Source organism: Lissotriton helveticus, chromosome 3_1, assembly GCF_964261635.1.
Source record: "Lissotriton helveticus chromosome 3_1, aLisHel1.1, whole genome shotgun sequence".
Taxonomy (NCBI): Eukaryota; Metazoa; Chordata; class Amphibia; order Caudata; family Salamandridae; genus Lissotriton; species Lissotriton helveticus.
In genome coordinates this window covers 853594012-853738190 of record NC_136061.1, presented here as the reverse complement: position 1 = coordinate 853738190, position 144179 = coordinate 853594012, and the positions used below count along the sequence as shown (strand labels likewise).

General features: G+C 45.6%; 1 protein-coding gene across 1 annotated transcript; it reads left to right on the top strand.

Annotated features, from left to right (window-relative positions):
• Nucleotides 1-31773: 31773 nt before the first annotated feature.
• Nucleotides 31774-131448, top strand: TRAPPC3 (trafficking protein particle complex subunit 3). Its single transcript, XM_078681179.1, has 5 exons — nt 31774-31998; nt 75893-75990; nt 78574-78673; nt 104240-104422; nt 129579-131448. The coding sequence occupies exons 1-5, from the start codon at nt 31957-31959 to the stop codon at nt 129696-129698; spliced, it is 543 nt and encodes a 180-aa protein (XP_078537305.1). The 5' UTR covers nt 31774-31956; the 3' UTR covers nt 129699-131448.
• The last annotated feature ends 12731 nt before the right edge of the window (nt 131449-144179 follow it).

Genomic DNA, 144179 nt, shown 5'->3' with positions numbered 1-144179 from the left:
TTGTTTCAAAAGTTCCTTCGCTTTGTCTTTAAAGGATTTTGGTGATGGCTGTGTCTTTTGTTCACTGAAGCCGTCAGAGGAATCATCGAAGTTGATGAAGTAACCAGATGCAGTTCTATCAATTGTTCCAATTGGTTCAGGATTTTTGTTTTTTGCATTTTCACTTGGAACTTCATTGTAGATTGGTGTGTCTCTGCTAAATGTCTTTATTTGGGTTTTCAGAGGTCTGAGTTCTATTGCATTGTTGCATAGTCCTTGTTCTTCTTCTTTAGGCGTTTCGAATGTGATGAGCCTCTTTGTTAGGACCTCTGTACTGGTAGCAAACCTTGGTGTTCTGCTACTTATTGGGAGTCCACTTGGCCTACTGTTTGTTATCGGCCACATGTTGTGGTTTTACCAGGTCGATGGATACAACTCGGTTCTCCTTTTTTCCAGCAAGTGGCGGTAGTACAATTGATCTTGTCCCGTTGACAGACAAGACAGGAACTGCTTTTCTGTAAGAAGGCCCAAATTCCTTCTTTACCGCGATCTTCTCCCTGACTAGATCCCCGACTTTTGGAATCCAGACAGGTCTTGCTGGGACAGGTGGTGATTCTTCAGTGGTTGTTGGCTGTTCTTTCAACTGTATGTTGCTCAGGTCTTTTCTTGTTTTGTTTAAGTCCTGCAAAATAGCCAAACGGTCTTTGACATCAAAGGTTTTTTCTATTACCACTGAAGTCTGACTATCAAGGTCAGAGATCATCATCCTAGTTCCGAATAATAATTCGTACGGACTGAATCCCTTCAGAGAATTTCTTGGCAGGTTATTTAGACTACGTTGGACACTTATTAGATGTTTGACCCACCCAGCTCCCGAACCTAATACCCTTTCTATTATAGATTGCTTTCTGCCTTGGTTTTTTCTTTACACCATCCCATACCCTCAGGAAGGAAGTGAGAAGATTCCCGCTGGGCTGTGCTCATTTGGCCATGTTTCCCCCCAGGCTGGATTGCCTGAGTGAAAGAAATGGTCGAACGTAGCATGCTCTTAGCGTATATGCCATTTAGACTCGCAAATCTTGTATAACAGTCCGGACGTCAGCCGAGTGCTGTGGATCTACATTATAAGTGGGAACTAGCCTGTATATGTTAATCGCAAGCCATTCTTTTTAGTGGTGATGTTATCTGCCTTGATACGACGAGGTATTAAACTGCTTCTCTCCCCACTGCGATCTCTGTTGCAGTTTGGGCAGTTTTTTACAAACATGGTGTAGTGCAGGCTCATGCCTGGCCACCAGTACCGTGATTGTAATTCTTCCAGAGAATCTTTTAATTTAAGGTGTCTGAGACCCTCGCCCATGTGTGCGTCTGCGATTAACAAGTTTCTCCTGTCCATGTTTGGAATCACTCTATCCCCCACTCCAGGGATTCGAGCAAAAGGAATGGAGTTTGCATCTATGATGTATGTGTAATTGAGTGGATAGTTGATCGGTAACGCCGAGCAGTCGCCTTTTGATGACGTTTTTACTGCCAGCAATGTTTCGCCGTCAATGTATTTTAATGTACGCTTTTTTCGATCTACGGGAGCCGGTTTACTGGCTGCCGCTGCGGCTGTTTCAGCCAATGAATTCCCTACAACGTGAACGCCATCACGCTGGTGACTCAGTGAGTGTGTCACGTGAGTCTTTGGTAGTTCTTTTTTCAAAAGAGCTACTTGTTCCCATAGCATTTTATGCTTGATTGTGCCTCCTTTCGCATCCTTGAAACCATTTTGAAGCCAGATCTGCAAGTATTCATTATAAGATTGAACGCAATAATACGAATCGCACACTATGAGTGTGGGGAATTCTCGATCGGTATTTTCAAGCGCCATCTTGAATGCTAGTAATTCAGCTCGCTGAGCTGTGCAATCTCCTAGGGATTGGGTCTTAGTTAGGGTTGGTTTAAATTTCCCTTCGTGCCAACGACCTTTAACAATCGCGCACGCAGCACTGTAAGCTTGTTTACCCCCTACTGCGGGTTGTGCTGATCCGTCTGTATATATTATACAGCCGTATTGGTCTAGAGGCAGAATTTCGGTTGGCAGAGGACATTCGAATTCATATTGTAGAAATTCTTGTGTTTTTAAGTAAGGATCAAATTCGTACACCACGTCTGTTGCAGCAAGAGAGTTAGCCCATTGTATCCATCTCGGATGGAGTGCTTTCGCATTTGGAATGCTTGCCTTTGTTATCGCCTCTAAGGCTGGTATTGGTGTCACGATTATTATTCGTTTACCTTGTGCCAGGGCTCGTTCTTTTGCTATAGCTGTCTGTGTTGCTGTAAGAATTTTTTCCGTTGGGCTAAATTTCATTTCAGCCTTAGTGTACAAGTGCGATTTAAATGCAATTGGTACCTTATCTCCCTCATTAGAGGTTAGGTATGTGAATCCGCATCTCCCTGGGATGACTCGGATCACAAGGTTGCGTGTATTATCACGGGTTTCTAATTTTGTTTTAATTAGCATGTCTGTTTGTAAGGATCTCAAAATTTCTGTGTGTGCTTGAGTCCAACTGGATCTTTTAAAGTCTGGTTTAATTAGATCATAAAGGGGTTTGACCCTTTCTGCGTAATTTGCAATGTAAGTTCTTCCGAAATTTAGGAAGCCTAGAATTGACTGTAGGTTTTTTAGTGTTTTAGGAGCTTGGATTACGGCACATTTCTCTAGGAAATTGTCTGCCAGGCTTTTACCTTCACTTGATAACTCATATCCTAAGAATAGGACTGTCAGATGGGCAATTCTGGACTTTTTGAAGTTGAATTTGTAACCCTCTGCAGCGAAACCAAGTATTATGGTGTTCACTCTTTTCAAGTGAGTCTCCAAGTCATCATCTGTTAAGTAAATGTCATCGACATAAGATAATGCTTCATCATCATATAGTTGTAGTAATTCTGTTACTCTCGCTGAGAATACCCCCGGGCTGTTCTTGTACCCCTGGGCTAACCGACAGAATTGTTTTTGAGTGCCATTTACTGAGAAAGCAGTTAAAGATCTGCTCTCTGGTGCTATGTTTTGACAAAAGAATCCATTGGAGATGTCCAAGGTTGTTTTGTATTTTTTGCGCACTATGTTATTCATTAGTGCAGCACTGTGTGAGTTTTGCACTGCAAAGGTTTTGCAACATGTGTTAAGGTGTCGGTAATCCAAAACTAGACGGTACGAATTGTCTGGTTTGGAGACCGGAAACAAAGGATTGTTCATTTGTGAGGTGCAAGTTTCAATCACCCCCTGGTATTCTAGCTGATCTAGTATTTCATTTACTTGTTTTTTAGCTTCTTGCTTAATTGGGTACTGCCTTTGTGCAGTAGGTTGTGATTTTAACTGGATTTTGTGAGGAGGAGAATCCTCATCCCATCCTACATGATTTTTATATAAAGCAGGTGCTAAGGCCACTGCCCACTTTCTAGCAAGTGTATATTTTTTATGAATCGGTATTTGATTCGAGAAGGCAGGCATAATTACTTCTTCGCCATGAGGGCACTCCCTGACAAACTCCGGTGGCCAGTCTTTTTCAGCTAGAAGGATGTCATAGCCTTTGGATAGGTTATCCCAAAATAGTCCCCTTATTTTCCTAGTCTTATCTCCCTCTATACGTAATGTTATCTCGTATATTTTGTGGGGCTTGCTAACTCTGGTATCTGCAGTTTCCACTTGAAGGTATTCATTCATGTCCACTGTCTCCAGATGATCCATAAGGACTTTGCGAGCTATGCTCACCTCTGCTGCGCTGTCTAGCATTGTCTGAGCCCATTCTCCGTTTTTCAGTTGTGTCCTCAGTATTCTCGGCATTGTTAACTACCTTGATACTGGCTACCTTCTTTTTTGGAAATTGTGATTTCTTTTTCAGTTGAGCAGGTTCCTTGTCTTTGGACTTGGCGTGCTCTTCTGATCGTCCTCTTCTTTCCGATTTCTGCGAGGAATTCTGAAAAGATTGAGAGGGACGTGTATCAATGTCTTGATATCTATCAGGTTTTTTAATATTATCCCTATTTCTAAGGTTATATCTATTCCCAGAGGGTTCACTCTGGGGTGACCTTTGTCTCGGGTTTGGAGATTTCTCTCTTCGCCTAGGAGACCTTCCTCTGGACTGGAATTTCTTTTCTTTAGGATTGGATTGTTTGTTTCCATCCCAGTTCTTTTTTGGTGAATTATTATTATTAAAAAATATTTTTACTGGACTTGTAGTCAGTTGCGGTTTTACTGGTATTCCACCTAGACTATCTCTGCCTAGTTCTTCATAGGATTTTTCTATGATTCTGGCAATTTCAGCTGGTTGGTCTGCTATATCTGTCTCTTTTAACCTCTGGCGGATCGCCACGTTCGCTGCTTCACCCTTTATGTTGGCTAGTAATATAGCCGAGACCTGCTTGAAGTCTTTTAGTAATTTCATACCAAGAGTTAAAGCAGGTTCTGGACCGTATTCATCTTGAATTTGTTTTAGCACATCTGGTATTACCGAAATGGATGGAACACCGTGCGTTTTTGTGTAGATGGAAGCAAAGACTGTACCCCAAGTGTCACAGTCCTCAATGTGTGGTGCGATTCCCATTGGGAGACATATAGTCAGAATCCTGTGTTTTTCCAATGGGGTGGTGTCAGGAAACACCGCCTCTATTTGGGTAATTTTCTGTGCCAACCAGAATGGTATCTGTTCCCGTTTAGCTGGAACTTTACCTAGGCAGGATTGGATGTTCTGTGGTGTAATTTTATTTGTGTTCCCCTGGTGAGGGGTCAGCTGTGGAAGTTTAATCGCTGGCTGAATTGTTGAAGTCCGCATTACATACTGAACTAATTGTCTGTGAATTTTTAGTAGTTGTTTTAGCTGTATTAGCAGCTCTGCTGCAGGCATTCTTTCGATGTCTGGATGTGGTGTGTATCCGGCTAAGACCGGCCACGTTGCTTCTGGTCTTCCTAAAGGACCGAGCCTTGTAATGTGATTGTTATGTTTTAGGGCGCCATCAAATAAGAGCAAATGCTCTTGGAATTTGAGTGGTACTTCCACCTCCTCGAAAGGAGTGTACTCATTAGGAGGTTCCTCTACTTTGTAATAGTGGAAGTACTTTGTTATAGTATTAGCTGCTGGAAAATGTATCCATGTATAGTATACCTCTGTCTGCCGATATTCGTGTGCCTCGATTACGAATATGACTGTGCCACCTCTAGGTGTCAGTCCATTTTCTATAAGTTTTAGAGTTATAGATCTCCTTTTGGCGACCGGAATGAGTATTATATCCGCGTCTGCTGCTTGCATGGTAGCATCAGCATCTGCTATTTCAGTGGCTAATCTAATTGCCTCTCTTTCATCATCACTCTCTGCCATTTTACAGACAGGATGGTATTATGTTTGTTTGCAGATCAGGTTTCTAGACCAAGAACCATACATAGGAGTTCCCTCCTGCGAGGTTTTGGAGGATATTATAACCTTTCACCCACTCCAGACGTCTTTGGAGTATTTGGGAAAAGGGGTCTGAGTGAGAAAGCACGACTGAGTTACTCTAAATGTCTTACGTTAGTTTTATCGCCCTTTCCAAACGCGTTGGGCGCCATGTAGTGTAGCTCCTATTTTCCCAATAGGCTCTGCGCATTGGAATAGTACCTACAGCAGTAAAGGCCTAGGCCAGACGTTAACTAGGTCTACTACTGTCGATGCTAGACTTAATTTTTGGGTTTGCCAGCTAAGCTCAGAGTTCGCTAGAAACTTTCTCGAATGTTCAAGGAAGGATTAACTCCCCTGATTAGACAAGAAGGGATTTAGTTTCTGACAACCATAGAACATGACAACTTTGCTCTCCCCTAATCAAGAGTCAATCTCAAGAGTCGTGTGAGCACAAGGCAATTATTTTACTCAGTCAGTACGTGCATTCTTAGTCTCATCAGAATGTAGAGAAAAGGAAGAGACGGGCGTGTTCAATAAAAGATGTTATTTATTGATCAGTCTCTTTTCTCGTACAAGAGAAATGGATCGATATTATTGCGATACTTATAGTTAAGTAAAGTGCATACATTAGAAGCAATAGTATAAAATAATACTGTAAAAACATTGATATGGTTTCTGAGCCATATGATGTTTTAAAATGATTAAAATATATTTACATACATATATACATTTGACTAAACGTACTCAACTGGTGTTTCTAAATACGCCTACCCCGTGTACCTGACCTAAGTCTAATGCGTGGGCGGGAATAGAAAGTTACAGTTTAAGTTAAGTTTGTTTTTGCCAAGTGAATAACTAAAGAATTCTCTAGGAGGGGTTATTCAGTTCTGTACCTGGAATTTAGGATGAATGAGGAATGGTATCTCTTTCTCTGCTCTCGATATTCCAGGCTGCCTGCGAGGGCTACCCGGAAGCGCCGGTGCTGGGTCTCTCGGCTTGAGATAGCAGCGCGTCTCTCAGCGCGTCAGGAAGGCGGGGCTGCTGCCTGCGGGGTCTGCTTCTGCTCTCTGCTTCGGCAAGTATGGCTGCTCCGTCTTGTCACCACGCGTGTGTTTTGCATAGGGCAAGGTCGGCAATATTTATACCTTAAAGGTGCCGGGATTGACGTAAGGATGGACATAGGTACGTCAATAAAGATGTCATACGACTTGCTCGTTAGCACATTCTTTACTAAAGTTCTCTGTGAAATCAAAACAATGGCCGCACGGATTATCCAGGTTGTCATAGGTTTGATTTGTTATGAGAACGTCGTATGCCTTATCAGGGGCTGGAGGAATGTCGCTTGTCTAATTAGATCTCAAGCGTTATGACCTAATCAGATAACACGTTCCTGTGCCGTAGTGTGACTGCGTCAGATAACGGTATCTGCATCATGGGGGATTACTTGCCTCATGGGCTGACTGTTAGTTAACTAGCTAGTAAGTTTAACCAGAATAGGGTCAGGAATAGGGGGATCGATTCAGAACCTATAGAAATACACGACACACCGGCCGTTCAAGCCTCGGTGCCAGAGCGACTCGCTCACCAATAACCCCATCACCCGTACCGATTGATCTGGTACGCTTAACAGGGAGACTCTCCCCTGGTTTCCACACCGCCCACCATCCATCCTTACCTTTTGGCAACTGTGCCGACTTCTGCTGAAAATCAACAGGATCCCCTTGAGATGGTCTACTCCTCGCTGCCGCCCGTACCGCTGCGTGGTCCGCACATGACTCCTGCAAGATACGAGAAACAGGGGGTTGCCCCATCCCACCCCTCTGGGCCCGTGCTGCCAAAAGCCCAACATCCTTGTCCCTCAATTCCCCTTCTTCCAAATCATCATCTTGTATATCCAAATATAAAGCATCTCCAGAAAATGAAACTTGTGCACTGCCACTTGGCAGCGCCCCATCACCAATTCCCCCATCATAAAACTGCCAGTCAACGTCATGAAAACTCCGCGCGCGCAAAACTGCAGAAGAGAGATCCGCTCCAGATAACTCTCCCGTGCTCCCACCACTGGAAACAGCCGTAGGGACAGTTCCCAAGCCCGTAGAACCAGTCAACAGCCGCCCAGCTGGAGGAACAACCTGAAAACTGCGGACGCTCCAGCCAGAATGTGAAGTATAAGCAAAACTGCCCCCCCCCCCTCCCACAGCGGCAAGGGGAACACCCAATGAGGACCCAGCAACCGGCGTCAACCCAGAGCCACCACCCGACCCGGCCGCCAAACCACCCTGGGAGGCACCTGGCATCACCCGAGGAGCCGGGAACAGCACCTGGCAGGGAACAGAGGGCGCCCCCCCGAGGTCCAAACCCAGCCCACCAGAAACCTGGGACTGCTGGGAAGCAGAAGGGGGGCCAACAGAACCAGGAGCCATGGACCTGGGGGCCAGTGGGGGGGGGGGACACACCACCAGAGTTGACAAAGTCAGTGGCCGGGGGGGGGGCCCCCGAGGGGTAAAAAACGGGCAGCGCAGCAGGTTCGGGCCCAAAGTCTGGGCAGCCCTGAGACAAATCACTGGGTAAAGGGTGGGGGGCTTGACCCAGCACAGGGGTGGCAGGAGACAGCATGTAGCACTGCCCATTGACCCACAAATAGGGCGAAGCCCCGTCTGTCAAACCAGGCACTGAAGGGGAGGTGCCCCCGGGAACAGTAGCAGTCACATGGGCCCGGGTGAGGCACTTAGGGTCGAGGCTCCGCCCCCGCTTAGCCCCAGAAACAACAGGAGACTTCCTGGTCTTGCCAGGAGGGGGCCCAACCAAACGCTGGGCCTGCCGGCCCACAGAGCGCCCCCGCCTCCCCCCGGGCGCCCCACGCAAGCCAGCACTTCCCAAAGGTAAAAGACATACCTGCTGGCGGGCGCCGAGTCTGCGGGAACCTGGGCCGGCGTCTGCAAAGCCGCCGGCATGGCAGCCTCTCCGTCATCATCTTCGTCCGGGTCAGGGGACAAACAGGCAGTCACCGCCCGCGACACGCCCTCAGTAGCCTTGCGAGGGGGGCGGGCCAAACCTACCCACGCCTCCGCCGGCACTCCGGGCCGCAGGAGGTCCTCGCGTCCAGCGGCGCAAACCGTCTGGACAGCCTGCCTAACCTCCGCCGCCTCCTCCATGGCCCCCGGACAGATAACAAGTAAGCGAGCAGGGCAAAAAGAACCTCCCTTTCCTCCCGCTACGCAATTCCCAACCGCCAGCCTGACCTCCCCTTATGAACTCCCCTAATCAGCTCCACCTGCTCCCAGATTGCTCGCGCGAACGCACCCAGGGAAAGACCAGCTCGCGCCTGGCTCTCCCTGGGTCCCCCCTTGTCAGCGCTCCTGTGGTCGCGTTCATGCTTGGGGGGAATTGAGCGGCCTCCCGCTTAGTGCCTGCTTCCCTCCCACCCTTCGCCTGACACCGCGCTGCAGTAGGAACGAAGGGCTTAGCCCCCAATATTTATATATATATTTTGCTAGTTCCAAATACCTGGTTAGATATACTGAGAGGTGGTGCAGAGCGGGAATATCGTCGTAAAAATATCGACTAACCTTAATATCGCCGCAGAAATATCGACAAGAAGAAATATCGATGACAAAAATATAGTTTGACAAGAATATCGACAGACAGGTAAGTAATATCGTTAACATTAATATAGTTGTAATAAATATCGTTTACAAAAACATAGTTTACAAAAATATCGTTTTTTAAATAATAATAAGTAATTAAGTGTTTTTAATGAGTATTGGTTGTCAAAGTAGTATTTTTTGTAGTATTGTATTAGTTAATACCGTATTTTATGTTGAATTTAGTGTTAATAGTTCCGTAGCGGGTTGTGGGTTTATAGGGGAGTAGGGTGGGAAGTAATTTAAATATAATAAAATAATTGATTAATTAATGTGTTAATTGAATATAAATAGTGTAATAAATAATAGTTAATTAATTTCAATTAGTTAATTGATTAATAATTATGTAAATTAATTATGTTAATTGTTTAATTAATTTTTTGTGTGTGTAGTTGAATTTTTAAGTGAAAAAGTAGTGAATTAATTACATTTTAATTGAATAATTATTAAATTAATTATGTTAATTGTTTAATTAATTTTAGGTGTGTGTAGTTGAATTTTTAAGTGAAAAAGTAGTGAATTAATTACATTTTAATTGAATAATTATTTAATTAATGATTAATTAAATAAAAATAAAGATTTGTTAATTTTTAAACATTGTAAATACATTTAGTAATTTTTACCCCTACACTATCCAACGCTTTCCCTACTGTTGCACCCTCTGGAGTGGGAATAGTAATTTTTACCCCTACGCTATCCAACGCTTTCCCTACTGTTGCACCCTCTGGAGTGGGAATAGTAATTTTTACCCCTACGCTATCCAACGCTTTCCCTACTGTTGCACCCTCTGGAGTGGGAATAGTAATATTTACCCCTACGCTATCCAACGCTTTCCCTACTGTTGCACCCTCTGGAGTGGGAATAGTAATTTATACCCCTACGCTATCCAACGCTTTCCCTACTGTTGCACCCTCTGGAGTGGGAATAGTAATTTTTACCCCTACGCTATCCAACGCTTTCCCTACTGTTGCACCCTCTGGAGTGGGAATAGTAATTTTTACCCCTACGCTATCCAACGCTTTCCATACTGTTGCACCCTCTGGAGTGGGAATAGTAATTTTTACCCCTACGCTATCCAACGCTTTCCCTACTGTTGCACCCTCTGGAGTGGGAATAGTAATTTTTACCCCTACGCTATCCAACGCTTTCCCTACTGTTGCACCCTCTGGAGTGGGAATAGTAATTTTTACCCCTACGCTATCCAACGCTTTCCCTACTGTTGCACCCTCTGGAGTGGGAATAGTAATTTTTACCCCTTCGCTATCAAATGTTTTATTTAATAATATATTTTATATTTTAATTATATGTATGTATTATTGTTGTTATATAAAGTAATGTGTTAAATATATGTATATGTACACATTTATTAAGTTTATAATGAAAAAGTGTAGTTAATTTGTTTTCAATAGTCAAAAAATAAAAGTAATGTAATGTATTTTGTTAATAGTACTTATATTTATTTAATATTGAATGTAATTTTAATTAATTTAAAAAGTCGATATTTTTTACATCGATATTTATTACAACGATATTTTGAGTCGATATTTATGTACTTACCTGTTTAGGTATAGGGTGTCGATATTTTTGTAAACGATATTTTTACAACTATATTTTTGTCAACTATATTTTTGTAATCGATATTTCAACACCCTACCCTGAGAGGTCATAGTAGCTGTATTCTGACAGAAAGTGTTTTAGAGCACTGGTGAGGGGACTGTATACATTACGTCTCAGGGAGTATTTTTTGCTCTTACCCTCCATCTATGCAATCCCAGCGGGACCACGATTATGCACCCTCACTTTCCTCTGAGGAGGAATGCCCCAACCAGCAGCGCCTTCCTGCAGGGGTGGACAAGTTCCCTTCCAATGCCATTTCCCAGGCGCTTGCCCCCCTGCAGGAGAGCCTTGATAGACTCTCTGCCCAGGTCTTCAAGGGCACAGGGATCCTGGGAGACTGGGGGCTGGGCCTATTGGGGTGAGCCAAGTTACCCCACATAAGGCTGGCAAGCTGACGCGGGGCACATGGAGGGCTTCAGCCGCCTGACTGAAGTCTTCCATAAGAGTGCGCACACTGTCATAGAAACACCCTACCGGGAGGAGGATACTCCCGGGATAATGGGCGATGACGTCGCAACAGACTTTGACCCCGAGGAGGGGTGCCCCAACATGGGGGAGGGTGGCATGGACGATGAAGAGGGTTCCTCTGATGAGACCCAGGACTTGGGTAGGTTTTGGCCCCCATACTCTTCTAACTCTGACCCTTACAAAGGGGACTGTGCCCCTCTAGACATGTTCGACCCTGAGGGTATTTATAGACCGCGTTCTGTGGAGTGGGTCCGTGAGAGGAAGGTGGCTGAGTATGGGTAGCAAGATTAGACAGCCACTAAGCAAGGAGGTGAGGGCCCGTCTCAGGGCAGAATTTCCCCCACCGTCATTGGCCGACAAGGTCACAGCAACCCCCGAGATAGACCCCAAGCTGTGCACCTTCTTTGGCAAATATATGAGGGACCCCAAGAATGGGATTGACAGATCCTGGAGAGCTTGCCAGGACAAGCTTCTGGACGTGGTGGGACCCTTAACAAAGATTATTGAGCTTGCAGAATGGGCAAAGCAGTCAGGGCAGCCTGTACCCACGGACGTGGGGTGGGCGTGGGGTGGATGCAGAGGGCGATCTGCCTCCTCAGCAAAGCCAACTGCGCCCTCTCCGCGGACCCTAAATTGAGGGAACTTTCATCCTCGGAGGCATGTTCCATAGCACAGGGCACTCTCTTCTGAGACCCCTTTGTCAAGGAGTTAGGGAAGTTTGTGTCAACATTCTCAGCACTTGACAAAGCCCAGGCATTGATGAAGAAGATCTTCCCTGGGAAGGTTTTTGGAAGGGCCAGAAGAGGCAGGGGTCGCACTGCGGCTGCCAATCCTATCAAAGCCCTAAGAGAACCCAGATTTGATGGAACAATGGCTAGCAGGATGGTGGGCAAGGACCCTTCTACCCCTCCTGCAGCGGAAGAGGAAGAAACAATTGAGCCTGCGTATGGGCCCTCAACATCAACAACAGATACAATGGTAAGCAACAGTCTGTTATCGCCTATTTGTTTGGAAGGGAGACTGCGAATGTTTTTTCACAAATGGTTAGAGATCATGACAGATCCTTGGGTTCTGGAGACTGTACAAGGGTACCACATAGTGTTCTATGGAACCCCAGTCCAAGTTGCTAGAAAACCCTGTTGCCTGTTTTCTTCCACACAGGACAAGTCCCTTATTGATCTGGAGGTTCAGGACCTTCTGGCCAAAGGGGCAATATGTCATTCCGAGCTACACCCAAGAGGTTTCCTAGGCAACCTGTTTCTAGTAGAAAAGAAGGTCAAGGGCTTCCGGCCCACCATCAACCTCCGGTCCTTCAACGAGTGGCTGATCTACTGCCACTTCAAGATTGAGGGGATTGATCTCCTCCGAGATCTACTGCTCCAGGTTGACTGGTTAGTGCATCTCGACCTCATAGATGCCTACCTGTCAGTCCCCATCTATCCCCCCCGTCTGCAGGTTTCTCCAATTCGATTGGAGGGAACAAGTCTTTGAATTCCGGACTCTTCCGTTCTGCCTGTCATCAGCACCTTGGTGCTTTACCAAACTCTTCAAACCAGTTGTGGAACACTTCATCGTTCATGTTGGTTGCTGCTGCTGGCTCCTGCAGCTGTCATTTGACCTTACAACTTGCGGTACCCGCTCCGCGGGTCCCGCAGCGCTGCTTCTCCTCAAGGGACACCTGGACTGTGTTTGTGGGCGATTTGTCTGCTAGCTGGGCTGCGAGCGCTTGGGGTCCAGACTTCGTTTCCCAGAAGCCCCGGTTCCCCGCACCTCCCGTCACCTGGCCGCTCTCCCTGCTAGCCTCGCCCCGCCTCCACACTAGAAAAGGTGCCTGGAAGCTGCATCTTATTGGGACACTTCATCGTTCGTGTTGGTTGCTGCTGCTGGCTCCTGCAGCTGTCACTTGACCTTACAACTTGCGGTACCTCCTCCGCGGGTCCCGCAGCGCTGCTTCTCCTCAAGGGACACCTGGACTGTGTTTGTGGGCGATTTGTCTGCTAGCTGGGCTGCGAGCGCTTGGGGCCCGGACTTCGTTTCCCAGAAGCCCCGGTTCCCCGCGCCTCCCGTCACCTGGCCGCTCTCCCTGCTAGCCTCGCCCTGCCTCCACACTAGAAAAGGTGCCTGGAAGCTGCATCTTATTGGGACACTTCATCGTTCGTGTTGGTTGCTGCTGCTGGCTCCTGCAGCTGTCACTTCACCTTACAACTTGCGGTACCCGCTCCGCGGGTCCCGCAGCGCTGCTTCTCCTCAAGGGACACCTGGACTGTGTTTGTGGGCGATTTGTCTGCTAGCTGGGCTGCGAGCGCTTGGGGTCCGGACTTCGTTTCCCAGAAGCCCCGGTTCCCCGCGCCTCCCGTCACCTGGCCGCTCTCCCTGCTAGCCTCGCCCCGCCTCCACACTAGAAAAGGTGCCTGGAAGCTGCATCTTATTGGGACACTTCATCGTTCGTGTTGGTTGCTGCTGCTGGCTCCTGCAGCTGTCACTTGACCTTACAACTTGCGGTACCCGCTCCGTGGGTCCCGCAGCGCTGCTTCTCCTCAAGGGACACCTGGACTGTGTTTGTGGGCGATTTGTCTGCTAGCTGGGCTGCGAGCGCTTGGGGTCCGGACTTCGTTTCCCAGAAGCCCCGGTTCCCCGCGCCTCCCGTCACCTGGCCGCTTTCCCTGCTAGCCTCGCCCCGCCTCCACACTAGAAAAGGTGCCTGGAAGCTGCATCTTATTGGGACACTTCATCGTTCGTGTTGGTTGCTGCTGCTGGCTCCTGCAGCTGTCACTTGACCTTACAACTTGCGGTACCCGCTCTGTGGGTCCCGCAGCGCTGCTTCTCCTCAAGGGACACCTGGACTGTGTTTGTGGGCGATTTGTCTGCTAGCTGGGCTGCGAGCGCTTGGGGTCCGGACTTCGTTTCCCAGAAGCCCCGGTTCCCCGCGCCTCCCGTCACCTGGCCGCTCTCCCTGCTAGCCTCGCCCCGCCTCCACACTAGAAAAGGTGCCTGGAAGCTGCATCTTATTGGGACACTTCATCGTTCGTGTTGGTTGCTGCTGCTGGCTCCTGCAGCTGTCACTTGACCTTACAACTTGCGGGTCCCGCAGCGCTGCTTCTCCTCAAGGGACACCTGGACTGTGTTTGTGGGCGATTTGTCTGCTAGCTGGGCTGCGAGCGCTTGGGGTCCGGACTTCGTTTCCCAGAAGCCCCGGTTCCCCGCGCCTCCCGTCACCTGGCCGCTCTCCCTGCTAGCCTCGCCCCGCCTCCACACTAGAAAAGGTGCCTGGAAGCTGCATCTTATTGGGACACTTCATCGTTCGTGTTGGTTGCTGCTGCTGGCTCCTGCAGCTGTCACTTGACCTTACAACTTGCGGTACCCGCTCCGTGGGTCCCGCAGCGCTGCTTCTCCTCAAGGGACACCTGGACTGTGTTTGTGGGCGATTTGTCTGCTAGCTGGGCTGCGAGCGCTTGGGGTCCGGACTTCGTTTCCCAGAAGCCCCGGTTCCCCGCGCCTCCCGTCACCTGGCCGCTCTCCCTGCTAGCCTCGCCCCGCCTCCACAATAGAAAAGGTGCCTGGAAGCTGCATCCTATTGGGACACTTCATCGTTCGTGTTGGTTGCTGCTGCTGGCTCCTGCAGCTGTCACTTGACCTTACAACTTGCGGTACCCGCTCCGCGGGTCCCGCAGCGCTGCTTCTCCTCAAGGGACACCTGGACTGTGTTTGTGGGCGATTTGTCTGCTAGCTGGGCTGCGAGCGCTTGGGGTCCGGACTTTGTTTCCCAGAAGCCCCGGTTCCCCGCGCCTCCCGTCACCTGGCCGCTCTCCCTGCTAGCCTCGCCCCGCCTGCACTCCTACAGTCCACGTATTTAAGTAAAGTGTAAATCCCGCAGCGCGGGAGCGTCCCGGGAGAAGCCCGGGACAAGGGCGGGACCGTCTGTGGCCGTCCGGGGCCAAAGGAGGCCGGGCTGGGCCACCCCCTTGACATTTGGACATCGGGTCAGTGGTATCTTACCCTAACATTGTGTACAGTCATTCACCTGTTTAACACTAACGTAAGTTGTGCGATATATGCTTTGTATCATATGACCGTGTTTATTGTGATTTGTAATTTACATCTTCTAAGGACTTCCCCATACCTAAGATGTCTTCATCGGATTCGACCCCTTTACCCAACATCGTAGGAGTATCTATTCTTGGTCCATTGGATAAATATTTTGCTAGAGTTAAAAGTGAGGTTGATAGAGAGATCACGCTGGCGGAGAAGCGTGCCGAGCGCCGCTTCTCTGTTGAACTCCTTAAAAAAACAACCACTCCCTGCTTTTCAAAAGGTTGACACATGTACTTTATCAGACTTAGATATACATAAAGAAACTGATGCTGATTTATTCAGCATAGAAAACATACCATTAATATTTCAAGAGACTCAATCAGCTCCAGACGCTATTATAGCTCTTTCTGATTCCAATACTATTGAGTCAACTCAAATATCTAATTCTCTAATTGACCTTAGCACACCTCTACCTATTGAAGTGGTTCCCCTTCATAACATAAATGTACCTTCTCCTGTGTTTACACCTTTAGCTTTAGACTCACAATCGATTATTGCCTCTGATAAAAAGTCCAAAAAACCTCTCACTAGGAGGACGAATAGCGCTTTTCGCTCCCCGCTGAGAAAAAAGAGAAGAAAGGGAGGAGTCAAAAAGGTGGATAGATTTCTCCCCATGGCTACTAGTAACATGTACTCCCCACACAAGACAACTAAAGATGCAGGGAAGGTAGACCCTACAGGGCATCCAACCGTTACTTCGAAACTTGCACCTAACTATAAAGGGCTTTTAGAGGATATTGAACGCATCTTAAAAGCACTAATACTTCCTCTAATTGAAAGAGTTAAATGATTGGGGGAGAAAATGGATCAGATTCTGCCAGAGAAAAGTGGGACTGATCATCATTTACCTACTACTCAAAGTAAAATGCCTCCTGCAGCTAAACAGCATTCCAAATACCCACCTAGGCAACAACCTGATACAACCACAACCAACAACATACCAGTTGTAAAAAAATCAAAAGAATTAGTGGGCTCTAAAATTGCCACAGTCACTGAAAAAATAGACAATATAAGTGTACCTAAAAGAGGCCAAAACACAAAGGATTTCCCTAGAAAGGCCACCAACATAACCAGAACCAAACCTAGTATTGTAGCAGATTTACCCCCGGAATCTTTAAACTATGTCATTATTCTTACAGGTGTTCCGGCAATGTCAGTTGGAAATACAGAATATAATTCTAGTCTCAAAAACAAAGTCATCCACTGGCTGCGTAAGAATAGACCACTCCCCAGGCATCTAAATGGAGACATAGTTTCAGTGAGACGCTTCAACTGGGTATGCTCACGACCCAAGGACATCGAAGGGGACGTGATAATAGTCAATTTTAAAGACCATAGACTGGTCACGTATATTAGTGACTGGTTTCCCGGGAGATGCGAGGGAGGCATTTCGACGCGGAACCTGAGTTACTTCTATCCAGAAGCCCTGATGATGTCCCCAAACAATCCGCTAACGTTATCTAAGAACCACCCCCCAATGAAGCATAGATCTGATGTATCATATAGAACTAATACAACCCAGAATCAGGCTGTACATAGATATTACAGCGAGCATGATACCCCTTTTCAACATCCCATGTGCACTAATCATCCTTCTTTGACGCGTAGACCTGATCCAATATATGGACGAAATTTCATCTCGAATCCGGCTGCCCAAAGATATCTCAGTAAGATCGATAATTCTTTCTTCCAATCCTTGTACCCAAATCCACAACAACCTTCGGTCGATAATAATCATCTTCATACTAATAATAACCCCAGGGACTACTGGGACATACCATTATCCAACCTATTCCATCCCCAGGGAGAGGAATATTTAGGGTGGGCTCCAAGTATCAATATTCCCCTAAGAAATCGTTTTGATCCACTAGTGGGAATGGAGGGGTTAGATTGACCATCAGTCAGCCAAAAAGAAAATGTATCCCTCAGAGGAGAGTTGGAGTTGAAGATGAGGGAGAATGAGGTTGTAAGATGGAAAGATACCTTTGTGGAAGATGTCCCAGCCTGTGAAGTACAGATTATTAACCCATTGGAGTCAGAGGTTCTTATTACTTCAGAATGTGAGCCGAATTTGTCTGCTTTAGGACAAGTTTCGGCAACTCGACCAGAACTTGTGGGCGACAATACGGGGGAACCAAGGCTGCGCCTAATCTCATGGAATATCGCAGGTCTGGCTGGTAGATTAGAGGATGAGGCTTGGTTGGATTATGTGGGCGGTCATGATATCCTATGTTTTCAGGAGACGCGGAGCCGATCGGCCCAGGACATTGATGGCTTTCAACCGTTTAATGTTCTGGCGGTGCCATCACCAGGAGGGAGGGCAAGGGGCGGGATAATGACAGCAATTTCCCTTAAATTGAACAATTTGGTAACTTCTAAGATAGTGGATACTCCATGGTATCAATTGCTTTTGTTGGAAAATCTGTTCCCTGAGCCGCTGTTATTGATCAACTGGTATTACAATGTTTTTGATGAAAATGAGATATCCATAATTGTGAGCCTGGAGGAAGTAATATGTAAGGCACGCAGTGACCGGCCTCTATTATTCGTCATTTGGGTTGGTGACTTTAACTGTTCGCTGTGTAAATTTGGTGGCTCAAATGTGTGTGGTTTGGAGGATCTAAATAATCAACCCCTGATACACTTTAAGCACACACCACAGGGGAATGCACTAAATAATATCATTGTTTTAAATGATCTATGCATAGTGGAGCCCTGGGTTGCCCCTAATTTATCATCAATACCAACCTTTCAGGGAACCAGAGGCTCGATGAGTGTCATTGATTTTGCCATTGTGTCTAGGAGCTATTTCCATTATATTGACAAACTTGAGGTAATTGCTAACGCTACAAGTGATCATAATCCCCTAATATTATCTTTGTGTTGTCCTGTTACCACAAAATATCCAGTTTGGGAGCAACCCATAAAATATAACAGGAACCAAGGTGTCATTTTGAAGTGGGAGAAAATAGATGCTGTAGGCTTAGAGGCAGAGATCTTAAATGTCCATAGCTCTGAATTTGAGTCATGTTTAGCGCCAACATCTGATCCTGAAAAGATCATTAGGAATTTTGAAACCCTATGTGGGCATGTGGCTGAGCATCTCAGAAAACCAATTGGGAAAAATAATCCAAATGGTTTTAGATGGTTTGATGTCGTGTGCTCTGCAATGCACAAATCCCTAAAAATGGCACTACACCAAAAACCAAGGAATAAAGAGCTGGTCAGAAAGACTAGAATGGCCTATAAAGAGGCCATCAGAAAAAGAAAGCAGGAGTTAAAAAACCTTGCTTGGGAAGACCTAGAGAAGGCCTCAGAGCTAAAAGACAGTAGGCTTTTTTGGGAAGTAGTGAATCGTCCCCTTTTTATGAGTGATAGTAAAGGTAATATAGTGATGCAGATTACTGGTGAATCGTGGGAAGCCCACTTTGGATTTTTTTTAACCCAAATGCAATATCATCTTTGGGCCCGCTGGATGACACTGGGGAGTTGGTGGCTTCATCCACAGCTTTTTCTCTAAGTTCCTCGCTTACCTTGCAAGAGGTGGAGGTGGCCTTGAGGAAAGGTATACTATTAAAAGCTCCTGGTCCGGATGCCGTGCCTCTGGACTTTTTTAGGCATAATATTGATGTATGGGCACCATTGTTACTGAATGTGTTTAGGGCAGCTGTTATTGGCCGTATCCCTGCATCATGGAAGGAGGCAGTGGTTGTCCCGATTTTTAAGAAGGGTGATAGGTGTGACCCCCGATGCTATCGCCCTATATCATTAATTGATGCTTCATGCAAAATATTGGGAAGGGTTATTCTGGCCAGACTGGAAACATGGGCAGACTCTGTGGGCCTTATTGTGAACTCCCAATACAGATTCAGAAGAGGAAAGGGGACGGTCGAACAGTGTCTGAATTTGGCACTAATTATTGGCAAGTACATGAAGGCAAGGAATTCTTCCATCCACCTTGTCTTCATGGACTTGTCAAGTGCTTGTGACACTGTTTGTAGAAGCAAGCTGTGGCAAATGATGGATGACATGGGTTTTGAGGAACCTCTGGTTACATTGCTCCGCAGATTGCACTCAGCAACAACTGTGGCTATAAGGTTCGGTCCAGGGGGGGAAAAAACAAAATCTATTCCCTCAACCGAGGGTGTGCGACAAGGTTGCATCTTAGCACATTTTTTATTCTTAGTTTATACTAACGGCCTGGAGAAGTATTTGTTGGATCGCTGCTGTGACTATCCAAAGGTAAATAGTAAGAGTATTCCCATGCTTTCTTATGCTGACGACACGGTACTAATGACCCTTACGGGAAATAGTATGCAGATCTGTCTTGATGCCTTTAATACCTTCATGCTGGACCTGGATCTGAAGGTAAATTTGGCAAAATCTTTTGCAATGGTCTGTGGTCCAAAAGGGTCAAAATCCAGGAAGCTCATGGTAAATGATTTTACCATTGAAAAGGTAGATAACTTTAATTACCTGGGAAATCTTTTTAATAACAAATTGAGCTGGGCCCCATTAATGAAGGCTCGTGCTCAGAGTGCTAGTCGATCCATAGAGGGCCTGTTTCGTTTTTGTGGTAAACTGGGTCAAAAACCGGTGGCACACCTAAAAACCCTGTATAGATCTAAATGTCTATCTGTGGCCACTTATGGGGCAGGGGTATGGGGGACTGAAAGCCCTGCCACGATACAGGTCATGGAAAACAAATTTTTAAAACGCGTATTATCAATTCCATCGGGTACATCAAATAGTTTTTGCCATGACGAGATGGGAATGATTTATGTGACTGATATCATTCGCCCCTCTCCTTTATTATTATGGGGTAAAATATGGCTATCTGAGGACCTCCAGCTTTCCAGAGATATTCTCCTAGACTGTAAGAGTCTTGACAATGCAAAGCAGATTCCTTGGTTGTCATATGTCAGTGATATGTTGCATAAAATAGGTTTGGGTCATGTTTATGACAACCCTGAAAATATCCAGGGAGACATTAAAGCCCAAATTAAAACGAGTTACCGGAAATTCTCAAACACACTATGTCCGGTTAGGCCAACAGTCTGTGTGGATAAACTAAAGCTCCAGTTTTATTTAACTTTTACAACCCATGTTCAATGGCGGTTTTATCTTACAAGGTTTAGGCTAAACATTCTTCATTTTATTTTCGCCTTTCCAAAACAAGGGGGTTGGTGTGAGAGGCTGCCCCCTTGCCCATGCAATAACAGAGCTAGTCTGAACACCATACATGTTGTCCTCTTTTGTTCTTTATATCAGGAGCCAAGGATCAGATTTATCAAGCCTATCCTGAAGGGGCGGCAACCATGTAATTATAAAGAAGGTTTCGACTACCTATTATCGCTATCATCTTCTGGAGTATGCTCCGCTATGTTAAATTTTATACGAGTGTCACTGCAGATTAGGAAACGGTATGGCTAATTTGGCCTTAGACCAATACATTGTTGTGGGAACCTGCATTTAATTGTTGTTGTATGAGGGTCACTTAATTATAACTATTGTGTGTAATAATACTCGCTGACTTAGGGCGATTAGTATCAGCCCCATTGTTTGTATGTCTTTATTTTGACAAATGATCTGTGGAATGTATCAGCTTATGTTTTAATTTTCTTAATGTGTAAACTATAGATGGTTCGTTTTAAAATTGTAATCGTGTTTTTTTTCAAAATGTATACTTTTATGATTCTTTGTTTGAATCGAATAAAGTTTTTGAACCGAACCGGAACACCTCTGCACACTGGGCATCGGGTTGATCATTTACTTGGACAATATCTTACTGATGGAACAATCCCTAGACCAATTGATAACGCATCTGAACCACACCATATGTCTTCTCCAGAGTTTAGGGTTCATCATCAACCAACAGAAGTCGGACCTGGTTCTGCAACAGAGCATGATATTCTTGGGTTTCCGTATAGATTCCAAGGCAGCGACCATGAATCTACCGGAGAAGAAGATTTCTAAGATCAAGAAGGAAGTGAGGAAGGTTCTCAGATGGGACAGAATCTCTTTACATCAGCTGGCCAGGATTGTTGGTTTGTTATCATCTTCGATAGAGGCCATCTTCCCGGGGCCAGTACACTACAGAGCCCTGCAGAGGCTGAAGGCATCCCACCTCCGGAGGGGGCTCCCATACTCCGAGCTAGTGACTCTGACACAGGAAGCCAGAATGGAACACTGATGGTGGATCAACCACATGGAGTCATGGAATGGTTGGTCGATCTTCGGCTCATGACAGGATCTGGTGATAGAATCGGATGCCAGTTGCCTGGATAGTGCGGCAGATGTGGCTCGACCTCCATTGGAGGCAGAAGGACAGAGGAGGAACTAGCTCTTCACATCAACTGTCTAGAGCTCCTAGCAGACTTGTTCGCTATTCGATCCCTTACGAGGGACAGAGTATCGTTTTGTGTGCTTTTACGGATGGACAACACAACAGTTGTGCAGTATATCCACCGACTTAGTGGCACTCAATCCTGAGCCCTTGCGGAACTTGCCAAGGACTTCTGGCATTACTGCCTCCAACATCAGATTTTGGTGACAGCGGAATATCTTCTGGGGGTGCAGAACTCCGTAGCTGACTGGAACTCCAGACACTTCGGAGATGCCAGCGACTGGAGACTCGGCCCAAAGGTATTTCGGGCACTGATGGCACTTCGGGGACTGTGCCAAGTGGATCTGTTTGCCTCCAGATGGAACATTCAACTGTCCCGATACTCCAGCTGGGGACCGGACCCGGGGGCGGAGGCGGTTGATGCCTTCCTTCAGGATTGGTCGACAGAACAGGCCTACGCTTTCCCTCCCTTTCTCTTCATCCAGAGGGTGGAAGCGCAAGTCCAGCACCAGAGAGCCTCACTAATCCTGGTCACCCCGATCTGGCGATCTCAAGCATGGTTCCTCTCTCTCCTGGAGCTTGGGGCCACCCCGTATTACTTCCATCATTCGAAGAGATCCTGTTGGACCCTTTGGGCCAGCCACACCCTCTGGTTCTCCAAGGCCATCTTCATCTCATGGCACAGAGGAATTCAGGCAATGCTGGCAAGACATCAGACTTTCGCAGGGGGCTGAATTCCTTATTCAGCATGCATGGGCCCCAGGGACCACCAAGAGGTATAGCTCGGCTTGCAGGAGATGGGTACGTTGGTGTGTGGAGAGACACTTGGACCCTGTGAGCACAAGTGTTACAGACATAGTGAACTTCTTGGCGGAACTTTTTCAGGAAGGATTGGCTTATTGTACCATCAGCTCCTTCAGATCCGCTATTTCAGTGGACCACACACCGGTGAATAATGTTCCGTTGGAAGAGCACCCCTGGGAATGTAAACCCCTCAAGGGCATCAGGATTTCTCGTCCCCCCTGTCTTGTCCCCCTCTGTCGTTGGGACGTCAACTTGCTTCTATGATTGTTGTCATCTTGGAAAGATAATCAATATCTGTCCAGAAATTAAATATCAGCAAAGTTGGCAATGTTGTTCTGCCTCATTTCGTGCAAGAGATCTTCAGATGTGAGAGCATTAGATCTATCTGCTAGAATTTTTACCCCGGAGGGGGCTACATTAAACATCTCAAGGATGACAAAGACGATCACCAGGTTGGTATCCTATCCAGCTTTTCCTGAGACTCCTATGTTGTGTGTGGTCAGATGCCTGAAGTCCTAAAAGACATGCCATTAGAGGTTCGCCTCCAGGGGAACGACAACTGCTGATTGCCATAAAAAAACCCTTCAAGGCAATGTCGTTCCCGACTATTGCCAGGTGGGTGAGATGGGTCATGGCAGGGGCCGACATCGATATCTGTGAGTTCAGAGCTCACTCCGCTAGAGGTGCCAAGGCTTCCAAGGCTATCCAAGTAGGGGGCAGGTTGGAAGATATCATGAACGTGGCATATTGGTCCTCTGATTCCACTTTCAAAAAGTTTTACTTTAAATCAATCCCTGATTACTTACTGGTGGTAAGTAAGCTTTAAATGCATAATCCTCGCTTCCGGTCCTGACATAGAATGAAAAATGTCCTAGTTAACATGAAGGAAAGTTTCAATTCTATTAAGGACGCGGAGGCGAGGATTATCCCCCCTGGCATGCTATCTCTATGCCACCCTCCCCGAGGGAACTTATGCAATGACCCACATGGACCCTACAAATCAGACAGCAGGATACTGTGATTATCAGGGAAGTACTGAAATGTTACTATTAAGCTTGTGGCTTAATATGAGATCTGTTTTCCTCCCGACAACCAGGCTTATAATGTACGTAAGTATCTAATGCGGGTAATGGAACTCCTTGATTACAGTATGATAATGTTTGTCATGTTCTATGATACACTCATGGTTTTCGATAAATTTTGTCTGAGTGTTGAATGCAATGGTAAGAGTTCAGTTACGTGAGAGATTTCTAACCTTCTACCCATATCTTCTTAGGTTCGGATTTTAAAACGGAAAAAAGTCCAGAAGGCTTAACTTCCTCCAGCGAAGAAGAGGAAGGACTACCACATCACCAGTATTATATGGACATTCGGACCGTTACGTGACGCTAACGCATTTCAGTGTGGTGATCCGCATCACCGCACTGAAAAGCATTGTCACGCATTTGCATAGCTTCCCTAAGCACTGCCTAAACGATATCGTGCAGTGAAAGTGTGGCAGCTGGCAGTGGCAGCACCCTCTACCTGGGGTACGTGCGCTGTTCCTGCTGCAGGCTTGGGTCTTGGAGCAGAGTTGATGCTGCTGTTAGTCTCGCTGCGCAATGCAACATTGTTACATTTTGATTTCCGCGCCGCGGCTCTCACACAGCCTGACGTCGCGGTAGTGCCCAGGCCAGTCTGATACATTCATTAGTCTGGCGCCGAAGGGAGTGGGGGATGTCACGTCCTGCTTGAGAAGGCAGGAGTTTGATTTGGGAGGAAGCAGCCTCAGCTGGCTACTGGTGTGCTGGAACCGCCGCAATCTTAGCTCCTGCAGCACTGCCCAGGCCGCTATCGGATGAGCCCCACAATGAATTCAATTATTCATCCCCAGGCTCAGCTTCACGTAATGGAGTCAGTGACCGGCAGTTGCAATGGCCGCCGAGGAAAACCCTTCACTGATTGGAGCAGCAGACTTTAGGACAGCCGGCCCCTGGACTAAGGAGGCGGGCGGTAAACCTGAACTGCCACTGTAACTTGCAGTTCGCTTGCTTAGGAGAGTTGCTGCCTACAAAGGAGTCGAAGTAAGTACCACCAGCCACCAGAGTGTGTGCGTGCTTATTCGACCCAGCGAAAAGAGTACTTGCTGAGTATTTGACTAAAGTCATTTGTTCATAAGCAAGTCAAATATGTGACAATCATGATTTACATCCAAAATGACAAGAAAATTCATGCAAACAGAATGCCATAAGTCTGCCTTTGTGTTTGGATGTGTTTTTTCAATGATTGGCGGGTTTTGTGCTTGTAAGTGTCTTGACGCGTGAAAGATTGCGAGAATGTTCTTCTGTACATTCGTCATGTAACGTCAGTTTCATGCCCCCTCGATATGTTTCTATCACAAAGTACCTCCTGTGGTGAATGGATCCTTAATTTCTTGGATATTTTTCTCGCTGCGCACCCTGCTGAGATGGTGGCGAGTGTGTTATACAAGGCTCAAAAGGATATCAAGTACACCAGATAACAAACAGCAGTTTATGTTCTTCGATAGTTTAGAACCAGTTTGTTGCACTGTTGCAAGTGAAACTACTGTCACCAATATGTTACATGTTTTTTTTGGCTAAAGCGCCATTCTGGCTGGAAAGTTAACTTGGCAACTGTGGTCTAAACTGCAAAGACGGGTAAAAGTAAAGTCCTGTGCCAGTAATTTTTTTGTAATAATAAATGAGGAAATCCTAATCCAAATGAATTACTGCGTGTGTGCCATCAGGACTGAGCATAATGTTTACCACAGAGCTTGCTCGTCACCTTCCGCAAAAGAAAGTGTTCTGAAAGTCAGGTTAGTGAGACTATACTATTAGCCTATAGTTGTGGCCTAAAAGAGTGCCTCCTGCTTTCTAATGCAGCCTGCATACAGCTCGTGGTTGGCGTCAATCGAGTGACTCTGCAGCTGATTATAATAAATCATGAACGCCTTCTAGACTGCTTTATCTATTTTTTGCAATTTTAGCTGCAGTCTGATAAATTTGTTATTTAACAATTATTTCTTATGCTTTGAAGCAGTGAACTTGAACATTCTTGTTGCCCAAATGGGTGCATTTTTCGATATTTTATGTTTCCCTCCTCCTCATTCCTTTATTTTGCTCGGGAGCAAGTGTCACTCATAGTCGCTGAAATGTCACTCATAATTTCACTGAAATTATGAAAATGTCACACATAGCAATCTGAAACCTTGGCAGCTATGCTATTGGTGGGCATGGTTGCACTCAGTTTTCATGGGAGTTGTCGTTCTGTGATGTGTTTTTTCACTTTATCTTTAAAGGTGATAATAATAAAGAGGGAAGAAAGTTATGCATAATCCTTCGCGTCCTTAATCCCTTGGGCACGGCAGCGATTATGCGCCTGTGCGGCTCATTTAATGAGTGGGCGGGATTCATGACGGCCCCCAGCCATCATCAGCACACGCCCACCGTGGTGCATGACGGCCGGAGGCCGTCATCAGCATGGAAGGGGTTAATAGAATTGAAACTTTCCTTCATGTTAACTAGTGTGGTGTGCGCTCTAGTCTAGGTGCGCATACGCGATGACGCGATGACGCACCAGACTAGAGCGGAGAGGGTGCGCATGCGCAGAGGCTAGGAGTGGAGAGGCGCGAAAGCGTAGAGCGGCAGTTGGCGACCGGAGCTGGGGACAGTTAGACGCTCGGCGCCCTTAGCTCGAAAATACATGCATGAATGTATGAAAATAAACCTGGTTATTTACAACACTGACTCAGAGTGTTCTGTGGAGGAAACAACTTTACAGTGGCGACGAGGGTGGGATTTGGACACCACCCGGTGCAAGGACGACAGCAGACACCCCCACAGCCATCCTCAAGAGTCAGCAAGGCTAATCACCGGCAAAGAAGAGCTAAAGGGCGTGGCAGCAGCGCAGCATCAAGGCAATAAGCTGAACATCAGCCACACAAGTCAGGTCAGTGTGGCCCTAGACTTCAGGAGCCCCTAGGCTGCATCCTGGCAACCAAGGGAGACTTTCCAGAGCCAGAGAAAAAGGGGGAGAGTGCACAGTCTGCTCACAGTGCGAGAAGTACAACCCCAGGGAGCCCAAGGGGCCAAATTGACACATCAGGGAGCGCAGGAGTGTCAGGTGAACCCACTCAAAGGAGGGTCCAAGAAGGAAGACCCAGAGGTGAGGGAAGAATGGCGAACCAGGCGTCGGCCCTGATGGCCCCAGTTCCGTTTCTACCGAGACCAGGTGAACCCCAACTCAAATGGGAAGACTGGAAAGATTATTTCCTAAATTACATCGAGGCCCTGGGTGATGAAAGCGAAAGCGAGTTCACGCCGGAAAGGAAAAAGAGACTGTTGCTTCACAACTTAGGCCCAGAAGGGGTGAGAGTGTTTAAGAACCTGGTGCCCAAAGAGAGGGGCGCAGCGGAGACGGATGTGTTTGCAAATGCGCTAGATGACATGGACTGCCATTACCGCCCAGCGGTCTGCGTCTCGATAGACCGCTATAACTTCCAACAGCGGAAACAGGAGGCGGGAGAGTCCATTGATGATTACGTGGCAGCCCTTCGCCGTCTAGCAATCACATGTAGGTATGGCAACCTGCAGGATGAGTACATTAAGGACCAGATTGTAATGCACACCACCAGTAGGTCGGTGCAAGATAAGTTGTGGGCAATGAATGAGACAACCCTGAAAGAAGTGGTGGCGATGGTCAAAAAGGCCGAAATGTCGAAGAGAGGTGCAGACGCGGCGAAAAGGGAAAGTGGCCCAAGACAGATGGTCAACAAGATTGAGGAGGCACCACAATCCAGTAAACCCAAAAGTAACTTCGGGGACCCGAGGAAAGATATGAGAGGAGCTGGGAAACAGGTGACTCGCTCTGGCCAGGGATCAAAATTCGCATGCTACAGATGTGGTAGTGCAGCACACGCGGCCCAGGACCGGCGTTGTCCCGCCTTCCGCGCCAGGTGCTCGTTCTGTGGGTTGACTGGCCATTTCGAAAAAGTCTGCCGAAAGAAAGGGGCGAAGTCCATGGTTAAATGCATAGATGCAGCAGCGGCCAACGTAAGTGAGGAAGACGAAGTGGATGATGATGATCTAGTCCTGTGCATAGAGGACCAAGTTTTGGACGTGTCCGGCAAGCGAAGAGACAAGCCCCGCACCGACATGCTCATAGGTGGTGTCAAAGTACACGTGGCCGTGGATTCGGGATCCCCCTGGACCATTGTACAAAGGTCGATATGGGAAGAGGACTTCGTACCTGCCATAGGTCCTGACTTGAAGCCGCCGGACATCAGACCCATCTCGTATACCGAGAATACCATCCCCCTGGTAGGGTGCAGGGACTTGGAGTTCGAATTCCGAGGACGGTCAGCCACGTGCACCCTGTATGTAGCTGAAAAAGGCCCATCGGTACTGGGATGGAGAGATGCAGGTGATCTCGGTATCATCCTCAATCCTGGGGGGAAAGAACAGATCCTGCTAACAGACGAATGGCCCCTCTCGAAGGAGGAGGATTGGAAGGTGGCATACTCCAAAGTATTTGAGGGCACAGTTGGTAAACTGGACAAATTCGTGCACAAGATGGTCATCAAGGAGGGTGCAGTGCCAGTGGTGCATAAAGTACGGAACATACCGATGTCTACGAGTGAGGCGGTGCGCCAAGAACTGATGAGGTTAGAAGAGCAAGACATCATTGAACCAGTGGACAGTGCGGAATGGCTATCGCCCTTGGTGGTAGTTAAGAAGCCGAACGGCAAGGTCAGGCTCTGTGTGGACCTTAGGGAGCTCAACAAAAGCCTTGTAGTGGAGAGATTTCCGCTCCCCAGAATAGATGAGATGCTGGCGAGGACTAAAGGGATCAACCATTTCTCCACCATAGACCTGACGTCTGCGTACTACCAGATAGAATTGCATCCATCGAGCAGGAAGTACACAGCCTTCATAACGCCCTTTGGATGCTATCAATTCAAGAGAATGCCGTTCGGCCTGGCATCCGCTGCGGCCGTTTTCCAGAAACTTATGCATAGGTTGTTCAAGGACATTCCGGGAGTGCAATACTTCCAGGATGACATATTAGTGATGGGTTCCGACAAAAGTGAACACGACAGGAAGCTACACCGAGTGCTGGGAGTGCTGCAAAGCAGGGGATTGACGGCGGAATGGAGCAAGTGTAGAATAGGGTCCCGCTCTGTGACCTACCTGGGGCACGAGATAGGGACGCACGGCATATCACCGAAGGAACAAAACGTGAAAGCAATAAAAGATGCCAAGGCTCCAACTACCAAAGAGGAAGTGCGGTCATTCCTCGGAATGGCCGAGTATTACAGCCGGTTTGTCAGACATTTTGCCACCAGAACGCACCGGATGAGACAGCTAATCAGGAACAATGCAAAGTTCGAATGGGATGCGGAGGCCCAATCCGAATTCGAGTCCATTAAAGACTGCATCAGCCACGCCATCCCACTGCAAGGGTATGTCCCCACCGGAAAAACAGTGGTGACAACTGACGCAAGTGACAAGGGCCTGGGAGCTGTCTTGGCGCAAGAAAGGGAAGATGGTGCCAAAGAGACGATCTGTTTTGCATCCAGGGCGCTGTCCCCGACGGAACAACGGTACAGCGTAATCGAAAAAGAGATGCTGGCGGTCACATGGGCACTGAGCAAGTTTCGTCAGTTCATATGGGGCACAAGATTCAGGCTCCAAACGGACCACAAGCCACTCATCAAGGTGTTGACGTCTTCTGGTCATGACACGGCCACCCCGAGGATAGCGAAGATGACCTTAAAGTTGCTGGACTATACATATGATGTGGAATACCTTCCAGGAACACAGAACAAAGTAGCTGATTACCTCAGCCGGGCGGCAGCAATGGAGGAGGCGCCAGGTGAGGCCCAGGACACAGAGGAGATGGTGGCCAGCATGGAGGACCACGAAACGTCAATCAGTGCGCAAGAGTGGCAGGCAGCTTATGAGCTCGATGAGGAACAGATGGAAGTTAGGAAACATCTTACCATGGGCTGGCCGGACAAGAAGAAGCTCAAGGAAGGTGTGCGACGATTTTATGAAATGAGGGAGGAACTATCCCTGAGTGACTCAGGTATATTCTTGTACAGAGGAGAGAAAGTGGTGCCCCCAGTGACACTGATACCAAGACTGCTGAAATTGCTCCATGAGGGGCATTTGGGCATCGTTAAAACCAAGGCGTTGGTCAAACAGATGTATTGGTGGCCGGGAATGGATAATCACATAGAGAGACAAGTGAGGGAGTGTGAACAGTGCCAGGGCGCGGATAAGGTGCTTCGGCCACTCAGACCAGCTCTAGGGAAGTTCGACACCCCACGAGGCCCGTGGGAAGATGTGGCCATTGACATTCTGGGGCCCGTGCTGGACAGCAGAGGAGTGAATAAGTACATTTGCGTACTAATTGACAAATACTCCAAGTGGCCGGAAATAGACTTACAAGAATCGATGGACACGGAGACGATCCTCAAGTTTCTAACCTCGGTGTTCCTCAGAGAAGGAATACCAAAATCCATTCTTAGTGACAATGGACCGCAATTTGTGTCAGACAAGTGGGGAAGGTACATGAAGAGGAATGGGATCGAGGTGAAACACACGGCCGTGTACCATCCGGCTTGCAACGGCCAGGTCGAAAGGTTTAACAGGGTGCTCATGGGCTCCATCCAGGCGGCCATTTCACAAGGAAAAGACTGGGAGATGGAAGTGATGAACATGCTGTGGGCTTACCGGATAACGCCCTCGGTGGTGGGGTACAGTCCGTTCCAAGTGCTTAGGGGACGCCATCCCTTCACCCGGGACAATGTGGCCTGGAGGGAAAAGACCATCACCAGCAAGTGGTCCCCGGCGGTGGTGCAACACAACCTGGAGAAGGCTCAGAGGGTCTACGCAGCCCACTATGACAAGAGACGAAGCACAAAGGACACGGCTTTGGAAAAAGGGGAGTGGGTTAGGATCAAACTTCCCACTCTGCAAAAGAAAGGCGATAGTAAGTTCAGCCAGCCGCTACAAGTCAAGGAAGTGCGTGGTAGGGCGGCTCTCCTCAGTGATGGAAAGGTCTGGTCGCAAGACCGCATGGCCAGAGTCAACAAAATATTAGTTTGGCCCAAGGTTGAGGTGGAAGAGAGTAGCAGGATTGACCAGGAGGCCAGAGCCGTCTCGGAGCAAAGCACGGATAATCATGAAGATGGCGCAAGGGCCGACAGTGAAATGGAAGCCTGGGGATCCAGGTTGTCCGAGGGCCGTGATGAACAGGTGAACGCAGAACAGAGAGCAGATGCGAGAGAAGCTGGGGTGTCCCGAGGAGAGACTGAAGTGTCAGAGAGCATGCCGGTAAGACACACCCGCAGTGGAAGGGCAGTTATTGTGCCCTCTCGTTATAGAGACTTTGATATGGAAGGACATTAGATGGGTGCTGTTCCCCTGGTTGGCCCACCAAGACTATTCCCAGTTGAAGGACACCCCACCTGGTGGAAGAGAGGGACACGCTTATGTTTTCAAATAAAGGAGGGAGATATGTGGTGTGCGCTCTAGTCTAGGTGCGCATACGCGATGACGCGATGACGCACCAGACTAGAGCGGAGAGGGTGCGCATGCGCAGAGGCTAGGAGTGGAGAGGCGCGAAAGCGTAGAGCGGCAGTTGGCGACCGGAGCTGGGGACAGTTAGACGCTCGGCGCCCTTAGCTCGAAAATACATGCATGAATGTATGAAAATAAACCTGGTTATTTACAACACTGACTCAGAGTGTTCTGTGGAGGAAACAACTTTACAACTAGGACATTTTTCAGTCTCTCTCTTTCCGCTTTTCCAATGTTGGCATGTGTGAGCCGGTATGTTTTTTCAAACAATGGTGGCAACTAAACTTTCTGTACCAAAGGAAATATTGCGAATTTCTCATCTATTCGAGCAGCTTCCAATCTGTGAGTGTCTCATTTGAGTTCTTCTGCCGAAAGTTAGCACTCTAGTAGTTCACGATCTCTGAAATAAAGTAGGCGAAAAAGGCGTCTGTTTATGCAAATAAAAGATGGACAATTGCCGCAAGTTTCCATTACTTGTTTTAAAACAACGACGAAAAGTAATCGAGCGTTGTGCGTAATCCTAACTAAAATCTTACTCAACGTGTTATTACACAAACACGTACTTTTAAGTAAGATTTAAATATATTAACCTGTTTAAGCAAACTTAAGAACTTATTTAAAAAAAAAATACATAATCAAAGTAACATATCAATAAATCATCACCATAATAAAAAGCTGTATTTCAAAGTGACTGCACTTTATTATGTGACATTCATAATAGATTTGTACGGATGAAATAATTCAATAGTGTTTCAAAGATGGCCGCTACATTGCACTATCCCTTTCAGTTTCATGGTCACGCCCTCCCCCTCTCCCCTCCTCCATGTCAGTGCCGCGCATGGCCATTGAGCCAACAACCCTTTGCTTCCGGAGTGAGCTGTCAACACAACCTGGTCCTTAGGTCGCTTCTTCTCGTTACTCTGTGCACCCAGGAGCAGGAGCCGTCCCTTGGCCTTACTGTCTTAAGCAGTCACTAGCCAGGCGAGAGCGGGAGCGGAGGCGCCATGTCGAGGCAGGCGAACCGCGGCACTGAGAGCAAAAAAATGGTAATTCTATAGGGTGTAAGGGAGTAGAAATTCCAGTGTTTTATGAAAAACAAAGTATGCGAAAGCACCACCCTCGGGGGGATGCGCATGGGGGAATGCAAAAATAAAATGCTTTCGATGTCTTATTAATAGAGAGAGTGTGTGCCCGCGGATGTCGGTAAGGAAGGGGTCATTGCGAAGTAACGGGGAAGCAGAGATACTAACAAGCGTAAAAGGGCTGTACCGGAGTAATGGTGTAAGGGAGGCTTAATGCCTGTGCACGAAATGTAATGTAACACTGAGTATGAGGTAATTAGTAACGTGAGAGCAGGAATAGCTTAATGAAAAAGTGGAGGAATGGATTAAAGCTAAGTAGATAAGAAGACCGAGTAGTGCTCGATCTGAGAGCGACACTGCTTTAAGTAGGTCGGGTCCTGTCGGATCTCAGACCCGACAATAAATAACAACCGACTCGAAAATGGGTCCCTATTAGGCTCATTATTTCTCACCAATGTCTGTAAAAACCCTTAAGGTAATACATGTCATTTATGTAGTCCCTGTTTACATTTCTCGTTTTACCTGACCTTGTTTCCCTAAGAGTATTTGTTTTATCCAGACGTTGTGTTTCTCTAGTTTTGTTCATGCAACAGTTGACTTTTGAATTGTGCATACAGTGATCGGAGTCGCCGAGGGCGAGTGTTAATGACAGGCACGAATGAGAGCTCAGGAGCTGATGCTGAAGGCAATGTGAGTTTCTCTCAGTACCTGTCAGTGAGTGATACAGGTACTCAGAAAACATGTACATCCAGTCCTTGGCCTCTCTAACGAGCACAAAGAGCGATGGTCAAGTATGTGCCATTTAATTGCGTTCATACGGGCAAGTGTAATAAAGAAGTATATGATTGATAAAATATTGACACTGCCAAAGGAAAAGAAAATGCAATTCTTAGAAGTAGGTGTAATTTCTATACATTGATTTGGTGCTCTATTTTTCTTTTTTCTATTGACTTCTCACAAGCCTGTAGTTCTCTTTTAACCAGCTTCATTATCACTTCAGCTATTAAAAGCTCGTAATAATGATAGTGTATACTTCTTCCCTGTCTCACTATGTAGTTTTTTTCGTCACCGCTTTTCACGTTTCGTGGGGACTTGCCTTATGAGACCAGTTTTCTCAACCTGATCTTGATGTGTGTCATATTTACACAGCTCTCTGTAAATTTAGAAGTGTTCTGTTATATCTGCATGCAGTGCTTTAAATGGACAAAAATAATTGCAGGTACTCATCAAAAAGAGGGATAGACTGGGGGTGGAGCTTGGGGCGGGCATAAGGGTGGTGCTAAAGGCGGAACAAGGGGCAGAGCTAAATTTTTTTTACCTTTCTAAGGTTTCTATGCAATAATTATGCATGCATTGTTAGAATATCAGATGTATCTGTCCATTAGCTTTTTACATTAATACCCATTTATATAGCACTTACTAAAGTGTTTATTACTACCCAACGTAACCCCTTTGTAGCAACCTTAAAAAATGAAAAGATTGAGAAAAAACAATAAGGATATATATATCTCTTGGAAGTTGTTTTGGCAATATATATATATATATATATATATATATATATATATATGTATATGTATATATATATATATATATATGTGTGATCAAGGCATTTGCAGTGCCGTGCCGAAACGCGTAACGTTTGCTAAGGAATAAAAACATTTGCATCCATACTCCCGAGTGCGCGCTTTGCTTATCAGCATTTTGATTTTGTGGATATATATATATATATCTTGTTTTTGCAGGCAGGTCCTTGCTGCAAGGACATAATTCACTAAAATATATGCCAAGGATGTTAATTTGTGACCTACAGGGAAGACAAGGATCTATGCAATAAAACCATTAACCTACTGAGCTATCTACATAAAAAAATCTCTGAACTAAATGTTGCATGCTATGCTTTCCAGCAGGTACAATGACCCTCGATGCAATTTTATTGTGAGCCGAACCTTAGATTAGAATGCACACAGATCTAGCAAGCGCATTAACCACCAGAGTTATCCACTTTATTGCTACTTATGGTGCCCCAATCTTACGTAAAAGAAAGGCACTGGCTTCCTGTGTCATATGATTAGCAAATGCTTATCTGCAACAAAAAAAAATGGCTGTTGATTAGACACTCTTTTCATTCTCGGCCAGCCACAGGCAGCAGTAACTGGAAAAAATGCTTGTATGTGTTTTGAAGATGCACAATATCAAGCCTTTGACTTTTACATAGTGCTCAACATCTTGTCTTGTGATAGATGTACTGGCGAATTTGTAAGTCTGGTAGCGGTTTACAAATAGCGCTTTCTGCTACAGAAGCATCATTGTAGCACCGTATTAAACTGAACAATGCTTCTCACACCCTCGCCCATTAGATTTAATAGCCACCTCTCTGCCCCCGCTGTGTAAAAAACAAAGACTAATCAAACCTCCCTGCAGCCACACCTCTGCTCTGATGGCTTCCAGAGCAACATATGCAGATCACTCTTGTACGAGCCCGGCCCAGGCATCCACTGTGATTAAGAGTGGAAGGGGCTGCCGACGTACGAGATGATTGATGAGAGGAGCGCCACCTGTATCAAAACCAGGCCCTCGTGAGTACCGGTACTCTCCTTATTCAAGGAAAAGTGCAGGTACTCGATGCGAGAAAATGAACAAGTGCTGGTACTCAGTACCGGTGAGTACCGGCCTATTTAAAGCACTGTCTGCATGGTAAATGCCTTTTAAATTCACTATCTCCGCAGATTGAATGATTGCGGGATTGCTCTGGCACTTGACAAATCTGAGACCATGACATCAGAACAAACCCACAACTGTGGATATTCAACTGTCGTAGCATCACAGACTGAAACAAAAAGTATCCTGGAGTCATGTGCGCTATCATCTTTGTCTACCCAGTTTGTGCTAACAGTACATAATATGTAGGCCGGGTGACGTTAAGTCTCACTGCCTATTATTATAGGCCTATGTGTATAAGCAGTCTGAATTTACTATAATACACCAAGTCGTACCGTACAGTGTACATAAATGTAGTGAGATGTCAAAGCCATTGAAAACTAAAGTATCATAGCATGTCAAAAAAGAAGAGGCAATTTTTTTAAAAGTTCTACCATAAGCAAAGAACATTTTAAATTAAACACATAAATCTATTTCCATCTCTCGTTTGTAATCCACTTAAAGTCCTGTATTTTGACGGCGTTTTTAGTATTGTATTAGTAAAATATAGTAAAATTAAAATATCACATTTACCATTCTAAGGTGACTATTTACAGATTTTGGATTTTGGAACCAAGTTCATCTAGAATAAATTCAAAGTAATTCCTGTCAAACATTTCTTTCTCATTAAAGCTGAGCAGAGTATTATAACCTAGTCCAGTCATAAGCAGACCTACTATTATCAGTGAAACCGAGCTACTTGAAAGCTTAGAGTGATACATAAATTATGCAAAGGAGAAAAAAGAGCTCTGTGTGCACTCCCGTTTTGGTCAGAGTGTATTTCAGGTGAAGTTCCTCAATATGCCAGTGGCAGTCTATTGTACTCCACTTATATTTCTATACTCTTGCAAACCCTTTAAGCATTGACGTGCTCTTTACCAAAAATGGACACTCTTCTGTTTTAAATAATTTTTGTGTGTCAGGCTACTTATCTCACCAACTGATAAAGAGTTTCTGTAGTCTGACTTGAAAGGAGACCCTTTCGTTATATTAACCACATACTGCAAACAATCTGACTCGCAAAGTTGTCAGTGAATGGTCTTCCCAATATTGTTTCCTTTTATTGATTACTGGAAGCGTGTTCCATTGTTTGTTGGGGCCTCTGCCTAAGGTGTGCTCCTGAGCATTCGTTTTCAACCCTCTGAAATCTGTTGCTGCAGACTTTGTAGTTGTCATCTGCAAGGAGTAGGATATTGGACAGACACTTGTCAGGGAGTAAGAAGACAAGCAGGGGCGACTGGGCCTCAACCATAGTTGTTAATGTTATTTGCCTTTGACCTGAAGCCTGCTCTGCATGGCTTTTCAAACTGGGTTATGGACAACGTACATCTTCAGCACTTCTCTTAAAGTGGAAGGTTTGGGGAACAGTTGCTTCTCAGGGTGGTCGTGTGAGGATCCTCGAGCTTAGCACTCAACAAGAACACCTTAGTGTACTAAAAGATTATCCACTACAGTGCTTTACTTTCAAGAAGAATAGTATTTTAAGGAACACTAGAACTACATATTACTCATACGACACTAGAAAAATGCAACTGTCCCCCTTTATAGTATAGGCAGTTCCCTTCCATGTCCAGTGCCAGGCTCAGCTCTAAATACCCCATAGCCTCTCAATGCATGCAGTCTCTCTGACTATATTTTATCTCACCAAATAAGGTTTCTTAGTCAGTGTTCGGGTCGGTAAATTCTGGTGCCCACCGACTCCTCCAGTTGCCCACTCTTGCTTCTGCATGAGGGCAAGCTACCAGTTTTTGTCAGGGTCTCTCCTGGCAGTCGCGTCTCCTATGAAGTATCTGCTCCATGTTCTCCGGTAACAGGGGTGGCTCTTCATAGCTTTTCCCGGAGACTCTGGCTGGCTAAGTATGTGCTCGAACATCAGTGGTGCCCCGCATGGGCAATTGAGTCCAGGATAGTGGCGCTACACGCAGGCCAGCTTCAGGATGGTATGGCTACGTGCAGGTCTGTCACAAAATGGTGCAGCTCTTTCATATGGCAAGGCCCAGCACAAGTCCCACACTCTGTGAATGTAGAGCAGGTTTTGTTTTTACTTTCAGCGGCTCAAGTGACACTGCAGTTTTGTCTTTGGGAACTATGGCTCCGATCATGCCCAGACTTCTTTTTTGGCTCACGGCTCAGGACACGCAGCTACTTCTCTTCTAGCATGACTGCTTGGTCATGTTTTAGAGTATCAGAGTCCCCATTGGCTCCAGCAGTCTTTGGTCATGCTAAAGGTTACCACCAGGAAATGCAGGGGCTTTGACTGCAGCACTTTGACACTGTGGAATGCAAATCACTGCCAACAGTCGTTTTCTTCTTGTAATTCTCACCACGCTGGGGTCACACATCACCTTGCTCCTCTTGGACCATCACTTCCCCAGCAGGGTTGAAGACTCCTTCCATTTCAGGAAGGCTGGCTTTTTGATACTTAAGGACAGGTCAACAACTCTTACAGTAAAGGGTAGATTTGAGTGATGGCCCTTCCCCTCTGTGAATCTGGGCATCAGACAGACACCAGCTTTGGTTGCACAGCAGTCCTCTGAATACTGTGTAGAGCACCTCTTTCCTTGCTCATAGAGAACTTTGTACTGGAGCAACAAGTTTACACAGAACAAGCAGTTAGGAGATGTAGATCTATTGCCTGCTCTTTCTGAACCGGTTTGAGGTGGTCCTCCTTCCAAGTGTCTTTTGAAGGCTGCTTTCTAGACAAATACTTTTTGTAGAGTGATGTTTTGCATAGCAGGGTGTCTCCAGCCAGGAGCACCCACAACAGGGACACAAACAGATGTGAGGTTTCTACACCTGGTTATCATTAGCCAGACTGAAGCATGTAATCTCAAAAAACCAAAATGCGGGCCTCCCCAAAGGTGTCCTCTTAACCTTGCACAACAGAGTCTGCAGTCCTACCTCCCCCTCTCCCCTCACATCTACCAAATGGCAGTGTTTTAAGAATACTAATCAGCAGCTTCTTACTTGGCAAAAGGCCTAATTGAATTTCTAAAGGAGCCTTGACTCATTTGCTCTCTCTTTATTGTCTATGTCTTTCCCTTACAGCATTAGCATGGCAGCATCACTCTTTCACTGACTGGAAGAACAACCCTGCCTTCATCTCATGCAGCAATTCGAGCTTGGGGCATTCACCTCTATTACTCTGGCTTCCTTAGACACACCAGGAATGTACAATGCAGGCCACATGCACAAAACACGCATGCATAATCCTTGAATGTTAGCACTAGGATCTGGATAATCAGATATAATCAGAACTTTAAATGAGTGGGCCTCCATTTCAGTGACACAGATAAAAAGGTCTGGCCACAACTGTGGATTAACAAAGTGCGCTACACTGCCACCACTACTGTATGTGCTGAACCTATGATAGGGACAGTAATTCACTCTCTGTACATTGAGGAGAGGTGCTCCCCTCCCCTCCTGGTGACAGGTTCAGGACCTCACTTAACATCAAGGGACATACCTGGATCTCTGTGCGCACACTAGATTAATGTGCGGCTAAGCCAAAATGAAAAAAAAACAGGATCCTAGTTGCACACATTTGGGCACTCGAGGCAAGGAAACGTAACTGTGTATCAGGTAGGAAACACTCCCATCCCAACAGATACCTTCAGAGTTCTATCATTCATGCCTATATAAATATGGCTTCAATCTCTCCGAGTAGCTACCTTACTCAGTTCTCATTAAACTCTGAGAATTGTTAGGATCCCCAATTTCACCATGGGACATCCTGACTGCTGACACATGCCTCCATTTCAGTTTGACATGCTTGGTGCAAGGCACTGACGACTGTCCACTGGATTTTCGCTTTCTCTATCTTGTATCTTATGGAACTCCACAGAGACATTCCAATTTTTTTTATGCCTTATTTAATACATTTTATAAACTCAATACAGTCTCAGATAGTTTACGGCAATAACTAATATTAATGGTTGCTTATATAGTGTTCAGCGCAAACAAGTCAGAGGCGTCTCCCTGGCTCTGTTGTAAAGTGCGTGGGCCAAAGTTGTCTTTCAAGTTTGTTTGAGCTCACAATTGGGGAGTGAATTGCAGCACACTTCTAATTATTAACTGAGCTTGCCCCGAGAATTCCACTACATGCAAAAAGAAGGGAAATTGTGTTATTAACTTTTTTTTACTTTTCTGTAAACAAAACTGTGACTATGAAAAAATGCTGTTTGAATTTACTGGTACCTTTGCATTAAACTCTTTCTTTGAACAGCATAACGCGAATGGTAAGGTAATCGATATAAGACAGCATACTAACAGATTTGTTTTTCTGAAGACAATTGAAAGAAATGTTTTATTCAGATATATCCGCAGCTTTATTGGGCGTAAGTGCCTTTGGAGAATTAAAAACAGATGAGATGTTAAGAGGATGGCTTTACTGTCCCATCGTTTGCCAATTAAATAAGTGGATTGGCCTCATCTATATTTATGTAAGATACAGACTCAAATAAAGTATTCCATAACTTAAGGACGCAGGAGTATCAAAACCCCTTTTTATATTCGTGGAAAGAAAATTCTTGTTAGGATGATACATTTTTCTATTGTTCATTGCTTTTAGTCTGGTGAATGAAATGTATAGAGCAGTAATAATGAAGGATACGGTAAGGTTTTTTTGGGGAGAAATGTAGTGCGATAATTAGTTTTGTATGTAATGCTGAAGAGTTGTGTCTTATAAAACAGCAATTTTTTTTTAGGAAACTGCATAATTATTGAAATAGAGTGTAGTCACTTGGAGTGCAGGTGTTGTTATCCAACCCAGTGATACTTATTGGCTCACCCTCTTATGAGAGTCTGAGTTAGCCTTTGCAGGTCTCTAAGCAGGTACTCAGCTCACTGAACTATCTTATTAGAATCCGCTCGCTTACCCACACGGAATTAGGGAGACTCATGTAGTTATCTCAATGAAATGTGAGTGACATCATGCTTCGAATAACTCATGCTGCCAAGCAGTCACTGCTAGGGATAGTGTGCATCAAGTAATTGTAGCTTCAATCTCCATGGTTCAATGTGGCCTTCCATCCATCTGAGATCAGGGAACAGAATGCCACTGATGTGGGTCCTTGTAACACGTATCCATTTCCATAGCGCTGTGTAGCCTCTTCTGTGCGTTGGAAAAGCCTCACTTCACAGAGCAGACATTTGGTTGACCTCTCTTTACAATGTGCATAGAGTGGGCTTTGGCTCCGACCAGAGGAGTTTTACTTTTTCTCTTGGTTATTTGGTGTATCATTGTACCTTCCACATCGTGCTTCCATTTGAATGCACAAGGGACTAATTTAAATGTCATTGGCATACTACTTATCATCACAGTTTGTCCATTCCATTCTCCATCTTCTACATGCATTCTAAAGAAAAAACATTGTTTTTTGCTACTTATTTCACAGCACTGGTAAATTCAATTGACACACTTTAATGTGGTTAACCCAATTTGTGCTTGAACTCCGCATTCCATTCGTGAATGTCTGCATTTACAGGGGTTTGCACATTAAAACTAATATTGGCTTTGCCAGTGCTTATTTATTTCAGTGTTTTGCATCTTGCCAAAATGTTGCCAGAAGTCGCACCCAGTCGGTGAACTCGGACCCAAACCCCAACTTGTGGAGTACGGCAAACAAATATGGCCATTCGTGGTGTCAAAAGCTGAGGCGCGTCTAGGGACACCACGAGGATTTGGAGGGCAGTTCTCGACAAAATAATGTTAGGATACTCTATGTTCTTGAGTCCACCACCAACTCTTAACCCCTTCGACGCTCATGACGAGCTCAGCTCGTCATGAGGTACACCTCTCGTACACTCATGACGAGCTGAGCTCGTCATGTAACACGGGTTTTAAAAAAACTCAGCGCACCGCGGTAAATCCTACCGCGGCTAAGGTGTTCACTATGGGGGATTTGTTCAAAATGTCGTTGATGCTCTATTAGGCTGCGCACATTTTCCAATGTTTTTATTGTGGAACAGGCTCACTGCACTCTTGCACCCAGTCCCAAACCAGGCCAAACTCTTCACCTAATCATAGCTTGATTATTAAACTATAGGGACATATAAATGATCTTACGGCTGAACCAAGACAACCCGGATCTTCAATACAAGGCTGCTAATATCTCATTTTACCCTGACTTTGCCCTCTAGAGGTAAAAACGAACCTTCAATCACAGGCTCTGAAATAATCCATTGTCTTTCCTGTTAAATTATGACTGGGACACTAGGTTAAGGCTCATTTCTTTTTGCAACCCGCTGATGTTGAGGACTTCATTGAACATCACAGCCCCCCCACCTGGGCTTGATTCTCCACTTCATCCAGCCTGGCTCCCTCCCGGGGTGATGGTTGGCGCGGTAGCTCCACCCACAGTGACAATGATTAACTACATGTTGCATGAACTAACCATTGTATGACTTTTCTGATGTCGCGACGATGTGTTCTTGCGGCCCGACGCCGGCCCCTCAGCATCGGGGGGCCTGTCTCCTTTGAGCAGTTTCGGTTGTTCACCTGCCTTTGCTGCTGATTTGTGTGTTGAACCTCGCCTTGGCACTACTCTCATATTCTAGCATTTGACTGGGTCATCCTTTCTCTTGCAATCTAACTGGTGAGGAGTGTAACTGAGACTGTGACAATGGCTATCCTGTTTGTTCTGGGCATTGCTGCGCTTTCTGGACGCCCCCACATGAATTGCATGTATTGCCCTTTGGATTTCTGTTAGCGCTATCAATGATTCTTCTCCAAGCTTGTGTCTGTTTTCTTACCCTTTGTTTTGAGGGTTCTCTGGGTATTTGTATTTATTTATTTATTTTTCACATTTTTAAAGCGCACTGTTACCAGCCGGTATCCTGGCGCTAACTGACCACTCCTTGAGCTTAACCTGAAAGTTAATGTTTAAAAAGCCATGTTTTCAGGGCCCTCCTGAAGGACATCAGATCCGAAGCCTGTCTGAGGACCACTGGCAAGGGCTTTCCAGGATTTTGCTGCTCCCAGGGAAAAACTCCTCCCCCCCCCCCCCCCCCCCCCCCCCAGCGAGCCTTCTTAACTCTTGGAACCACAATCAGCCCCTGATTGGCTGACCTAAGTGACTTTGCTGGTTTGTACCACTAGAAGAGCAGTATCATGCAGTGAGGGCCTATTCCTTTGAGTGCCTTAAAACTACACAAAGAGCTTTAAATGCAATTCTCTTGCGCACCGGTAACCAGTGTAGTTTAACCAAATCCTGGGCAACCGGGGCAAATTTAGGTGTACACGTGATCAGGCGGGCCGCTGCATTCTGCAGAATTTGCAGTTTATTGAGCAGCCCTTGTTGCGCATTAAGCAACAGGCCGTTGCAGTAGTCCAACCGGGACATTACTAGTCCCGTCACCACTGTCTTCCTGTGCTCATCTGGGAGAAATGGCAAGACTTTGCGTACTGTTTTCAAGACATAATGGATTGCTGAGGATAGCGCATTTGCTTGAGGCCCGAAGGACAGTGTGTCGTCCATCAGTATCCCCAGGTTTTTTACCTTAGCAACTGGGGAGGGAGGGGTGCCCATTTCCTCCGGCCACCGTCTTGGGGACCAGAAGTTGTCTTTAGCCCCAAACAGGAGAACCTCGGTCTTAGATGAGTTCAGCCTGAGACAATTCCCTGCCATCCAGTTGCTGACTGCACGCATGCAGTATTTAAACCTGTCTGCCGTGCCTTCAGCTCCCCCCGGTAGCAGTGACACCACAATCTGTCGTCTGCATATGATGTTAAGTTAAAGCCGAAGGACCTGATAACTGGGGCTAGCTTGGAGACATATACGTTAAAAAGAGTCGGACTCGGGGATGAACTCATAGGGACTCCACAGGGGAGCACAAACGGGTCCGACTCAAAATCTCCTACGGCCACCACCTGGTTCCTGTTGGAAAGGAAAGCTTGCAAGATCTTAAGCGCTTTCCCCTGAATCCCACAGGCCTCCAAGCGGTCCACCAATAATCTGTGGTGGACCGTATCAAAGGCCGCGGACAAATCCAGCAGGATCAAGGCGGCTCTGCCTCCTGCATCCATCACTGATCTTATGTCTTCTGCTGATTTGACCAGGGCCGATTCTGTGCTGTGTCCCGCCCGGAATCCATGCTGTGATGGATCCAGATGTTGTCCCGCCTCCAGAAAAACTCAGCTGAGTGTTCATTATTCCCTCTATGATCTTAGCCGGCAGAGGAAGCCTGGCAATGGGCCGATAGTTGTTCAAATCGGCCGAATCTAAAAAAAATGTTTTTAAGAGGGGCAGGATGGATGCCTGTTTCCAACGGAGAGGGAACTCCCCACTTTCCAACATGTTATTAAATAGTGGGGTGAGCCCAGACGCTATCGTAGACGAGGCCGCTTTTGCTATAATAGCTGGGCAAGGGTCACGAGGGGAGCCTGATTTTAGCCTCTGTAGCCGTTTCCTAACCTCCTCGTTAATCGTGGAGAAGTTTATTAGCCTATTTACTTGCTGATCTTCAACTCCCTGGATGACCAAGTAAAGATTATCTCCACCTTGTTTTTGAAAAATTTGGACAAATTCTCACATAATTCCAGACTGGGGGGCACCTCCACTGGTTTGGAGTCTCCCAGCGATGACATTGTTCGGAAAAGTTCTTTTGGGGAATTGCTTGCCTCATTAATGCGCTTTGTGAAACAACCGCGTTTAGCCTTTACAATCATTTCTTTATACACTTCCAGCTCTAGTTTGAGTATCTTTTTATCATCCTCACAGTAATTTGTTCGCCAGTTTCTTTCCAGTTTTTTGCAAATCACTTTATGATCTCTAATCTCTTCTGAAAACCATGGGGCCGAAGGGCTTGAACGAGTGGAATGGTAGGTTTTTGGTGGTACTAAATGCAAACATGCATTGTCCACCCAGTTGGTATAGGCTGTTGCCGCTTCCTCCATGTTAACTGGGAGGGGCAACATCGAGGATCTAAGCAGGTCATCGAGGGCCTCACCTTCTATGCTTTTCCACTTCCTAACTGTCCTGGCTGGATTCCTCACCTTACTTGGCCTAGGGGGAGGCACCAAGGTAAAATTAAAATACACTGTAGCGTGATCAGACCAGGAAACCGGGCTTATTGCCGTAACAGCCAAGTTAGGATGGTTAGAAAAAACACCATCTAGGGTGTGCCCTGCCTTGTGTGTTGGGCCCATCACCCTTTGCCTTAGCTCGACCCCTTCCAGCAATTCCATGAGTTCCCGTGTATCCGTATCGGATGTGCACTCCAAATAAAAGTTAAAATAGCCAAGAACCGTAAATGTCTTGGCACATACTGCTTCTTCTAACAGATTGCCTAGTGCCGCTAGGAATGGGGCCTTGGCCCCAGGGGGCCTGTAGAGTAGACAGCCTCTGAGGGTTTGGTGATCTTACAAGATAAAATTAAAAGCCAGTGCTTCTCCCAGATCAGTTGCAGCTGGCTGGAAGCTCCCTCGGACTGAGTTGTGATAGATGATAGCCAATCCACCACCTCTCTTCCCATCTCTGTTCTGAACAAAGCACCCGTAGTCAGGGGGGGTAGCTTTAACAATGTCTGGGCCTGATGCTGCATCAGTCCATGATTCAGTTATAAACGCTATCTTTACTTTTGTGTCCTGTATCAGATCTGCTAATTCAGTGCTGTGTTTCACTAAAGATCTAGCGTTTAGCAGCAGACATTTCACCACAGCATGTTCCCCCTTCTCCATCTCTCTGTCTATATTGGAGATGGTCTTGATGTTCTGCCAAAGAACCTTAGGGAGGACCTTATTGCAACTCGGGCATTGATGCGGTGTAGTCTGCATGTCCTTACACATTTCCAAGCCTACACAGCCCAATGATCTGTCTTCTCCCCCTAAAGCCCACAGGGTCCCTCGGTGATAGGTGTGGCGACTTACTGTGTTCGGGGTGACTCGACCAGGGGTTATGGCACGTGGCGCGGATCTGTCGCAGACGGGCTTGCCTTTGGCGCGCCACCGGCGCGGTCGCGCCAGCCCGACTTTTGTAGACCCGGGAAGAGCAAGACTAGAGCGCTCAGCCTTGGCCTGCTTCAATATGGCGGCCGTCCAGGCGAGCCTCGCGTCGCAGTTCCCACGTCCCAGTCCCCGACCTGTTGATACCTAGGGGTGCAGAATCTCTAATCAGCCTGCCTTCCCGCCAGTGAGTAGCTTTCACAGTTAAAATGTACAACTAAACTGCACAAATATAACGTGACTTCAAATTTAAAAAGTAGCGGTGCTCAGGTCTAAGTAAAAACAGCTGTGTGACATGTAAAATAGCAGCGTGCACTAGCTAGCTCCCGGCTCAAGCCTCAGGAGCAGTCAGGTCGCGCAGTCGCGCCCGCCCGACTTTTGTAGACCCGGGAGGAGAAAGACTCGAGCGCTCAGCCTTGGCCCGCTTCAATATGGCGGCCGTCCAGGCGAGCCTCGCGTCGCAGTTACCACGTCCCAGTCCCCGACCTGTAGATACCTAGGGGTGCAGAATCTCTAATCAGCCTGCCTTCCCGCCAGTGAGTAGCTTTCACAGTTAAAATGTACAACTAAACTGCACAAATATAACGTGACTTCAAATTTAAAAAGTAGCGGTGCTCAGGTCTAAGTAAAAACAGCTTTGTGACATGTAAAATAGCAGCGTGCACTAGCTAGCTCCCGGCTCAAGCCTCAGGAGCAGTCCTCCAGTCCTCCATTTTGAGCTCAGGTACTGACGTTTGGGGTCAACAAGGACAGGGAGGTCTCGGGGATTGCTGTGGTTTGTTTTTAATAATTCCCTTAAATGCTCCTGCAGTCACATTCAGACACATATATTTTCACTTGCTGCTTGGGTGCCCTGGCACAGCCCAGCCCTCTCCCACAGATGCCCAGGCCCATGGTGTCCCGTCTCCCAGTGGTCAATTTATTGTCATGGTGTGTGCCCGGGCTGCATAACCTCCATAATGCCAGGGAGGTGTTGGCCTATCTCGATCATCATAAAATTGACATAGCAATGTTACAGGAGATACATAGCTCCCACCTGGTTACTTATTTTTGCTATATCCTGGGGCTCACTACGCTACTTTTCTTCTTATTTGACTTACTCCAGAGGGTTGGTCTCTCTGGTACGGAAGTCTATCAATTTTTCCCTTGTAGAACGTATTGCAGATACTGGAGGCAGACTTGTTCTGCTGGCTGGCATTCTCGGCGGGGATCCCTTCCTCCTGATAAATATATACAGCCCAAACATCAAAGACCCCTCTTTCTTTGACTATATAGCACAGTCATGCTCCAAATATCACAACTGGCTCATTATTGGGGGGGGGAGGAGGGAGACTTCAACATTTCTCTTTCCAATGTCCTCTGATTCCCCCCGTCTGACACCGCGTCCCAACTCGACCCTAACTCATATTATGCAACTCTTCGATCTGGTAGATGATTGGCAAGCGCTCCACCCCAACCACATGGAACACACATTCTACTCCTAAGTGCATAACACTTTTCAGTCCCTCTCTGACATCCCAGATACACAACTTCCTCCCTCCTCACATGTTGCTCTGTTGGGCGACATTTCAGCGCTCCCACCCTCATGCTGACGTCTCGCCTCTTTGCATTTAGTGCTTGCCAAACAATGTATCGCTATAGTTTGGTTGCAAAACAGAACCCCATCGCCTCGCCCTGGCTCCAAGACGCCTTATGCCAGGCCACGATTGAGCAATATTCTAAATTAGCCCCCATCTTCCTCCTGCCCTTGTTGTATCTAGCCATCATTCCGATCCTATCTATGGCATACCTCGGGGCTCCCTACCCCACGTTTGCCCTCTTGGGGCATTTCTCCCCCACCATCATGGCACTAAGCACAGTTGCTCACCACATTCTTCTACCACCTTCTCTTATGCTGCCACAGTTAAATGGGTTTGGCCCTGCTTGGACAGTTTTTAGGGCTCGACTAGGCAGCGCTTGCACTGTCTCTTCGAGACATGCTGTATTTAGGTATGGACTTCAAGCTCCGCTAATTCTCCTCCCATATTTTTCATTGGCTTGTGTCCTTGTTAAGCATGGGCGGATTTTGCGGATCCACGATTCGCGGATTTAGCGGATCCACGGATCTTGGATCCGCAAAATCCGCGGATTTAGCGGATTTGCGGATTTGGGGGCGGGGCTTCGAGTGTGTGGGCGGGGCCAAACGGACGGGGCTTCCACGCGAGCGCACATGCCTCTTGTGTGTCTAAAAGGTCAGAGACCGATCAGAGCAGCATCACAGCGGATTTTCGATGATATATTTGGGAAGAAGGCACATCTGCCCAGCCTCCCAACGCTCACGATTTTTTTTGGGTTGATTAATGAGTCACTGCATTTGCGCTTCAACTAGTTCCAGCGACCAAGTGTGTGTTACTATGCAATCGCGCCGAAGTGCGCAGGGGTCCCTTGAGTGAAATGTCCATCATAGTGGGTAAATGGCGGGAAGACGGTGCACACCTCGAGTGTGTGGGCGGGGCCAAACGGACGGGGCGTCCATGCGAGCATGCCTCTTGTGTGTATAAAAGGGCAGAGACCGATCAGAGCAGCAGATTAATTTTTGGGCTGATGAATGAGTCACTGAATTTAAGCTTCAACTAGGGCACATGCTTTATTGATATCTGCAAGTGTTTCCTGTTGAGGTTTATTTTTTTGTGCCAGGACCGTCGTGCCCGAATGAACCCTGCCCTTCATATTTATTCAAGAAGACACCACCGTTGAAATAATTTACGATGGCGCCGGCAAGCTGCCAGCGCCATCCTGCAATAGTTACTTAATTAGCTTCAACAGGAAGCTCCAACTGTTAAAATAAAGCAGGCGCTCGAGCCCCTGCTGTATCTTATCTATTAGAGCTTCCTGTTGAAGCTAATTAAGTAACTATTGCAGGATGGCGCTGGCAGCTTGCCGGCGCCATCGTTAATTAGGCTCGCTTGAACTTTTGACCGCAAAATCCGCTCCGATCGCGGATTGCGGATTTTCGGTAAATCCGCGAGAGTTCGCGGATCGCGGATTCACCGAAAATCCGCAAAATCCGCGATCGGAGCGGATTTTGCGCTCATGCTTAGTCCTTGTCCTTTGTAAATGTTGGCTTCTGATTCATCCCTCCTTATTACCGCCTTTTCTACATTTGTAACCTCCCATGAGGGATGGCCCTTTTACTTATGTAGTTACACGTATGTTTTATTTACAGTCTGTAAGCTCTATTTTCTTTAACCCCTTCGCTGTGGGGGGTAATTCCCCCGCTGTGCTGGGGGCCGGGGGGCGCGCACAGCGCCCCCATGCTCATGACTAGCTCAGCTCGTCATGAGGCATGGCGCTCCGGTGCTCATGACGAGCTGAGCTCGTCACAGCTGCAACCGTTCCTGTGGAACGCTCAGCACAGCAGGGGAATTATCCCCGCGTGTGAGCGTTCCACGGCTCATGACGAGCTGAGCTCGTCATGAGCATCGGAGCACAGTGCCTCATGACGAGCTTAGCTCGTCATGAGCATGGAACGTGTTAAGGATTTTCTCCTACTGCAGGCACAACATGCTTTCCTGCAGCGGCGCCCGCTCTACTTGCCACAGGTGACTTTCTGTGCTGCTGTCCAGAATCTTACAATATTGGAAAAAAATAGACTCTGGCGAGCCGTGACGAAGAAAAGAAAGACGTGGCTCGCCAAGGTGTATTTTTTCAATACTGCAAGCTTTTAGTAAGCAGCACGCCACAAGCGGCGTGCTGCGCAGCTTAACAAATGCTTTCAATATTGAAAAAAATAGACTTCATTGAGATGCGCCTTTCTTTTCATCAGCGGGGCTCAATGCAGCTGACTCCTTCTCCTCTCCGTTTGCTCATTCTCTTTGGCTGCAGCTGCCTCCTCCCTCCGCTTCAATCATGGCTGCCTCTGCGCTCCATCTGGAGACCAGCAGCCTGAACAGAAACCGGAAGCAATGCAATAGGTCTCGCATTTGCGAGAGTTTAAGCTATTGGCATTGTAACTGGCAATGCTTTTTATTTATCTGTTTTGAAAACCAACATATATATAAAATGCATTGTCATTTACAATGCCAATAGCTTATACTCTTGCAAATGCAAGATCTATTGCATTGCAAATGCTTGTTTAATATTCAGAGTGTCTGTATTCCTTTTCCTGCATTGGCTGCAATGTTTTTGGTTGCGTTATTAGTTTGGTTTTTTTTAAACAAAAAAAAAAAAACTTAAAGACCATCCGTACAACTGCCACTTTGTATTTTTTTACCTACATATTGTTATGAAGCGCACTCGCCGAGGGTATTATAGCACTGGATATAAAAGATTGAAATTTGGAGCTTTCATTTTAGAGAACATCGTGAAAGAAATAAAAACAAGGGAATCACGAACACACAATTTCAAAGTAATTTAGATGTTTACGTTGTTCATATGAATACGCTTGGTCTGTATGCAGAAATATATGCTGACCTGGAGTCTTTAAATCAGAAATCTGGAATTTTAGGAACTCGGACTTTGGCTACTGTTCACTTTTTAAAACAAGAACTCAGACCTCCTGCCTGCTGTTCACTTTTTAAAGCAAGAACTCTGACTTTCTGCCTACTGAACACTTTTTAAAGCACAAAAGCTTAAGTAGCGAGTGCAAAAAGGTTGTGAACCGGGCTATAGTAGCGATTGATAAGAGTTTGAGCCTGAATTGTTCACAGGGGAGAAAGCTTCTTGATCGGTCCACCAGAATGTGTGCAGAGGTATTCAAACTCCCTGCTTATTTAGTCCTTTCTGAGCTTGGACACCCATAGGCCTGCCAATCACGACACTTGTGATTTCTAACAGAAGGAGACTCTTTATGTCAAAAATCTTTTCACGAAATGTGGACTGTTATAGACCTTCCTCACCCTGCTATATGAGAACCCAAAGCTAGACCTAAAAACCCTGGTCCAATCGCTGGTTCTCTCCAGATTGGACTACTGCAATTCTCTTCTTACTGGCCCTCCTCAAATCCCACCTGTCCCCCCCCCCCCTTAAATATGTTCTCCATTCTGCAGCTCGTTTCATATATGGGGCCAAAAGAAGCGACCACATAACACCCATTTTATCTTCCTTCCGTTGGCATCCCATTGAGGCAAGATCTATCTACAAGACTGCCTGTATCACCCACAAAGCCTTGCACTCATCCTCTCCTTGCTACCTGGCGAATAAACTGAAACTCTCTGGAGGCTCTAGACCATCACGTAATGCTGAAAAGTAATTGCTTGAACCTCCCACTTTTAAAAAGGAAAGCTCGATGGCCCAATCCTTTTCAGGCAACGCGGGGAGAATCTGGAACTCAGCTCCGGACCACCACCTCTTCCCAGTCCTTCAAAACTGACCTCAAATTTCTCCTCCTTCAAAGACACATCCAAATCTAATTCACGCCCTCTCTATTCCCTCAAAGAAGTTCTTTCACTATAGGAAATTCTGTACTCCATGCCTATAGAAGTGCCTTCCTAGTGTGTTCTTGTGTTTTGAGTGGCTGCCACTTATTGCAGTATTATACCTCTACTTGTATCTTGTATGCTTATGTAACATGCACACTTGTCAATTTTTCCTCTTGTAAGGTATCGTTTCCTACCTCTACTTGTATCTTGTTTGCTTTTGTTACATGCACAATTGTCACTTTTTCCTCGTGTAACGTAACGGTTGCTTTTGTAACATGCCCACTTGTAATTTTCTCCTCATGTAACATTACTGTTCCTATTGTGAAGCGCTTCGGGTAAAGTCCGCGCTATATAAAAACGCATAAAATAAATTTAAAAAACTCGCTGAGAAAGTTATTGACGGGTGGGGGTCGCAGTGAATGAACTTATCACCTGTGTCATTTTAAGGCCAGGAGTGATCGTGAAGGCTGCGGCGTAACTCTCCAAGGGAACGGGTGTACTGTTTTCACTTGCCGTTCTCCAAATATTAACGACTGATACAATGTCAAATGCCCACGTTTCTGCTTACAGACATAAAGTGCCACTAGCTGTCCCTAACTTCTCAAGCTCGTTTTATTTCAAAGGCTGTTGTAAGGTTAGGCAGCATTAGAGCGCCACCAAGTGGATCAGCACGGCAAGTGTTGGTCTGATAGGTCCCCAGAGCTGAGCCGTCATTCTTAGACTTTGTTCTAGTAGGTGTTCATGACACTTTTGTTTCACTTTTTTCTTTATGTATTGTTCTCTATAGCACGGACTCCACTCGTCACGGTTTCGAAGCGCCTTGCAAGGCGTCTGCATTAACAGTAATAGAAGGAGGCATCCAGTAAAATAATTCCATACCACTGTACAAAACGTTTACAATTGCAGGAACAGACTAAGCATAGAACAGTAAACAATTTGGAGAATACCGTTAACATAAGCGGAGTAGCAATAAGTTAAAGAAAATGGCACCACATGCTTTTGCAATAACAAGAGTAGAAGTAAAAAAGACGTTTAGAGCAATCGCCAGTTTCTTATTGATGCCTAAGTACACTGTATGAGACACCCACGTGGATTAAAGAACTAGTTAAATGCCCATGAGGTCAAGGCCACATCTTACACAAGGGCACTAGGTCTGCATGCCAGCCGCCTAAGTGTGCCCTTGCCAGGGCTGGATGTGTCCCCCTGGCAGTAGCCAGGCGGCTCCTAGTATTATAGTAGTGGGCGATTGCAAGGCTGGCAACGCTTGGCTAATAGCCAAGCATTGCTAACCTTGTAACTTGTCCTTCAGTTCCATCCTTGTTTCTAAGCCGAGAGTGTTGCCATAATTTAGCAGATTAATATGTCAGTCTGTTGAATTACCTTTTTTTAAAGGTCTCTATATCATAAATCTCTTAACTTCGTTGACATGACCTGATCAGTGAGTAGTTCAAATCCTTCATAGGTCAACTTGACCTTCCATCTTCTCAAAGTGGCAAGACATTTGTGGATGGATTTGTAGTTTTATACCCCGGTAAAAGATCCCTTCTGCAAGCACTTAGTAACTAGGGAATATCCATGCATAGAACATCATTTTAGGTACATGACTGTTGTCCTGTCTGTGATTTGGTAGACCAGAGCATACTCTGTTATACTACTTTGCAGACACAGCCAGATTGAGGTTTTACCTCTTATTTAGACAGGACTCTGAGCTACCCTAGGCGTATGAGTTTTACCTCTCCTCACTCATTGCTCAACCCTGGCTAACAACCCTTTACCACACCTGACCTCTACATCCACACCAATACCACGGTAACAAGGCAGGGCTCTTACAACTGGTTAACGTCCCTCAAAAATATGATCACGCCCTATCATGTGCCAATGATCACATCTGTAACCAAGGATTTTGAAATGACAATCGGATTATCAGCACTCCTCCAACACCGTTGATAAATATATCAAAAATAATAATAATAAGGGGCTATTTCGAAAGCATGTAAAACAACAGTACTAAAGTTATGTTAATTGAAAGCACATTAAATATATAGTTGAAATGTCTGGTTATGGTACTTTAACTAATTTCTCCAGTCAAAAAAACATCTGCTTTTAGATCACTGAATTACATTAGCCTTTAGTCTATAGAGACATTTGTGGCATTTTATGATTAAGAAGTCAAACTGTAGTTGTTTTTTATATTCAGTGTTACATATATACTGCTCTGTTTGTTCTTACCATTCACATCTTCACCTGCCAGCTAGTGATATTGGCAAATTATTTTTCCAAGTGTTATGAAATGGACAATAAGTACATTGCTTAGATAGAACATGCTTTAGCTTCTGGCAATATGTAGTCAGATGAAGACTGTTCTTTGGTTCTATCTATTGTTCCTTTATGTCTGTAACCATCAGTATATCCTCGTTATTTTTCAAGAAACCCATTAAATTGTAAGGTTTTCAAATGAAAAGCCTTTAGCTATTTGGTTAGATTTATTTTGTTTGCTAGTAGTCGAGACTTTAAGTTGCTCTTTAGGTATTGTGTCAATAGCTTTGTAGAGTTTGCAGTTCTGTTTGCTCCTGATTACAAAAGAGATTTTAGGGCCTATTCAAAAACTGCATTTTGTGGTACATTTAGTAGTGCTACAATAGTACTACTCACTTGCTACAAAATGCCATTCACTAACCTATTTGCGGAGGTTTCCCCATCTCCTATCTTTTCTGCACAGAGGTCTCCACCTTGACAGCGGAGGTCTCCACACAAGTATGAATACGTTTTAATAGGTAATGTGGGGTAGGGGAGTGGTTGGAAAATGGGGAATACTTACTACTAAATGGGAGGGGTTTTGGGAGCATTAGGGAGGAGTTTAGAGAGGAACATGCACCGACCCAAAAAAGAATAAGCCCATTCCTATTCACAAACTGCACTTCTAAAGCTACTGCAGCCACAAAGAACCCACAAGAGCAGTAAATGTACTCCAGCTCAGAGCTGGCACAAGTCCAGCAACACATAAGGCCAACCAGTGGCACTGCAACACCCACCCAAAGAAAACAAACGAGGCATCCCATGCTAAATAATATTAAACTAATTTATTTTGATTTCTTAAAAATGTATATAAAGTAATTAAATGTTAACCTATAAATATAAAATAGTTATTTTATTTTAAACTATTTTATTTACCTTTTTTAATTTAAAAATTAAAGTACCATACTTTTTCAAATAAATTAATTTAAATGAATTCTATACATACCTTTTTAATAATCTTTATTACATGATGAATAAATATAAACATTGTGCTCTAGGTTTAAAAAAAAATCTTTAACAATTTTAATTTAATACATTTAAATTAAAATTGTAATTCAAAATTAAGTTAACAGTGCTGTACCATTGTTTGTTCTACATTTAGAATTAATCTAATTTAACATAAATATTTATTATAAAAATGTTAACTATTTATTTTTAAAGTTTTGTACACTTTTCTACTTTTCCCTATACTTTATCATAGCGAGAGCGCTACTTACATGTGAAAAGTGGTTAGTGTAAGTAATTTAAGCCCCCCCATCAATTCAGAGATGGTGACATGTAAATCTACATTGTATAGTAAATTTTTACTTCTAAATGTACTACAACGTGCAAGAGTAACTTTACATGTGTAGATTTACTCCCATATAAGTTTACCTTTGTGAATAATCCCCATAATGTTTCTGTGGGATATCTACTGCTCCTTTGCTACATCACCCCGTTTCCTTTTATCCTGGCTCACTGTTTGAATTATGTAAGCGATTTTAAGTTTGCAGTTTTCAAAAGATCACCGAGTTGTTTCTGGACTACCTGTCCTTCTGAATATTGGTGTCATGGGACAGGCTGATGCTTCTAGGCTTTGCTGTATTAATGCTTTTGGGGCTTATTTTGTGGATGAATGTGTTTCTAGACCTTTGTAATGCCAACTGCCTCTTCTTACTCTGCCAAGCTTTAGTTGATATTTGAATTGCCCAACAAGATGTTTCCTTTGTATCCAGTTGTGAAAATTGATGAAGCTTGGACCTGAACTAAAAATTGTCTTAAGAGGGAGCCATGAAGAGGAGAAGCCTTGTTCTGAGAAATATCTTTCCTTTGGAATGGATTATTTCAGTGCGCTAAATTGTCATGCTAAGCTTTTTAAAAATACTTCGTATTGCTGACTTTTTGCAGCCTCTCTGCAGACGGCTCCAGTTGCCTATTGAGAAACAGCATTGTATAAAGCAGTCCCCAAAGCCAGTCCTCGCTCAAGATTATAGCACTTTTACGTCCGTCTCAAGTTGCCTTGCACCAAGGGTAACCAGACGTCCCGGTTTTCCCCGGACGGTCCCGGGTTTCGGAGCAGTGTCCCAACACTTTGCTCCAAATTACAGAAATGTCCTGGTTTTTGTACAGTGCCCGGGTTAAACAGAGTAGTGTCCCCGTTTTCAAATAGTGTCTTGCACGCACCGAGACACTATTTAAAAACCGGTACATTTCTCTTCTTACTTCGTGGAGGTGCTGAGAAGGGTCTCTATTTTGCTCTCAGGATGAAAAAAAAAATCTTACCGCTGCAGCAATACCACCCTTCACTGCCTTCAAAGAGACCCGTTCTAGTTCTTTCACAGTCTCATCATTCCAGAACTGAAGTATTTCCAATGTTATGTACAACGAAGCCAAAGTTGTTGCTTATTTATCTTATGCAGCTAACAACAACTCACAAAGCTAATAGTACTGGCTTGTTGTATGTATAATGTTACATTTGTATTATTTATATGAATACAATGACAGAAGCAGCACATTTTTCAGGCAGGACACTATGGTAAGCATAGATTTTTTAGCTTATGTGTTATAAGCCATGCCCTAATTACATCGGCCACGTGCAGTAGTGTATCTGAGCTGTCCTGACGAAAGCCTATGGATTAAATAGTCCTATTAAGGCTGAAACATGTAGACCCCTTTTTCCAACTAGTAACAGTTATTAATTCAAACTGTTTACACCTGCTTTTAACCATTGACACCACTATGTTCCTCTAATAAAGCTTTCTTTGACATTGTGGTAGCCAATTTTAAAATCACTTTTTCCACATATTTTTCACATTGTTTTTCACTGCAAAACCAGTAACCCACCACTATATATACACACTTTTTTGGTATGATCCATCACTGAAGGAGTTGGATTAAGGTGACACACGATTACAATCAGTGTGCCGCCTATATCTGGAACACCTTCTTTTCCAATTCCCAGATGATGAAGCTCTGCCATTGGGTGGGCTGATGGGATTCATTTCATTCTCACTTGCAACACAACCAGATTTACCACAGACATTTCCTCTTTTTCATGTGTTCACGTACCAATAGACCGGTGGTATTTCTTTTGTTGTGATACTTCTGTCATGTCACCTGGTCTTTGTAGAGCGCTGTATGGGACTTCAGTGTGCTGCCCTGTTTGGGAGTGCTGAAAGGGCACAGGGTGCATCAGTGGTTGAAGGGAGTCTAGGGGGGGAATCGTCGGGTGTCGTGCTAAAGTGGTGATGTGGTCAAGTTACTGCAGCATCCTCCAAGTATTTCTACTACATCTGAAGGTCCTCCGTGGCGTAGAAGCGGTGAGATGTCTGTGGGTGCAGTTGTCTCATGGGACATGGTTGGGTGAGATACACAGGGTCAGAGGCATGCTCTACTTGCTGTGACCTACAACACGTCAGTGCTGTAGTACCCTTCTCTGCACTACTAAGACCACCTACCTAGGAGGAAGCTGGGCGCTGGATGGTTCTACCAGATGACCAGAAATGCTGGCTTGTAATTGGACAGTAACTTCCCCTGAAGAAAGGCACTCCCAAAAATGCACTTGGTGAAATGTTTTTGAGCACAATGATGTCATGCGTTTTATCACAGCAAAAAATGGATGCATACACGGTGCCTAGAGGTATTTTTAAAGCTTCTCAACAGAAGACACTTATGTTTGACAGCAGCGTGCACAGAGCAGACATCACCAGTAACATGCTACATCCATTTTAGTTAGCCCAGTACCTGAGAAATGCCACAGTCCCCGTCCCTCTGCCCTCATCTTAGAGGCAGAGACAGGCTTATTGTCACAGCCTATCCCACACCTTAGAGGCACAGACAGGCCTTCTCTCATCCATCCCCTCTTCTCAGAGACACAGACAGGCCTACCTCCTCAGCCCTTCCTGCATCACAGTGCGTTTTGTCTCCCTTTCGCTTCCTTCTTCCAATTTTCAACTTCTGGCATGGGCCATGCTTTTTAGCCATTTTTGCTATTTACTTGTTTGGAGGCCATTCTTGGCATTGTTAAAGCAAAAACCCAACATCCTATAATGCACATGTTGCTAGCGTAAAAATCCATTGCATTGCTGGCTGTGTCTCACATCTGATTTGTCGTCTGTATTTCTTCATCTGTGTCTGTGGAGGCAGCTGTCATTGTAGTCCTTTTTCTATGTCTGACAGCTGTCAAATAGTCCTACTTTTATGTTGACTGTTACTGCAAAATGTAGTCCTACTTCTGTGTCCATGAACTGTACCGTTTTTTTTTGTTTTGAGAATCTGGTCAGCCTACTTGCACCTTTTTGTTGCTTTCTTCCCTTTCTGTGTTTGGCCTCCCCACAGGAGCCTTTTGGTTTCATTTTATGGAGATTAATCATTCATTATGCTCCGGCCACAGCACTGTAAACAGAGCCACATTTAAACACCAGTATGTTAAGTTATGTTGGTATGTTATGCGTTCTTTTATAGCGCACAAATCACCTGGGGGCATCTCGGCGCTTGGCTAGAACTAATCCTGAGATTGGAAGAGGACCGAATGAATTAGAAAAGGAAGGCTTTTAGCTATTTTCTAAATGTGCCATAATTGTCAATTTTGCACAAGGGATCTGGTAACTCATTCCAGTATCTTGGCGCTAGATCATTGAATGCGTTTCCTCCCGAACGACTTAGTCTTATACATGGTATCTGTAGGAGACCACGCGTACCAGACCTCAAGTTCCTATTAAGAACATGTTTGATAAGTTTTTTTGGGAGGTATTTAGGACCTCTACCATTGAGTATTGTGTATGTAAGGCAGCAGATCTTAAAAAAGGATCTTTTCCTCACCGCCAGCCAGTGGAGTTCTCGCAACAAGGGCGCCGATGTGGAGCCCACTGGGCGATTCAGAACCATCCTGGCTGCAGTGTTCTGAATCACCTGCAGCCTAACAGGGTCTCTCCTACTCCAGCCAGTAAAGCGTTGCCAAAATCCAATCGACTAATAACCATAGCTTGGATCAAGGTTTTGCGATGAGCGGTAGGCATGAAGGGGAGGATCTTTCGCAGCAGACGCATGCTATAGTAGCAAGAACGAGTCATGGTGGCGATATGGTCTTTCATTGCTAGGGACTGATCTAATTTTATCCCTAGGTTTTTCACACAATGAGTAGGCACTGGGCGGGCCACCAGTCATCAGACCAGCTTGCTGAGGCTTTGCCCATTAGCATTAATTCAGTTTTACCAGGTTTCAGCTGGAGACAATTTTGCGTCATCCAGCTGTAGAACTCAAGTATGCCTCTGGAAAACGTTGCTTTCTCTGCAACTAGGTCTGTGCCAAACGAAAATATGAGCTGAGTATCATCAGCATACGAGATGATCTCAAAGCTCAGTTGTTCCGCTCTCCTAGCTAGTGGGGCCAAATAAACATTAAACAGGGTAGGACTTAGGCAGGATCCCTGAGGGACACCTCTGTCTAAATTAATTGCATCAGACCTGTATGGGCCAAGCATGATTGTGTGTGTCCTATTGGACAAAATATTACGCAGAAACTTTAGGGCTCTTCCTTGGATGCCACAGGACTCCAGTCTCTCCTCTAGCATTTCACGAGAGATGGTATCAAATGCCGCAGAGAGATCTAGTAGTATCAGGATTGCCGAGCCGCCCCGGTCTATTTGTAGCCTAAGTGAGTCCGTGACTGCTAAAATGGCTATCTCCGTACTAAAGCCCTGTCGGAATCCAGATTGAGATGGATCTAATAGTTCGTTTTTCTCCAGATAGTGACTCAATTGTTTGATCATGCTTTCCAGCGTCTTGCCCAATAGTGGTAGGAGGGAAATCGGATGGTAGTTACGCAATTCTCGTGGGTCGGCCGTAGGTTTCTTCAGAATCGGCCATACAAATGCTTCCTTCCGCATTCTTGGGATTTCCCTCAATTGAATAGATGCATTAAACATTTGGTGGATGGGCGGCGCACAGCTATTAGCTAAAAGGGCCATCATCTTGGGGAAGCACAGATCGGAGGGGGAGCCTGATTTAGCAGAGAGAAGAGCTTTTGCAACTTCTTCGAGGGTGATAGGGCCAAAGTAATCTAAGTTGCTACCTATACTTTTTTTGGGCTCCAAGTGTTTACTGTGATACTCAGCAACCTGTGCAGTGTTGGATGGAAAGTTGGCATAGATTCTGATGATCTTATCTTGGAAATAGCTTGCTAGCTGGTTACAAAAATCTTGGGTTTCTAAGGGGGATTGTCTGCATGCGAGAGGTGACACAAATTCCTTTACTATGTTGAAGAGGGTTTTAGGAGCATTGGCGGCGTTCTCAATTTGATTAAAAATAAATTGACGTTGTGCTAGTCTTAAATTTAGATGGTAGGTGGACAGGGTTTGTTTATACTGCGTTCTGTCTAGTGTTGTTTTGCTGACTGATGCTGCCTTTCGATGCGCCCTAGTGGTCACTAGAAAAACTGCAGCATTAACCTGAATGTGACATACAGGAAAGACTACCTTTAACACACATTGGCATGTAAGCGAGACCAATTGGCATTGCCAGTGCTTGATAGTTTAATAACTTCGCCAAATGAGGAAATTGTGCGCCTCTGTGGTGAGCGCAGTTTTGCTATTGCTGGTACTCTTGGGTAATCAGACTCTGCCCAGCCTGTCCATTGAGAGCTGCAGTCATTTGAATTGCATCCTGAGACATACATGCGTGTTTGCCATTCAGCCGCCTTCTTACACTTCTGGTTTACTGACCAGTGGAGAATTTGTTAGAAATGTGCCTCGTGTGCTTAACTTCTGCCTGTGCAAAAATACAGTATTCTATGACTTTCTTTACCCCCTGTCCCACCCCTCCCTTCCCCCCCAAAAAACAAACGCATCCATGTGGGTGTCGGCGAAAGTTCTGCGTTATGTTTATATATGTTTATAATGACCTGAAGGTGATCTCTTCCCACACTCTGTTCCGTAAAGCGGTCAAGACCTGGCTTTTCCAAGAAGCGTATCTCTAATCCTTTTTGGGTGATTTTTGAGTTTCAGCCTACCATCTTTCAGCGCCTTGATGCCTACGGGTTAAGTTGCGCTACCTACAAATTTCTTTTAATAATAATAATAATAATAATAATAATGTTCCTCAGGGCATAAAAACCCTTGGTGCATTATGTTTTTATTTAGACCTTTTTATTAAAGGATTTTATTTAATTATGTTAAAATAAAACACTCGAACTTCAGTCCTGCCAAGCGTCACGCAACAGGTGTGACGCTAACGCATTTCAGTGCGGTGATCCGCATCACCGCACTGAAATGCATTGTCACGCATTTTCCACCTGTGCCAGGGCACTCCTGTGCCCGGGCTCTCAGCCTCTCTCTGCTGCTCTGAGAGAGGTGCTGCTCAGCCCGAGTGCCTAAACAGTTAATCAGACTGCAGCTCTCAGCTCTGTAGTGGCTGAGAGCGGCGCGCTACAATGTATCAGTCTCTGCCAGGAGCTGCCTGCTGTCCGACTCCTGTGTTGCCCTGGAAACAAACTAGAATGCGCAAATGGTGCGGCGGCGCGCGGCTACTAGTCTCACTGTCCTCATCACAGTCTACAGGGGGGCCGGACTGCCCTCTCAGTGAGTCGATTACTGCAACTCAGAGCTGTCAATCACCGTGGCACACCAGGGGGCCTGGATTAAATCCGGATTTGCCGGCCGCGGTAGTGCCGTCACGTCCGGAGGTACTAGGAAGAAGTGCAGAAGCGGCGGGGGAATTAGAAAGTGCAGCTGCGCACAAGACGCTGTCACTCTCAGCCATGGCCGCCCGCTGCGGCTGCCTGCGCCCCGCTAAAAACACTGCAGCAGCAGCCACTCAGCTCTGGCCACCAGGAGGACTGTGAGCGCGGCCGCGCCGGGGGCCAGCAGGGGCCCGCGGCGGCCGAGGAGTGTCCGGCGTCGACTCATGGAGTGGACAGAGCTGAGCAGCCAGGCACTGGCAGAGTCAGAGTGGCCAGGCAGTGCACATCGTGGGCCGGGTCATGGGCCGGCAGCAGCAGGTTCAAGTAAGTGTCAGTCAGTGTCCACCCTGCGCACGCGACGCCGGCCGGTGTCACTAGGTTTTATTTATTTATTTTTATGTTATGCGTCATGCGAACAGTTACCCCGGGGTGTCAGAGCGCTTTACAATATAGGAACAGACAGTACTGATACATGAGGAGAAAATTATTATGAGACAAATTACAAAAAGCAAACGTTAAGTTACATGAGGCAAAAGTGACAATCGTGAGCAAACAAAATACAAGAGACAGCAACGGTGCAATACAGGAGGAAAAAGTGGCATGTGTACAAGTTGTAAAAGCGTACAAAGTAACAAGTAGAGCCTATAATACTGCAATAAATGGCAGACACTCAAACCACAAGAACAAACGTTACGTAGGCAATGGTGGCACTGGTGCAAGTGTCTAAAGTAAACATTATGTAGGAGGTAGCAACCAGTATGTTTCAAGAGAAAAAGTGGCACTCAGCAAGAGCTCAGAGCTGTTAACTTCTTTGTAGCCGCTTGCCTCCCGTGGCATGCGTTTATTTAAAAAAAAAAAAGGCAGAAAGCCTGGACTGCGAATGTAGGAACAGTAGTTTTCAAAGAAATTGGGTACGCGTAGGCCAGCCAGAAGGTGAGACACTGTCACACAGCAGCACCCATGCAGAGAGGTAAGAACTGAGCCTTCAGCATTATTACAGCCCATTCCCCTTGGACCTTCTACAAAGAGCACTGCCTCAGGTATTCACATCTACTTGCCTGGCTGAACAGGAGGGAGCAATAGGATTAGTCTCCTTTCATTGCTGGTGCTCTGCAACAGTTTCAAGAAGTTCTTGGAGTTTCTTGTTCCTCAATTGGCTGTAATTTCTGATATTTATAAGTTTCCCTCGTCTTAATTGCATGATTTTTGCTCGAGAGAAAGTGTCACTCATAGTCGTTGAAATGTCACTCATAATTTCACTCAAATTTTTAAAATGTCACAATTGGCAATCTGAAACCTTGGCAGCTGTGGAACTTGCTGAATTAACCAGACGAGTGCTCAAAATGTATAGGACATTAACGACGTGGGTATCGAGAGGAGCGCATTAGTGTTGGTAGGGTGGGTGGCCAGAACATGAGCTGCTGCTGCCACCTAGAGGCGAATGATTGTAAAAGCATTTAAAACGCTTTTCTCTTTCAAAGTCAGTTGAAGTTCTGCATACAAATTGTGACAATACACTGAAGAGACATTCAAGATGGAACCAGGCTAGACCTCTTCCCACTTCTCTTTCTGAGGTCGTTAATATTCTTCCAGGACTGCACTGCGGTGTAAGCCTTTGTCTAGTATGTATGTAAGGGAATCCTAACCAAATGTAACGAGTATGTTGTAAGCCCTAAAGGATTTTTGTTACCATAATACTGCCTCTTTCTGTACTGATTGAACGTGATAGTCTCCTGCCATTGCATCAGTGCCCATTTTGGATGTTCTTTGTGCATGTATGATACATGGTTCCCTGCTGGTAATCACAACAAACACACCGTTTTTGTATCAAACCACAGTGACCTTTGAACTGTAGCTGAATATTTGTATCCAGACCTTCTTTATAGTAAGAGTATAATTTACTAGTGCATATATAGACATCGTGGTCTTTGTGTGTTGTGTGGTTTCTGTAATTACTACAGTGTTGTGTATGTTTCCATCTCTGTTTGATGTTTATTTACATGCGCCTACGCCCTGTGCTGTGTTCCGTCCAGTGTCTCACTTAACTCTCGTGTTGTCTCTTTCCCTTCTGCCTGCCTGCCGCGTCCATTGTCTAGTACTGGTACATGCCATTCATTTCACCTTCTGCATCTGTGCATCTCATGGTAGGTGAGAGGTTTCCTTCTCTGATCCTTTCAACTGCCCACCGATCTGTCTCTGCAAATGTCGTCTGCATTTTCCAACTGTTTTCTGTCTTAATGTGTGGTTTTCCTTCTTTTGGGCACTACAGGAGACGCACTTCAGATGTAGTTATTTTGTGGCACATGAACGAGAAAACTTGCAGAAACCTATCCAATTGTAAATTGGCCAATGTTCTCAGGGCACTCATTTTAGGCGCTTTATCAGAGCAAAACTGCCTGGGGTTATTGATGTGTTACAACCAATCACAATAAAAGAAGTTTATTGGAAATTTAGTTAATACAAATAAGCACATCCACAATAAAAATCAATTTAACAACACTCAACTTACAGATAATTCAAATAATATATACTTCTTACAAAAAATATTTGGCAGCCACTATAGCTGAAGGATGATTCTCAAAACAATACATATTGAAACGCTTCTGCAGTGCGAATGCCTGAAAATATTACATTTTGCAACAATAATTTATTAGGCTCGGTCAGCAGAGGATGTATCATAAACATGTGCTTCAGTATGGCCTTTGTAAGCATGCTACCCCTAGAAAGACTTCCAGTTACTGAATTATCTCTCCATTTTTCATTATTCTTTCTGCGTGGCAAAACAAGGCACATCTTCAGTACCTCCTGGTAAGTCTTCCATTCCACAGAAATGCCGTAGTGAGCTTTGGCTCCCCCACTGAACCCTCCAAGCAATTTAGTGTTCTGGCCTCTCCCATCCCTCCCCAACATGGCCGACCTCCTGCACCCCTGACCTACCAAAAGAAGAGGCACGACCCACACCACTTCCTATTTGTTTGCTTCTATTTTGCAGACTCTTCAAGCAAGTCACAGGTAAGTGGGGCAAGGCCGTCCTGTAGCAGACACAGGGGCCTGGTAAGATGTCCTGCTGTGTGGGCTCTTTGTGAGATCTTGGTATGATATGTAAATGTAAATAAATGTAAATGTCGGAATTTGTAAAGCGCACAGCTACCTCCACCGGAGGTGTCCCGGCGCTGTCCGTATACCGCTTAGGAACCCTTCCTGGCTTTCCTGGGAAATGTCCACTCCTGGGCACCCCCCAGGTGCAGCCAGGCATCCCAGCGCTTTTGGGGCCGTTGTGGAGACTAAGCAAGCTATTGCCCAGAGTTGCTGCGTGGGACCCATGATCAGAACAGGCACTGAGGCGAGAATATCCAGTCAGGGGAATTAATGAGCCGGAGACCCGCAGAGGCGGGAATCAAACCCTGGTCCCTGGCCAGAGGTCTACATCAAGGTCTGCCTGCTCTAACCATTGAGCCACACTTGTCCATATGTAGTGTATTTGTTTTTCTCAGCATATCGAGAGGCCCTGCCATAGCGGGCTCTTACCGTGTGTTCGAAACCCTGCTTCAGTGGGCTCATGTATTCCGACAAGTCCTTTTGGCAGGATAGGGTTGCACCAAATTTCAGGGTATTGCCCACTCTGCCGGGGGCCAATGTGCTGCTTTCTATATCAGCGCATACGGTCCGCAGGGAGGGCACTGTTGGTGCTGGTGTACTGATCAGTCTTTTGATGTTTTAGGCTGCGGTAGGGCAACCAGCTGTTTTACGACTCGGGAGCATGATGCTTTGCGCATTCCTGGACGCTCTGATTGTGCTCGGCAGCATGCACGCTGCTAGAGTGTCTTAGTTGCTCAGCAACTGGCCTGGTCATCACTGTGTTTTTTACGACATTTATTTAATTGATCAACCTATATAATCCTGGCTCCCTCTGGGTGGTTTTCTGTGTTTTTTAGAGCGTGTTTCAGGATGGAGAATGCGGACGAGCCTCCAGTTGGGTCAGACTGATTTGCATATGGCCATGTCTGAACTGGGGTGGCAGAGTGAGCTAAAGAATGGTGATGGATTAAACCCAGATCTGTTGACTGGGTGTGATTGTTTGATTGGTTCAGATTCTCCATCCATCACCACCCCCTTTTGTACCGCTTCGAGCCTCCAGTTGGGCCTGGCCCTAGTGTGCAGGCTCAGGCGGAGACCCCTTCATTGCAAGCCATACAGTAAATGTTACAGGCTGCAGTGGCTGCTGCATTAACGTTTGGAGCCTTTAACTAGTGCAGAGGCTGGAGGAGAGGAGGATGATCGCGGGGGCAGAAACATATGGAGGTTCTGCAGCATATCAAAGATAATCTATCTTTCTACGTGCCCTAGGTGCAGGAAGAGTTTGAGGATATCTTCATGCAGTATACTAAATATGGAAGCATGAGTCCCTCCCTCTGCATCCTTCGATCAAAAAGGTGATGAATAATGAATACCAAGAGATAGACAAGCCTTCTTTTCCACTGTACATGTCTAAGTGGGATGCCATTCAGGACTTTTCGAAGGATTTTCCAGTTACAGTGAAGGTAGAGTTCTCCTTGATCGCTGGGTTGTCTTCGCAGGGGTCTATCATTTCAGAGGATGCCTCACCTGCGGACCCGGTTGACAAAAGAGTGGAGTCGGCAGTCAAAAGATCTTATGCTGCGGCCAACTTCTCAGTTAGGACCTCAGTCTATCTCTCCAACACTATCCAGTCTCTCTTGAAGGACTGTCCGTCTCTAGCTGAACTTATGGAGCAAGGGTGGTGACCATGGATTCCAGCAAGCTGGGCAAGGAGGCTACTTGGATTCCTGGTCTGTTCAGGGGAAATGGGAGCAGGCAGTACCCTGAAGGCTGGCGCCACCATGTCCTGCCTCGGGGACCTGCTGGAATACACGAGACTGCTGAAGCAGGGCGTCAAACACATGGTAAAAGCCCGCTATGGCTGGGCCTCTTAATATGCTGCGAAAAGACAAATAAAGGACATATCATACCAAGACCCCACAAAGAGCCAGCATGGCAGGACTTCTCACTGTGCCCCTGGGTCTGCTACAGAGCAACCTCGCCTCATTTACCTGTGACTTGCTTGAAGAGTGTGCAAAGCAGAACCAAAAAAACAGGAAGTGGGGTGGGTTGTGCCTCCTTTTATGGTCGGTCAGGGATGAAGGAGGTCGACCCTGTTGGGGAGGGATGGGGGAGGCTAGAGCACTAAATTGCTTCCAAGCTTCTGTGTGGGAGCAGACCCACACTACGCCATTTCTGTGGCGACAAAACTACACTCGGAGTAATGAAGATCAGCAGTAAGTAACCAGGGCAATAGCAATCTTCTGGATTCAAAATCATGGCTTGGATGAACAAATTTACTTTGTCTCTGCCAACAGACCGTTACCGCCAATCTGTTTGTGCTCATTGTGATGCTTATGGTTTCCATTGACATGGGACGAAAGAGTCCCATCATGCACAACTGAGTTCGAGAACCTCATGTAGATTTCCATTTCAAATCCAACACGCAGTAACCATAAGTCATTTCCACTGCTGCGAGCCTGCACTGTGATCTGGTTCCAGAACTCAGGATCAACATTTAACAAACCGTTAGTTTGCATCAGCTTTTGGCAGTATTTGAATAGCCACTTTGGCTTACTCTGAATGAATTTGGCACACTCTACTAGATACAATTGAATATGTTTTGCACCATTTGGGTGGGCGGAAGCAGCATGTAGCTTTTTGCATCCACCCAACAACCCCCAAATATTGAAAACATCTGAAAATATGTTCCTTGTAGGAACGTTGGTTGTGTTACCACATAAAGACCACCGAGCCATTTAATCCTACCAGATTTGAGGGCGAAGAATGCACTGTAGAAGATCTTTAATGCCCGAGTTCAGACGTGCTGCATGTGCCGTTCACTGTAGATTTTCACAGGTCGTCTAACTTAGTAATGTTGAACATTTAGATTGGGGGCGGGGGGGGGTCACAAATTTGCCAGGATCCTTCCCAAAACTCACACTTTCCAGTCATTAGGACCGTATCACAGATTAAATCATATTTACCATGACATCCTGACAATCTCATTTTTATTCCTCCAACTTTTTGTAGTTGTGTTGGGAAGATGTGTTTCTCAGTGGCCTGCTTCTGATTATACACTGTGTAAACTGGGAAACCCAGTGGTGTTCTATAAGGCGAGTAGGCTTGCTCCTAAGGAATGCCCTCATAGTGACTCCTACTGCTACTGTGGAGTGCAATTCCTCTATGTGGAAGCCTTGCCTCTTTATACATTGTCTTATAACAACATTGCTGCTTGGGGAGTGGGAATTGAAAATTCACCACTTACGTAAAATGGGTCATTTAAAATTCTTTAAATTGCTCTGTTTAGGTTCAGTCGTAAAGCACTTCCTACGTTTTATTCTGACTTATGCATCTGGTCCCATGATTGGCAGTAGCATAACAGAATATTCCACCACTGAAGAACACGTCCACTGAAGTTTGTCTGTTGGGTGGGTGTTGCTTCTTAACCTTCCTGTAAGGTTTTTTTTTAAGGGCCCTAGAAGTGATATCATCAGAAAAGGTGCTAAATTCAGATCTGGAGGCCTCTTTTTTGCCTAGTAGAGTGGCTGTGTGTTGTTTTTTTCATGGGATGGTTCTTCTTATACTTCTTGTCCGGGTGTTTTTTTGTGTTTTTTTTTGTTTGTGATCTGAGAAGAGATATCACAAAAGGTGGTAAATGCAGATCTGGAGGCCTCTTTTTTTTTTACCTAGTAGAGTGGTTTGGTGTTGTTTTTTCATGTATTTATTAGCTGTAGTCTGCCAAGACCAACTCTCGGACATATGTATGAATAAGAACCTACAGGTAAAACTTATCATGACTCATTGAAAGCTATAAGAGAACACTCAGAGGAAGGGTTTGGTGTTTGAGCTCCTTCGAAATGCCGTTGGTTGGTTTAAACACGTTGGCAGCAGTTTGCTCCATAAGAAAGTGCCCTTGAGGAAGTCAGTCACCATCTTGCTTTCTAAGTTTGCCAGTGTGTGTATTAAAAACGCTAGTGTTGGCCAACACCTGTGTGTTAAATCTGAAAGATGGCATCATGCTTGATTGACTATTGCTGTAGGGTTAAGGCAAAGGTTCATAACATCTACTTGATTACAAACTCGTAGTCAAAAAAAGGTCTTAAGGGCAAAAAAGTTAAAATCAGGACTGCTTGGTTCAGGATGTTCGCTTGTTTTCTGTTAAGGACATGTGATAGGAAGAGCGGCTGGTTTTTTAAGTTTAATTGTGATATGACAAGGTGAACATTGGGATCATCTGAGGAGAATAATAAGGAGTAGGAACATTTTCTAAATGTGTTGCAGATGTTGGTCGGAAGGGTTTTTAGGCCATTTTTTAGATGTTTTAGGAATAAACTAATTAAGTAAGACCAAGTCTACAGGTACAATGTATGTTATTCATTTTCTGTGCCTCTGCTTCATATTCTGCACTTTTGTTTTGCATGTATCAATGCTCTGCTCTTAGGCTAAAACAGTTTTTTGCACATAGTGTAGTTGGTCCTACCTATCTTCTCAGAGCACATAGGTGACACTTTGCGTTGTTCTCACCTGGAGAAGTATCTTTCTGTGGGATAAACAATATATGTGTGGGCTGTTAAAGAACTGGTATGCCGCCTTCAAAAAGGCCAAAATTTGGGAAGGACTGAGCAAAATTAAATTTTTGTCACGATTTCACATTTCACATCCATAAAGCTGTCTTGTGGCCTGAGCGAGAATTCTTAACAACTGTTTATCTGAAATTGAAAGTGCCATTTTGGTGTTGCAGATGATACTATATTTTTTCGGTTTAATTTTGGTTGCTAGACACAAACATTACTAGATCGGTTGAGGCTGCGGACCTTGTCAGCAATATCTTTCAGGTTTTCGTTCAGATGCAGCATTTCTTCACCCTTCCATACATATGCTCATTCAAGGAGTGATGACAATCAGTTTGTCATCCAATTGAAGTAGAACAGAGTAGTTAGTACACATATAGCAGTTCAACTCAAGCACGTCATGTCAGAGATGAGTCTACTCTATATTACAGAGGCAAGATCATGCGATGAACACAGCACTTAAAGTTAATTTGTTGGAAGCAGAGAGGTGAGGGGCACCTTAATTTTGTAGGACTGTGAGCAGAAATAAAATCCGTGTAGCCAGTTTGAAGGTCAGGGTCCGCCTTTGTCCTCTTACTTAATGTGTGCATTGTCTCTTATTAATTGCAAGTTTCAGAAAATGAATGCAGGATGGAAAAGGAAACTGTTATGAAATTACTAGATTTGTTTTTATAAAGTTTCATGGGATTGTTGCAGAGGCCTTGAAAGGAAACTGGAGCATTCTTCATGAGAGCTCAGACCCTTGAATTATTTGTAATCCATAAAAATCCCTTGCTGGCATTAACAACGTTGGAAATGCAGGGATTTATATGCAGTATTTTGGCTCTAAAAATCCCCTTTCCATCCTTCGATTGCGAATGAGGCTTTCAGTTCTTTTTTTATAAGACTTCAAAATAATGTTTCTTTCACTGTGGTTCCTGGACTTTGCCCTCTCTTTCTAAGGCGTAGAGTTCTTTGGAGAACAACATTTTTGAAAGAAGGGTTCATGTTTAGGCTTGCCTATTTAGCTCAATGAAGAGGTGTTCCTTGTGGTGATAGTATCCAGAAATAAGGTGTCTATAATATTACTTGAAATGTACGCGAATGGAACAAGGATAGCTGCAAAACAAGGTCATAGGTCGATAGAGTTTATTCAGTTAATGGTGTACTCTTGGGCACGGTTCTGATCAGATGTGACTGGCGATGTATTTTGTGACCTGTTGTAAGTCATCATGGGTGCGACTCACAAATCCTTTGCATCGGAGAGACCCCCTGCAATATTCCCCTCTTACCTTTTGTATAGCACTTGTGTTTCATCATAGGGAGCTATAAATTATTTTTTGGGCGAGGGGGTGATTCTGAACGAAAGGGTCATTACGATGTCCTTAGTGAACCAGGTTACTCATCAGTGTTAATGTAAAATAGGAGAGTCTACATATGATATGGTAGATGGTAGACTCCTGCCTTATCACTGACCTGATCTCGAGAAGGACCCTCTTAAAGGCGATGCACATTGGACCCTTATTCAGATGTTGATTAGCAATATGAAGGGGAAAAGTCTGCTTGATTATACCACATTATTGCGATTGTGATACCGAAGGACTTATGGCAGATACGTGTACAGGAGGCAACTGCTGTTGAATGCCTTCTAATAGCATGTGTGGCAAGATTGCAGAAAACTTGCTCGGACGGGTCCTGATGTTTCACGATGGACTCACACAGATGTGGGATTGCTTCTCACTTTCCATTCCGGTCTTTATCTTTTTAACCCGTCCAGCACTAATGCGATGCTGCCGTTCACAGACCCTTGGTGCCCCAGTTCTATTTCAGTTCAAGGTCTGCTCTGCCAGAACAAGACCATGAACGGAAGAGATGGATGGCGCCTGGAGGCCTAAGGCACTGTTCATTCCTAGAACTAAAGGCCTATGGAGGGACTTTAAATATCTTTTTTATGGGGCCCGTTAGCAGGCTGCAGAAGTACTGTATGCACTTCTGGAACTGTTGTGTTTTGTGATGACAGGAGACATTATAGTTGAATTTAGTCCTTTTTATTAGCAATGTACAGCGGCCCCTGGAAGCTCCGTTGAGTTCATCGGCAACTGATCGACTCCTCTGACCATTCTAGATTACAGAGGCATCACATCAGTTGCATCACAACCCGGTAACAGTTTCCAGGAACACACATAGTGATTACACACTAGAATACAAACTGGTTATCACAATCTATAATGTAACAGATCTCCAACTCTTTAACAAAGAAAATATAACCAACATTGAAACTAAAACTTCCCAACTGTATAACATAATATTAGTACATACCTATAGGACTAAATAATGCTATGTACAGGGATATTCAGATGTAATCCTTATGTCACTCAGGTTTTTGCCTTATTCTCTCACTTACTCTAATGTCGCTTCCACCTTAGTTATCGAGGTTCACCCTCCTTCTCAGCCATTTGCACTCCTCCATCTTAGAGCACTTCACCACTCTCCTAGCATTCCACCATTTACCATTCAACAACAACAACGAATTCCCTCGTGCTTCCATTACTCTCTTGGGTTCAGAGAATTTGGAAAACCCTTTCTTAAACGCCTTGCCTGCCGTCACTTTCACCAACATGCCTTCAGAAAATTTCCTTAACACCTTGATTATTTTATCATTATTTCTTTGTTTGTACTGTGACTGATAACATTCCACCTTTCCTCACAGCACTTTCTCCTTTATTTTTTCTCACCCATACCTCTCCAGCCATTCAGGAACAGCTACAGTACAAGGCACTCTTCCCTTCAATAAGCAGAAAGGTATCTCACCCGTCACTGTCTGTGGAGTTGTCCTGTAATTCCGCAGCATTACCTTCACTTGTTTTTTTCCAACAAATGTTGCTAGAAATGGCTAATTGTACACTTTCTCCCAACACATGTTTAACACACTCGATAAGACCATTAGCCCTTGGATGATAAACTGAAGTCCTGGTCTGTTTGATACCCTATCTCTTGAGAAAACATTTAAATTCTTCAGATACAAATTGTGAACCATTGTCGGTCAGTTTTTCTGCCGGACAGCCTTCCCTGCAGAAAATATCCTCGCAAAATGCAATAACGTTTGTGGTTTTCACGTCCTGCATGAAAGCTACCTCCGACCATTTTAAATAATAATCCATTAATACAATGGCAAACCTCTCATTCGATCCTAGGCACTCGGAGGGACCATAAATATCCATAGCAAGCTTTTTCCCAAGCTCTCTTGGGCCATTCTACAGGGTTAATAATAGTATCTATTAATTTGAGTTGTCACTACATGTACACTCAACACAGTCTCTAACAAATCTCTCTATCTGCCTGTCCATTCCCGGCCACCAGAAATCCATCCTAATCTTTCTCTTCATAGATGATTTTCCCCCATGGCCTTCGTGCAGCATCTCGATTAATCTACATCGTAGGACTTCCGGTACTACCAACTTGTCACTCCTTCTCACTATGCCATTCATCACTGATAACTCTTCCCACACGTTTTTATAAAGAATCAAATCTTCATCACGCTTCCAGCCATCAACTTTGGATAACTTCCCCTTCACTAACACAGAGTCAGCTACTACCACTTCCATCATGTCTGAGAATGATTTTGTGCTCGAATTTTTTCAAACAACCCAATTCCCCTTTAGATAGTTTAGGAAACGATTAACCCATTCTCAATCACCCTGAGTTAATAATACTTGTTGTGGATGGTTGGGATCTAAAATCATCCCCAATGCACATTGCTCTCTCCAGTCCAAAAGTGATTTTCCTTTCTTGACAATGTACACATTACCCACAGCGTGTCTGTTTTGGTAATTCCAAATCCACTATGACATAATCCATGACAGGTAACTTTTTCCCACAATAACCCCTTTGGCTCAACATCCTTAGGATTCAGTTTGAGCTTACTGATTCTTTCCCATGTGTATTTATCGACGATATGGAAGGTGAACACGAATCTGCCCAAAATTGTACCTCCTCACCATTTATCATAACACCACATTTCGGCGGAAGGTAATTGCCACCTGACACTTCAGAAATGGTACATGGTTGATTTATACATTCTCCGATCATCAGTACCTCAATTTCCTCTTCTTCAGTGCTGTCAGACACCGTATTGCTAGAACTCGTACCATTAATTCTCACTACATTAACAGAATTTCTCCTCTTTTTATATTGATTCATTTCGCATACTCTTGCAAAGTGGCCTGATTTGTTGCATTTAAAACATTTGCTAGCAATAGCTGAACAATTACTTGCTTCTGCTGTGTGTCTGTCACTACAACATCTAAAACATATAATTTTTCTTACTATATCTCTACTTCGCCTTGTTATGGGCTTGACCCTTTTACTTCATCAACTTAACATACTTTCTCTGTATCTAAATTAGATTTGGATACGTTTCCCCCCAATTACTTCACATAACATAAAGTACTCTCTATGCATTTGGCTACATCAACAGTTTTTTCTAAAATGGGGTCTTTTAAATAAAGTAATTTCTCTTGTATCTTCAAGTTAGTTCATCTATGTATCATTTGATCCCTTATGATCTCATCTCTAAGATCTTTAAACTCGCATGTAACTTCTAATCTTCGCAATGTAGCTTCGTATGTCTTTCTACAACTGGGCTCAACTTTTTCTCATAGTTTTCTTCTAGCGCCAACAAGGCATCCTCATGTACATCCGATTCGTCTCCAGACTCATTGGCATCTCTGTTCACAGGTGCCGGTAAAGTTTTTAACACCTTCCTACCCTCTACACCCAGGCAATTTTTTAACCCTTTGCATGCTGATGACGGAACCGCTCCGTCATCAGCTGCGGTGGTGCTGTGCTGATGACGGAGTGGTTCCGTCATGGCCCTGCCGCCACGCCTGCGCGGCGGGGATTCCGCGCCTGCGCTGGGCGTTCTATTGAGCGGGCGGGGCCATGACGGAACCACTCCGTCATCAGCACAGCTCAACCGCGGCTGGTGACGGAGCGGTTCCGTCACCAGCATGCGGCCGCTGCGCGGCCGCCCTGCCCCCTTAGCCCTGCGGCGGAATAGCCGCCGCAGTGAAGGTGTTAAAAGGACAAATTTTCTCTTTGTAATGTATACATCGCCCCAATCACTTCTAAATAAGTCACAAATGATTCCTTCCAATCATTCCACTACATGAGGGGTGACCCCGGTTCCTGTAGAAAACATGGCAGAGGAGAAATGTTTTGTACTGCCATTGCTGCTGTAGCACAATACTAAAGTAATGTTTTCAAATTTCCTCTTCATCAATAGTTTAAAGTGCACAATAGTTCCTCCTTAAAATGGAACTGTAACCCACCATAGAATGTGTGCTTGTTACAGTGTCTGTATACTCGTTGGCAAGCAAATCGCCTCATCTAGCTCACCGCAATTGCTCAGTGCATCAAACGACTCCAAAACTAATGCGTTACACCAGACACAATGAAGATTGCTACAATCAATAAGGAATGCCGGTATTGAAACGCAGTTGTCTGGATACCTTTCTCAAGATGACTGCAAGCTCACATGATGATGTGGCGTATACCAGAATGCACTGGGATTGTAAGGGCACTTCCGACACTTCTTCACTTCACAAGTTCCCGATCCAGCAGATGTTCGAAGTACTTCTTGAACGATAGGATATACATGTAACAAGTCATTGCCAGGTACTTTTGTTACCAAATTCTGTTCCGCAGCCGTATAGCATCTGCTTCGCATGTGCATGTCAGGTGCTCACATTTCAAAGGTATACAATATCTGAATCAGCAAAGTTAGTTCCCTTTGATAATTTCAAAATTATTAAATCATGTATCAATCCCAGACGATTTCTGACATATAGCGATGAGCACTCACACCCTTGTAGTATGATTCTTCAATTTCAAAGCTTCGGGGGCCCGCAGTCCACCGTTCCTATCGTTGTGAAAATTTACCAAAAACAATCGCAATAAGCATGTATCAGCTTCCGTCGTGTCTCCTCAGAGGGATCCCATCCTCGTTGCCATTTTTGTGAAGACAGAAGACATAGTTGAGCGTAGTCCTTTATATTAGCAATGTGCAACGGTCACTGGAAGCTCATTAAGTTAATCTGCAATTGATCGCCTCCTATCCACATTCTACAATAAAGACGCATCGCATCAGTTGTATCACAACCCGGTAACAGTTTCCAGGAACAGACATAGTGATTACAATCCAGAATACAACTGGCCATTACAATCTAGAATATAACATTGTGTTTGTGTGACCATACTACCTTGGCCGCATCTAAAGCCGTTTGCCTCTCCTGCTGTGTCACAGCATGATAGAGGTTGGGTGTTGGGCAAATGTGAAACGCAGGGCCAAAATTATTCTTGGATGACTTGATGGACTTTTTACTTGGCAGTGCGAATTCCCAGCACGTAACAGTAATGTTAAATGTAATGTGGTGGATTGACTGATTTGTGCCAATGTGGGTGCCATGTTACACATTCTCCAAACTGGTAGTGCTGCTTCGTTATGCAAAAAAAGTAAAAGCAGAAAAAACAGGTAACAGGCCTCGCTTAGGATGTAGGACAGCATCCCTATATCAGTCAGGAGCACCCCAAATCCTGCTACAATTTAAGAAATCTCTGCAAAAAACACCTCTTTAAAGAACACTACATTTATGATGAAGTAACATTCCCTTCTTTAAAACAGCTACCTCTCAAATCAACCTTGATTGTACCTTTGTTTATGACCATGGATAGCATTCTGATAACTTTTTGCTAGGTTTCTCTATACAAACGGCAGGTCCCTGCGTACATGCATATAGGAAGTGAGGCCTTATATTGGGTCATCGATTTTAAGATATTTTATTGGATATGATCTACTCCTCAAGCCCCTTAAAATGGCTTCGGGACTTTGCATCGAAAAATGACACTCTAATCCGATTTTAGCACTGTAAATGCTTCTCTTGTGCTAAAATATGCAAAAATCGCTTGCAAAAACTCGAAAGGTTACTGCCAACTCTGGAACCAGCTCTATATATTTTCCAGTAAATTTCTTAGGCAAGGGAGATGCTAAGGTCCTCCACAGTTCTCCAAGTCTACCTCACTTGCCCATCACAATGCTGGCCTGGTCTTTCATGGCCATGGACATAATGATTCAACGACTGGCTCTGCATGAGCGCTCATTCCTGGTTGACTGATAGTGCTCTAGATCCATGACAGTCCATTTTCAGCATGAGGCCAGTTACTGTAGCCTTCGAAATACAGAATGCTAGGTTGTGCCTCTAACATTTTAGTCTTTGCAGCTATATGTGAAATACACACGCACACAAAAATGTTAGTTTGAATATAAGCAGCGTGTTCTTTGCTTCAGAACTGTTTAGGCCTTGATTTGTTGGTAAAAAATATGTTCTGCATAACTGAAACACAAATGGGCAGTTAATGTAGAGCCTGTAAAATTGTGACTAAAAACTCTTCATTCACGAATCCACATGTTCAAGAACATTCCTATTTTAAATGCTTATGTGTTTGAAGGAGCCCAGGTAAATGAACTTGAAAGGCTTTCCGTTCTAAAAGTATTTTATGGTGCCAATTTCCAACAGTACACCCCAATAACTTTAAGGCTTCTCAATGTGAATATGGCATAGAAGCGGATTGGTGTGGACTGTGTAGATTTTAGTGAGAGCTTGGTACAAGCCATGCTATACCGTAAAGGACTCTGTCTTCTGGATACAAGCTTCCTTTACTCTTTTAGAAAGATCAGCAATTCACGTCTTTGGTACCTTGAAAGTTGTTGAAAGCATCTTGCCTCTGGACAACACACTCTTGAAATGTGTGGCTGGTACATTACACAGTAAAGTAGACTATAGGATCACGTGTCGCCGGATATTTTCACACAGTCTGCCTTGCTCAACATTTGTCCCTATGAAGTCCACAACCTAACTTATCTAGAATGTAGTCCAACAAAGCGAATGGTTAAAGGTGGGGGTTTATTGGAGTTGTACCTAATACATGTATGCTTTGCAGCACATTGTGCCTGAAGAGGGTACACTCGGTCTGTGATCAAAATATACCCTGGGCATATCAATCTTAAGACTGGTTCAGTAAGAGCTGTGAGTCGCAGTGCTGTTACATAGCTTAATCTAAATATTATTCTTTGTCCTTTTTCTCTCTATATTGTGATGTTTGATGTGTGGTGATTGTCCTTGACCTAATGGAAGTTTGAAAATCTTTCTAAAGCATTGTTTTCATGTGTTTGCTGATCGTGTTTCCCCATTTCTTCCCAGAATTCAGAGCTCTTCACGTTGACGTATGGAGCTCTGGTCACCCAACTCTGTAAAGATTATGAAAACGATGAAGACGTCAACAAGCAGCTGGATAAAATGCAAGTTTGTTTTACTTTCACTTTTACTTTCATCTGCAGTTTTCTTTGGTATGATATCCCAGTTCAAGCGAGTTTCCCAGAAATGAGGAGTAGTTGCCATCCGGCCAAATGTTGTTTGCTGTTGTAGACGAGTTCGGGAAAAAAACAGCCAACAGCTGTGTGGGAAATCGGTGTGGATCTGCATGGTTGCTAGATGGTCATCGTGAGTTTCTTGCTTTGAGCATATCCCATCATCCACCGTTCTCTACAGTAACTTCCTGTGGCTGTTTGGTGGGCATCCAGTCCCAGGCCTATTTATTATTATTTATATTATTTTGAGAATTTTTATATGGGGTGAATAAGACCCGCCAGGGTGTCAGAGCGCTGTACATATAATCATAGATATTAGGCAGGTACAAAAGAAAATGATGTAACAAATACGAGGTTACAACTGCACAAAATGCTTAGTAGTGCGTTAGGCCAGAGAAGTATTTGCAGGTCTGACTTCCATGCCGAACCTTGAAGTATTTATTTCATTCTAAGACTCTAAAGGTGACTTGCCCAAAAATGTATCCAATAGAAATGAGAGTGAATGTTCCCCTTTCTGTTAAAATTATGTGATAGTACAGATACCACTGGTAAGTGTATTCATGGCTTGTGGTGAAACCCCCCTATTTTTGTTTGACTATGTTGTGGATGTTTTTCTTCTAAGTGTCCATCCTCTATTCCTTATTTTTGTAATTTTTATAGTGTTAATTAACCCATAAGCATGGATTGAACTGAAACACAATATAGTTAGTTTATGAATATTATGATGTGCTCCTTCAAGTACTATGGCCCGTCAGACCTGTTATTCCTATATGTCATCTATGTACTACTTGAGGTGGCATTGCCGGGACTCGTGTTTGAGTGATGTTATGTCACAGTTTACAATTTATACTACAGTAAGTACTGGCATATGCTTTCATTAACTTTCAAGCAAAATACACTCAAATGATAGACGGAATGCGGAACAAATCAAACATTCACACAAAGTCAAGAGATATGGGTTAAATCCATCACTATTTTGCTCACCAGGTCACTCCAGTTTAGACCCAGCCATATGCAAATCAGTCTTGACCCTGCTCCTCATGGGAACATTCCAGCCTGGACTGTACCAGAAACAAACTACTTGGACCGGTTTCGGAGTACCACCCTCATCAGCCAGGCTAGCTTGAATCCAGTGGCACAGTGTGCCTGGAACCCATGTCTGGGCATACCCGGCGCACTTAGGGAAAAATAACCAAATACACAAATGTTGGACGTAATGCAGAACAAATCAAACTTTCATACCCAGTGAAGAGATCTGGGTTGAATTCATTGTTCTTTTGCTCACCATGCAGATAGTTTAGATTTCCCCATATGCAAATTAGTCTTGACCCTGCTCCTCATGCGAGTAGACCAACTTGAACTGGCAAACCAGGACCTCCCTGGACCAGAAACAAGCATCCTGGGACCAGTTTTGTTGTATCACCCCTCATCAGCCAGGCTAGCTTAAATCCAGTGCCACAGTGAGTCCGGGACCCACGTCTGGGTATGCCCGGAGCACTTAGGGTGGGAAGGAAAAATACACACAAATGATAGACGGAATGCAAACAATTCAAATGTTCACCCCAGTCATGAGATCTGGGTTCCTCTGCCTCTCAGCACAAGTAGCAAAGAAAGCGGAGGATGAAAGGTGTAAGCTTGGACACCGAGGAGGAAGGCTCAGTAAACCCCAGAAATGGTTGGTCTAGAAATGGCAGTCCCCAAAAAATTACGAGATTGAGACTCCCAAAGGGAACCATTTTGGTAAAAACAGGATGATCACAGCGATCCAGAATTAAAACAGCCTTCAATCATTTTGTGCAAGTCATTTGCTAGGGTGCATTCATCAGCCAGGAGAATGCCATTAATTTTAAAATTAGGCAGACCCGATGTTTTCGTCATGTTGAGTTCTGTTATCTGTATTTGCATAAATTCTGCTACTAGTATGGCTGTGCAGCATAATTCGGTTCCTTTCCACCTACATTTTGAGAACTGCTAACTCTGGAGCCAGTGAGTTGTAGAAGGTAATTGTCCGGTGATGTTTCAAACATTGAAATGTGTTACAAATGTTCACCAAAGTTCACAGTTGCAAGCCTATTCGCCTTTCAGAGTTTAAAGGTACAGGGGCTTCAATTAAAAGAAAAAGTATCATTAAGCAAAGAGCCTTAGGAGGGACCATTTAGCGGTTCTCTTGACTGGTGGAGGAGCACTCCTGTGGCTGAGTTTACATTCACGTAGTTGAAGCTGTCCTTCAGGGCTTGCTTACTCATTACAAATGGGAAACCTCTACCTTTGGTGAGTCGAAAGGCCATTAATGGTGATTTGCCACTGCAGCGGCGATTGCAGATCATTGGCAAATTTAGTCATTTTCCCACTAATCTCTATATTCGAAGATGTATAAAGAATATCCCAATCTCATAAACTGATCATGTTAGCCTTCGTGTTATTTGACCCTTTTAATTAGAGGGGCTACTTTCAGCACGATTTAATGTCTGGGTAACATGTGCATCACTCATCCATGGTTTCTCCTCATAACAGGGGCTACAACATAGGTGTGCGGTTAATAGAAGATTTCCTGGCTCGGTCCAGCGTCGGTCGATGTCATGATTTCCGGGAAACTGCTGATGTCATAGCCAAGGTAATAATGGGACATTCACCAGAAGTGATGTTCAATGCTTTGAAAGGTTTTTAAAAATGTGAATTTGTTTTTTTTCTAGACAGGTCTTATACCTACATCTATTTTCTGCAGTCATGGGATAGCCACCTTTGTTGTACAATACCGATAGCTAAATTATGAATGCAACTTATTTTACCAAAAGGCCAGTCTGGCAGATGATTGACCCTGAGATGCTCCAGTTATCTCAAGTGGGCTTGGATTGTATGTGATCTCCAAAGAGATAACAAAAAATATGTGCTTTCATCGGAACTGGATGGATGCATACAATACGCTTTGTCTAGAGAAACATTTCCCACCACAATCCCTATTATGCCTATATATTCTTCTGTAGCACATTTTGTCACTGAAAAAACAAAGGTTGAATTGATTTTATAGTAAAGTTTCGTAATAAGATTTAACATTTAAAAAAAACCATTTTTTTTAAAAACCAATAAATATACAGAAAAAACCCAAAGGTGACGTTAATAGGTGAGTGCTGAAATGGGATTAGAATTTGCAATGAAAAGACGAAAAACTACGGAAATTCGCTAGTTATAGTTTAGTAAACTAACTATAACTTGAGTCCCACCATGCACTACTTATAACCTAACACATTATATCAGTTATGACTTGTTAGTAGCCTTGGGGTCAGGGTGTGCTCACCCTGCTCCCTTATTGGTCCTTTTGAAAGTTTTTTTCAGAACTTAAGTCGACTGCAGCCAAAACATATTCTCCAGTGTTGCGTACAGCCAAACACATCGATTTGTTACCTGTACTTAAATGACCGACTGGCGTAAAAGCACCCGCTTTTAAAAATTTGTTTGTGGCACAAGTATTGGGGTACCCAACGGATAGGGTATCTCGTAACTTTTTCTAAGATTTAACCCCTTCATCCCTCACCCTGGCCCCTCTTTAAACTCTAATTTCTCGAAAATGGCGGAATGGATTAACACCGACTCACAAAAAGCACTCTCTGAGTAAAGTTCTAACTTTATACAAGTTTGGTGTAATTCTGCGCCTCCATTTTTTTCGTATCAGATAATAAGCTTTCCATTGGGAATAAAAATGGGAAATCACACTTTTGTGTGTCCCTCCTCACCCTTTTTGTCTTGGCCCCTGCTTCAGGGATCAGCTCAAAACGTTCCATGAAGAAGCCAAAGTGGATGAACTTTTTTTTTTGTAGTGTTTCATGCAGATTTGTCAATTGGTGCAAAAGTTAAGAAAACAAAAAAAGAATTCTTTCTTATGGGAAGTCTGGCATAACTATAACTACACATTAGGATTGTGTTCCCATAGAAAAAACATGTTTTGGTTTCCTTATAGTAATAGATATACTTTATTTCGGCCTTAAGCCACACTCAGTCATGCACCCATTCACAGACCTACTCAAGACAGCTCGTACACCCCAGAGCACAAAACTGCGAAGGGCAACTGCTACCATCTCACAAAGCGATGGCGAGCTTCCAAGGACCCCTCTGACATAGCCGCCCGCAAAGCAGCCCTTAGCATCTACCCATCTGCACACCAAGGAAGGCAAGAAATCAGCCATCGCTGACAACATCGATACCGCAGCCAACAACGGTAAGGAAGAAGATTGTCAAGGAATTCACCAACCCTCCAGCCACAGAGAACACCATTCACCCCTCCCAAGAACTCTGAAACTCCCTATTGAACTACACCCACAGCAAGATAGCAACTATCTACAACAACTTCACCCCCAACCCACCACCCTCAGTCTCGACAACCTCAAGCTACCAGCAATCACCAGCCGAGCGCTAACCACCTGGCCTCCACTCACTGTGCAGACTACCTCTGCCATCATGTCGTCTATCCACTCCACTTATTTACAACAAGGGGTGGTGATGGACAGAGTCTCTGAATTAAGCAGAGTACTCTCACCCAGTCAAGAGATCAGGGCTAGATCCAACACCGTTTTTTAGCTCATTGCACCATCCCATCATGTCGTCTATCCACTCCACAGCACTCTCTTACCCCTACCCCCACCAGTCCTTCAACCTTGGAACGAACCCCATCAGCACAGCTCTCACCAGCATCCTCCAAACCTCCATCTCCACAGCAACCTTTCCGGATGGATGAAATACGCAGAGATCAGACCCCTCCTGGAAAAGCCCTCGGCCGACTACAGGGATCTCAAAAAGTACCAACCCATCTCCATGCTCCCCTTTCTGGCTAATGTACTCGAGAAAGCAAGCAACCAACAGTTCGACAGACATCTGGAACTCAACCAACTAGTCAATGCCTCACAATCTGGATTCTGTGCCAACCACAGCACTTAGACCACGCTGCTCGCTGCTCGCTGCCACCGATGACATCAGATCTTTCCGGGAATGCAGAGAAACTGGTGCCCTGATGCTCCTCGATCTCTCGACTATGTTTGACACTGTCTCCCTCCACACCTTCATTGACAGACTCCACACTGCCAGCAAACAGCAAAACGCCCTCCAATGCAGTACCTCTTTCCTCTCAGATGCACATGGTGCATCCATTTGCCTCGCTGCTCCTTCGCACCCAAGGCCATCACCTGCGGCGTACCCCAAGGATCATCCCCTGGCACCACCCTAGTCAAAATTTACATGACCCCTGCGGTTGTCATCCTATCCCACGGCCTCAACATAATCTTCTTTGCCCGTGACACTCAACCCATTCTCTAAGTCACTGAGGACCCCACTAATGCCAAAACTAACTTCCGCAGCGCCATGACAGACGTTATCAAATGGATGAGAGACAGCTGCATCAAGCGCAACTCCGGTAAAACAGAAGTACTGATCTTCGGGAAGAACACCCTGCATGGGACCACAGCTGGTGCAGAACTCGGACCAACGTCCACACCGACAGACCACGCATGCAACTTTGGCATCATCCTTGATGGATAACTGATAATGAAATGAAAAGTCAACGCAGTCGCCTCCTCGTGCTTCCACACCCTCCGCATGCTTCACAGAATCTTTAGATTGATCTCTATCAGCACCAGCAAGATCGTCACGCAGGCCCTCGTCACCACCCATCTGGACTATGGCAACACTCTGTATGTTTGAATCTCCACCCAACTCTCAAAGTATTCCAGACAATACAGAACACAGCAGCTAGACTCATCCTTGACCTCCCCAAACTGACCCACGTCACCCCCCTCACCTCCAAGACCTCTACTGGCTTCCCACCCAGAAGAGATACTGGTTCAAAATCCTCACATACACCTATAAAGCACTTCACAACCAAACACTAGCTTACATCAACCATCAACTGTACTTTCACCTGCCCGCAAGACACCTGTAGTCTGCCTAACTCGCCCACTCATGCCCCCCGCATCCACTGCAGTTGCAGCAGGGGCCGCTCCTTCACCTACATCATACATTGCTGCCAATGCCTGCATTGTTCTACTCTTCCACCTTTGAACAGCTCCCTCGCTGGCAGAGTTCAGAAAGAAGCTCAAGACCTGGTTTTTCGACTGAGTCACAGTGCCAAAACACACAGATGCCCCTAGAGATGGCAGTGTGCACAAATACTGATAGATTAATTGACTCAGGCACTTATGCACCCACTGACACCCATTGAGAGGCTCACATACCTACTCACACACCCAGTCAGAGACTCAAACCCAGTCACAAACCCACTCAGAGTCCTGCAGTCACTCACACACACCGACTCAGACACTCACGCACTCAGTCACAGTCACAGACACATACAGATACTCATGCCTACAGTCAGAGACCCACTCAGATGCTCATGCACACACTCACAGACCTGCTCAGACACTCATGCACCCACTCACAGACCCACCCACCCAGATACTCACTCACACACCCACTCACAGACCCGCCCCGACACTCACGCACTCACTCACAGATCCACACAGGCACCCCTACATCCATTTACACAGACAGACAGACAGACACAGACAGACAGACACGCACCTATACAGCCACTCACACACGCACCTATACAGCCACTCACACACACACACCTATACAGCCACTCACACACACACACCTATACAGCCACTCACACACACACACACACCTATACAGCCACTCACACACCCACTCTCAAAGGTTACAACTTACTGTTAGGAAATTAAATGTAAAAATCCTTAAGAATTCACTGAAAAATCAAAGGTTACAGGGATGTCATAGTTAGGCTCGGATTTCACTCATACAATACCAGTGAAATTCAGCATTTATAGTTACCTAAGCCAAATATAACTTACGCCTCCGCAGTTCATTGCTTATGACCTCACATATTACATCACTGATGACATTGTCCATGACATCACTGATGACATCATTGATGACATCATTGATGGCTTCTCAAATTACTTCACTGCTGACATCATCTACAGAACCACTCGCTTGCCATACCACCTCTCACACACCCACTCTCACACAGCCACAAAAAACACTCGTATACCCCCGAAGGACCCATAATACCCCCTCACAGACCCATATAGCCCCTCACAGACCCATACAGCCCTTCACCCCCTCATAGACCCATATAGCCCCCTCACAGACCCATATAGCCCCTCACAGACCCATATAGCCCCTCACAGACCCATATAGCCCCTCACAGACCCATATAGCCCCTCACAGACCCATATAGCCCCTCACAGACCCATATAGCCCCTCACAGACCCATATAGCCCCTCACAGACCCATATAGCCCCTCACAGACCCATATAGCCCCTCACAGACCCATATAGCCCCTCACAGACCCATATAGCCCCTCACAGACCCATATAGCCCCTCACAGACCCATATAGCCCCTCACAGACCCATATAGCCCTCACAGACCCATATAGCCCTCACAGACCCATATAGCCCCTCACAGACCCATATAGCCCCTCACAGACCCATATAGCCCCTCACAGACCCATATAGCCCCTCACAGACCCATATAGCCCCTCACAGACCCATACAGCCCCTCACAGACCCATACAGCCCCTCACAGACCCATACAGCCCCTCACAGACCCATACAGCCCCTCACAGACCCATACAGCCCCTCACAGACCCATACAGCCCCTCACAGACCCATACAGCCCCTCACAGACCCATACAGCCCCTCACAGACCCATACAGCCCCTCACAGACCCATACAGCCCCTCACAGACCCATACAGCCCCTCACAGACCCATACAGCCCCTCACAGACCCATACAGCCCCTCACAGACCCATACAGCCCCTCACAGACCCATACAGCCCCTCACAGACCCATACAGCCCCTCACAGACCCATACAGCCCCTCACAGACCCATACAGCCCCTCACAGACCCATACAGCCCCTCACAGACCCATACAGCCCCTCACAGACCCATACAGCCCCTCACAGACCCATACAGCCCCTCACAGACCCATACAGCCCCTCACAGACCCATACAGCCCCTCACAGACCCATACAGCCCCTCACAGACCCATACAGCCCCTCACAGACCCATACAGCCCCTCACAGACCCATACAGCCCCTCACAGACCCATACAGCCCCTCACAGACCCATACAGCCCCTCACAGACCCATACAGCCCCTCACAGACCCATACAGCCCCTCACAGACCCATACAGCCCCCCACAGACCCATACAGCCCCCCACAGACCCATACAGCCCCCCACAGACCCATACAGCCCCCCACAGACCCATACAGCCCCCCACAGACCCATACAGCCCCCCACAGACCCATACAGCCCCCCACAGACCCATACAGCCCCTCACAGCCCCTCACAGCCCCACACAGCCCCTCACACACCCACACAGCCCCTCACAGCCCCACACAGCCCCTGACACACCCACACAGCCCCTCACACACCCACACAGCCCCTCACACACCCACACAGCCCCTCACACACCCACACAGCCCCTCACACACCCATACAGCCCCTCACATACCCATACAGCACATGCAACCACTCGCATACCAATTCACACTCTCAACCACTCGCATACCAATTCACACTCTCAACCACTCGCATACCAATTCACACTCTCAACCACTCGCATACCAATTCACACTCTCAACCACTCGCATACCAATTCACACTCTCAACCACTCGCATACCAATTCACACTCTCAACCACTCACTCACCCATACAGCCACTCGTACAGCTACTCAAACAGAGCTACTCACTCATCCATACAACCACTCGCACATTCATTAACTCATTCACAAAGCCACTTAAATACCCATTCACACATCAGTCCAATCACTCACACGCCCACTCACTCGTCTATACAGCCACTCACAAATACATATTGTGCAACAGCCACTGACACACCCACTTACTTACCTATCTACACAGTCAAACAGCCACTCACTTACCCATACATCCACTCACGCACACTCACACACCCACCCATACAGCCACTCACACAGGACTGCATTATCTGACTTCCTAATTGAGCCTGTCTAGGTTAGACTTTACCAACAACCTATGACGAAATCAAACATTCTGTCTCTTACGCTACATTGCATGCTTCCCAGCTCCGTGATGTCCTTCGGGATGAATGCTGCGCTTTACAAATACAAAATACAATACAATACAAATACATTCACTCACCAACACAGCTACTCACACACCCAAGCATTCACCCACTCAGACACCTACTCCCACACTGATACAGTCACAGTGCCACTCAATTGAAATATATTAGAAACCGTATCGCTCATTAGTAGTACAAAAAGAATATTAATCATTTATGCAGTGGCTTAGTATATATCTTTAACTCTCAGAAACGTTTACGAAACACTTGCACTTACTGGATGATGTAATTCGTGATATCAATGATGTCACTGACCATGTCATGAGTGATGTAATATGTGAGGTCATAAGCGGTGCACTGCAGGGGCGTAAGTTATAGTTAGCTCAGATAACTATAACTGCTGATTTTCACTGGTTTTGTACAAGTGAAATCTGAGCCTAACTATAACCTTTGTTTTTTTTCAGTGAATTTCTAAGGTATTTTTAATGTTCTTTCCTAGCTATAATATCACTGTAACCTGTGTTTTTTTAAGTGAATATTTATATTGATATGTTTTTAATGTTATCACTGTCTCTCTTATATTCCATGCCACTATAAATTTACTTTTACCTTATTCTATGTTAAGCTTGTCCTTGTGGCTAGGTCTTTGCTATATAAATACGTATGAATAAATACATTTCCTTTCCCACTTTGACTTCACCAACTGTAAAACCTCGAGTGATGAAGGATAGGCCTTGTTGTTTGATGTCTTATAAAAGCGTAGACCGCCAGTTATTGACATTGGAGAGCCTTGCTGGCCAGGTCTACTAAAAAGATTCTTCATTCTTTTTCCTGGAACTTTTAGTGCCTTTTTTTTTGCATTTTTCCTAAAGAACAGACCGTCTCAGGGTATCGTAGTGCCCTACTTTCCCGTTTATATAACACAATTTAATTACAAGATTAAACCGTTTAAACTCCAGAAATTATTTTACCACAGTTTCTAAAGGCATGAACCAACTGCCAACGAAAGCAGTATTTGATTGCTGCAGTTCATCCTAAATCTGGAGGAAGTGAGCTTGTGAGTACTTTATAAAACCTATAGAGCAGAGTGCAATCGGGCAAGTTGCAGAGAATTCCATGGAATATGCAAGCTTATCATTTGATATTTACTTGCATAAATCTGTCCCCATAAAGCAAAATATTTTGCTTCCCCTTCTTTTTTTATACCTCTTGGAGAAATAGAACCTCTCTGCTTTTTCATGAAAACATCCTTATTCACATGCTTTAAGATGCATATTTTCCTATTGAAATTAGCAGTGGACCGTTCCTAACCTAGAATGCAACTAGGCCTGGTGAAATTCAGGTTATGCAAATTTGGCAACATTTTCCCAAAATTTCCATTATGAGGTTTTGCATTGTTTGGCCAGCGGGAGACACGTTTCCATAAAAATGTCTTCAACAGTTTTTGCCTGAACCAGTCTCCTACCACTGTCTTGTTTGCCTGTTTTTGCGCAAAGTTTGCTTCATGTGAAAAGGCAATTGATGTATGCATAAATTTAGCCCTAAAATCATAGTCTTGCAATTTCTTGGACAAATTTCCAAAACAATTCGCACAATTTTGAACAGTCTTATGCACAACCGTTCCAACCCGTGCAGAAACATGCTGTCTGCTGTGGAATTGTTTTATTATTCAATTTAGATGCACTGAAGCTGGTGTGAGATAACCATCTTTTTCATATAAGCATTCCATTCTAAACAGACTGGGGCTTAAAAGAGATGCTATTTTCTTAATATCTCAGTTGTAAAATAGTTTCCAAGGCCTACAGCTGTCATCGATATTTGGATTGTAATTAAGAAAATGCAGGTGCACCTTTGTAAGCAATCGGGTTACTGGTTACTGGTTGAGGTGGGTGAAACCCTTCTCAAGCAGTAACCACTATTCTTCTCAGGTTGACATCACAAGCAAACCCTGAATTAACCTATGCTCAACCCTCAGGTATCTTGGCATAGAGAAATCAGCCTCAACTCGGATGCAATGTGCAACATTTCAAACAGTAACACAGTAAAAATACACCACAAAAGGATAGAGTAATTTTTATTGAATAAAAGAAGACCAACAGGACAAACATACAATCAAGCAGAACTGGAGATACGCAAGTTTAAAGATTTTAGTAAAATATTGTGCCAACTGTGAATATCTTGTCGCGTCGGACTGAAATAAAGTCACAAGTTCAGCTGACCGTGATGGAGCTCGGGCCGGCTACAAAGACCCAGTTAGGCCAGCTGAACAAAGTACCTTAAATCCTGGTTTGTGGAGCATTGCAAGGGTCCGCTGCAAAGATGTGACACACAGCTGAAGCAATGCATTGGTTCCGAGATGCAGTGGGAGGTGGTGTGTCTTCATCAAAGGTACCGTCGATGAGGGCTTGTGATGCGTAGTCTGGCATAGGAGATGTAGGCGGTTGGTGTTGGTTGGTGACCCACGAAAATGGTAGGTCAACATAGATAAAATAAAAAATACACATTTTATATTTTATATTATTTTTTTTTAAGATGAACTTACCTTTTCAGCCTGCAGCACGTCCTGTCCTTGTTGTTCTCCTGCGGCTCTGGACTCCTCCAGCCTGCTCCGGACTCCTCCAGCGGGAAGTCACGCAGCTCCTTATCCAATCCAGACACTGCTCTCATGCTGCATGAAAGAAGTGTCTGGATTGGCTGGAACAGGCTGCTTCAGCGCTCTGAAGAGTACTGAAGGCCTATGCCTGCTCTCCAACCTGGCTGTCTATGACAGCACATTGGAGAGGTGGAATTGCGCTTGTCTGTTTGCCATAATAATGTAGCTGCCCAAACCGACATGCTCAATTCACACTGAAAGGGCCACTTGTCATTGCTGCCAATCAGCAGCAATGACGCGCTGGCCCGTCCTGCCCTCTCAGTTCAGCAGAAAGCCGGAAAACTAAAACGATAATAAAACCCTTTCATTACCATTTTTATTTTTACAGCTTGCTGCATCTGTGTGGGGAGGGGGGTGGCGCTCCTCCGCTCCCATGGAGGTACCGCAGCTGGCATAGTTGGGGTGATGTGCCGGTTCTGAGATGCATTGAGGCTGCAGTGGGAGGTCCTACGCTGTCGAGGATCCAATTCGAGGTCTTACGAAGCGAAGTCTGATGTCTGGCATGCAGTGCGTAGTTGGGAGGAGAGGGGGGCGATGCTTCAGTTCCATGGAGCTGCGAGGCTGCGATGTGGAGTCCGGCCTCTTCGCTGAGCCTTCCGTCGATGAGGGATACAAGGGCCTCTACTGAGGAGGTGTCGTATAGGAGGTTCCGATGAGGCGACGGGCTGCTAGGTGATACAGGTCTTTGCGACTTAACCGATCCATGCAGCAGTGGCGAAGCGTCTGTTCTGCTGGGGGTTGCACCCCACAGCAGAGATGTCAGTTCTGCTGGATCAACAGAGGGTGGCAGAGAACCTTTGGCCCACTTCCAAGTGTCCAGGACTGGGGTGGCACCACCTGGCAGGGTACATTCACAGAATGCAGTGTCCAGGTGGGGGTCAAGGTTGTTGGAGCCTTCTGTCCCTGAGGCTCAAGTCAGGAGGCCAGACAGTAATTACTTTGGGGTCCTGGGTTCGATAGATGCAGGTCCTGTCCTTCTCACCCAGGCAGGAGGGCAGCAGGCAGCACATTAGCACAGCAGCACAGCAGGGCAGAAGTTCCTTCAAAGGACCAGTACAGCAGAGTGGCAGTCCTGTTAGCAGCCCAGCGGTCCTTCTTACTGGCAGAGTATCTACAGGTCCAGAAGTGTATGGAAGAAAGGTTCTGCAGTCTTGGCTTTAGATAGAAAAGGACACTGTGGGATTGTTTGCAGTATGGCCACAGGAACTGCTGCAGGAACCTATTCAAGTGCAAGTAGGGCTGCTTCCTGTTCCTCCCTCCCATCCTGCCAGGATTTTCCATTACAATTCCAAAGACACCAAACATGAACTGATTACCTGTTCCCATTTGAAAATTACAGCTTAATAAATGCAATAAGGTAACGCCAATGTTATCCTATGCGAGAGGTAGGCCTTGCAGTTGTGAAAAACGAATTTAAGAGTTTTTCACTACCAATAAATGTAAAACATAAATTACACATCCTACTTTTTAAATACATTGCACCCTCCCCCTAGGCTGTCAAGGGCCTGCCTTAGGGAGTGACCTGTAATAAAAAGGAATGTTTGAGCCTGGCAAAAGGTTTACTTTGCCAGGTCGAAATGGCAGTTTAAACTGTACACACAGGCAACAATGGCTGGCCGTAGATGTGCTTAAAGGGCTACTTAATTGGAGAGCACAATCCGTGCTGCAGGCCTCCTAGCAGTATTTAATTCACAGGACCTGGCTACACGTAGTACCACATTACTAGGGATTAATAAGTAAATTAAATATTACATTTGGGGATAAGCCAATGTTACCATGTTTTAAGGACTGAGTGCATGCACTTTAGCACTGGGCAGCAGTGGTATAGTGCACAGAGTCCTACGGCCAGCAAAAACAAGATCAGCAAAAAGGGAGGAAGAAGGCAAACATTTTGGGGGAAGACCACTCTATGGCTGACAAGTCTAACAATGTTCCATAGACAACTGACATAATAATCACACAGTATACTAGAGCATTTCATTAATAACTATATAAATAAATATTTGTATATTTTTGTTGTTAATTTAATTTTGTTTTTTACTTCCAATTGATTTTAATCTTGAGATGTGTGATTGTTTAATTTCGGTTGCTGATTGCTGTTCCTTTGTGCTGTGATGGTCCATGCTGGGCTCAGTCAAATCTTATGCAGTTGCATTCGTGATATACTTTCTAGTATTCAAGAATAGAAATTTGCCTAGCCTACGAGAAGGTAAGTTTCAATTCTATTAAGGACGCGGAGGCGAGGATTACGCTCGGTCTTTCTTCTCATTTAATAACAATTTTCCAACAGCAGCTCATCATTATTATTAAACAAACTACATTTCTCTTAAAACCAGGGAAAAGAAAAAACAGTCTTTGAATAGTCCATTCACTATTTCCATGACTCTCAGCCCATAAATCCATATGCCACTTCCTCTTTCTTCGCTGGAGGATCTCTCCCATGGTTACGCATTCTGTTTCATGTTCTCGTTTGCTGAAAGAAACCAACAACCACTGATCAAGATCTCATTGTCAACTTAAATCCATGTAAGACTAGTACAACTTTGCCAATATTTTAGTTTCATAATCGATAACATTTATTTCACAAAACCCGCCATACATAATCATATTAGATTCAAAAGATTGAAAATCAATTACTTACATCCATAAGGGGCGGGACAGCAACCAACGCGCTTGCTGGGAGGGATAATCCTCGCCTCCGCGTCCTTAATAGAATTGAAACTTACCTTCTCGTAGCTAGGCAAATTTCTATTCTATGTCAGGACCGGAGGCGAGGATTAGGCTTCTTCAAAGCTTGTGCACGACCAATTGGGCCATATGCAGCAGAGGTTTAAAATAGAACCTCTTAAAGGTGGAATCCGATGACCAGTCCGCTGCCCTCATTGTCTTCTAAATGCACTCCCAGACTGAACGCCTTTGAAGCCATCGCACCTCGAGCGGAGTGTGCACCAAAAGCTCTTGTATTAATGCCCGCCTCTTGCATTATCCACCGCACCCAACGGGCTATAGTGGGAGAGGAAACTGCCCTGAAAGGCTTTCTGAGGGCTATCAAGAGTTGTCGCTCGCCCGGAGGACGAACTTCCTCCGTGGTAACCTCATATGCTTTTAAGCATTGCACCACACAGAGCTTCGGAGACTCAACATTGCCAATTTGGCCGACAATTCCTTCCTAGAAAGGTAACGATTCGGCTGCCATGACAACAAGAGGTTCGAAACCTGATTCACGTTCCAAAGAACGGAATAACGGGGTTCCGGTGGCAATGATAAAAGAATGCCCCGTAACAATTTACAGACAAAGGGATGTTCCCCCAACGGGGCTCCATCCACGGGGGCATGCCCTGCCGAAATTGCCGGGCGAACCGTGTTCACCTACCTATACGCCAGACCCTTCTGGGCCAACTCTGCCAGGTAATTGAGAACCTGTGTCAGTTCTGCGACCACGGGATCCACTTTCTGTCGCAAACACCAACAGGCCGACCTGTAACGCTTTGACGTGCTGTCTGCCCATGCTCCGGACAGTAAGAGCTCAGCGTGCCTCGAAAGGCCCAGCAATCTCCCGAGTTGCCTGTAATCCGCCACGCCATCAGCTGGAGCGATCCTTCCTCCACCAACCGGGGAGGAACCCCCTCCGGACTCAACAGGAGACTGGGAGTTGGGAGGAGTGGGTTTGGAGAATCCCAAGAAAGTTCCAGAAGAACTGGAAACCACACTTGCGACCTACTAAACGGAGTTACCAGAACCACGAAAGCTCTCTGTCGGCGGACCTGAGCTGCCACCCGAATGATCATGGAGAAGGGAGGAAATGCATACCCACTCGCCTGACTCCAGTCCTGGCTGAATGCATCTGCTGCGATCGCCAACGGGTCCGGCCTCCAACTGAAGAACCGGGGCAGTTGGCGATCAAGGCGACAGGCTAAGAGGTCGATGGAGCAAGGACCCCAACTATCCTGCAGATACCAGAAAATTTCAGGGTCTAGTTTCCACACACTGGCGTCCCGGAGGTGGGAGGAGTGCCAATCTGCCACCAAGTTCTCCTTCCCTGGGAGATACTCTGCAATGACTGAAATGTGATTGGAGAGGCAAAACTCCCAAAACTGTTTCGCCATAGTCGCCAAGGCTTTGGACCGGGTGCCTCCCAGGCGATTGATATACCTGACTGACGACACATTGTCCATCTTCAGAAGCACTGACACTTGCACACGGTCCTTTGTCCAATATCTGACCGCAAAGGATCCCGCCAGAAGTTCGAGGCAGTTGATATGCAGTTGCTGTTCTTGAGCAGACCAACTTCCTCCGGTGGAGAATTCCCCACACCGCGCTCCCCAGCCTGCCCGGCTTGCGTCTGACTCTATCACCAAGTCGGGGGCGGAACCAAAGATCGCTCTCCCATTCCAGGCCTCCATGTGGGAAAGCCACCACTCCAGCTCCTCGCGCACATCGTCTGTCAGCGGAACCACTTGGGAGTACGTCAAGCCTCTCCTCAGATGGTGGGCCTTTAAGCTTTGCAGGGCCCGGTAATGAAGAGGGCCCGGGAAAATAGCTTGAATAGAGGCCGAGAAGAGCCCTACCAGATGGGCTGTCTGTCTCGAGGACGTCCCTTGCTTGACTAAAGTCTGACGGATTCGTGGCGGATCTTTGCCACCTTCCTGGAGGGCAGACTGAGCGTAGCAGAGGTGGAATCTATCACAAAGCCTAGAAAGGTCGCCTTCTGACACGGAACTAGGAGGGATTTCTGTTCGTTGATTACGAACCCCAAACCTTGCAGTAACGCCATCTGCAGGTGAGCTCGTAACTGCACGGGGCACTGGGCTAGGATGAGAATATCGTCCAAGTAGACGATCAAGCGGACTCTGTGCGCTCTCAGGTATTCCACTGCCAGCTTGAGGACCTTGGTGAAACACCATGGGGCTGAAGAAAGCCTGAACGGAAGGCGCTGGAATTCGTAAGCCTGTCCTCGCCAAAGAAACTGAAGGAACCGGCTGTGCGAAGGGAAGATTGGAACCACCAGGTACGCGTCCTTCAAGTCCAACCTTACCATCCAATCGAGTGGCAGGAGGACGTCCCGAAGCAGATGGATACCTTTCGTTTTGAAGTGCCTGTACACCAGCCTCTCATTGAATTCTCAAAGGTTGATGACAGGTCTCCGACCCCCGTCGGCCTTGTCCACCAAAAAAATGTTGCTGAGGAAACCTGTGGGGTGAACCTCCATGCGACACACTGCTCCTTTTGCGGAGCAACTCATTCACCTCCTCGTCCACCATGGACGCATCTGCCACAGAGAAAACCATTGGACGGGAACGAACATCTTGACGGGGACAACCGTAGAATTCTATCTGGAATCCTTTCACAGTTTGCAGTACCCAGGCATCCCCTGTCAAAGCTTCCCAAGCGGGAAAAAACTGTGCCAGTCGACCCCCTACTTGCAAGCGCGCTGCGCACAAAACACTCCCCGTTGCCGTCATTGCCTCTAGTCTCCCCGGCCGCGGAAGCGCTGCCCTCTGGTCGGGTAGAAGTTGGTGAATCTCTGGTCATTCTGATACTGTCCGCGTCTTGAGCCTTGTCCCCTGCCCTGGGGATGTTGGGTCTGAGCACCTGCCCCGACTGGCCCCGTGGAAAACTCGAGGGGTGAAGACTCTTGATGTTCGCCTGCGCCTTATCCAAGGACGTGAACGTGGCAACGAATTTGCCTAATTCTTTAATAAAAGGTTCGCCAAACAAACCCCCTTGAGCCGATGCCCCCGCCTCTGAGCATGCCAGATCACCTAATTTGGGGTCTACTTTTATCAGGAGTGATCTGCGCCTCTCTGTAGAGAGAGCACAGTTCGTATTGCGCATTAAACAAATAGCGCGCTGCGCCCAAGCTGATAAAACCTCCGGATCAATTAGGGAACCCGAGCTACAGGCCTCCTCCGCCATGTCCAATATTTTTGTCATTGGACCGATGGCATTCAACAATTTATCTTGGCATGCACGCCACGAACGATCTATCCCTTTCTTGGGATCCTTTATGAACTTCGCCAAAAAGGTAGCCATCTGCCCTTCAATCACGGGCGTGACTGACACCTTACCATTCAATGTCGGTCGGGGACATTCCGCTCTCAACCTACTCCTAGCCTCATTTTCCAAGGGTTTCCAAAGGCGGGACGCCACATACAAAGCCGCCTTCTCTGCGGGCAGCCATTCCGCTGACCTGGGGTGCACAATGTCATCTGGGTCTAACATATCCGCTATCCCCGCCTTCGGAAGGTCAGTAGACCCCGAATGCCGCCAAGACCTTGAGGAGCCCACCTCATCGCCTGAACTATCCGGGGTGTCCCCTTGCTATGTTTGGGGCGACATTGTCTGGGGTTCATCACCCTGGGCGGGGGAATCTTGGGGAAGAACAATAGGAGCTGTATGCTCTAGGAAGACTTGCTTTAACCACTCAAACGCATCAGTATCCACCCCCCCTTCACACTTCTTAGTGGAAGGGGGTCCCACACCATCCACTGGGGCTGACCCTGACGCTCCTGCGGAAGTCGGATCCACCGGGGGGGAAGGGGTCACTGCTCAATTTTGTCAGTCAGTCGCTGCCCCTTCGGGGTCATGAGCTCCGTGACCGCCCTGTAAATTGAGTTATCTACCTTGTTGTAGTACTCATCATCCCATTGCAGGTATGCGAGGGAGTCTTCTTCCTCGTAATATTCATGTTCCATAATAGTAGCTCACCAACCCACAAGCCTACAATACCAACAAAAAGGTGAGTACCACACTGGGCAACTCCAAGGAGCACCCTCACGCGTAGCGTGAGGCAATATTGGCTGAGGATCTCTCAGGAAACTTTTAAGGGCTAAAGACACCACTTTCAGCTGGGCAGCCAATCCCTAGGACACCTATGCTCCCACTAATCCAAAGGGATCTTCCTGCCTGCAACCGGTGTCCTCGTGAGGAAAAACGGCCTGAGGCCCCCCACTGCACAATACCTACCCGAGTCAACCGGGCGTAAGGAGTTAGCTCCCAAAAGGTGCACTGCACCACTACCGACCCGCGATGCGGGCGTTTGACAAGTGTTTTTGAAAAAATACAGACCCAGATACCTGGGCGATTATGCAGACAGAAACGGCGCGGACAGTATGTGAGGACCAGTACGCGCTGACACTGAATTGTGACCGCAGCGCGCTCCGGGCTCACAGTCGCATCGCCCAGAGAGCGCCCTCTAGCGGGCAGAGGACCGCACCGCGCTCATGACCGGGGGAAACCACTGCATAAGAAACGCATCAGCGTTCCCGCAGTGAAACCTGGGGATCTGTAAAAGAAAATGACATTTCCGCCCCCACAACCCCCATAACAGCACAAATTTACATCATTAGACCACCAAATAAGGGGAACAAGAAAAAGCACTTAAAAGAGGAAGTGCAGGAAGTGGCATTTGGATTTATGGGCTGAGAGGCATGGAAATAGTGAATGAACTATTCAAAGACTGTTTTTTCTTTTCCCTGGTTTTATGGGAAATGTAGTTTGTTTAATAATAATGATGCTGTTGGAAAATTGTTAATAAATGCGAAGAAAGACCGAGCATAATCCTCGCCTACGGTCCTGACATAGAATTAAGTGTAATATCAATCACAGCAGGAGACAAACATCTACCAAGTAATACCAGCTGAGCGCAGGTACTTGTGCAAGACTGCCCAATCCACAGCATGTTGTGTTTCTGTCTTAGCTTCTTGCAGGGCCATCTGGCATGCAGGCTCTTGAAGCTTTGCTGAGTTTCTGGTCTGTGTTTTTGTGTCTTCTGAATTTAATTTAGAAGCTGGGGTAGATTGATAGCCAGCTGGTACACTCAGTCTTTCGCCACATGGTTTTACAATCTGTCTCTAACCTCTTGTTCCTGCTAGCCTCTTTGATTTAAAAACCAGTTTGGATTACTTAAGAAATATTATGTTATTCCTATAATTGTTGCACTGTCTAATCGACAATGATAAAATACCCTCTGCCATGCTGATGAATTTAGCAGAAGCCAGAGATAAGTGGACATTGTGGGTTGAGGGGTGTTGTCATCATAAGCTTTTCTTTATACAATTAGTCCAGGCCAAACTTACATCAAGTAACAGTTATCAGAATAAATAAAACTCTTATCTGCACTATCAAATAATAATTCCATTGGATCTATACACAACAAAAAACCTGCCAAGCTTTATTCCATTTTTTTCAACTAAGTCTTGTTTAGAATTTAGCAACACAAACATCTTGACTCGGGTATTTCACTGAATTACTCATACTTTGAACTTCAAGGAATTCAATAAAAACCTGTGACTAACCAAAAGGAAGGATTGCTATTGGCAACATAAATACACCAGGCATACATACAAATGTATGTTTGACAATTGGATACAGACCTCTTGGAAAATAGTCTGTGATAGGAAGGATTGCTATTGGCAACATAAATACACCAGGCATACATACAAATGTATGTTTGACAATTGGATACAGACCTCTTGGAAAATAGTCTGTGATTTAAAGATATCTGTACGTTAAAGTTGCTACACGATGGCAAGGGGATCCAGGACTCACCGAAATAAATACCTATATTCACAGTAATGGACGAAGACAGTTCTAGAGAACAGACACTATAGCCCATTGGAAGGGTTTAACTCCCTGACACTAGAAGGTATTAATGTGTGTAACCAGGAAGCATGTTCTGTAGATGTTGCAAAGTCTTTCAGTGCCCTGGGCACCCCCAACTTTTTGCTGACTGGTACTGGTGGTAATTGACTCTGACTGACCCCGGACTCTGCCTAATTAGGTCCACGGCCAGTGCTATGCTAAAAGAGACACTAAGAATCCAGTAAAAATACCTACATATACTAGGGTACACTATGGGTTAGGGTATCCCTGGGATTGACATGACCCACCCTATAAGGCTCTAGTACATATTAGGGCAGGGGCATTGCAGCTACCTCCAAGTCCCTAGTATATAATAGGGCATGGCAGTTTAGAGGCCTGCAGCCCTTTCTGCACTTGCATGTGTGCACTGCTGAAGCCTGAGGTCAGTTTAAAAGTAGCCCTGTGTTGCAGGACTAATTGATTTTGGTGTTTTGGGCACTTAACAATGGATAACCTACAATGTTTGGACCTATTAGGTCTCCCCGGGGTGTCCCAGGGGTGGTGGAGGGGAGCAGGAACTTATAAGGAGGACCTTTATGAAATGAGTTTTATGTGCCCTGGGTTAAGTGAAATTGCACAATTCACTCCCCACATTGTGATTAAGTGCTGCACAAAATTGACTTTGGTGCAAGGAGCACTGTGGAGGGGGATCTGCAATATTTTTACATATTCAGAACCCCTAAAGTCTCCCTTAGGTGTTCCAGGGGTGGGGGTAATGTAGATCTAGGCTGAGTACTTCTACAATATGTTTTTTAAGCACTGGTGCAAGAAAAATAGCCCAAGTCATTTTTCCCATTGCAAATCCCCTTCTTCGTAGGTTAACATGGCCAGATGTTATTGACTAGTAAATCCTGCTAGTAAAATTATACACATAGCATTCAAAGACTTCCCAGAAGGGTATTGATAAATCCAACAATGATATTGTTGAATTTCTCCTAAAATGTACAGACAAGTAGTTGTAAGTCTTTCTTGTTTGTAAGCCCAGATTCAGCCTTCCAGTGGTCTGTCCTGATGTGTCAGAGTTAAGTTGATTATCCAGGCTCCTTTGAAGAGGTGATAAGGAGCCCCTGGGGTTAACCAGACCCTTGGAGTAAGTTTGAGCCACTTTGGGGAACTTCAAGAAGAAGTTCCAGAAGTTTGGAGCAACTTTGGGGAAAAAGCTCTATAAGTGGACCGGCTCAACCTGGGCAGCCAAGCCGCCTGCCTTCAACCTCGAGCCAGCCTGCCGTCCAGGTTCATCCCACTGAAAAGCTCAGTTGGCCTGACTTCCAGAGTTTGACCAGGAGTAGGCGAAATCTTAGGCTGGCGAATCCTCACCGAATCTGGCCTGATGACGAGCATCGAGGGACCCTGCAAGAAAAAGCTCCGTAAAACTTTCTAAGTCCGAACGAAGAAAAGGTGATCGGGAGCAACCGCTAGAGTCAAGCAGCCTTCCTTCAACCGCGAGCCGGCCTGGATCCTTGGTTCGTCCCGCTGGAACGCTCCGGAGGTCTGACATCCATAAGTTTGACTGGGAGCTCGTCGCAAGGCAATCCGGCGAACCCTCACCGAATCCAGAATAGCTAAGAGCTTCGAGAGACCCCGGGAAGGAAAGCTCCAGAAACGTTTCGAAGTCAGAAGTTAAAAACTTTGACCGAGACCTACCGCGAGGTGTAGCCGCACAGTGCTCCATCTCGGTCGGCTTCAAACTTTGACTTTGACTCGGTCTATCACGACCAGATGTCCCAAATAGGCGCTATAGGTTTCTATGTGCTACATAGTGCTAAATCTTTAAAAATTCATACCTCCGGTACCCTACATTGGATTTTTGTCGTCGTGGTGTAATTTTAAAGATACAAATATTTCCTATTTTTATAAATTGGGGTTGGATTTTTACTGTGCATTGTGTCTTAATTATTTACTAAATTGGTGTTTTTAAATGCTTTACGTACCTGTCTTTGAAGGCAAGCCTGCCTGCTCGCAGCCAAGCTACCAAGGGCTGAGCATGGCAATCATTTTCTAAGACCTATTCTGAGCCCTATACTGTCTTGGTGACCTTATTGTCAGCGGCAGATATACATTTGTCCCTACTCATAAACCGCTTTCCAACAATAGAGCACTGATTTACTGCACTAGACATCCATATATGATGCCCAGTCATTTAGATCTGGAGTCTTTGCAGAATCTGCATGCTTGCACCATTCAGCTGGGAGGGACACAAGTCTGATTACACCTTTCTGAAGAATATTGTATTGAAAAGACTAGTTAAGGCTGGGGAAACCATTATTTTGACTGACTGCTGGCAGAGAGAAGCCTTTGGGATAACTTTATCAGAGTAAGTTCAGGATAACAGTGAGAATAGAGTTGCTGAAGGTTGCATAGGACTGTTTATGGTTTTCCTTGAAGCTGTAGATTCGAAGTCCCTCATTCTTAACTAAAGAGCTTTGCTTACAAACTGCATCAAGCAGGTGTAGCAAGTGAGAATCCGATGATTAAGCATGCACAGGTGATACCTGTGGGTTAGGATCCTGCGAAAATATCCAAGAGATGCCAGGATCGCACTAATTTACCTGGTTGCGGATCCTTCACTATCTTGAGATATGCTAAGACCCCACAACTGAGCTCTTAGATAGAAGAGATCACAATAGAAAAGGTTAACCCTCCTTTGTGTAGTTACTTGTTGTAATCTGAGAGGCGGAGTGTTGCCCTTACAAAGCTTCTCACTCCTCTTTTTTGTCATTTATGTTGCTTATTACTGTCAACTGTAATCTCTGCCTACAAACCAGCGAAAAAGTTAATTCTTGAACTTTTTAAAATATTTATCACACATCATATTCATTCATAAAGTCAGATTTGTACTGAATATGTTACAAAATGTAATTTTAAAAAGTCATACATGAGCTTCAGCTTCCAACTGTCACCCAAGAGGTGAATAGCTTCTTGATAAGATGTGAACGTTGTCCGAGCTGAGACAAAGGCCTTAGGTTTTCTGAGGTTTTCCACTCCTGTGGCAGGGTGACCATCTGGGCAGCACCCAGGAACCAAATTATCTTTAAAAAGGCCAGATAGATGTAGCAAAAATTTGAGCCGTCCCCCTTCCTTAGCTAGCCAGACACCAAGTCCAATGGGCAAGGCGCTGCCCATTGGACTTGGTGTCTGTACGCTGCTGTTGATTCCATTCTCATACTGTAATGGTTGCAATACCGACTATGCTACTTTAAAAATCAATAAAAATTGGTTGAAAAAAAAAGTTCTGCCATACTCGTGTGGTTCCTGAGGACCTGGCACCTGATTGCTGGTGTGAAAGCGTACTCCTCCTCCTTAACCCTAGAACTTGGGACTTTCTACAAGCTTTTTGCATGGCCAACCTTGCAGCTGATCTGCTGAGTGTGCATTGCTTGTGGCCCTGACTTTGGCGTTGCTTCTGCTACCTTCTCTATTTGACACCAGAATCCATCAGTGCCAAGACCGCTTCAGGTGCATCCCACAGGCAACCTCAGCGCTGCCGTCGAGGACCCAATGGACACCGAAGATCTTAGAGGGAGAAAAATGTAACTTTTCCTGTCTGAGCTTTCCCCGCCGAAATCAACAGGTTTGTCTCAGCTCTATCTAAAGACCAGATTCCGTCAATGCCAAAGCCCCTTCTCTCTGCGCCACCCACTGTCTGCTTTCTCCACCAGTATGAACCTTGTCCTTTTATCCGACCTAGGCTCTATCACAGTCGACCTGAAAGCTTACCCTTGTGCTCAGCCTCGTGCAAGCAGTTTCCTACACTTGGTGCTTTGTGCATTCCGGCGATACTTTTATTTAAACGTTTAAAAATTCATATTGAATTTTTATTATTTTGGTGTCCTTTTGTTTACTAAAAAATCATTTTTATAAATTGGTGTGGGAGTTTTATTGTGTTGTGCTTTTGAATTTTTAACTGTTTTGGTACTTCTAAGTGCTTTTTTTAAAACTAAGCCTGCCTGCTCTGTGCCAAAGCTACCAGGCGTTGAGCTGGAGTTTAAATTACTCAGGCCTTTATTGGACCTAACAGGAATAGTGACTCTATTACATGTGTTGGACTACTATTGACCCCAGCTAATAATTAACTTTCTCACACCAAACAAGCAAATTTGGAAAATATGATCGGTTGCTCATAGGTTACAGTCCTCCCAGAAAAGGACAATCTCTTTCGAAATAGAGTGTAGCTCATTGGTTCATGCTGCCATTGTATACTGTCATAATACAGCTGACTATCCTTTGAGAGGAAGGGTTGCAAAACATTTGACAAGAAGTGTGTATGCATCAATGACTTTGTTCACTGGAGTATCGAAAGTGGACATCTGCCAGGCAGTAACCTGGAAGACCGGGCACACATTTAGTCATCACTACTGCTTGGATTCCACAATGCAGAGGGATGCTGCAGTTGGTCAAGCGGTGCTACATCTTATTTTTCTGTAACGTTGAGCCTTACCCTCCAACCGCAAATAATTGTATAATATTAGACTGTTTGTTATTTTGATTCAAGCATGTGAATCTATGAAAGATACAATTCTGGGAAAGACAAAGTTACCTGCAACTATTGTTCTTTTATGGATACACATGCGACCCCCTACTCCCAGATAGAGGCTCACCTACTTGTATGAGTCCTTCAGACGAGTGCTAAATGAAATCTGAAGAATGGTGGCCTCTTAGGGTGTGGTCTTCTGGCTGATTGTCTCTGATTGGTTAAAGTTTAATTTTATTTTATTTGATATGAGTAGGCTACTAACCATCCCATTACAGCGTAAGGGCTATGTTTTGTATAGAAATTCTGTTCTGCGGTTACCGTGGAACACCCCGCTCGACCACAGCGATGGTTCAAGCATGTGAATGTTAATGTTAATATTTATTTATTGAGCGCTCGTACGCCCTAGGGCTTCATGGCGCTATAGGAAGGAACTCGACACAGCAGTTAAAAGTAGGGACGGAACAGCTCAGCAATAAGCCTGGGAAAAAAGCCAGGTTTTGAGAGAGTGTCTAAAACTCAGTGTGTTACCGCTCAGTTTCAATTGAAGAGGAAGAGAGTTCCAGAAGGTGGCTGCAAGGTGATCAAAGCAGCAACCGCCTAGACGCTTCCTCTTGTAAGAAGGGACACTCAAGAGGGATTTGTGAGCGGAGCGAAGATTGCGAGAAGGATCATATCTGATGAACAGATCTCTGACAAACTTAGGGCCAGAGTCATGTAGGGACTTAAATAGAATGCACCCTGTTTTGAAAGCAATTCGCTGCTCAACAGGCAGCCAATGTAGCTGTTTCAACCCTGATCTGATAGACTGCCTTTTAGAAAGGTTCAGAATGAGTCTCGCAGCCTGGTTTTGGACCAGCTGGAGGCGTTTTAGCTCTCCATTTGGGAGCCCGAGGTAGAGGCTGTTAGAGAAATCTAGTCGGGACAGGACCAAGGCAATAATGATCTGGGTAAGGGCATCCGAAGAAAAGAAACAGGCAATTTTCTTGATTTTCTTTAGTTGAAAAAAACTGGATGACACCACCGCGCCTACCTGTTTTTTCAGGGACAGATCCTCACTAATAAGTACTCCCAGACTTTTAACTGAAGATGACTTGGAGGGTGGCGCCCCCATGCTGGATGGCCAGAAGCCTGGGTTCCAGCTAAGTACACTCTGCCCAGGCAAGACCAATTCAGTCTTGCCAGGGTTAAGTTTCAAATGATTGCAACTCATCCAACCCTGGATGTGAGACATGGTATTTTGAAATACCTCCACTGAGTCCTTGGTGTTCAAAGGGAAGATGAGTTGCAAATCATCAGCATAATTAAAGATGGTGATTTTCGCTTTTCTTAAGGAGTGCAATAGGGGGCGTAGGTATAAATTAAAAAGTAAAGGTGATAATGATGAGCCCTGGGGTACTCCACAAGTGGTGGAAATGGTAGGGGCTGTAAAAGAGCCCAATCTAACCGCTTGAGTGCGACCAGAGATAAATGAACGAATCCAGCTCAACGCAGGGCCCCTAAGGCCAGCTTGCTCGACACGGTTGACCAAGATGGTGTAGTCAACCGTGTCGAACGCGGCCGAGAGGTCCAAGAGCACCAGAGCCTGGTGGATCCCGTTATCCGCGTTCCGCCTCAGAGTATTTTGTACCGCAAGGATGACTGCCTCAGTCGAGTGACATGGGCGAAAACCAGCTTGGTTGGGTTCGAGGTATTCACTTTCTTCAATAAATTTAGACATACTGTCACAAACATAATCCTCCAAAAGTTTAGCACAATACGGCAGCAATGATATAGGCCTATAGTTAAGCGGGTCGAGCGGGTTTGCTCCGACCTTCTTAATGAGGGGAATGAGTAGCGCCTTTTTGAGGTTGTTGGGGACTTTTCCCTGTGAAAGAGATCCATTCAGCATAGAGAGTATGCCCTCAGGAATAGCAGTTCCCACCTCTCTGAGGATGTGTGGAGGGCAGATGTCATCGGGTGAACCTGATTTCACCCTAGTAAGCAGCCTAGATAGAGTATCACCATCAATGATGGGAAATGATTCCAGGGTTGAGGAATTATAATACACATCAGCCAAAAGGGGGGAGGGCAGAGTAGTGGAGATACTTTGTTTTATAGTGCAGATTTTATCCAAAAAGAAGGAATTAAGTGAATTACAGAGGTCCTGAGTAGGAACCACAGGTTGAGTAGTTCTGTCACTGCCACTAACACCTTCCACGATTTTAAACAGTTCTTTTGATTTGTTATGGGAATTCAGAATTTTTTTCGAAAAGTAGTCTGTTTTATGTTTTTGGACAAGTTTCAGATTGTCCTTTCGAGCCCTGCAATAATTGGCTTTATCTAGTGCCGAGTAATCCATTCGCCACTTCCGCTCCTTTTGACGAACTTTAAGTTTTAAAACCTTCAGGTGAGGTGTAAACCACCTGTGGGCGTCATTGGGGCGGGAGCGGGGAATATTAGAACAGGGAGCATGGGCGTCAGCTGCTTGACGCAGCCAGTTGGTAAAGGCTTCTTCAGTCCCATCAATGTCCTGATCCAGAGGGGGGAGGGATGAAGTCAAGGTGTCAATAAAGGCTGAGATGTCAATATTCTTCCATACTCTGACTTTCCCACTTTTCTGGAAAGGCTGTTTTCTACTTTTCGCAATGGTGATAGTAAAATGTATCAAAAAGTGGTCCGTCCAAATACAAGGAGTAATGGAACGAATATTCAAAGGGATATTCTGTGACCATATTTGATCGAGGCTATGCCCTTTTTCATGGGTGGGTAAATGAATGTGTTGAATCAGGTTCAGGTCTAATAGAATCTCTTTCAACGCGGCTGCCTGGGTGTCCAGCGTAGTCGAGTCCAACCAAAGATTAAAATCACCCATCAACAATGTATTAAAGATACAAATTCTGGAGAACAACCATTCAAAGTAAGTCGCATTATTGTTCCTAACCTTGCTAGACAACAGTGCAGCTTGTGTAAAAGTTGGAAATCAGTGGAACTGGAAAAAAAGCAAAGGATATTTGAATCTGAACAAATGTTGTAGCTGTTGCTGATCATGGTTGTCACAGTCTTCTTTTTGAAGTGAGTTACACCACGATTTAAACACTCTTTTCGACATTTTGCCACTCATAAGTATGACCTAGTAGGATTATGATGATTTATTGTTTCTCTGTTTTGCTGTGTGAGGTTTCCTACCTGAAACCAAGATTAACTGGTCACTGGCATAGTGCAGCCCTTTGCTTTTCTTAAGGTTGTTAAGGCAACACTTGGCTCTCCTTCACATGTTGGTAACTACAATGTTATATTTTCCTTGAATCTATAGGTAGCCTTCAAAATGTACTTAGGAGTTACTCCCACCATCACAAACTGGAGCCCAGCAGGGGATGAATTCTCCATGATCCTAGAAAATAATCCCCTTGTAGACTTTGTGGAGCTACCAGATAACCATTCGGCACTTATTTACTCCAACCTTCTTTGTGGGGTGCTTCGGGGAGCATTGGAAATGGTGAGTTTGAAGATGTCTTTGCAAAATCGTGTCCTTTATAAATCTTTTTTTTGTGCATTTTTTTTGCATTTTTCTGATAAGGGATTTCATTCAATTAAATAAAAATGATAATATCTTAGTACATAAACTCTCTCGCTCTCTCTCTCTCTCTCGCTCTCTCTCTCTATATATATATATATATATATATATATATATATATATATATATATATATATATATATATATATATATATATATTCACTGAAAAAAACATAGGTTTCACACCAGTTATAGTTAGGTGGAAATTTTACTCGCATAAAACCATTGAAATTCCCACGTTATAGTTAGTTGGACTCACTATAACTTGCGCGTGCAATGCACTGCTGATGACGTCACATATTACATCACTCATGACATGGTCAGTGACATCACTCATGACATCTCAAATGACATCACTGATGACAACATCCTTGTGACAAAGTGGCAGACCTCCTATCAGCATAAAATAACCTTTGACACACACATTCAAAAATAGAAACTAACATTTTCTTAAAAAAGGAGAAACCAATTACAACTTATTAGGTAATTCCAACATCTACATACACATCCACTCATTCACCAACAGTTCTATATAGTCACTCATGCATGTACTTACTCATCATATGTACTCATACACCTATACATCCTGTTACACACTAATACTCATCCATATAGTTACTCACACACAAATTCACACATGCAAATAAACTATTAAAAAAACATTTACTTGATTATACTGCTATATACACACCACTACACATACTTCTACAGAAACGGAAACATATTTACTCTCTTAAACAATCAATTCTAAAAACACATACTCCCTAACCCACCCATACACACAATCATCCACCCATACAGTCTTGCACACATGCTGTCTTCAAAATACATTCAAATAGTGAGTCACTCATTCATGCATCTGTGCTCTAAGTAATATCCCCCACCGAACCATACAGACACTGATACTGATACTCAAAAAAAAACTAATAACCCATATACACACTCATGTAGCTACTCACCAACCCATGCAGCCACTTATACACAAAGTGAGACACAGATACAGATATTTAAATATTTAAACATTACTCGCTAATATATGTATTCACTAAGATACATTTAATAAGTCAGTTAACCAATCAATTTTACACAAAAAAAATCCATTTAGACATTTATTTACCCATTTATTCTTCCATCAACCTTTAGATATACATATATAAAAAATATTTATTTTTCAGAAAAATACACATTCACTGGATGATGTCATCAGTGATGTCATGTGAGATGTCATCAGTGATGTCATGAGTGATGTCACTGACCATGTCATGAGTGATGTAATATGTGACGTCATCAGCAGTGCATTGCACGCGCAAGTTATAGTGAGTCCAACTAACTATAACGTGGGAATTTCAATGGTTTTATGCGAGTAAAATTTCCACCTAACTATAACTGGTGTGAAACCTATGGTTTTTTCAATGAATATATATATACATATATATATATATATATATATATATATATAATGATAAAATACCCTTGTCATACATTATATAGGACCTTCATCCTCATTCCTTTTCAAGGTCACTGAACTCCTCAGTGTTGAGCAATTTCCTTATAATGTATGACAAGGGTAAGTTTTCATTATATAGATATACAATGATAAAGTACCCGTCTCGTTCCGTGACCTTGTAAAGGAAGGAGGCTGATGGTAGAGTTCTCAAAGAACTCTGAGGGGACTTGTGAATGTCCTTTTAACTTAATACAGATGATATTTTATTCCCTATAATACATAATCACACCATCACCACACACTACTTAAATACTTGGTGTTTTGCTATTTCATGTGAAAGCAATAGTGTGGATGCAGACATAAAGACTAAAAGCAGCATCTACAGCATGAAGATACACGAAAAAGCACTTAGTAATTTGTTGCAAAAAGATATTAGAATTTGTTTAATGTAAGTCAGTTTCAAAAATGTTCTAGCTCAGAATGTGAATAAACATTCAGAAAGTCTATCCTTCCTGTAATGACCTATAGCTTGCAAAAAATAAACATATTTACATAAATGTTTCCTTTTTGCTGAGCAGTAGTCATTTTAGAAAAAATGATTCATTATTTTCATTAATTAAACCCTTGCTACAACTGTAAAAAATTATTACGGCTAAGCAGCTTTGTCATTTTGTTATTACTGGTGAATAGAGACCTCAACTGTAATAAAGGAATTGGAGGCAGGCTTTTATGAGGGATTGCAGACTCCTACGTATTAGAAAGTCAGTTAACTTTTAATACTTCCACATATTTGCTCTTCCATACATATATATATAAATGTGTAATCCATTCATTTGGCAGATATCCAAAAGTCATTGAAGGACTAGCTTTATCATAATGATGTACATTTTTGTTTTGCGTGATATCATTAAATAAATTCAACCTAGCCCCAAGCTACATATGTTACCCCCTCCAAATTGGCCTGTTCAGAGAGCACCTTGTCCAATAATCTACACATGCATAGCGGCTGTCTTTTCACATTCACAAAATGTTGTGTAAAGAATGTTTTTTGCACCCATTACCTTCTGACAGGATTTTGTTTATTAATGCTGGATACTGCATTAAATAAAGTGAATGTTTCAGACATACAGATATTGTCACCCAATATGAGTGTAATTTGTCCCATCACAAATTTCCAAAAATGCTAGTATTCTAGGAAAAGTCTGATTACCCATGTTTATATTTCCTTTCACTGTGTTTGCACATTCAGTAGACATCAGACTTTAGTAATTTTAGGATTTTCATCCTTGTTGTTATCCAATGCAACCTGAAACAAAGTTCTGCTCTTTTGCAATCGAACTTGCATATCTTTCTCGGTCCTGTTTCTAAATATACTACTAACTCAGCAAAGCAATCTGCCTGACACATTTTAAGTAGGTGTAATAGGGTTTCGCCTTAGACCTGAATATAAGAATGAGATTGAACTCCACTTTGTCATCTGAAATATTCTACTTGAAAGTAACCATGCTTTGCTATCTCATACATTTTCCCAACACAGTATCAAAAAGTCTTATAACAATGTTAGTTCTCTGCGGTTTTTCCTCTTATAGTCCAATCCCTGTTAACACCCGGCTTGCTCTGTGACTCCATCTGGCCTGTTATGATTTCTGGATTTGGTCAGAATAGGAGAGGGATGCCTTTTCCTCACAATGCGACCACTCTGGGGGTTCAGGTGAAAGAATTCTTTTTAGTTAACATAAGACTCGGAATCTCCATATTCAATGTTCCTAGCCAGTTGCCCTTTATTACATCTGAAGACAGCAAAAATTATCTTTAAAAGGTGTTGTCGAAATGGTAGAGAAATCCTTTACTGTCAAGTGACATGTAATCCATTTCGTATAAAAGACTGCATAAAGATCCTTCCAGCATTACGTGAAAATCTTGAATTCATAATCAAGAAATCCATTATTATGAATAAATACTCCCCCCCCCCCAAAAAAAAACAACCAAAAATATGGGAGGGAGTGCATGGAATGTGACCACAGGAGTGTAGGGTTGAAGATGGCAGAAGAGTTTGGGGGATCCTTCCCAACCTCCAAATATGAGGAGTAATGGTGATTAAACATAATAAAAATATTTTTTTTAATGTTTAATCTGATGTTCCTTTTCCATCTTGGGGTGAAATGCTACTTTGAATCAAAATATGTGTGGTTTAATTTACGGAGTGGTTTCAACTGGGACAGTCCTCGAGTATGGTTGTGTCCCCTGGTAGAGAATGTCCTCAGATCACTACTATTAGTATTTAGTCAACTGCCTGGAATCAGACGACTGCCTAAGACAATCTAGTCCTGACTTGTGAACTAAGCATATATAGAACCAAATGGATATAGGAAAATACCATTTTATACTTCATCTCAAATTCTTAGCTTCCATTTCCAGCCCCCTGGGCCCCTCTTTGAAGCTTCACCTTTTCGGTGTTTGTGCAGTTTGTGCATATTTGCTCTCAGCCCGTCCTGCAAAAATGTAATAAAGTCATAGAAATTTGGACAGTGTTTCACTCCAAATAAAGTGTTAACACATACTAAAAATAATATTTAAGAACGGCCAACAATACTGATTTTTTTTTAAGGGGGGGGGTATTTCTTTATTGGCATTTCTTTTCAAAATTGATACAGTATCGCCCAAAACAGTGATATATAAATGTGATCGTGGCAACACAAGAAGAAGGTATCAAAACAGAAAATAGTGAAATAAAAAGGGAAAACAAAGGGAAAAAGAACATGCACGCTCAAAACCAAACCAGAGGATTTTGCAAGGATATAGCCCACATGTAGGGGAGGTGGGTCACTGTGATACAAACTCGAGGATAATGCCATCATCAAATATCCTTATTATAACAGTGTCAAGTAAGCATTCAAGAAACATAGAAACAATTCAGGTAGCGGGGGTGGCTCTTGGGTCCCAAAAGTATCAGTTGCAATAGAACAAACAAGGATAAGCAAAGGAAAAGAAACCCATTGGGGGGGGGGGGGGGGGGGGGGGGGGGGGGAGAGGAGCATTAAAGGACATATGTTCGTGGCCACATACGGGCTAATGTCCAACAATACTGCTATCCTTGCTACAAAGTGGCAATCGGTCGCAATCCAGCGCTTTACAAAAGAAATAAAAATGAGAATACAACAGGCAGGTTTCGTATCCTGTTTTTTCTTTCGTGCAAGATAGGCATCAGGCTAATACCGGGTTTTATGTTTGCTTACTGGTGTCCAAAAATTGCATTCATATTTTAAGTTAGTGATGGAGCTGGCTTTTTTTTTGTGTGGGGGTGGGGGATTTATTTTGAACTGGCTTTCCATAAATCCGTGTAAATTACAGAGAGAGACCCTTCTGACCAAAGGAATGAGGTACTCTTCACAAGTTTACAAACAAATTCCCTTTGGAATGAACAAAAGGAACATATACAATGTATCTGTTATCCGAACATATAACACAAAAATAAAACTACAAGATTCAATATGATTACACATCTACCACATCAAATCAAGTTGTACAAAATATTTCTTTATTAAAATCACATAAAAAATCAATGAATTAGTTTAAAAATTACATTGATACATTGCATCTTGTTCATAAAATCACTTCCACAAATATTGCACCATTGCAAAAAACATAAAAATACAAACACATAAGTACGAGAAAACACAATTTCAGACTCCAACGTTAGTCATTTACAAGGACATATCATCTGAATTAGTGAAGAGATGGCCTGGTTGAACTTTTATTTGTACAATACTGAGGCCATATTTCCTTAGAGATTATGTCGTCTAAGTGGCGTCGCCGCGTTTCGATGGATTTAATTAAAATACTCCCATCTTTATCAAGACAAACATATTATAAACGGTTTTCTCTGTTTCTTATTTCCTCAATGTGATTATCCTTCTTTCGCTGTGGATTTTAAATCACCTATACTTTGTAGTTGTTAGCCTTGTCCAATAAATGGGAACAGCTACTCCTTCCACATGTTGCTCCTCATTATGCAGCCTTCGTTCTGCTCAAAAAACCACTGTCGGGAGATTACCATCGACCCCTGATAATCTGAGCTTTTTTCAAACCGTGCGGTTCTCTGATTTTAAAAACAAGTAGAACTACTGTTATCCATCATCTTCATTGTCAATGCTGAAAAACTTACACTCCTGAAAATAAATAGACTGTTTCATGAAAGTACACCAGATTGTACTTCTTTGCTTACAGGAACGTGAACCATGCATACCATATCTGATAGAGACATCTAGCCACAGATTCCTTATCTTAGAATCCTCCCCAGGTGCCAGACTGGATCCGGATATTGTCCCAGCAGTATCTCTGTGCGTCAGTAGAGGGCTTTGAGCGACTCTGTAGCGATGTCTACATCAACTGGGTCCATATAAGCCCTTCCCCATAACATGCTGACGTCCGTTCCTTCTTCTCAACGCCACGAACACTGATCTGCACTGCAGTTCTTGTGATCGTTTTCCAGCCTATTCAACTTTTTTTGTCGACGGAGCAGTGTGCCTTTGTTTACCCTTCAATGTCCTCATGGTTTATGCCTTGTGAGTCTTGTGGACGATAAATGTTCGCCACAGACCCTCACTCGGTTTGCATGTGGTGCCTGAGTGAGCACCATGACTCCGAAGAGTGCGACTCCTGTCGGCCGCTCCGACCGAAAGCACTCTGGTAACATCACATGAAGCTCCTTGCGGCACTAATGTTACAGGCATCAAAGACTTATCGTTGTCCTCTGTCCCCTATGCGGTCCATAGACCGACCGTGCAATATTTCTAGGAGCTGATCCCGCGATTTTCTCTTGACGTCCGTAGGTAATCCTCGGCGGTTAAAATCACGGCACTGGCCACCTTCGTCGCCTACCTCTGGTCCCCGTTCTTCTGTTGATTTGTCGGACGTGAGTCCGCCCGTGTCTCCCAACCTGTCCTGGGGCTGGGTCACTCTTGGGCCCCACAGAGGGGCATGAAGTCATGTCTTGACCCTGCTGGCAGGTTCTCGCCCTGCTTCAGGACAGCCTCTGGTGACTGACGCCTTAGCGATGCCGGTTCACGGCTCCCACCTTTGGTTTCTGGTTTGCCGACTCCAATGTCAGGGAGTCACCTTCTCGGCTTTGACCAGCTTTGGTCACTGCGTTGGATATGGCTTCGATGGAGCTGACTGTGCCAGACTCCTTTTCTGTTTTTTCCTTCTGAGGACCATGGTTGTGGAAGTACTACAGACAGTATGATGTGTCCCCCTCCCATTTCGAACATGATCCCACCTCCTATGCATTCTAGCTGGTTGCTTGACTTGGGTGACGCTAGTGGTTTAGAACCATCTCCAGCTCTCTGTCTCCTCCTGGTTTGGCTACGGAGGCGAGTTCCGCTCTGTTCGACATGCTTAATCGAGCTTTGATCATCCTGAATTTCCAGCTTCCTTCTGTGGAATTGTCAACAGACCCTTTAATTGGCATTCTACGTCCTGTCCTGTCTAAAGGTGAGCCTGTACTTCCCAATATTGACAGTTTTTTCGATATCCTGTTGGGTGCTTGGACTAAACCAGAAACAGGGCTCCCTGTGGATTATTGTTTCTGACAGCCATCGCCCAGCCCCAGGGGTTCATTCCTGTCTCCTTTAACATCCCGCTACTAGGGGCTTTGTGGCTCAGGTTGCTTTAATCACCCAAAATATCAATTTCCCCCCTCCTGTCCCTCCAGGACGAGAGGCCAGTAAATTTGACGCTTGTGGTAGACATGTTTTCTCTTCTTCTAGCTCTGCCCTGCGATCTCTGAACGCTTCTTGTGTCCTCGCCTGCATCTTCCACGCCTTGTGGGACTCAGTGGGACACCTCTTGCCCTCCCCTTCCGGAGGAAGCCTGGAATGCTCTTGTTCCATTGGTTCAAGATGGGCAACAAGCTGCCATACTTAGTATCTGCTGTGGTATGTATACCATTGATTCTGTTGGCCGGGCTATGGCTTCTTTCATAGCTCTGTCAGCGTGCATGGTTGCGTACTTCCAGGTTTTCGGAGGCTGGGCAAACTACTTTAATTAAAAGGCCTTTTGATGGCACCTAACTTTTTGGTGTGCATGCCTGCTTAGCTTTCCGCCAGGTCAAAGATAGTCATGATGGTGCGGAATCTTAATTCTGTTGTACTGGGATTGTCGGGACAAATTATTTCCCCTTATTTCAGATCTTATCAGCCTTCATAGGGTGAAGTACTACTCTCCCTTCTAGTATTACACCTGGTGTGGTGTTCCTGCGTGCTGCAAGTGCTTTTCTTCTAATATTCTGTCAGTGACTGTCCAGGGAAGACCTGATTTGTTTGCTTTGTTCACTCTAAGTTGGCAGGGTATGCCCACACGTGAGTCCCTTGCTCACTTTGCCACTGGATTCAAGCTAGTTTGGCTTATGAGGGGTGTTACCCGAACGCAGTCCCAGGGTGCTTGTTTTTGGTCCAGGGAAGACCTGGCTTGGCTGTTCGGTCTGAACTGTTCTCTTGAGTGACAGGGTCAAGACTTATTTGCACACTGCTGGGTCTGAACTGGGGTGGCGAAGTGAGCTAAAGAACGATGATGGATTCAACCCAGATCTGTGACTTGGGTGAATGTGTGAAAGGTTTCGGCATGCAGTCCATCATCCGCCTGTGTTAGACTTCATTTCCAGCCCTCTGGAACATATCTTACTTTGCGGTCTTGTGGGGGCCTGTTCTTGCAGCTTCCTTTTGCCACTTAATTCTTTTCTACCATAGTACTTACTCTGGTGGGTATTCTGTTACTATGTGCGGATGCACTATACCCTTGTTCCCTGTTTTTCGGGGAACTTATTTTGTATGTCGTAGGGGCATCTTGTGAGGTATCTGTACACTTTGTATCCCTAATAGGGACGTCAACTTGATTTTTTTCTCTTCTCCTTATGTCCATATGGGCAATAACTGTACCATAGGCAGGCAGACTCTTGGGCTGGGTACCTTTTTTCTTGTGCAAGCCCTTTTTCTACTTTATTGTGCCCCTGCTGCTGTTAATCTTCAGCGGTTTGGTATTCTTTGTATCTGTTTCTACCCTTTTGGTGTTCTTACCTATCTAATTAGGTCACAGCCACTACTGTTGCATCCTGCTGGGGTGTTTTATACATCTCAATCATCGCACCCCTGGGGTGGCTGTTGCCTCTGCTGTTCTTTTCAGTTCTGTTCCCCTGGACCGAGTCCCTTTGGTTGTTGTATCCATGTCTTGGTATTCTTCTTTCACAGGAGGCTGGGTTCTCCTTTCTTCCCAGTGTCTTCTTTCCTCCTCATAGGTGGAGATACTCTTCTCTTCCTTACAGTTCTGTATGCCATTCCCGCCTTTGTGGCGTTGTTTTTCCATGTGGTGGACTGCTCTCCTTCCGTTCTCCCTTGTGAGAGGTTTTGTTACCCCAACTAAAAAAAGAAAGGGGGGGGGTATTTCATTACTTTTTCCTGGGCACAGCCTATCTTCTATCCAGCTACATTATTTCTGCTGCTTATGCACTCTCCTCCAATGTTGGGGCTTTCCCCCCTCCTGGGGTTTATTCCCCTTATACTCTGTAATGTCGGTTTTCATAAAGAGATTTGGTTTAGTTTATTACCTATTTCTCAAGTTTCCATGGAACGTTGGTCAGGTTTCTCACCTTTTTCTAAAGCCTCCGTGGAATGGACAATGTGTGATTGTCTACATCAACTATGTGTAGCACTTAGAGTCCGCCACCCGTTTTGTTTCACCTTGCCTATTTGTTTCCCTCACCCTCTTCCTCCTTTTTCTCCTCTTTCTTCTTCTCCATCTCCTTCTTCTCCTACTTTTCTCCCACCACCACCTGCTATTTCTTCTTTTTTTACCCGTTACCACCTGCTGGCACCGTTCCTCAGTCGGTGGCAGTGATTCTTGGATAGTTGCCCTTGTTTTTCTGTAGTGGGCAATGCCCTCCACTTCCTAGTCTTAAGTGGCATTGCGTTGCTGTTTTCCAGCTTTGTCTTTCTGTCTCCACCTCAGTTACTGTTGTAACTTCTTTATGATGACGGTAGGACGTATTATCTCTGTCTGCCCTTGATTACCTCTATTCTTGGAGTACCCTTCGTTCCTCCTTTTCTCGTCCTCCCGCTCACTGGTGGAGAACTTGGCTTACTTTTGATGGAGTGGATATTCATTCACTTACCCTGTATGATTTGTGTGTCTATGAAAATGTGTGTTTTTTCTACGCACATTTAGCCTTGTATGCATTTATCTTTGGCTGTATATGTCTCTGCATGTATATACATAGCTCTTGAATGGATCTCTTTTAGATCTTTTACTTTTGGTACGTTTATGTGTGTGCTGTGCACATAAAAGTCACCTGGCTTTTTATAAGTTGGACGTTGCTGCATTTTACCTACACCCTTGGTGACCTGGTTCAGCTTTCTTGGTTGTGCTCATCTGTTTCCTTCCTTCTCATCAGTGAGCATTACCGTTACATTAATCCGAAGGATGCCTTCTATTCCTTCAAGGTTCTCAATGTTAGACCGGTTTCTTTACTGTTCTTGTTTCTTAGCCATGCTTTTCAGCATTCATTGTTCTTTCTCTTTTCTCCATCATTCTATCATTGGAGATTTAATTTTTTTTAAATCCGTTTTTCAGGATGGGTTGGAAGCCCCGCCCCTATTTTTCTATGGCTGGCGTCATAATCCATGGTAAACGCTGCCTTCCGATGGAGAATGAGGATTCTTAGTCCCTCCTTGTTACCGCCCTGTCTCCTTTTGGGACCGCCCATCAGGACTGGATCTTTTACTTGCAGTGTTATACTGTCTCCTTCAATTAGTCTATAAGCACGCCGGAGGAGATCGAGCGGTACCTCATGGCCATGAGGTCCCTCCCTTCTCCGCCGGGTCCCGTGGCGCCTCCTGGCCCAACGACCCCGGCTGGAGGCCCTAGCGGGTCGGGTGCTTCGGCCCCGACGCCGTCGGGTGCTTCGGCCCCGGCGACTTCGGTCCCGGCGCCGCAGGACCTCACCGGATCCGCTTCCGGGTCGTCGCCGGACGACCTCACCAATGCCGGCCCCGCGGGTGTCGCCCCCGGCGCCCACTGTGGACGCCGTCCCAAATCTTCCCTTCGGTCCGACTCTAGACGGCCTTTGGAGATTCTTATTTCCATGAGGAGGCCCCGTCTGTTGACCCTGTTCTACAGGAGACCGGTGACGAGGGTGATTGGGAGGGGTATGCGCACCCTCTGGCACGGGAGTGCCAGTCTCAAGAGGACTGGACATATGAGCTTGGGGAGGCCAGTGGTATTGACGCTACGCCAGACACTGGATTTGTCTCCCCTCCCACCGTGGGTACGGAGGAGGGGGCTGCTTACAGTGTAGTGTTGACGAGGGCGGCCAAGGCCTTAAACCTTGAGCTCCCCGTCGTGGCTGTGAGGACTAACCTCCTCACTGAGGTCCTTAAACCGCAGGCAAGCTCCAGTGAGCCTCTGCTGCCGTTTAATGAGGCCTTGTGTGACGTTCTTGTGGGCACCTGGTCCAAGCCCGCCACAGGTCCGCCTGTGGATAGGAACGAGGTCAGACGCTACCGCCCGGCCCCGGGTGACCCTTGCTTTTTGTCCACCCATCCCACCCCCGAGAGCCTGGTCATCCAGGCCTCTACTTCCCAGACCGCATTCCTGACGGCTCCGCCCGATCGGGAATCCAAGAGGTACGAACAGTTCGGGAAGAAGGTGTTCTCGTCCCTGAGTTTGGGACTGCGGTCTGTCAATACTGCATGCCTCTTGGGCTGCTACACCCACACCCTGTGGGACACGGTCGCGGACGTGCTGCCACAATGTCCGGAGGAGGTCCAGGCTAAACTCGCCCAAGCCCTTGCGGAGGGTTGAGATGCAGCGCGATATTCCATCCGGTGTGGGCTGGATACCACGGACTCACTGGGCAGGGCGATGGCAACGACGGTGGCGGTTCGACGCCACGTCTGGTTGAGGACCGCCAACTTTTCGGACGATGTCCTGGCCACTCTTCTGGACATGCCGTTTGATGGCCGTCGCCTCTTTGGCGACAAGGCAGACCATGCGCTTGAGCGTTTTAATGACTCCAGGGCTACGGGCAAGTCCTTGGGCCTCTCGGCCACACGCCATCAATCCGGTGCCTTTCGCTCCTTTCGTGGCCACGGAAGGGGCGCTCCCACATGTGCCGCCAGCCACGCACCACAGAATGTTCAACAGCGCAGTGGCGGCCGTGGAAACCGCCATAGTGGCGGTCGGGGACCACGACGAGGCCAGTCCACACCTCCCCCCGCAGCACCTGCCTCAAAACCTTCCTAGTCCGTGTTTTCAGGCCCATGTGACGCTAGTGGGTGGCAGGGTTCGCCATCACCTCTTCCACTGGCGCACTGTCACGTCGGACAGGTGGGTGCTGCAAATCGTCCGAAGGGGCTACTCCCTCCCCTTCGAGGCGACCCCTCCAGCCATGCCACCGCAATTCCACCGCGTGTCGGGGGATCACTTGCAACTTCTGCAAAGGAAGTCAAGGCCCTCTTGGCCAAGGGGGCCATCGAGCGCGTTCCTGGGCCAGAAGTAGGGTGTGGTTGTTACTCCCACTACTTTCTGGTACCCAAGAAGGGCAAAGGGGGCCTACGCCCTATCTTGGACCTACGGAACGTCAACGGCTTCCTCCGGAAGGAGAAGTTCAAGATGCTGACTTTGGCTCAGGTCTTAGCTGCCCTGGACCCCGGAGACTGGATGGTAGCGTTGGACTTGCAGGACGCTTATTTTCACATCCCCGTCCTGCCGGCCCACCGGCGTTCCCTGCGGTTCACAGTAGGCCACGAGCACTTTCAGTTTACCGTGCTCCCCTTCGTCCTTACCAGCGCCCCACGGGTGTTCACGAAGGTGATGGCGGTGGTCGCAGCTTATCTGCGCAGGTTAGGTGTGTCTGTCTTCCCCTACCTCGATGGTTGGTTGTTGAAGGCGGGCTCGCCCCAGACAGTCGTCAGCCACCTCCAGACTACGGCCGACCTCCTGCACTTGCTAGGGTTCTCCATCAACGTGCCCAAGTCACACCTGTGTCCCTCTCAGAAGCTCCTCTTCATCGGAGCGGTTCTAGACTCGGTGCAGTTTCGGGTTTATCCTCCCGAACAGCGGGTTCGGGATATTCAGGCTCTGATTCCGATCTTACAGCCTTTATCCCGAGTCTCGGTCAGGTTGACGCTGCGGCTTCTGGGGCTGATGGCCTCCTGCATCCTTCTGGTGCATCACGCCCGGTGGCGGATGCGGGCTCTGCAGTGGGACCTGAAGTTTCAGTGGGCCCAGCATCAGGGCAACTTTTCCGATCACGTCTTGATCTCGGAGGGCACTGCAAGACAGTTGCAGTGGTTGCTCACGGACCGCGATTGGGTCAGTGGCAGATACCTCTCCTTACCCCACCCGGAGCACGTGGTTGTGAGGGACGCGTCCCTCCAGCGCTGGGGTGGCCACATGGGAGAGGCGGAGATCAGAGGCCTCTGGTCTCCGGCGGAGTCCCGGCTCCATATCAACCTTTTGGAGCTGCGGGCGATCGGTCTAGCACTGAAGCCATTCCTCCCCTCTGTCCGGGGGAGTGTAGTGCAGGTGTTCACGGACAACACCTCCTCCATGTGGTACTGCAACAAACAGTGCGGGGTGGGGTCGTGGACCCTATGCCAGGAGGCTCTGCGCCTCTGGCAGTGGCTGAAACATCAGGGCGTGACCCTGGTGGTTCAACACCTGGCAGGTTCTCTGAATGCCAGGGCGGACAAACTCAGCCGTCGGTGCACGAATGGCGTCTGAACTCAGACGTTGCTAGAAGAGGGCAACCCAATACTCCCCAAGGAACTGGGTAATTAACATTCATAGAGAAATTGCACCTTGAGGTATTATTTTATATCATTAAATCTTTTTTCTTGTCATATATATGTACATTAGCTCCAACAAACATCAGAAAACGTGGTATTTTCCAATATGAACTTTTATATCATATCTGTAATCCATATATTTATTTAGATTCTTTATATTCTTTATACATGAGGCAACATGAAAACACTACTACATTCAATAAATTCCTAGTAGTGTGTTACACCGTTGGTATAATATGTACAAACCATATATACACATAGAATGCTACTGAAAATACAGTCAGCTCAGTCCATCAATCTCTTTTTTATAAATCCTGTTGTTGGTGATTCCTAACCCAAAACGGTGCCTGGGCGTCGACGTTTCGGTCTCTACTGTACAAATCACACCAAGACCATCATCAGGACTACTGTTGCACAAACCATCTACAAAAAATAATATATATACAATATATACAGTCAGTCTCATAGTATCCACATTCCAATGTCCAATATATACAATCGTCTGCTGACATTAAACCATCACCTCACCCGGTGTGACAGAATATATAGAAACCACTGCCTGACTTCATACTCACTGAACATGTATATTCTCTCCAAAAATATTCTCTGAAGTATTCAGATTCCACTGTGGTATTACCACTATTGTAAATTTAGTCCAACTCTCGCCCTAAAAACGGTGTAATGAAAACATAAAACAACCAATCAATAGAACCACAGGCCACCCTTATTCTACTTGTATGGCATCCACCTCGGCTCCCTGTTTACCTTGAATTCAATCCTCAGAGCGTACTTCAAAAACGCGAGTCCAAAATTCGACTCCGTGTGCAAAACAAGTGTTACCTAGAAGACACAAGCAAGGGGGGGCTACCGTCACACTCCCAGTTACCTAGAAGACACAAGCAAGGGGGGGCTACCGTCACACTCCCAGTTATCTTCTAGCAACTGTATTGGCGCAGACAAGTTCTGCAAGGGCCTTTCTTTGAAAGTGGTTGTATCATATATTTGGGTTTGTCTGCTTGCACTGTTTTCTTTTCTTCAAATATGTGTATGTAAAAAATTTTTTGTAAATATTTTTGTATGATTGCAGTAATTAATATTGTATTTGATTGTGTTCTGTATACGAAATCTGAACATCTATAATTGTAAATGTCAGAACAAGAGACTCTCACCTACAGTGATGAGTACATTGCCAAAATAGCGAGCGGACCATCCCTACTAGGACCTCAGAATACCACTAGTACACACAACATACAACAGACCACAATTCGTAACAATTTAGAAAGACTGCGGAAGAAACTAATTAGAACAGAGTTACACGCAAAATTTCTTACGGATTGCTTGAATAATAATATCATTCCTGTGGGTTTGCAGGTACGGAATATTCCGGCAATATTTACGGAAGACGAAGATTTCAAATTGGGTTTTAGTTTTGTATCCAACAAGTGCTCGCGCAGTTGGATGGTGCTGGGAATTGAAACTGCGCTGAAGCACATTGATAAACTCAAACAAGAAATAACAGATTTGGAAAAACGAGTTAGGGAAGACCAAACGGTTACTGATGCTGAGGAGTTCCTAAAGAAATTAGAGTTGCAAATAGCCGATTTCTTAAAAAATAACATTTTAAAAAAAACAGAGAAATTGCAAAAAGATTTAAAATACTATTCAAAGGAACGTACCTATCCGTACCTCAAGAAAGAGTTCTTTCAACAAGGTCAGACACATTGGGCTCCTAAACAATTAACATTTTCGGATACTGCTTCGTCGAATTCAGACGATAGCACTAACCGAGCAGGGGGTTCTAACCAAGGCTACAATAGAGGACAAGGTCGAGGCCGTTTTTTAGGGAGGGGCCAGACACCACCACGGGGACGAGCACGGGGAGGACGCAGGGGTCAATACAGGAATCAATACACCCCGGGGTTCCGGCAAACCAGGAACAATTATTACGAGTGGTGAGAGAGATGGATACAACTATGGCAGATGAGGTTAAGAATCCTTTGCTGGAGGTAGTGCCTATTTTTAATCTCTCTAGTCATGAACTTACGAGACAAGAATTGGAACTCTTGAGCCATGGTTTATCATATGTGCCCACCAATAGGAATGACCACTTTACAACACAGATGGAAATACACAGGTTTTTCCGTACGTTACGCTTGAAACATTTCTTTAGCAAGTCTTTGACTATTAATGAATCCAATAATGTGACGGGTCTACGGTGTCCTTCAACGTTTTACCCTTCGAACAACTTAATGCCTAAAGAGCTACTAACATTTGAAAATACAGTTCTAGTTGAGTTGGATCAACTATTCAATAATAAGAGGAGGTTTGTAAAGTATAACTTCAGTAGGGAACAACATGAGACACTACAGGCATTGTCTAAACGTGATGACATCTATATAAAACCCGCTGATAAAGGGGGCAGCATAATAGTACAGGACAAGGCAGATTATGAGAGGGAGGCTTTACGCCAACTAAATAATGACCTACATTACACCAAACTAAGAGGAGATCCCACAGAAATGATAAGGAAGGAAATACTGGCTACAAGTAAAGAGGGCCTGGAGGGAATGTGGCTAAGCCAGAAAGAATTTGAATATCTAAACAAGAATGAGTTCACTATCCCGGCATTCTACACACTCCCCAAAATTCATAAGAACTCTACACACCCCCCAGGAAGACCCATTGTGGCAGGGTGTGGGTCGATTCTGCAACCTCTGGCGGAGTATGTGGACCATTTTATAAAACCCTTTGTGCCACTGACTAAATCTTACACCAAAGATAGTATCAGTGTAATAAATGCCCTGGAAGGAATGCCATTTGATCCGGACAAGAATATCCTAGTTACCATGGATATTGAGAGTTTATACTCTAATATCCCTCAGAATGAGGCTTTAAAAGTTCTTGAGAAAGTGCTAGAAACCCAGACACGTCCCACACCGGTTCCAGTGGAATTTGTCATTAAATGTGCCAAAATAGCCCTTGAACGTAATTACTTTTTATTTAAGGAAGATTTCTTTGGCCAACGTAAAGGTGTGGCGATGGGGGCAATTTTTGCCCCGGACATAGCGAATCTACACGTGGCAGATTTTGAGGATAAAATTATCCATAATAACAATCCCTTCGAGACTCATATCAAGCGATACCTAAGATATATTGACGATGTGTGTTTGATTTGGGAAGGCTCTGAGGATCACCTATTATCATTTCATGCTTGGCTCAATGAACAAAACAACAACTTACAATTTACGATTGAGTATAGCAATGAGCGGATAAATTTCCTAGACTTACAACTAATTAATGACAACGGTAATCTAGTGGTCAATCTGTACACGAAGCCTACATCTCGCAACACTTTGTTGAAATACTCTAGTCACCACCCCAGGAATTTAAGGGACAATCTCCCCTTTGGCCAATTTTTAAGAATTAAACGTAATTGTACACGAAAAGAGGATTATTTCAGAGAAGCTAAAATCCTCCAATTGAAATTAGGCGCCAGAGAGTATCCACACAGAATGGTGAAAAGGGCCCTTAAACGGGCTTGGTATTATGACCGTGGGGCACTATTGACTGAGAACACAGCCAAAGAGAAGGCTGAAAATACAATAGCGTGTGTCACTACCTTTGGGACAGAGTCTAGCCAAATCAAAAGAATTATATCCAAGAACTGGCATCTAATACAGAAATTGGAACCACAGTTGAGCTTTCCCCGTTTCGCTTTTAAAAGAGGCAGAAATTTACGAGATCAGTTGGTCAAAACATACAGGGAACCATGTGTGAACACTATTCAGAACCAATGGGGTTTGGCCCCCATTGTGGGACATTACCCTTGTGGTCAATGCGCTGTATGTGATACTACTGCCAGGACAAAATCCTGTACTCTGAATGGCAAACAAGTAATGCTGCAACATCATTCAAATTGTATGACTAAGAACGTCATTTACTGTATCGAATGCCCGTGTGGCCTGATGTATATTGGTAAGACCACACAGGAAATTAGGAAGAGAATATCACAACACCAATCGCGAATTAGGTGTAAGGTACTGACGGCACCACTAGTAGAGCATTACATTCAGAAGTCACATGGTCCAAAAGACATGAAGTGGTTTGTGCTGGAAGTGGTAAAGGGTTCAAAAAGAAGGACCAATGTGGACCGTCTGCTGACATTAAAAGAGAACAAATGGATATGGATGAGTAGAACAGTGGAACATGGGCTGAATCAATTTGTGGAATGGCACAGTCTTGCAACCCTTTGAGTCTCAGCTGTGTTGCTGACGCATGTGATGTTATCTAGATCAGTGATCTGTACAAAGTGGTTAATAGTGGTCCCTCTAGGTGAGGAACGCTTGCCTATAAGCATATAAATAGCAGAGCATTTTTGTATGTTTTTATTAATTGTAGTTTTATTATTGGTGGGGTGATGGAACTCTTGATATATAGAAAAAGGTAGGAATCAGTAAGAAACATTGCACTCTCTAAAATGGCCACTGCTGTTTCTAGCGTTTTGAGAACGTATGCGCATGCGCGCACTTCACGGAAAGATTGTTAGTCGAGCCTGCGCGTTTGTAACCAGACGCGAAGTGAAACTGACGAGGATGGGTCCCGTCGTGTGTGGTGCATATGAGTGAGTACAAGCGCTGTTTTCAAGCCACCTTTAAGCTAACAGGAGAAGCTCAGAGTAAGCGAACTGGGAGTGTGACGGTAGCCCCCCCTTGCTTGTGTCTTCTAGGTAACACTTGTTTTGCACACGGAGTCGAATTTTGGACTCGCGTTTTTGAAGTACGCTCTGAGGATTGAATTCAAGGTAAACAGGGAGCCGAGGTGGATGCCATACAAGTAGAATAAGGGTGGCCTGTGGTTCTATTGATTGGTTGTTTTATGTTTTCATTACACCGTTTTTAGGGCGAGAGTTGGACTAAATTTACAATAGTGGTAATACCACAGTGGAATCTGAATACTTCAGAGAATATTTTTGGAGAGAATATACATGTTCAGTGAGTATGAAGTCAGGCAGTGGTTTCTATATATTCTGTCACACCGGGTGAGGTGATGGTTTAATGTCAGCAGACGATTGTATATATTGGACATTGGAATGTGGATACTATGAGACTGACTGTATATATTGTATATATATTATTTTTTGTAGATGGTTTGTGCAACAGTAGTCCTGATGATGGTCTTGGTGTGATTTGTACAGTAGAGACCGAAACGTCGACGCCCAGGCACCGTTTTGGGTTAGGAATCACCAACAACAGGATTTATAAAAAAGAGATTGATGGACTGAGCTGACTGTATTTTCAGTAGCATTCTATGTGTATATATGGTTTGTACATATTATACCAACGGTGTAACACACTACTAGGAATTTATTGAATGTAGTAGTGTTTTCATGTTGCCTCATGTATAAAGAATATAAAGAATCTAAATAAATATATGGATTACAGATATGATATAAAAGTTCATATTGGAAAATACCACGTTTTCTGATGTTTGTTGGAGCTAATGTACATATATATGACAAGAAAATAGATTTAATGATATAAAATAATACCTCAAGGTGCAATTTCTCTATGAATGAACTCAGACGTGGCGCAAGGCCTCTTTCAGCAGTGGGGAGAGCCTTGGTTAGATCTATTCGCCACAGAAGAGAACACGCAATGTCATCAGTTCTGCGCGTTGGAATTTCCAAGGCGGCACTCGCTCGGAGACGCTTTTCGTCGCGAGTGGAGTTGCGGTCTATTGTACGCCTTTCCGCCTGTACCACTTCTGCCCAGAGTGCTGAAGAAGATTAGGCGCGACCGGGCCCAGGTTATCCTTGTGGCTCCGGACTGGGCACGAAGATACTGGTATCCCGAGCTACTCAGCATGTCAGTCGATCCCCCGATTCTTCTGCCTCTTCGGGAGGACCTTCTGTCGCAGCAGCAGGGGACGGTCCTCCACCCGAACCTGTCCAGTCTCCACCTACAAGCTTGGAGATTGAGCGGCGGCAGTTGAGTCCATTTGACTTGCCTCCTGAAGTCTGTAATGTCATTCTGGCAGCCAGGCGTCCCTCCACAAAGTCGGTATACGCCTGCAGGTGGAACAGATTTGTAGCATGGTGCACAGCAAAGGCTGTGGACCCTCTCTCAGCACCCCTTTCTGAGGTTCTCCTCTTCCTTCTTTCTCTTGCCCAGCAGGGCTCTGCTCTGGGCACTGTCAAGGGGTACCTTTCTGCCCTTTCCGCCTTCTTAAGGCTACCTGATCAGCCTTCTTTGTTCAAGTCCCCTATTGTAAATAGGTTTTTGAAGGGCATCACACACATGTTCCCTTCTGTTCCTTTCGTGATGCCTCAGTGGGACTTGAACCTTGTTCTTACTTACCTAATGTGTGCTCCATTTGAGCCGCTCCATAACTGTCCTCTCCGTCTTCTTACTTTGAAGACTGCTTTCCTGGTTGCCATCACCTCTGCCAAGAGAGTGAGTGAGCTCCAGGCTCTTTCTTCCACACCTCCTTTCCTCTCTGTTCATCCGGACAAGGTTGTGTTGCGGACAAGACCTTCTTTCCTGTCCAAGGTTGTCACGGCCTTCCACATCGGGCAGTCCATTACTATGCCCACCTTCTTTCCGCCTCCGCATCCCTCGAAAGAGGAAGAGAGGCTCCACCGTCTGGACCCAAAACGTGCGCTCTCTTTCTATCTGGATCGCACACGCCAGTTCCGGGTGGATGACCAACTCTTTGTTGGTTACGTGGGCGCTAAGAAGGGAAAGGCGGTGCACAAGCGGACCATCTCCCAGGGGATCATCTTGTGTATCCAGGCATGTTACTCTTTCGCTAAGAAGGAGCCCCCTGTTGGATTGAGGGCTCATTCCACTCGGGCCACGGCAACTACCACTGCCCTGGGCCGGGGAGTGCCCTTGCAGGACATTTGCCAGGCAGCTACGTGGGCCCCGCTGCACACGTTTGCAAGACACTACTGCCTGGACAGCCAAGTCCGGAGGGATGGCTTCTTTGGCCGTTCTGTCCTCCAGGACTTTCTGGTGTGATTATTGGTTCGCAGACCTACCACCGGGGTTGGTATTGCTGGGGTATCTATTCTAAGGTAAGGAATCTATCACTAACGTGTCTCTTTCAGATGCACAAGTTACTACTTGTGTAACGATATATCTGTAAGAGACATTAGTTAGTGATAGATTCCTTACCGACCCACCCATCCTCCCCGTTGTGCGAACCGATATCTAGGGTTAAGGTCATCCCCTTTCAGGGCCCTAGTTTCATGGCCCCAGTGTTGGTTTTATCATGGCTCTGCGTATCTGGCACGGAAAAGCTGTGTATCAAAACTGACGTCAGCGCACATGGGCGGCGTCTAAGTACTCCGACATCATTCCGGCGCTAACGACGCCGACGACTGACGCGGAGCCGCGGACGACGCCTGCCGGCGCGCAGCGGTATTGCTACACAAAATTTTCTGGATCCAGTCTGACGCCTGGGGATATTCTAAGGTAAGGAATCTATCACTAACTAATGTCTCTTACAGATATATATCGTTACACAAGTAGTCACTTGTGCTTCGGGGTGGGAGCTGGAAGTTTGAGGGGATAGGAGAAAAGGGGGCTGATTTGAGAAGTCCACCGCGTCTGATGGCATGTAGGACTTGTCTTCAGCTTATGCGAGTACTGGGAATTGACTTCCACATTGGGAATTCATTTCAAGTATCAACATAACTCATGTCCGTGACACACCAAGAGTTTGCCCGTAGCACATGGTGTACATTTAAAAAGTTTCTGTGTCCGGGAACATTATGGTTCTGTAGCTTGTCTCCCAGCATTGTCATAGCCAATAAGTCTCGCCTTGGGGACCTTATAAGTGTTTAGCCATGTAGCGGTTGATGTTGTTGCACCAAGGCTATTGTCCTGCATAACTAAATACTTATACGGTCCCAAAAGCGAGACATATTGGCTATGCTTGTTTTTTTAAGCTATACCTGTGTTGCACTACCTTTATGCTTGCCTCCTGAAACTTGACATGGCACAGGCAGGTGCCCAGTCTATGCGACGTATCACCTTGACGTCCAAGCAAGCCACCAATGGTATTCAGGGCCACTTAAGTTCTATTTTCTTGTTTCTCTCTATTGTCAAAGGTAATGTTTACTCATGCTGTGTCACATGTCATGTTTGGTCATGCTCTGTCATTTTCAGCTTACAGTGTTAACGAATTATGCTCGCACACTGTTGTCATATGTGATATTTGCCATTTGGAATGTTAACTCGTGTTGTGTTTTCATTTAGAAAGTTTGCTGGCGCTCTCTCGTCATATGTAATTTTTGGTCCTGCTCAGTCGTCATATGTAATGTTTGTTCTCAGTCATATTTGCTCACTCTCTTTTGTCTTCTATAATATTTTCTTGCACTGTCTTTATTGCTCAGTATCGTCATATGTAATGTTTACTCGTGGTGTGTTTTCGTATATAATGTTTGCTCGTGCCCTGTCATGTGTAGTCTCGCTCACGCTATATTGTGATATGTTTACTTATTGTGTTGTCATTCTTGTCTTCACTCTGTTGTGAGAAGTTTGCTCGCACTATGTCGTCAATCGTTTCCATATCAATCGTTTCCATATCTTAGTTGTCAGCTCACATATTAATCACCTTCTTAAATCGCTAACATTTTGAAGCAGACCTTCTCTGAAACCTTCAACTCTTACAACCAGGTGCTAGCACTAAATTCTTGCCTTTCACCCGTAAGTCCAGACAGCCTAGGCCCAGCCCCAGACCACCCCACACATCTGCAGCTTAATGATCCACCTTTGTACACCAATACACTGTTTAGAACCGGAAATGGATCCTTGCTCCTATCACAGTGGTGTATTTGTTCAAATTCAGTTAATGCCTGCCAATCAGGGTCGAGTTCATCCATTTAGAACTTTCAGGGCAGACAAACCTGGTTGCCTTATATGGTAAAGGGGCCATCCAGTTAATGTCACACTAGGTCTGAAACCCAAGTAGACATCTCAAAACAAATGAACTTTATGGAATGTAAGTTGTTAGTGATTGTTAGTGATGCAGGATTGGATTAAGAGAATTTAAATTTTCTCTACACTGAATGGGCCCTAGATGGCACAAAGCCCCTAAATGGGCTTTTTAAAATTCAGCACATCATTGTTTTTAGCATGCGAAGGTGGCGTCATGCCCATGAAAGTCATGACCTAAGTCCCTAGAAGTGAACAGGCCTTTTATACGTTCTGATCCCTCTGTAGATACATCAGGCACACTTTAACCCCTTGCATGTGTTTCTCGTGGGGAGAGGGGTCTGAGTGCCAGAGTGCCTCATGGATGTTAAGTCAGGAAAACAGAAATCTATGCTGTACTCCAGACCAAGTGAACTGCTGGGCAGCCTCCATGCATTCAGCTGGACGAGGACATACACCCGAGAAAGGAGGCCCTTTGATTGCCTCCATCGGGTAGAAGGCTATGGCCTTTGTGGAGCACATCAGGAACTGCTACCTTATCTGGTGCCTGCAGGGCATACTTTGAAAATGAGTGAGTCTGACAGGAAAAATATAAATGTTGGTGCATTCTGGGATGATTCGAGCTCAGGACCTTTGGTTGGTCACATACTTTGCTCCTTGACCGCTGCCTCAGGCTGCTACAACCTCCTCTGCATCTGAAAAATCCACCCCACACCTTTCCCTTCACTCTTTAAAGACCAGCTTAGGGCACACAAGATCAGCAGTCTTAATTATTGCAATATTCTCCTCTTTAACGCCCCTCCCAATTTCATTGCTGCTTCCATCCCCAGAAAAAGGTGCGCCGGTTTGTCACAGGCATCCTGCACAACATTTCATGGTTATTCTATTGAGAGCAAGCAGGCTGATCCTGATCTAATTTCCTCATTCTTTCACGGCCTCACCCCTCCATACCATGTATTGACAATTTCCTAGTAACAACAGATTACTTTGACTGTCTCCACCACCCGTAGATCATCTCCCGGGTTATCGAAATGGCAGCGGCAGGTGATGGTGCTCTTAGTTAGTGTTTATAGCTCAGTTCATATATAACTCTCTCTTCACACTTTGTGTCTGTGTAATATACAACAATTACACATCTTCTTCACTGCACTATTTATCACTACTTTGAAGATGTTACAGGCCGTTCTCTTCCTCTATATTTACAATCTAACAATCCGTTGATAAGGCCATTTATTGCAATGCAATAGGTCTTGCATTTGCGAGAGTTTAAGATATTAGTATTGTAAGATATACTATAGTAAGAGGAGGTCAAAATGGCCCCATAGGAGAGAAAGCGCAGGAGACCCCTTAGGTCCAATGTGTCGTACGACGTGGTCTCCGCCTCTGTGCCTAGGTCTATGCCCCTCCACTCCTCGCCGGATCTTGTCTCTATCAGATAAGGCGTCACTGAATTGAGGAAAAGTTCCGTATGGCACATGATTAGGTACTCTTGTCCCCTTTTTCCTCTCTTCTCTCCTGTTGCCTGCATTTCTCTCTGTTTTGTATCTATTTTGCCACTAGCGCCATGAAACTGTTGGGTGTAAGTGCGCTCTATAAGAATTTTTAACATAACATAACAGGAAGTTGCCCTTTTAGTGGAGTGTAGTGGGAAAATATATACATTTTCCTAAGCCTCCAGTACTTTTAAACCCCTATAGTTTCCACTCTACATTATATTGCCACACACTCATCGGTGTAAACATTTTCCAGAGACGTTCAAGCCTTGCATCAGAGTGCCAGAATTGCACTTCTTTGAGCAGACATTTTTATTCAGAATCAGCAAATGACAGGTTGCTGTTAGTAGCTAGGGAAACCCCAGTGTCATAGAAATGGTGCCAAGGACCCAAGTGGAAGCCGGGAAAAAGGGTCACCTGCACTTACTGTTGAGTAGCAGAAGAAAGACATAGTTATTGCGCATCAGAATCCCTCTGAGCATCCTGCCACTATAAGAGCTACGCTAATGTTGATGATGTACCCAGGGAGGCTAGTGCCGCACATTTCTTAAAAGTAGAGAGGTTCAGTTAAAATTGTGCACATTTTTTCCAGTCCATCATACCCTGGAAGCAGAGTTGCACTGAATGAAAACATGCTTCCTTTTTGCAGTCCTACTTAAAGTTCATAGAAAATCACTACTAGCAGGAATGGCCAATCTCAGCGTTAGTAAGGTAAATACGTTTCGCAACTGTCACATCCATATACTGCGTATGTTAGTGGCAAAGTTTTATATAGGTAGCTTTTACATTTATTTTTCAATTTTTTATGTTGGAATTACAACTGTTTCTAAGGGTTCACAACTTTGACAGATGAAAATACTGAAACAAAGAGAGCTAGTGGTTTATGTGGGATCACAGTACATGGACGGGATTGAAGACAGGTTTTGAAGCCAGGTCTTATGGGTCCACAGTTTCCAACTACAACTAGGCGCATTTTCCTGTATTGTGTGTATTAATAGCTACTTTTAATCCAGCCTTTTTCACCAGATGTGATTTGCAAAAGTTGATGTAAATTCATAAAAGGTGACTATAGATAGCCAGAAAAGTGGAACAGCGGGAGAAATGCAAACAAAATATTCCAGCCTGTAACTGCGTTTGGAGAGTAGGACTGAATGGATAGAAATAGATTTTGTGTGATGTTCTGGAATTGGACTCGCTTGGGAGCACTGAAATTGACAGAGGGCCTTCTATAACCAGGAGAGCAGAGTAGGCTCTTTGTGCCTTTTCAGAGGGTTGTGGGAGTGCTCCTGAGGATTCAGACAGATTCCCAGTGGAGTGTGCTATGAACTAAGCTTCTCTTGTCTCTCACCTCTGTGGTAGGTTCAGATGGCCATTGACGTGAAGTTTGTCCAGGATACCCTCAAAGGTGATGGCGTCACAGAAATCCGCATGAAATTCATCCGGCGGATCGAAGACAATCTTCCAGCTGGTGAAGAATGACCACTCCAAATCCAGGACAAGAGTTGCGAATGCAAATTGCCTCAGATACTGGAATTAGCCATGCCAAGCGATTCCCACAGATTCAGGGCACCCTCCACCCCCTTCCAGTTTGCTGTTTCTAGAACACGGAGGCCCTTTATTTATGATGTTTATATTCTTTCCGCATTTTTTTTGTTCTGCAACACAATAAAAATTTGAATTTGTATGTGAATTGAATGTGTTGAGGGAATGCCTGGGCACCCGGAAGTCCAGTTTTCATGGATACATGATGTCTGTATATTTTTTTGTGATCAGTGGCCGTTTGGACTACTCGTAATCAGCCCTTACCTATAGATTCAAATATGTAGGCTGGAATCCCTTTATAAACACTCACCTGTAGGGCACCTGGTTATGAGTAAGACATTTTTCCCCATTTTCTTAAATCGTCCTGACCACCCAGGATCAAAAAAAAAAAAAAAAAAGTTCTAGCACCTTTTAATTCCGATGTACTCTCAGAATACGCTGTCATTCTGCCGCTTGGTAAAGTGTTGTTTTCATGTTTTGTGCTTTTTTTTCCAAAACAATTCTTGCGTATAAGTTTAGTTTAAATAACACAGTAACAGCCTTTTAAAAAAGTGTGGGTATCGTTGACCGTTTTACTAGTGTATTCCTAAGTGGTGAGTAAACAAATAAATTCAACAGCCCCTCCAGGGGTATCATTTCAAATGTTCTCTTATCTAGATGTGGTTCACAGTGACCTATAACCATACCAGTGCGAACAATAATAACATGTAGTTGTTTGAATTCAGCTAAGGAGACCGCATGAGCACAAAACTTGCTTACCAAACGTTTAGTGGCTCCCACCCTCGCCCATCTCTAGCTAAGCCGGAAACCCCCCCACTACATTCTTAATGTGGTTCGACTCACTGTGTGACCTCTTGGATGAAGAATACTTCTGGTAGTAATCTTTGTCCCCCCTAGTAGATAGTTTAGGCCCGATAAGGATGCCGATCAGTAAATCATATATCTCTCGTAGAAAAAAACTGGTCTTTAGGCTGCTAGCCTTGCAACTCCATCCCCCAACTGTAGGTAGCCACTGTGGTGTGGAAGACTAAATTAGATGGAGGGCATGGGTGAGCTTGCCCATACTAATCACGGAATGTATATAGGTCCCTCCTCCCTCATCGCCCAGCTGGGGCAGTGTTACAAGTTCATATAGTGCACATCAGGCGTACAACGCCCATAGGGCTCAAAGGGCTTTTTCTGATGAACACTGTTTTGCCCTAAGATCACACCTTTTGTTTCTTGATTTTATACCTGGCTGTTATTCATCTGCTGATTTTGTCTATTATGTTGCTGATTTCCTATGGAGGTCAAGTTTATCAATTTGTTAATCCTTTCGGTTTGTACCACGTTCGTATATGTGACCGGTTCTTTTGTCTCACACTTATCTCTTACCTCTCCCTCCTGTAAAGCGCTCAGCTACCTTCTTGGGTCATGTTCGCACTATATAACACTTTAGAAATAAGTAAATAATTAAATAAGGATTTAAGAGGAGGGCTGAGAAATTCCAAGTTCCGATCTAACCCCTGACATGGGTTTTTGAAACTCATTTGGTTCTGTCCCAATCCTAGAATTGCTTTGTTTTCTGTTTTGGAGCCCTGTTTAAGGTTACACTGTATTTGGGTTATTACATTATTTAGAGTTCTTGCTAGGAATGGCAGAAAATAATGAGTGTGTATTGCCCAATTAAAAATTGGTCGAACCTCCACTTTTTTCTTTGTCTTGGTTTTGCTTTTCTAAACTCAGAGGGATGGAGGTATTTATTCAGATAATCCCGCTAAAGGATTATTTTGAACTATATATTTAATAAAGGGAGATGCACATGCTGAGTTACTGAAATTTTCCTGTCCTATCCATCTCCCATCAGTGCCTCTTGAAGTGCAGTTTGAGCATGGCTAATTAGAACCTTACACTGTGTTGAGAGGGCAGCACAGTGAAACATTTTCCCCTTGGCCTGGATGGAAAGACTTATTGTAATCCCCTGGGCCACTGATTTCTCTTGCCCAGTCGGTTCCCGGGAGTAAAAGACGTGTACAGATTTACTTTCCAGCAATTTGTATTAAAAAACAAATTGTTGAAAAACGAAAATTTGTTACAATGCTGGTTTTAAACCGAATCTGATGTTTTATTTTCTAAAAAAAAAAAAGCTATTTTGAATTTTCTAACCTTCTGTTTGCAGATGTTTTTTCTTTGAACCTCGCAGCATCTGGGGTACAGACTTGTTTATACGCCGTAGTCTCTCGGTTGTCCGCAGTGCAACAAAAATTACAGTTGGTGTGGCAGTAGAACAATTTTAATAAACACTATACATTTCAAGTTCCGCTCTCCTTGCCGTATTTCAGGATAACTTTATAGATTACTTTTCCTTGAACAGCACTTCTCTCCTTGTTGGATCCTCAAACTTTTTGTGGCTGGGTCCTCCAGGGGTCTGGACAGGAGCAGTGTAGGGGACTGGACAGCAGACCATGGATGTGAGGAAAAGGGGCAGCTTAGCAGGACAGATGTGAAGATATCAGGTTGTATGAATGGAGTGCCCAGCAGAGATGGGTGCCTAGTGAAGGGAGCGGTCAGCAGATTGGGATCTCAAAGGAGATAGCTAAGAGATGCAGCATCCTGTTGAAGACCTCAATATCAAACCTATCGAGAGCACTTTAATGGACTGGAATTGTAAATGCCTAGAGCCTACCAAAGGATCAAACCATTCAGAAAGTAATCCCTCCTGCCACATAATGAATGGTAAGTAGATTTTCCAGGATTTGCTCCTAATAGTTTAAGAAATCCAATGTGTAGCGAAGGCTGGTTCTGCTCCTTTTTCCATTGTTTATAAGCCCAGGAAGCTTTCATTGAGCTACTGTGCGGTGTAGAATGGGTCTTTTCCTAGGTTGAAAGTGGGAATGACGAGGTTGCTTTGCAGACTGCAATGGCTATTTGTTTTGGCCTTTGTGACTTCCGAGCCTCGCTGCCTATAATCCGTGGATTTATGTAATTCAAGAGAGTTGATGTTGTCCAAAATATGTTTTAGTCCAAAATAAAAGAATCTGTGCAAGATGTTAGTTAGAATGAGGGTGGGATAGAGGGGAGAGAGCAGATTCGAAAGCCGGACATAAGCAATACACCTTTTTAGGTCGAAGCCTGTCATGTTTGCTAAGTAAATCTTGGGGCCATTCAGAAAGCTTCCCTAAATATGCATTCCTTCCATCGCTTACCATTGGCTTTGTGGTTTGTAACGCACATTTGCTTGCTTTCCATTTGCTGGCTCTATTTATTTTAGGCTGTCCAGCTTGAGTTAATCCCTTCCTTACCCAAGCCGTATTTACTGTTTTCTTTCACCAGTAGTGGATTTCTGTAAACAAGCCTTAAATCGTGTTCTTATCTTGTCACAATTGCTGTGCATTCAAATACAGAGATCATGTCAGGGTCTGTCTTCCAGGGAGCTTGGTGTTTAAACCGCCCTGCTTGCATGATTGATACATATATCCTCTTATTTTGAAGTCACATAAAGAACAGTAGAGGGGTGCTTGAGAAAGGCTGTACGGTGCTAAAAACAATTCTAGCACACAGCAAAATTGAAATGTCTGCAAATGAACTAAAGACATTTTAGAATATATCAGAATTATGATAACGCAAATGAAGCACATTTTTGGGTAATTCTGAAGTGTGGTCAAAACAAATATTTTAATACGATCAAACAAACCAATACACTAGGTAATGACATTTCCACACATTGTTTGTCTGCTGTATATTTTAATCAGTAAAACTGTATGTCTGTGCAAATGTAATGGTCATTTCAATTGAAGATGTGTTGTCTGTAATGGTAGTGTGCTACCACACCATGCATATGCCACTCGCCATTGCACTGCACCATTCCACACTACGCCACTCCACATTACATTACTGCACTCTACTCTGCACCCTTCCACTGTACGCCATTTCACTCTATCCCACACTACTCTACTATGCACCACTGCACTCTTTACCACTGAACACTACACTAGTCCACCTTGTGCCATTCCACTCTATGCCACTCTACTCTGCACCACTGCACTCCATGCCACTGCACTCTTTGCACTCTACTCTGTACCACTCCAGTTTGTCAGTGCACTCAGCCAATCAACTCTACACCACTCTAATCTATTCTGCACTCAACATCACTCTACGCCACTGTACTCTACTTCGCACCACTCCACTTTACTCAGAAACAACCTACTCCTCTGCATTTCAGTGTCACTGAACTCTACACCATTGCACTCCACTGTGCGCCACTGTACTCTACACATCTGAAAGAAACAGGTTAGTATTAGATTCCTTACCTTAGAATATCCCCAGGCGTCAGTCTGGATCCGGAAACTTTTGTGTAGCAGTACCCCTGCGCGTCGGTAGGCGTCGTCTGCAGGCGTCCCCTGCGGCTCCGCGTCCGTCGTCGGCGTCGTGCGCCGTGATGACGTCGCTGCAGTATATAGACGCCGCCTCCGCGCGCTGACGTCAGTTCTTCTTTTTTCCGCGCCAGTTAGCGCAGATCCGAGAATTGCAGTACTCCGGTCTTTGACCAAAGTTTTTGAATCTTGATAATACTTGTTACGGTGCCGGTAGGATGCCCGGTTTTAAGAACTGTGACGGTTGTGACCGCACCATGTCGGTCACGGATCATCACCGACTCTGCCTCCGGTGTCTGGGCCCCGACCACGCCGTGGACGACTGTGTCGATTGCCGGGCCCTGACGAGTAAAGCTAGGCGGGAGCGGTCCCGCAAGCTACTCGAACTGCGGGTGTCGGACCCACGTCGAGAGCGGTCCCGGTCCGGCCGGAGGTCGAGGGAGCGGTCGAGGGAGCGGTCGCGGAGCCATCACGAGCGCTCCGGAAGTCGTCGCCATTCCTCTGGTTCCTCAGGTAGGAGACACAAGAAGTCGGGGCGTCGTCATCGTACCCCCGACTCCCCCCGACGCGCGCGCAATGCGGCCGGGGGTTCGGGTGGCCCCACCCCCGTGGCTCCGCGTGAGTCGCCGGCGCGGCCTGCGCCATACCCTGCGGTCCCTGGGCAAGGCGCGGCGCGTCGCGTGAGGAGATAGAGGAATTCCTTATGGCCATGAGGGCACTGTCTCCTCCGACGGGGCCTACGGCGCCTTCGGGCCCTGAGCTCCCGTCCGGGGGTCCTAGCGGTTCGGGTGTTCCTGCCTCGACGCCGTCGGGTGCTCCGGCTCCGACGCCGCCGACGGCTCCGACCCCGGCGCCGCAGGGACCCTCAGGGTCGACGCCGACTGGTCTCCCGGCCTCTCCGGCGCCGATTCCATCGGGGTTGCCCCCGACGCCGCCCCCGCGCGGCGCCGTCCCCATGACCTCTCCGACTCCGGACGCGGAGTCGGACCGGCGTCGCCCAACGCCGAGTCCAACGCCGATGGGGCCTGTGGACCCCGAAGAGCCGGTCTACATTGTTGACTCCGAATATGGGGAAGATGTAGAATACGGAGAGGTTTGGGAGGGGTCTGAGGACCCTCTGTCACGTGAGTGTCAGTACAATGTGCACTGGACAGGTGATTTGGGTGACGCCAGTGGTCTGGACGACTCTCCTAACCCTGGTTTTGTCTCGCCTCCTACTGTGGCTTCGGAGGCTGGGGCTGCTTATTCAGTGATGCTGATGAGGGCTGCCAAGGCCTTGCACCTTGAGCTCCCCGTCGCGGTCGTGAGGCTTAACATCCTCACTGAGGTCTTCAAACCGCAGTCATGCCCACAGGAGCCTCTGCTGCCGTTCAACGAAGCCTTGACAGACGTTCTTTTGGGCACGTGGTCCAGGCCCGCTTCAGGTTCGCCTGTTGATAGGAACGTGGCCAGGCGCCACCGTCCGTGTCCGGACGACCCCAAGTTCCTGTCCACCCATCCCACCCCTGAGAGTCTGGTAATCCAGGCCTCGACCTCCCAGACCGCATTCCCGTCGGCCCCGCCCGACCGAGAATCCAAGAGGTACGACCAATATGGAAAGAAGGTCTTCTCGTCCCTGAGTCTGGGACTGCGGTCTTGCAACACCGCATGCCTCTTGGGCCGCTACACCCACTCTCTGTGGGATACGGTCGCGGAGTTGCTGCCAGAATGCCCGCAGGAGGTACGGGCAAAGCTCGGCAAGGCTATGATTGAAGGCCGAGATGCAGCAAGATACTCCATCAGGTGTGGTCTTGATACGACCGACTCGCTGGGCAGAGCGATGTCCACGACGGTGGCGATTCGTCGCCACGCCTGGCTGAGATCCGCCAACTTTTCGGCAGATGTCCAAAATACTTTGATGGACATGCCGTTCGATGGCAGTCGCCTGTTTGGCGATAAGGCGGACCATGCGCTGGAGCGCTTCAAGGACTCCAGGGTCACGGCCAAGTCCTTGGGTCTCTCGACCCAGCGCCAGCAAACGGATTCGTTTCGCTCCTTTCGTGGCCACGGAAGGGGCGGTCCCACACGTGCTGCCAGCCACGCACCGCAGAACACTTCTCAACGCGGTGGCGGCCGTGGATTCCGCCGTGGAGGCGGTCGGGGACAACGGCGAGGTCAGACCACACCTCCCCCCGCAGCATCAGCCTCCAAATCCTCCTAGTCCGTGCTTTCAGGCCCATGTGACGCCAGTGGGTGGCAGGGTTCGCCATCACCACTCCCGCTGGCGCTCTATCACATCGGACAGGTGGGTGCTGCAGCTCGTCCGAAGGGGCTACTCCCTCCCCTTCGAGACCTCTCCTCCAGCCATGCCACCGCAGAACCACCGTGTGTCGGGGGACCACTTGACACTTCTGCAGGAGGAAGTTACGGCCCTCTTGGCCAAGGGGGCCATCGAGCGCGTTCCTGGGCCAGAAGTAGGGCGTGGTTGCTATTCCCACTACTTTCTGGTACCCAAGAAGGACAAGGGGGGCCTCCGTCCTATCTTGGATCTACGGAACGTCAACGGCTTCCTCCGGAAGGAGAAGTTCAAGATGTTGACTTTGGCTCAGGTCTTGGCTGCTCTAGACCCACAAGACTGGATGGTGGCGTTGGACTTGCAGGATGCGTACTTTCACATCCCCGTCCTGCCGGCCCACCGGCGTTACCTGCGGTTCACGGTAGGCCACGAGCACTTTCAGTTTATCGTGCTCCCATTCGGCCTTACAAGCGCCCCACGGGTGTTCACGAAAGTGATGGCGGTGGTCGCAGCTCATCTGCGCCGGTTAGGGGTTTCAGTCTTCCCCTACCTCGACGACTGGTTGTTGAAGGCGGGCTCGCCCCAGACAGTCGTCCACCACCTTCAGATGACGGCAGACCTCCTGCACGAGCTGGGGTTTTCCATCAATGTGCCGAAATCACACCTGTGTCCCTCTCAAAAGCTCCTTTTCATCGGAGCGGTTCTCGACTCGGCGCAGTTTCAGGTTTATCCTCCGGAACGGCGGATCCGGGATATACAGGCTTTGATTCCCATCTTCCAGCCGTTATCCCGGGTTTCGGTCAGGTTGACGCTGCGGCTACTGGGGCTGATGGCTTCCTGCATCCTTCTGGTGCATCACGCCCGGTGGCGGATGCGGGCTGTGCAGTGGGACCTGAAGTTTCAGTGGGCCCAGCATCAAGGCAACCTATCCGACCATGTCCTGATCTCGGAGGGCACTGCGAGCCAGTTGCAGTGGTGGCTTACGGACCGCGATTGGGTCAGAGGCAGATGCCTCTCCCTTCCCCAACCGGAGCACGTGGTTGTGACGGACGCGTCCCTCCAGGGCTGGGGAGGCCACTTGGGAGAGGCGGAGATCAGAGGTCTCTGGTCTCCGGCGGAATCCCGGCTCCACATCAACATGTTGGAGCTGCGGGCGATTCGCCTAGCACTGAAGGCATTCCTCCCCTTTGTCAACGGGAGTGTAGTGCAGGTGTTCACGGACAACACCACCGCCATGTGGTACTGCAACAAGCAGGGCGGAGTGGGGTCGTGGACCCTTTGCCAGGAGGCTCTGCGTCTCTGGCAATGGCTGGAACGTCAGGGCGTGACTCTGACGGTTCAACACCTGGCAGGTTCTCTGAACGCCAGGGCGGACGAACTCAGCCGTCGGTGCTCAGTGGATCACGAATGGCGTCTGAACTCGGACGTGGCGAAAGGCCTCTTTCTGCAATGGGGAGAGCCTTGGTTAGATCTATTCGCCACAGAAGAGAACGCGCAATGTCATCAGTTCTGCGCGTTGGAGTTTCCAAGACGGCACTCGCACGGCGACGCCTTTCGGCGCGAGTGGAGCTGCGGTCTGTTGTACGCCTTTCCGCCTATACCACTTCTGCCCAGAGTGCTGAAGAAGATCAGGCGCGACCGGGCCCAAGTTATCCTTGTGGCTCCGGACTGGGCTCGAAGGTACTGGTATCCCGAGCTACTCAGCATGTCAGTCGGTCCCTCGATCCGCTTGCCCCTTCGGGAGGACCTTCTGTCGCAGCAGCAGGGGACGGTCCTCCACCCGAACCTGTCCAGTCTCCACCTCCATGCGTGGAGATTGAGCGGCGACAGTTGAGGCCATTTGACTTGCCTCCTGAGGTTTGTGATGTGATTCTGGCAGCCAGGCGTCCCTCCACAAAGTCGGTATACGCCTGCCGGTAGAACAGATTTGTGGCATGGTGCACAGCAAAGGCTGTGGACCCTCTCTCTGCCCCTCTTTCCGAGGTTCTCCTCTTTCTTCTCTCTCTTGCCCAGCAGGGCTCTGCTCTGGGCACTATCAAGGGCTACCTTTCTGCCCTTTCGGCCTTTCTAAGGCTGCCTGATCAACCTTCTTTGTTCAAGTCCCCTATTGTAACGAGATTCTTGAAGGGCATCACGCACATGTATCCACCTGTTCCGTTCGTGATGCCTCAGTGGGACTTGAACCTGGTTCTGACCTTCTTGATGTGCGCTCCCTTTGAGCCACTTCATTCCTGTCCTCTCCGTCTCCTGACTTTAAAGACGGCCTTCCTGGTTGCCATCACCTCTGCCAGGAGAGTGAGTGAGCTCCAGGCTCTTTCTGTCAAACCTCCTTTCATGTCAATTCATCCAGACAAGGTGGTTCTGAGAACTAGACCTTCTTTCCTGCCCAAAGTAGTCTCTCCTTTTCACATCGGGCAGTGCATCACCTTACCCTCCTTCTTCCCGCCTCCGCATCCTTCAAAGGATGAAGAGCGGCTCCATCGTCTGGACCCAAAACGTGCGCTTTCATTTTATATGGATCGCACACGCCAGTTCCGGGTGGATGACCAACTGTTTGTTGGCTACGTGGGTGCGAAGAAGGGACGGGCGGTACATAAACGGACCATCTCTCGGTGGGTCGTTCTGTGCATCAAAGCGTGCTACTCTTTGGCTCGGAAGGAGCCTCCTTTTGGGCTGAGGGCCCATTCCACTCGGGCCACGGCGGCTACTACTGCCCTGGGCCGGGGAGTCCCTTTGCAGGACATTTGCCAGGCGGCTACGTGGGCCTCGCTGCACACCTTTGCGAGGCACTACTGCCTGGACAGTCAAGTCCGGAGGGATGGCTTCTTTGGCCGTTCGGTCCTCCAGGACTTTCTGGTGTAGGATTGTATTGGTTCGCAGACCCACCACCGGGGTTGGTATTGCTGGGGTATCTATTCTAAGGTAAGGAATCTAATACTAACCTGTTTCTTTCAGATGAACAAGTTACTTACCTTCGGTAACGATATATCTGTAAGAAACAGTAGTTAGTATTAGATTCCTTACCGCCCCGCCCATCCTCCCCGTTCTGCGAACTGATACCTAGGGTTAAGGACATCCCTTTCAGGGCCCTAGTTTCAAATGGCACCAGTGTTGGTTCTCAAATGGCTCTGCGTGTTCGGACGCGGAAAAGCTATGTACAAAGAACTGACGTCAGCGCGCGGAGGCGGCGTCTATATACTCCAGCGACGTCATCACGGCGCACGACGCCGACGACGGACGCGGAGCCGCAGGGGACGCCTGCAGACGACGCCTACCGACGCGCAGGGGTACTGCTACGCAAAAGTTTCCGGATCCAGACTGACGCCTGGGGATATTCTAGGGTAAGGAATCTAATACTAACTACTGTTTCTTACAGATATATCGTTACCGAAGGTAAGTAACTTGTTCTACTGCCCTTTAGACCACTTTACTTTAAACTACTGCACTCTTCACCAATGAAGTCTACGCCAACTTCGCGGTGCTGCAGGAGCAGGCACTACTGGTGTGGACGTTCATCAGAACAGTTGTGTTCTTTGGAGTCCCCCTGCCGGGCGCCTTTTCGAGTTTAATTCATTAATAAACTCGTAGTTGTATCCCTTGATGGCGGGACTTTTCTCCACACGTTTTTGATCGACTTTGATCCCTTTTACTCCATCTATTTGCCTGACTGATGTAAGGTGGAAAAGTGGACTGGGACGGGTAGACGTCCTGATGAAGACTGTGGTGACCTGCTTATTAGGGGCACAGTAAGAGGGTTGAAACATGTTGGCACTGGCAGTTTAAGGAGGGGTGTTTTGGGAACTTGACATTCTCTTTAAACACTGCCCACCCTTCACTATTTTAATCCTGGCCGTGGAACCTATGAATTAAGGTCCTTAAGGTATCCAGGAGCCAGTTTTAAAGCACTTTGTAATGCTGCACCTTGTTCTGTCACGATACCCAGTCACTGGGTGATACTCACTGTGTTATCACTGTTCTGTCACTTTTGTGGTGTTTTGTGTATGTCTCTTTTTCCCCCTCCCCATGCTCCGTCATGTGCGTGGCTACACCAGGGCGTTTTGTAAGCAGACCCGATGATGAAGCATCTCACACACATTTGTGTGTGAGTGAGGGCAGTTTTCAAAACACATTAGTTTTGTCACTATACACCTGTTATTTCGTTTGTGTTGGGTGTTTTTCCTCTACCCCGCTGTGTGTGAACATGTCGTGTTAGGGGGTTTGGGGTAGTGGAGAGTTTTTTGACCCTCTCCCCTCTTGTGTGAGTTACGCCAACTACTCTACACCACTGCACTCTATGCCGCTCTACTCTGCAACACTCTACGCTTCTGCACGCTAAGCCGCTCTATTCAACTCTGTGCCACTGCTCTCTATGCCACTCTACTCTGTGCCACTCTATGACTCCCTACTCTGCAAGACTGCACTCTCTGCCATTGAACTCAATGCCACTCTACACCGCACCAGTGCACTCCAAGACATATATTAATATGTTTTCTCACACAGAATGCCCTATGTACATGACAGAATAGATCAAAAAAGGCGGTTTCCCCCAAATTTGTGAAAGACCATTTGGGCACTTCCACTGTGTATCCACACTTTTCCCAAGCCCATGTGTGGGTGTATGTAATGAGTATCACTAGAGCTCTACCCATCTGAGGCCTCATTTACTTTACATTGACTTCACATGGTCTTGATCGGCTTCCTTTCACAGGCGTTAGGCCCAGACACACAAATGAGGTAATATTTTTATCGAGAGAAAAATGATTTGCCCAGTGTGTGGAGTCTGGACTCTCCTGGGTGTTTAGTTTTCAGAATTATCTCGATTTGGTAGGCTCCTCTGTGTGGTGAGTGGACCCGAATAACACAGTTAACCACATTGCCACAGTGGGGCAGTTTGCACAGTGACATCTTGATGTCTCTGCATTGGTTTTTAAGATCTTTCCTATTGCAGGTGGTTGTCTAAACCACGCGAGTGGGCTACTATTTGTATGTGGAAAAGAGTGGGAAAGATGGGTGGTAGTTTTTGGTAAAGCCTGCAGATTCTGTAACTTTTCCCCACAGAAACATGAGGATAATACACAATTTAACTAAAGTGAGATATTTGTAGGGAATTCTGTTGAAGAAAACGTAGTGGGATCCATGCCCGTCACACCACCCTGGAGTCGCCTGAGTGTCTCATTTGTTTTAGGAATGTCTGGGTTTCATAGGTTTCCATGGGTTGCGACCAAGCCTATGCCCAAATTCCAAAGCTAGCTACAGAACCAGAAGTAGTCCGTATGCACAGTGAAACCATTATGCCTCCACATTGTGTTTGTGACTTTTCCTCTTGCAGAGGGAGCACGAGGGGTACCACTTTTTATTGGGGAAAATGTGGGTACATTTGCTATTATTTGTTATTCTTTGTGGAATTTGACTCAATTTTTGCCTTCCAAATGTAAGCCAATTTGCGAAACTCCTGTGAACCGCGATATTGTGGGCAAGCCCAAATTCAGAGTTCTAGAAATACCCACTATTACCAAACTCTGTGTTTAGTGCACATTTGAAAAATACAAAGGTTTCCTTCATAGCCTTTTTTTACTTTAGTAGCTTTTACCATATGAATTGATACATAGTCTGTAAAAAAATTTATAAATCATTATTAGCTGTAGCACAGTTGTTAAGGAAACCATGAGCAGCACACAAATGACCCCTTGCTGAATTCCGAATTTTCTCTACGTTTTAGAAATATATAGCTTTCAGGGTTTACACTCGAGTTTCACACCTGATTCCACCACAAACTACAAGTAGGTAGGAACCACAAAACTACCACAAGTAAAACAGCTGAGGTTAACATTTTTTTTTTTTTTTTTTTTTTCCAACTGTGCATGTATCTGAAAGCTCTGAAGACTGTAATCTTAGCACAGTTCTCTTTTGTTTATGCCATTGCTAAAACAAGCATTTGCAATGCAATACGTCTTGCATTCACGCAAGTTTGAGCCATTGCCATTGTAAATGTCAATGCCTTTTATTTATGTTTTGTGTTCTAAAACATAAACAAAAGGCATTGTTATTTAAAATACTAATACCTAAACTTTTGCAAATGCAAGACTTATTGCATTGCAATAAAGGGCCTTCTAGACCGCTTGTTAGATTTTAAATATCAGAGGAAGAGACTGGTGTGAGAAAGGGGCTCTATATATACTGGACCAGAATGAGGTACAGTGTGTATAGAGTCCACAAACCCCAGAGGTATAACAGAGGTTAAAGTCAGGACTAACCTTACTCTCAAAAGTGATAGCTTGGTCGAGCAGTAAGGCAGTACCAGAGGACAGTATAAAGCATATGTTGTACACACTCAGTCAGCAAAGGATTTCACACACTTAAGGACTGACCTCCAGGTCAATTGTTTTTATTTCAAAAGATATAGTTGTTTTATTTTTGGAACCAACAGGTATCAAAATATTTTTTTTTCTGTATGAGTACGCTCATGTAATTACTTTGCAAGGAAGCAATGAAGTTTGTGAACACAATAGATACAGGGGTTGCAGTAGGCAACACAATTCTAAACACACTTTAGCATTGAGCTCAATGGTTTGTCATCATATCAGTCCAATTGATTATAATACAGATTACTTTAGTAGTTCCAGGACTAGATCCTAGATTCAGTCCTGGGGTCTAAGCTGAAACCAGATTAGCAAAAACTTTTAGTTACTGTAGTGAATTTTCATGAATGTAAAGCTATTTTAAAAGTTCACACAGAAACTTTTCATTGAAAATCTGGCAATGTCATCCAATGGGAGAAAATTCAGGTTGCAGGTAAAGTACGATCACGTTACTTTTCTAATCCAGTACTGGGGTCCTAGGGCCAGCACTGGGGTCTAAACTCAAAATAGGCAGGTTATTGCATTTCGGTATTTCATATGATTTTTAAAGAATATTTCAAGTTTTCAAAAGTAGACACTTAGAAGTAATTTCATAGAAAAGCAGACAATGGGTTCCTATGGAGAAAATACAGATTACTAGTAAACCCAGTAAGGATTACTTTTGCGGTTCAGTACTGGGCTACAAGGTACAGTACTGGCTTCTCCCTTGATCACAGGTGAGTAGTTTGGAATTCAAGTGATTTTATATGAATATTTTTTGTTTCCAAAACTGCACACTTTGAAGATTTTTCGAGTCAAATAAGTCAATGTTATCCAATGGCAGGTAAGTGAGTTATCGGTTTCCAGGTGAGTACTTGGCTGGTGAAGTTAGGGTTCTGGGCATAGACTCGGGGGTCCCCCAGGGTCAGGTAAGTACAGTTGGTTCACCTCCAGCGGCTCAGGGGCGGCCGGGTGCAGGGGTGTCTTTTGAGGTCGGGAAATCTTACCCCCTGCTTGTCACGGTCGGAGGGGTTCTCTGTCCTGAGGCTGCAGGCGTCGTCGGGGTCGTCGAGGAGGGTCTTTGGGCACTGGACTTTGGGTCCAAGTCGCCGGGGGACGTCCTCGTGGTCCTGGATCACACGGGTCGGGATCGGCGGGTGGAGAGTGGGTGGTCCGGAGCTTCCTGGCTGGCACAAGGGGTATTGTTGCAGCAGAGCCTCTGCTGATGGGAGTCCCAGGCTTTAGGAGGGTCAGGACAGGCAGGTCCTCTGGGTGTCCCAAGGTTGCTGTCCGCAGGAGTCGCTGGGATTAGGCAGGAGCAGGTTCCAGGATCGACAGGCCGGTAGGGCTGGGGCCAAGTCAGTTGTTGTCGTCCTGTTAGCAGCTGCACGGCGGGGCTTCTTCTTCTTGATCTTCTTTCTTCTTTTGTTATCGGGATCTGAGGAAGGAAGGT

What these genes read in the sequence shown, in the direction of transcription:
- TRAPPC3 (XM_078681179.1), top strand. Translation starts at nt 31,957, where the DNA reads ATGTCGAGGCAGGCGAACCGCGGCACTGAGAGCAAAAAAATG. An exon ending in GCACTGAGAGCAAAAAAATG is followed by an intron (nt 31,999 to 75,892) that starts GTAATTCTATAG and finishes ATTTCTTCCCAG; the next exon opens with AATTCAGAGCTCTTCACGTT. An exon ending in TTCGGGGAGCATTGGAAATG is followed by an intron (nt 104,423 to 129,578) that starts GTGAGTTTGAAG and finishes CCTCTGTGGTAG; the next exon opens with GTTCAGATGGCCATTGACGT.